This window comes from Copadichromis virginalis, linkage group LG19 (assembly GCF_057382275.1).
Source record: "Copadichromis virginalis isolate Kocher_CV1m ecotype Utaka linkage group LG19, C_Virginalis_male_GT1.1, whole genome shotgun sequence".
NCBI classification, from domain to species: Eukaryota; Metazoa; Chordata; class Actinopteri; order Cichliformes; family Cichlidae; genus Copadichromis; species Copadichromis virginalis.
This window is the reverse complement of record NC_140636.1, coordinates 17059679-17195278: the sequence shown is the minus strand read 5'-3', so window position 1 is coordinate 17195278 and position 135600 is coordinate 17059679. Positions and strand designations below refer to the sequence as shown.

Genomic DNA, 135600 nt, shown 5'->3' with positions numbered 1-135600 from the left:
CTTAGCTGACTGCAGGAGCAATTGAAGGAACAATGAAGGAACATTGAAAAATCAGTAATGCACCTGTATGAATTCAGGTTGTGCTTGCTGACCTCGAATCGATTTTATGTGGTATACGCGTTGCTGCTTTACCAGGTAACAATTAAGTTTAACATCCAGGCATCCATGAAAACCGAATGCATTAAATTTAATGCAGTTAAAACTTAGCGGGAAGTTAGCTCGCTAGTTTCCACCTACAAGACATCATAAACCACAGAGGCTGCGCTGTGTGCAGCTGGCAGAGGAAATAAACTGTCATGGTTCTGGGTCAATTTTGACCCAGCTTTTTCTTTTTCTGTTTTGTTTTGCTAAATATATGAATTATTTGGGGTTTTGAGTTGTGCTTGGTTGATTTTGTATTAAGGGTTATTCTTGGTTTTGTTCTCTTTACTTTATTTGGTGTTCTGACCATTAGTTTAAGTCACTGTCTTCTCTGTTTCATGTGTCATATTCTTTCTGTCTATCTCTCTGTGTCAAGTTTGCGTTTTCGTGATTGAAACCAAAGAGGTCATTGTTGATTTCAGGAGGCACAGCACTTAGTCCTCCTCAGCATCAACAGGGAGTGTTTGGAGAGGGTCCACCTTTCGGTTCCTTGATAACACAGTTCCACCCCGCACTCCAAGGACTTCCCACTATTAACCACCACTATGTAATACTTATTTTTACATGCAATAACCAAAACTGTAAACACACAACATTATTTATTTGCATATTTATTTCCTTTTTTCTTTTTTTTCCTGGATTTGTATAGCTGTACATTTCATATACACAGTATCTCACAAAAGTGAGTGCAACCCCCTACAATTTTTTGTAAATATTTTGTTATGTTTTCATGGGACAAAACTGAAGATATGACACTTTGGTACAATGTATTAAAGTATACAGCTTCTATAACTGTGTAAATTTGCTGTCCCGTTTAAATAACGCACACAGCCATTATTGCTTAAACCTCTGGCAACAAAAGTGAGCACACCCCTAAGTGAAAATGTCCAAATTGTGCCCAATTAGCTATTTTCCTTTCCTGGCGTAATGTGACTCATGAGTGTTACAAGGTTCCAGGTGCAAATGGGAAATAGGTGTGTTGAATTTGCTACCACACTCTCTCATACTGGTCACTGGAAGTTTAACATGGCACACCATAGCAAAATCATGGGAAAAAAGAATTGTTACTTTACATAAAGATGGCTTAGGCAGTAAGAATCTTGCCAACACCCTGAAACCGAGCTGCAGCACGGAGACCAGTAGTGAGTGTTTTGAAAGTAGAGCTGATGGTTCACCTAAAATGTGAATATTAGGTGAAGTATATATCCTAATATTGTAAAATGTTACTAAAATGTTGAGCAAATTTTTTAAAAGAGCAATTCAGTTTTAGTACTTTCACTGCATTTAGATTGAGTCTCACTACACGTAGAATTTCTTATTCCACGGTTCAAAAACAGCACAGTCAGGTTTCTGGTTTAGTTTGTCACAGCTGGAAACAGATATTTGATACACTGTTTCTAATACAAGCAATATCTTGTATTAGAAATACAAACAGATTTCAGGGATGTTTTTTAGTGTGGTTCAACCAAAACAGTCTTCAACATGCTATTGTGACTCTTATAACAATTGAAAGATTATTTCAGTGTGCATGAATATATGCACATTTTTGTGAAGGATACACTAACAAAGAAATGTGCATCCTTTCTTTTAAGACTTTCAGAGCTTTACTCTCTGATCAGCACTCTCCCTTTTTCAGGAAATTGTTTGTTTTCCAGCCTTTGTACTTGACGGAGTCTCCAGGTTTGATTTTGGTCAAGGAAACTTCATAGGTGAAATGTATTCGTGAATATATATGAATATATATTTATTGTTCTCCTCACATGATTTCCTCTAGTAACCATGAGAATATTTTTGAACAGGAAACTGCTGATGAGAATAACTGTGGGATTTTTCACTTCAGTGTAAATACCAACATCTAACAACACATCTGATTATAATTTTTTGACAGATATATTTTTATTGATCACTACTTGTGTTCAATAAAAACACACCTATCAAAAATACTCACCGATTTATTTATTTATTTATTTTTGAGATGTTGCTTTTTGTTTGTATTTTAACCACAGCAGAATGAACTAGCTAACAAGCATGTGCTACATGGTTTAAAATTCTTTTACTGCTTATATTTTATTTTAACACATTTTCATGTTAAAACTAAACTGTGTGTAATTGTAACCTCATAAATGACTGGTTTATGATACCAGAGGCCAGTAAGTCACAGTCCCCGCCTTTGCCTGCTGCCCATCCAACGTAAATGCAGAATCTCCAACTTTTAGGGCCAAAGGGAGGAAGTAACTTGCTATTTTGCTAAACACATCCCAATAAATAGATTGGCCTGAAAGGGAATAAAATCCCTGGCCTAAAACATCATTTCATCTATCATCACTTTTACAGACCGAGGTCGAGCCCCAACACGCTACAAGACATTTTTTAAATAATAAATCAAGAGTGGCAAACTAGATTCATTCTTTTTTTTCCCCAGTTCTGGAGATTTGGGCAGTGGAAGGATGTGGTCATTGATGACAAACTACCAACAATCAATGGCAGACTAATCTTTTTCATTCCAAAAACCAAAATGAGTTCTGGCCTGCTCTCCTGGAGAAAGCCTATGCCAAGTATGCAGTCTTAATCTTAGACATAATGAGAGTTGAAGGTGTGATTTCTCTAAATATCTGTAAAAAAAACAAACAAACTATTATTTTGTCAGGGTTTGTGGCTCCTACTCTGACATGATTGCTGGAACTCCTTCAGAGGCTATGATGGACTTCACCGGCGGCGTCCACATTAACATCGAGCTGTCACAACCGAGTCCAAGCCTGTGGAGGCTGATCTGCAGAACTGGCAAATCAAACACACTGATGGGCTGTGGTACACCTCCCAGGGTAAGTAGAACTACACCACACAGAACCACCAGCATTGGCTTAATGTCCCTGATACTTCTGCTGCCCTATACTCACTCATACATGAGGACTTATTTTCATTCCTTTCACTAAACACCTATAAAGTTATATAACTATATCCTGCTGTGGTATAATTTCGTCAGAATTTACCCAGAGACAGCGGTTTAAACATCTGCCAAAGCAACTGAAAGGACCTTAATCCTTTTATAGAGGCATTTATAAAGTGACTGTAATAAAAGCTTAAGATAAGATAAGATAAGATAAGATAAGATAAGATAACCTTTATTAGTCCCACACGTGGGAAATTTGTTTTGTCACAGCAGGAAGTGGACAGTGCAAAAGTTATGAGGCAAAAATTAGAATACAATAAGAATAAATACAGTACACAACTGTACAGAATAGAATAAAATAAAATACTATATACAGCAGAATAAAATAAAATAAATATACAATAAGATAAAAATAGAATACAAATACAAATACTATATACAACTGAGTAAACACTGCTTGCATTAAAGAGTCCTGCATTTTGGGTCTTACTTCGCCACATACCCATGGTCTGCCACCACAGACCGTGACAGAATGATCCAGCCACACATGGACCCAGCGGACTCTGAGGAGACGCTCAGGAGGGAGATAATGGATAAAATTTACAACCTGTGTGATCTGTGGTGGAAGAACCCTGGGGAAGGGTTGCGTCACGCCATAGAGAGGCGGCTGCAGTAAACACTTTTTAATTTTCCCAGGAAAGACAGTTTCTGGACCAAACCACAGTGTCGTTTCAAATTTTGCAGTGGCTCAGACAAAGATGGCGATAAAAACATAATGGTGTCACTCATTCAAAAGCCTGAAAAAAGGAACAGTCACCTGGTGCAAAACCTCCACATTGGGTTTTTCATATTTGAGGTAAACATTGCTCTTCACTGTCTAACATGGATATGTCATGACACCTTTATTTCTTGAATCTGACACTTGATTGTGCCATCTACCTTCAATCCCAGTGGCCTCTATCCTGACCATCCACCCAAAAGCAGAGACCAACTGCTAGTATGCACACTCATAAGTGCATACTAGCAGGGCTGAAGGACAAAATATGGCAATGCTAAATTGGAACAATCTTCATGATACATGTGCAAACACGGAAATGTTTTTCTGTGAAGAAGAAATATGCATCACAAACATGAGCTTGATGAGAATGTGGGTATTCAACAATAAATCATGTCTCATTGCTGTTGTGTTATTTGCTAAGTGATAATGTGAATACCTTTTTATTTAGGTCAAAGTCAAAAGTCCACAGGAAGATGAACATAAGAGACTTTTTCAATAAACACTCTGACAAGGTAACTTCTCACTGGCACACTTGACACTGTTGAGTTTACTATGTCTCCTATTTCTATTGAGTTTTATCACAAAGTAGAAACTTTACTTTAAAAATGATGCATATTGGTGTCAGAATGGTGATAAGAACTTTAAGGTAAACTTATCCATGAGAGGTTTGACTATTATACTTCAATAGACGTGATTAAACTGTTTGACTTCTGTATATAATGAACATGAAATGTGCTAAATTCTTTAGAAATGTAAAGAATGTTGGAAAATGGACATTTATTTGAATTTGTTCTAAACGAATAAAATTCATAACAGAACATCAGTTATGTATAAAAGGGAGAAATTTTAAATGGAAACCTCAATCATCCTGATCGTTCCTTATGTGTCTTTAAAGATGCACTTGTGGTTTAGCTTTCTTCTCACTGGTGATGATTTATCACAGTTGTTTAGTAGCAAATTCAGATAGGATCAAAATATGCATATTTGGTAGAAAGCATATTTTCCTGGCTCAGAATGATGAAAAAAGCTCAACTTAGTTAATATAAATAAGACATAGAAGAACTTTCCCTAATTTGGTATCCAATTAAAAGTAGCAATATTTAACCTAAAGCAATGTTAGTCATCTTTCCATCAATCTTCTTCTGCTTATCTGGGGCCAGGTCACGGGGGCAGCAGCATCAGCAGAGAAGCTCAGACCTCCCTCTCTCTAGCCATCTCCTCCAGCTTGTCCAGGGGAACACCAATACGTTCCCAGACCAGCCAAGAGATATAAACTCTCCAGTGTGCCCTGTGTCTGCCCTGGGGCCTCCTCCCAGTGGGACATGCCTGGAACACCTCACCCAGGAGGCATCCTTATGAGATGCCCTCACAGCCTCAACTGACTCCTTTCGATGTGGAGGAGCAGCGGCTCTACTTTGAGCCCCTCCTGGGTGGCCGAACTCCTCACCTTATCGCGAAGGGAGAGGCCAGCCACCCTTCAGAGGGAGCCATTTCCGCCGCTTGTATCTGCAATCTCGTTCGTTCGGTCACAACATCTCGTGACCATAGGTGAAGGTAGTAATCAATCGGTAGATCGAGAGCTTTGCTTTTATGCTCCGCTCTCTCTTCACCACGACGGACCAGAATAGTGTCTGCATCACTGTAGCCGCAGCACCAATACATCTGTTGATCTCCCATTCCTTTCTCCCATCACTTGGGAACAAGATACTTGAACTCCTCTACTTGGGGCAGGAACTCATCCATGACCCGGAGTGGGCACTCCACCCTTTTCCAGCTCAGGACCATGGCCTCAGATTTGGAGGTGCTGATTCTCATTTCCACCACTTTAAACTCAGCTGTGAACCTTTCCAGTGCGAGCTGGAAACCACCCCATAAAGCCAACAGAACCAGATGACCGCTATGGGCACCAAGCTCTTGCAATGGTTGTATAAGGATTGAATAGCCTGTAGCAATGGGCAAGACAATCAATACTACCAAAGCACCTCCCACACAGTCGAATGTCTTTTCCAAGTCCACAAAACACATGTGGACTAGTTGGACAAACTCCCATGCACCCCCAAGTATCCTTGAGAGGCTAAAGAGCTGGTCCAGTGTTACACTGTACAATGACAATAAATACATTTCTAAGTTGCAAGTTCTTCACGACCAGGACGAAAATCGCTTTGTTCCTCCTGTATTTAAGATTCGACTAACAAACGGACTCTTCTTTCCAACACTGGCATAGACTTTCCCAGGGAGGCTGAGGAGTGTGATCCCCCTATAGTTGGAATACACCCTCCGGTCCCCGTTCTTAAAGATGTGAACCACCACTCTGGTCTAGCAGTCCAGATGTACCGCCCCCGATCTCCATGGAACATTTGGAGGTGTGTCAACCAAGACTGCCCTACAACACCCAAAGCCCTTAGCAACTCAGGGCGATCCTCATCCACCCCAGGGGCCCTGCAACCAAGGAGTTGTTTTACTGCCTCAGTGACCTCACCCTCAAATATAAACGAGTTGTCCTCCTCTTCCCAACACTCTGCTTCCTCAGCAGAAGATGTGCCATTGATATTAAGGAGGTCCTCGAAGTATTCCTTCCACCACCCAACAATGTTCTCAGTTGAAGTCAGCTACGTTCCGCCTGCACTATACACAGTGCAGGTAGAGTATCGCTTTCCCCTCCCAAGTCGCTCAACAGTTTTCCATCAGTTTGAAAGTCTTTTTCAATGGCCTTTCCAAACTCCTCTCATACCCGAATTTTTGCTTCAGGCACTGCCCAAGCCATATTCTGCTTGGCCTGTTGGCACCTACTGGCTGCTTCCAAAGTCCCACGGGCTAACCAAGCCCAATAGGACTTCTCCTTCAGTCTGGTGGCTCCCTTCACCTCGGGTTTCCTCCATTTGGTTCGGGGGTTACCACCACAACAGGCACCAATCACCTTGCAGCCGCAGCGGCTTTAGCAATGGAGGCGCTGAACACGGTCCATTTGGACTCAGTGTCCCCCAATCTCCCTTGGAATGCTGTTGCAGCTCTGCCGGTGGTGTGAGTTGAAGATCTCGCGGACCAGGACCTTTGCTAAGCATTCCCAGCACACCCTCACTATACTGCTAGGTCTGTCCAGCATCATCTTCCACCACCTAATCCAACTCACAACTGATCAGTTGACAGCTCAGCCCGACCCTTCACCCTAGTGCTCAGAACATATGGCCACAGGTCTGGTGATACGTTAATAAAAATTGATCATTGACCTACTGCCTAGGGTGCCTCGGTGTCACCTGCATTTATAGACATCCTTATGTAAGCAAATGTCTAAATGCTTTAGACGTTTTTTAGTATGTCTAAAGCATTCAATGTAATAAAGGGAAGTATCTATAAAAGTGTCTGGGTAAAAGAAGATCTCTCAAAGAAAAATCAAAGACGGCAAATCTACAAAATAACACATGATTTTATTAAGAAAATGTAACTTTAACAGGCAATTATGCAGCTAAATATATCAAAACCCACAAAACAAATGATAAGATTAAAAAAAATCCCAGCTGCTGGAAAAAAGAAAATTGCTGAAGATCACAAAGGCAATGCTTCATTGAAAGGAGGAGAACGCAACCTCTCACTATTGAAACTGACCCACTGAAGTTTGGTACTTCCTTTCCCCAATATAAAAGGAATTTTAAAAAGCAGCTGATATAGAAAATTACATATAAAAACAAAGGTACTAGTTAAATTTGACATTTTCTTCCTTTGAATTTCCATTTTCCGAGTTTTTGTAGTTATCTTATCAGTTTAATTTCCCATCCACTTCATTCATTTTTGACTGATACAATAGTCCCATGTCATTCACGAACATCTGTATTATGTTTCTATTATAAAACACAGATTGACAAGTTTGCAGTACTAGTCACAAAAAAATGCAGTTATTCAGTCTTTGACATAATATGCAGAGAGGCATAAGGTTTACAGCTTTAAATGTTAGTGTTTGTTATAGTTTCACATTATTGTGTTTAGTTGTTTCAAAGTAATAAAGTGTTATAGCTAATTCACAGAAAACAAGTTTTTGAAATATCTTCTTGTGTTTTCCAGATGAAACGTGCATCTGTCTTTCAGCTGGCTTAAGTGTACATGGAAACGTACATCCACTGAAAATAAGACAGATTATTTATTAACATTTAAGTATCACTTAAACTGATGCGTTTTCTTTGTATAAATATTTATATTTATTTATTCGTTTGCTCTGTCAGCACTAAAGTGACTTTATTACCTCTGACTCCTTGAGATGAATGGATTTTCCATCAGACAACTGTTTGAAGATTTCTGTTGAAGAACACAACTTTGAGTTTAAACTGTACAAATCATAAACCTTAATCAAATCTTAGAAGCGAGAAAGATGTTTTCCACTGAAAAAACTTTTCATTCTCACTGCATGAGATTTATTTTCAGCTATCTACACATCTACTGTTGTTATTTCTTCTCGGCTTCACTTACTCTTCATGCAGTCCAAGCGAATCATGAGACTGATGAAGCACTCCAGTGCCATGTGTCCAGAGGAGGCGCCATAGCGCAGAGCCATCAGACTGAGCATGTCATCTGAAACCTTCATTCCTGAAGAACACACACAGTCAGACTTCAGGAGGAGTTTGCTGAGATATATGTACATACATACATATACTAGTGCTGTCAGCGTTAATCTCGTTAAAATGATGTTAACGCGCCGTCCAGCTGCACGCACGGGTCAATCCGCGCTATCTTGCTAATGAAGATTTGCCGCGTTAATGTAGTTATGGCAGTGGTTCCCGAACTTTTTTTGCTGGGGCCCCCTTTGTTTTACAAGAAAAATGTTCGCCCCCCGCATGCACAAACACATCCTCCAGCCACACACGCCCATATTTTGTTTTCAAACACCAACAGTTTATTTCACATCTCAAACATTTAGTAAACAATTAAACAAATACAAGTAATCTGCAATAAATTACAGGTAGTGATAAAATACACTACTAAATCTTTTACGCTACGTCCACACCTACACGGGTATTTTTGAAAACGCAGCTGTTTCTATGCGTTTGGGCCTTTCGTCAGCACGTAAACGGCGTTTGGAATCACCGAAAATGGAGATTTTTTTAAAACTCCTTTTTTAGACTCCTTGTCCATCCCTCCGTGTGGACGAGGGATAGACAGTTCGTCAGGCAACGTCAAAGGTATGTGCCTTTTTTCACGTCACGCTGTGCGCATGTTATTGTTTACATGAGATGAATTGCAGAATGGCAGATAAACAGTATTTTGTCTCCATCTTCAGGTTTTACACGCTTACATACACACACGATATGCTTCATCGTATTTTCTAGTCTTTGGCTTAGAATTAAGTTGGTTTGGAAACATATTTGGCGATGCTTCATCTCCTGCTTTGCGTTTGTGTGGACACCCGTCAAAAACCTGTCCATTATGCTAGCAGTGTCCAAGTGTCCTTTTTTTTTTTTTTCTTTTCATACCCCCTGCAATGGCTCTGCGCCCCACCCTAGGGGGTGGGCCACACACTTTGGGAAGCTCTGGGTTATGGCGCTAGCATTATTTTAACGAGATTAACGCTGACAGCACTAATATATACTAATACACACACATATATGTATATATACATACATATACACACATGTACATATATATACACACATATAACTATAAACATATACCTGAAGCTACAAATGCATTCCTCAGCTCACTCAGTGACAGCGTTCCTGTTTTTGAAACGTCGGTGAGGAAGAAAGTCTCCTGATAAGAGAAGACTGAAACCATGAAACTGATCAGGGAAAATCTTCACATCTATAGCAGATGTATTGATATATGTTTTAAGGCTGTTTTTTTCCCTTTACCTTGTACTTGGTGACCTTGTTCCACAGACGGACAAATTCCTCACTGTTTAGTTTGCCTGTGATCGATGTCTTTTAAAACCCACATTAAGGTAGCAAAGGGACAAATCTTAGTCTGGTCTTTCAGATGAGTAATGCTGGTTATATCAACAGAGAAGCACTCAGGTTTGCTTACATATAGACTTCTGCAATAGTTACTTTTCAACAGCTCAAAAAGGCAAACTACAAAGTTTCTTAATCTGCTTTTTCCAGTATCACATGTATTATAACAGGATACATCCATTAGAGCCACCATGCTGCGACAGGCATCAAGGCTGAACCCTCCAGATTTCATTTCTCCTAAATAAAACAGAGTTGAATTAGCAAAGACAGTGTAGCACAATTGTCATCCACAGTATTCAGAGTCATAGACTGCATGTCGAAGTAGCCATGGCGACTAAGAAACTGAGGGTCTTGCACACCCTGCTGTATTACTGATGTTTACACTAATGTGGACCACAGTTAATTTTGTATTAATAAGTTAGAGTCATATTCTCATAAACCAGAGTTTGCCAGAGTCCGATGAAGGCTTACAGGAAATAATACTGATTTATAAATTGGACGGGTCAGACCTGGAAACTACGCTATATGAACAAAAGTATTTACAGGGCTCCAAACCTCCTCTGGCAATAACATCAGCACAAAAACTGTGCACAAGGAGCTTCATGGAATGGGTTCCCATGGCCAAACAGCCATGTGTAGGTGGCCCAGTAAATTTAAATTGAGCTTGACAGACTTTTTAAAGGCCAAACCTTTCAGGATGTTTTCATTTAGAAGCCTCTGGAGCTGCTCAGCATCCACTTCTTCATACTGAAACATTAATTGATTTGGTTTACTACATGATACATTACACAGACGTTAGACACATAATGCTATATAAACTTGTAATATTGCAGTAATGCGGCTAATATTATTAGCAAAAAGATCTTTTTTAATTACCTTGTCAGAGTATTGACGGAAGAATGTTTTCTTGTTTTCTTCATCCTGATGGTTTTTTACTTTTGTGACCTGACGAGTCAACAGTTCACATTAATAACACATGAACAGCAAAATAACACGGACACAATTAAATGATTTGTTACAAACCTTTTCAACTGGCTCATATCTTTGCTCATTTGAATTTGAATTCTCACTGTGGGGAGACCAATATGCATTACTTTCATAGAAATCAACTGTAATGTGTCAAATGCAAATTTTGTTTTAAATTTTTTTATGTCATATCATCAGACATCGACAGTGAGCATACTAGCAACAAGTCTCTTCTCTTGAGTGGATGGTGAGGATGAAGGAGGCTGTCTCGTTGGGTTTGAAGGTGGATGGCACAATCAGGTATTCACCAGGCTTCAGCATAAGGAACTCTATCACCTCACGGGCATTCATGTATTTATCACTCCGAGCAACAGGCAGATGGGTGTTGAAGAACATTGCTGGAAACTTCCCACTTTGCGTTTTGTACTGAAATTATTCAAAGTGATATTTCAGCTCCCCAATTTCATTTGAAGAAGTTTCTGAAGTGCGTACAGACATGTCAACTTGAAGGTTTTATGTATCAGCGCATACAGATACACAGAACCTTAATAGTGAAAGACAGTGTACTTTCCTTTTCACATCACCATATGTGTATTATAAACATGAAATAGATTAAATTAGTTTCTTACGTCTTCGGACACCTTGAAGGACGTCAGATGAATTTTGTTCATGTTGGGAATAAACAATAATTCAGTTAGTCGTTAGTTAGTTATTTCAACATGTGCACAGCCACTGTATGAATGCTTGGACAGCATATTAAAGCTTGGCTTGCTAACAAAATGGTTTTTTGTATGTTGTAGTAAATTTTTGATCTGTCATTTTCTGCATTTCAACACCACATTATTATTGTTGTTTCCACATTACGATACAAGTTCTGACAATAGTTAAATACATTTTCATGCTCTGAAAATGTCAACTTCAACATGGTATTTGTTTTCACCATAGTTATGCATGTATGAATGATATGACAAAGAGAAATATTTACCAAATATACAGCAAAACCAATGTGGAGGTTCTGCACCAGGCGTCTGTTCCTCTTGTCAGGCTTTTGCATGAGAGACACTAGGATGTTTTTCTCCCCATTGGTCTCTGAGTTTTCACCTACGACCTTAATTCGATACTGTGGATTTGTCCAGAAAGTGTCTGGAGGACATAGAGGGAAAAATATGTTTTATTTACATGAATTGAAGATTAAAAAATTATGTTCTGCTGAACATTTAAACACTTATATTCCAGTATATGCTATATAATTACCTCTGTTATTTATGCAGCCTCCAGCAGTAGTTCCAGCAACCCACCGACCCTCGTACACAGAGGTCTTCCACTGAGCAGAGGATTTTCCATCTATGAAGTCTGGTTTCAGGCCACAGATGTCAAGATCTGTGTAGAACTTACAGAAATCTTCAAATGCCATCCTGTTAATAAAATCAGGTAGATTCTCATTCCTAATTTATTTAGATGTGATGTCAAAGTATAAAACTCTAAGCTTATAACATAGTACAGAGTAAATAAAGCAAAAAAAGAGAAAACTACAACTTCTGGTGGTATTAATATAATTCCGCCAGAGGTTGTAGTTTTCTTTTGACGAAATTTGCTTACCAAAACTCTCCATCATCAGCCACTGAAAGGCACATTTGGCGGTCTTGAGAACTCACAATGTCCCACATGGGGGACCTTAAAGACAGTATTTTAGGTAAGAGATGACACATTATGTTGGTAATTTTTATCCAGAGTTGCATATTTTGAAGAAAATTATTCTCTAATTAAATATACCAAAGCTGATTACTGCTTACCGATCACTCCAGTCTCCTACCCACTCTCCTTTGCCCCAGGGGTTCCACAAACGGATCAGCTTCACAAGTTTTCCTTGGCTAATAAGCTGGCCGCAGGCACCAGAAAAATCACAGTTATTGGTTCGATGCATGCTCAATCATCCAGGTAAGTAAATCACAAAAGGTTGATTCTGTTCATCTGGACGTAACGTTTTCAATGCAAGAAACGTTTCGTCACTCATCCAAGTGACGTCTTCAGTTTCAGCTGACTGCAGGTTTCCCCAACCTTATAAACAGTACATTGCACAATGACTGAAACGAGCATCACTGAACGAACAATCAGCTGGAAACACTGGTTTGAGGGGGAGTCAAGGAGGCCATTTACGTGATTGCAGCCATTCCCCAACTCTCTGTGGATGGTACTCATTGCCACTGATCAGTGGTCTTTGATCAGTAGTTGTTAGTCAATGGTCATGAGAATTTGCATATTAATGATCAAGGAACTGATCTCAGAGCCCATTGTTCATTCAGTGGTTCTATTTTCAGTCATTGTGCAAATGTACTGTTTATAAGGTTGGGAAAACCTGCAGTCAGCTGAGACTGAATAAGTCACTTGGATGAGTGACGAAACGTTTCTCCCACAAAACGCTACGTCCAGATGAACAGAATCAACCTTCTGGGACATATTATTGTTGTATTTAAATGTATGCTTAAAGGTTTTTAAATCTCCCCTAAACATTTTGTCTAATATGTCATGCGCTTGTTTTTGCTGTAATTCTTCCTACACTGCATACTGTGATACTATGTGATAGCATTCTTTTTATTGCTGTAATCTTACCAGGGAAGTATTATTACTGTAGATTCACTTCCAATACTAACTGTGATTACTGTGTAAGTATAATTCTTTACCTCTTTAACCCCTGTCACAGTGTAGGCGTGCCCTTGGACCAGTCCATTTGGCAAAACTGTGTTAGCAGATGTTTCCTACAATCAAGGAACATTGGTCATTGTAAAAGCATAAAAAATGAAAATAAAGACTTCTGATACAATAATATCATTAGAAAAAAGTGACTGCAAAGTTTGGTTATGTTGACTTAAAGCAAATTTCAACATTTTGGGACACTTTGTCTTCATAAAAGATGTTTCTGGCAGTCAACCAACCGCTTCACAAAAAACTTAAAATAGATTTTGAACTTTCAGAGTCTACTAAGTCAAAACAGTCTTCTTGTTCCAGGATTTGCATTCCCACTTAAGCAGTCCCAAAGTGCATGCTAACTTGGGTTGTATTTGTGCAATATTGGTTGATTATGCCATAAATATAACTTCATCATTACATCATTGATTTAGTTTTATAGTTTTTAGGCAATATGATACCAGTTTTATTGGTAGATGATGAAGTGCAGTCTGAGTGGAAAACACAGACTTTGTTATAACTCACCTCAAAATGCATAAAATGTTTGTTAAAATGTCAAAACAGTTTTACAGCATCTCTAATCTATACTAACACTAATCAAAGTCCTCTAAGCCCTTTTTTGTAGTTGGAGAATAATCTCCCTGAATAACCTCGGGCTGTTTCTGAGTTCTGTTTTTTTGTGCTTACCCCTTGAGGTGTACCACAGCCCATCAATGTGTTGGATTTGCCAGCTCTGCATATCAGCCCCCACACGTCTGAACTGGCGTCCGACAGCTGGACGCACATGTGGACGCCACCGGTGAAATCCATCATAGCCTCTGAAGGAGTTCCAGAAGTCATGTCGGTGTAGGAACCACAAACCCTGACAGAGGTAGATAATATTTTTCACAGATCCCCCACATGTAACTTGTTCACTGTATATCGGATAAATCATATGTTTCTTTGCATACTTGGCATAAGCTTTCTCCAGCAGAGCAGGCCAGAACTCATTTGGATCTTTGGAGTGAACAAAGATTAGTCTGCCATTGATCGTCGGCAACTTGTCATCAATGACGATGTCCACCCACCGCCCGAATCTCCAGAACTAAAGTAAAGATACAATTGTTTTGTGAGCTTGTTGTGTTTCATGAAATTTGATCATTAGAGACAAAATAATCCAAACTCTGTGAAATAAACAGCTTTTAAATTTTCGTTTAGTGGGGGAAAAAAACAGTTAAAGATAATAATTACTTCTCTATACTGATAGTTTAATGATGTTTACCCTGAAGTGAAAAATGCCACAGTAGTTCTCTTTGATTTTTTGGTCGAGCGGAACAACTTGTTCAAAAATGTGATTCTGGAAAGTCAGTGCGCCGATTGATGCAAGAAACCAGCAGTTTCCTGGTTAACAACAACAAAAAAGAACAATCAGGACTGTAGGCAGATACAAGAGTGTAAATATTAGGAGTGAAGAAATGACCCTACCAAGTACACCTTGACCAAAGTCAAATCTGGAGACGCCATCAACCACAAATTCAGCATCAGGAGCAATTTGCTGTAAAACAGGGAGTCAGTTTTCAAATATAAGGATTGCTTCACTCATTTCCACTTAATGTATCCGACCATTCCCAAATTTAAGAGGTTTGGGGCCAAGTTTGAAATATGAAACTCTACTTCACAGGCTTAAATATCAGGATTAATTTAATTATTGTCACATCCACTAGAGGGCACTGTTACAGTGAAAATCTCACTTCTTGGTTCATAAGAAGAGCTACATTTTCACAATCTCAAATGCAGTGGGGCAAAGGTGGAAAAGATATTGTATTTTGTTTTCTAAAATTCTAAAATGAATTATTAGCTCATGTCTAGCAGTCTAGGGCAACCACTTTTATTTTTGAAATGTTAAGCATTATTGTTAGCTGTGTACTGGGACTGTGTGAATTGAAGAACAGCTCATTCAAACACTTTTACAATCTGACTGCAGAAAAATGTCATTAGCAGAAAATTTAAACTGAATCACTTGCAGTGAAAAAGGGGGAATCAGTCCCCGGCTGATTAAACATTTAGATGTGATAGAGCATCTAATGTGCAATTTAAATATCTTTAAATACTCACCGCAGGTCTTAGCCACTTCACGTGGGCCAGGTCGGAGGGCTTCAGTATCCCCTGGCCAATAGACTTTGCATCAGGGGGGAACATGTCATCGAGGTACCTTACTCCTTTGATTAGACAGTACTGCTTCAGGTTCTTGAAGTCTTGGTTACAGAACCTTTCAGGGTTGGAGATGCTCCCATATCCCTTCTGCTTGTGACGAGCCTCCATAATGTTCAGGCATGCACCAGGAAGAGGCATTGCTGCAGTGTTTGTGTCTGTTTTCAAGAAGTTGGCATGTAAATTTGATAGATTAGTATAATAAATGATATGCTACAAAGAAACAATGTCAGCTCAAATCCTAACAGTAAAATTAAATTCTTCTTAAAATGATCAGTACGCTCCTCAAACCTCTAGGGTGATTATCAGTCTACTCCACCTCTAGATTACAACCAGTAAATTACATTAAATATTTTTTTGGTAACGTAACTTTAGATATTAAAAATAAAGCTTGGTTGATGTAAGAATTGATGTAAAAAGTCAATGCCAAAAAAACATGACATACTCTGTCATTTCATATATTTAATTGTCATATAAGACAATTTTATTCTTCTTTGCTTGTGTTTAAATTCAGTACTTCAGAAAAGGTTATTTGTAGGCATGCTTCTTTATGTATGAAAATCTCTGTCTGCACAAAACAAGTACATACAAATTACAAATTCATTAGACCACCACCCAGTGTAATGTTTATACCACAGCTGCTCTCAATTAACAGTATTAGTAAATACCAAAATCATGTTTTATGTTTCTGTAACCAACTGTATGTGTAGCCTCTTTAATCAAAATAGTATTTTTAAAGCTGTTGTTATCCATTAATTTTCATATTTCATACAACTGTAATTTTATTTTAATTTGCCTAATAGATAACAATATAATTCTAAGTAATTTCTAAAAACACATTTTCATTCTTGTTATGATAGATGGTCTAATAAATTTGTTAAGCACTGTATGCCCATTTGCTTTTTAGGAAGCAGCTCAGCTCATGCTTAATGTTTATATTGACTATAGCTGCTACTACTAATAATATTAATAGAATTAACTAAAAACAATATACATACTGAGATTAAAGTGGTAGACATTTAGAGGAAATTACCTAAGATTTAACTCAGTTTTATGAGCCGTTTTTTGCAAGGTAACAGTCTGCAACAGCACAAGTGCAGCACCTGTTCTAATAGGTATAGGTGACCCATAATGATAAAGGTGGGTCGCCTAACTAAATCTAGGTGAGAAAAAAAATAGGTGAAATAATATATAAATATTAAAAACATTGCTTGGGTTTTTTTTCTCTTTTAAAAGAAAAAGAACTGCAATTTACAATAAAATATCAATGAAATGCCCATATAGTAATAATATTTAATGAGACTATGAAACTAATAAAAACAAAACAAAACCTAACACTAAAAATAAACAGAAAAAGAAAAACTATAATAACTGATTTTAGTCAGTAGTCCTAAAATTGTTAAACAAACATCTTACCTGAACGAGTCACGAAAGAGGAAGCGTGTTGTTTAGTAGATATGGAGCAGGTCTGCAGGTAAGAGTGGACAGGCTTCAGTCTTATATAATGCCCACAATCCCCTAAATCAGACAGGACAGGTTGTGGCTCCTCCTTACCTTACTATGCAAATTTCACTCAAACTCCACCACTTTCCTTGGAATTACTCTGGAACCTGCAGGGTTAGTTTTATAGGTGTTTACACACAAGTCATGTTAATTCTTAATGTACAGGTGTGATGCCCTGTATACAGCTTCCTGGTTTTTATTTAAAATAACCCAAAGGTTTGCTTGACTTCAGCGCAAATATGTAACTCTGTTGTTGTATGTTGTCTGCTAAATAAACATTATATTTTAGATGTTTGAACAACCTTGAGTAAGTTTGTTTAAACTTACAGGGCTGCCATGGTAGTTGGCATCCACTTTATTTTTGGTTTCTTCGAGCATTTGTGCATGTTAGAACTTGTAACTACACAAAGATTTTATGGCTGACAGTTAAATCTTTTTGCCTCTAAAGTGTTTGACTACTGTAGAACAAGAAAAAAAATTCACTAACAAAATAACTGACTTCACCAATTAAACTGCACGCCAAGATATTTTTGCTGATGTACATGTGCAGTAAAGATCCTGATGTTACTTGTTTAACAAAGATTTACTATATGATATATTTAAATATTTACAGACGTGGACAAAAATGTTGCTACCCTTCGGTCAATGAAAGAAAAACTCACAATGGTCACAGCAATAACTTTAATCTGACAAAAGTAATAATAAATAAAAGTTCTATAAATCTTAACCAATGAAAGTCAGACATTGCTTTTCAACCAAGCTTCAACTGAATTATTTAAAAAATAAATGCATGAAACAGGCCTGGACAAAAATGATGGTACCCACAACTTAATATTTTGTTGCACAACCTTTTGAGGCAAACACTGCAATCAAACGATTCCTGTAACTGTCACCTCTCAGCAGGTATTTTGGTCCACTCCTCATGAGCAAACTGATCCAGTTGTTTCCGGTTTGAAGGGCGCCTTTTCCAGACTGCATGTTTCAGCTCCTTCCAAAGATGCTCAATAGGATTGAGGTCAGGGTTCATAGAAGGCCACTTTAAAATAGTCTTATGTTTTCCTCTTAGCCATTCTTGGGTGTTTTTAGCTGTGTTTTGTGTCATTGTCCTGTTGTAAGACCCATGATCTGCGACTGAGACCAAGCTTTCTGATACTGACCAGCACATTTTTCTCTAGAATCCCTTGATAGTCTTGAGATTTCATTGTACCCCGCACAGATTCAAGACAACCTGTGCCAGATGCAGCAAAGCAGCACCTGTCACGGCCTGGGGGATCGGCAAGGCGCTGGTCGGCCTTTTTTTTTTCTTTTCTCTCTCTTGCGCTCTCTCTCACCTCCTCTCTGTCGCTGGGGCAGAACTCATTGTGGGTTCACGCCCTCGGCCCTCGGCCCACGGAAAAGAACACACCTGATGCCCATCAAGGTGAATGGCATTTCAGCCAGGAGGTGACTGCTGGTCTTCGCTGGATTGTTGTCTACCACACGTCAGTGAGAGTCAAGCTACAGCTCAAGATAAGTCAAGTGTCTTTTGTGAATATCGTACTCATTCCTGTTTCCTCATCTACAGACCCCCTGGATAACCTTTCCCATGTGAATCTGTGTGTCAAGTGTGAAGAAAGGAACTGCAGTCATGTATGTGGAGAGTTGGAGAGCGAGTGATTCCCCCCCTTGGATTTCCCTGGAGTCCCGTCCCTCACATTGTTGTATATAGCACTGCCCGGCACTCTCTGTATATACACCTGGTGAACTCTGTAAATAAATCCTTGTGTTCAGTTGATTCAGGAGTCCTGCGTTTGAGTCCCCTGCATCTTTGATCTGTCATCAATTTCCTCCTGCAGCCACGTCCAGGGAGGTTGGCTTAAGATAAGATAAAGGATTTCAAAAGAGAGACTCTGGATTAACATGTCCCTTTGGCCACATTATTTTCTTTCTTTTCTAGGGGTACCATCATTTTTGTCCAGGCCTGTTTCATGCATTCATTTTTAATTCAGTCAAAGCATGGTTGAAAAGCAATGTCTGACTTTCATTGGTTAAGATTTATTATTGGTTTTGTAAGATTAAAGTTATTTCTGTGACCATTGTGAGTTTTTCTTTCATTGACCGAAGGGTACCAACAATTTTGCCCAAGTCTGTATATTATAGGAGAGGCTGACTTATGGAGCTTCTTTGAAATCTCACTTGAGACGAGCATGTGGGCATGTGCTTCTTTTTAAAACTTTCCCGTTCCATTTTGCAGAAGTTGAAGTTTTTCAACATTAAATTAAAGGCTGCTTTGAATAACAGGAGGAGGCATGCATAGGCAGCCAGATAAAACTGTGCAATAAATATTGGAAATTCCTCAGGCTCCTCAGTTCCTCCTATTATAATAAGACAAAGAAAAGCATGAAAGATATTACATACGTAAGCCAAAATGGAGCAGCAGTGAAAAAAGCTTGACTCTAGTTTCCAGGTGTTATAGTGGCAAAACAAGCCAAAATAATCACCACTGTGGCCAAACATCTACACTTTGGTCTCTTCTCAACAAAGGACATTGTTACTGAAGTCTTGTGGTTTGATCAGATGCGACTTTGCAAACCTAAGCAGAACCTGCACAGACATCTGAGTCCAATCAGCGTCATGCCTGCCTTCTTGGAGCCAGTCAGCCTCCACTCTGCATGGTTTAAATGTCAGTGCTCTTCCATCAATCTCCCCTTCAGACATTCCCTTGTGGAACCCACCTCTTTCCCATCTCCACCTCACTGGAGTCACTCAGAGCCACATCCTAGCCTCATCTTCACTACCACTGGCATCTATAACTCCGGGGTGTTCTGGAGTACTTTCTTTTGATCATGGATGTAATGATGCATTTGTTATGATAAACTTGAATCTTAATAAAAACATTTTTTTGTTGTAAAATATTTCTCTATATCTATTAACTAGAAACACGTGAGACCCTAAAAAAACAAAAAACACCCAAAACAAATAAAATAAACGTAAAATAAAAAGTGTTCTGCATCACTGAAAATAAAAACTGGCTTTATGTGACTGTGATTATTTCCCCCCCAAGGCCTTTTAAACATGACTTTCCTTGGAACTGAAAGTTAAATGAATTATGATCACATGCTTGTTTTCACTTCCACTGCTTAACAAACCAGTTATAGAATTTGATGTGCATAAAGTCTTTAGGGAGAAACCCAATATACAAGGGACTCTCAAAAGGGCAGAAGTTGTTGTTATTGCCCTGTCTCGGTAAGATACATACTCTCTAACAAAGCCAGCGCTCCTGAATGTCATCAGCTCAAACAATCTAGTTTATTTTAAGGAAACAGTCTTCTTGCAAAAAAGCCCACTGATGAGTTGTGGTAATAATTCTAAGACAGTTCTTAGACTAACCAGTTTTCTACTTTTTTCTTCTTTGTTTTCCAATAATAAAGCTTATTTGTTCCTCTCTCAGCCCGACTCCTACTGAGCACTCTTTACAGGCCACAGCTCTGTTCTCCAACACTCCCCACTGCACGCACTGGCTTGCGGCCTGCCTGTGATTTATTTTTTTCATTTGTTAAGAAAAAAACAAACAAAAAAACAAAAACAAATGTGATGAACAAACCACACAACCTGCAACTACAAGATAACCAGAAGAGTACATGGTTAGGTTACTTTCACACCATAAAAACCTGTTTAGAGGCAAACCTCTCCCATGCATCCTTTTCACCACCGTTATACCAACACGTTCTCACTCCCAAAGCGTAACATTTTACGCTAGGTGACAAATCGTCACCATATTACGTTTTCGGCTACCCACCACGTTCCTAAATGACGACCTCGGAAAAAGAGGAAATATGAGAACCGTCTGGACTGAACCTACACATGTTCGCTCTTTTTCTTCAAATCGCTTAGAAACACGCTATTTAACATCATTAAAGTCCTGGTTACGGTCTGGAATAAGGTTATGGTTAGGGCTAGGGATAAGGTTAGGTTTAGGGCTGGAATACAGGGCTGGAACGTCTATTACCGCGGGAGCGTCATTGCACTGGATTCCAGCCATAACCCACCGCGTACCATAAGAACGCCGAAGGTCTCCTTTCGCGTTCCTCAGGAACGCCGCGGGACGTGACAAAACGTCGACATGTTACGCCTATACATCAGTGGTGAAATCAGCAAAGATGCACTTGAATGTCTCATCTGTTCTGGATGTTGAAGGATTCCCCTCACTGGCCATAATTTCCCCATTATAGATTACTTATATACAGTATTTCTAGGTGTATAGGTGAAGTTAACACTTGCATTATTGTAAGCCAGTGTCAATGTTAAGGCCTAAATTGCCATTAGAATATTGCAATTAGGAGGATAACTGCAATTATAAACTAAAGCTTTTTATCAGAGTGTGAGCCTGTCAGTGAGCAAAAACTCCTTATCCAGGCTGGCCACGTGAGAAGGGTTACTTTGTTTCCTTAAGGAGGCCAGAGGTTATAAACTCAGCAGTCAGGATATGGGAATTTCTATAGAAAGGGGCATCTGTACTTTCACACCTTTGCTAATGAGTTAATCTGAAATTTGTGGTAAACACAGATTCTATGTCATTCTTTTGCATGTTTTACCCTGTTCAGTCTAACCGCCTCTACCTGCAAATTTAGGATAGGTAAGCTGGCAAAGCACATTTCCAGTTTATTTATTCAGAAGTCATTCTTGCATGATAGCGCATACAGTGATCTTATCACGTTCAGATCCTTTCAAGTGATGGGGAAAAATGAAACTAAATTACTGGTGTCATGTTAAGACCTGCCTATGGCTGCACAAGATGAAGATGAAGAAACTAAACTAAGATAACTAAAGGATGCCGTCAAACCATTCCCAAGAAAATAGTTTAATTAAAAAGAAGGTAATGGTGAATTTCCCATCTAGTGAGAAGAAAAAGGAGTAGAATAGGCAGCAACAAAAAGGACAGGAGCCCTCATAAAAACCCATAATGAAAGTATTATTTTTACTCATGTAATTGTTGATTATTAGCATCGAAATAGTAACTGAATGTGATGCACTGTTATGTTTACAGAGAGAAACACATGTTCGGTAACTGCACTAACAGATAACGAGGACTTTAATCAAAATATAATTAGCCGCCCAAAAGGGGAAAGAGAGAAAATTGTAATGGAAAACCAGATTACACAAGGTTTTTGTGATAGTAGCTAGCTGGCAGTGCCAAAATGATTTATCATTTCTGTAGCTACTCTGTTCTACGGCTATATCCCAAAAAGTTGATTCTGTTCAGCTGGACGTGGGACAAACGTTTCATCCCTCATGACTTCTTCTGAAGCATCAAGATATCTGTGGGTGGGTGCGTAATGCCAGTTTGAGTTTGAGTTTGTTTTGTTCACACTAAACAACAAGCGAGCGAGAGAGATACTGCAACATGGCCAAACTTGTCTCCAAATTCGTAGTCATTTCGTTAAATTATGTTTTTGTTACGCAGCGGACCATGAAGACCACTCTACCCACATTTTAAAACTGAGACCTTCTAAAACATGAAGTCAAAAGATATAAGTCTTTTGACTTCAAGTTCTGTATGAGAACTCTTATGCCAGTCAAGGAAAAACTTATTTTTTAAGCTACAACATCAGTTTGACGTTAGAAAAGTAAACACCAAAGACTATGGGCTTTGAAACGTCTTGAACCAGAAAAATCGAAGCAGAATATTTCATTCAAACACACAATAGGTGTTCACAAACGTGAAAAAAATATTAAAATCTTCTGAGAATTATTCTCTTTTACTCATGCCTAACGTTGCGTTGGTCTTATATTCATCAGTCATCGGGCGATGGTCTGATTTTCTAAGCTATTTCCAGTCAAACTGGTACCACTTGTCTTTAAAGTGTTCCCAGAAGCGATCACTAATCTCTTTACTGTTATTTGGACATGCCAAAAACAACAACAACAACAAAAGGTTTTGTAGGCTGTTGACTTCGGAGGCCATTCTGTTGTTTTGTTGATTCTCTTTCAGTTAACAGGTGTCACTGATGGCATGTTAACTGTAAATGAACAATATCTAATTAGACTCTAGCTAGAGACCTGGACATTTCTGTTAGAAGCCAGTAGAGGGCAGTAGTGGAAATGATGGTGATCACACAAGAGAAGGTTGGGTCTGTAAAGACCTAAAATCATACATTAAACATACATCCTTGTTTATCAGAAACGATGTGATAATACACAAAAAAGTCTTTGGTGGAGGAAAAATAATTTTACTCAAATATTTTAACGTCACAATCAGTGATCTGATTGCTGACACTATTAACATGTACTCTATTCTCTTTGACTTCACTCAAGTGGTGCAGTGCTGCTATGCCCCAGTGTGATGGCTTAACCCATATTGTGCAGAACTAGAAGGTCATTAATGCTTTAATCTCTTACAGACTATAAGGAGACTATGACGATTGCAATGCACATTATTCTGACATCAGCAGGGAAAGCGTATGAAAACTGTGCTTCCTTCAACATCAGAATCTTAAATGTTGTGAATCGTGCCTACAGTTTGCCAACTCCTCTGTGATGTCCCAGTGCAGGATTAGAAACTTCCTTATGGCTGCTAATTTTTGACTGAACATCAAAGGTGACGTGGTCTTTGCAGAGCCCTCGGCAGGCTAAGTCATTGATAAACAAAAGGTTTACATAGGTTATGTTTTCTATTATGTTTTAAAAATGTAATTGAACTTGAATTTCAGGTAAAAATTGTTTTTTTGTTTTTTTAAATTTCTCCCTGTAATTACAATACAGTAATTGTATAAGTGAGCATGGAGGCTGGTGGAGGGAATAATGTCCCAGTGGTGATGCTGGGTAATTTCCTGCCTTTAAACAAACACACTGCCTAATATTCTAGATAACATAACATGGCAATAAAATATATGAAATTAAAGGTATAACCTAACCAGCTCTTCCTTATTTGTAGCCGTCTCAGAATAAAGTTGGCACATGAATTACAGCTGTTCTGTTAACCTTAAATTAAATGTTCAATCACAAAGAGTTGAAAACATACTCACCTGTTTTGCTCGTGTCTCCTTTAGCGCTCCCAATTCCGAAGAACTTCATGCCTTTGCTGTGTTTCTTTAGCAACCACAGCTGTCATCACATTTTCCCTAGAATAAGTGTAACTTACTTGCACAGATTCCTGAGCAGAGGTTCCAGCAGGTTATCAGCTCATAAAGCTGTCCTGCCCTGACAGGTGCAATGAATCTCTGACTGAAGGAGCTGTCAGTCAGCATGAACATGCCTAAAATGCAAATATGGAGATTGCATTTTTGAATGAAAAAAAAAAAAAGCTCACTGAATATTTGTGTTATTTGCAATATTTGCAAGTTGGGGCAAGTTTCTACCATCTTTTATCACCTGGTACAGTTTATCCATCATAGGCTTTGATTGCTTTGATCGAGGATGGAAGTCTAGCCAATACCACAGATGACATGGAGAGTCATAATCTGGTTCTCAAATACTTTCTTACTTACAGTTAAGTCTTTGCTTAGCAGGAGATAATGGAGGACAATAGGACAAATGTGCTGTCAACCCAAGAAATAGTGTCACTATAGGTCATGGTTCCTGTAAAAGTAAATAACCCGAGTTACCAACCTCCCTTTACAAACAAAACTGTGCCATGCTGTCAGCACTTGCTGGGGTGATTTTATCCAAGTCATGATGAAGCCTGTTGTTTCCTCAGACTTTAAATAGCAGACTCCACGTATGGACTTATATTGTACTCAGTGTTCTCTGTTTAGCTGCTCTAACAGCTGACATGGCTTCCAAGTTTTTCCACCACTGGATATCTGAAGGTTTGTTGGCAACTGTTCTGTTATTAATCATATCCTTCACTCTGAACGCCTTCCGTGACATTAATATTGAGAACACTTAACACTTCAGAAATGTTTTCATACCGATGTGTGCGTCAGCCTCTCCAGAGAGCTCTTTTGACGTCATTGAATTGATTTTGCCCTGACCTTATGTACATTGTGCCAGACTAAATGTTCTTGCACAATATATCTTGGACTCCAGACAAGTTTGTTAGCAAAGTAAACAGGATACATCTGGCCCACAGTTTCTCGTCCCACAGGAATGCATGTTTTTACCTTTTCTTAATGAGCTGTTAAGTGTCTGAGACAGTGTAAATATCTTCGACTGAGAGAAAGTTGCCAGGATGTAGTGGAAAACTTAAAGCATTATCATTTAACGACACTACTTTCTGCTACTAATTAATAGCTGAAAATATAATCCTACTATTACCGACTGGCCGGAAAACGTGTCAAAAAAATATGGGCAAAACAGAAGCTAGACTCCCTTTATCATGTAGTTGCGCTCAACTACATGTCCACTCTTGTCTGTCAATTTCTCTTTCTCTCTCTTTATAACAATATTTAGAATGAATACAGGCTTTGACTTGTCACATCCTTTAGACTTGCTCTCACCTGGATTTAGATCTGTACTGTAAACAAACAATGAAGCGCAGAACAGGAATAGAAGGTAGATAGAAAGTAAAATAAACTTTACATCAGCTTCTTTACCGGCAACTTGTAATATGCCAGCAGACTAATGGCTCCGAAAGTTAAAATTGGCCAATAATCTAGTAATTTAAGCTACATAAGCTAATGTTTCTGATGCTATTTAGAGAACAAATTCAAATAATGCAGGGGCGATGTTGTGACTTATCAGAACAGTTTGCACTTTTACAGTATTTCATATAAATGTTTTAAATCTGCATCTCTAATTTATATCATGAAATGACCTCTGCATCTTCTTTCTGCCAGAGCAACCAAAGTCTCATTTAATCTATTAATGACAAACCAGCCTCTGTGTGAGCGCTCTGGGTAGCTTTCATTTTCCAGTAGAGGAGATGGCAAAATATGATTATAAAACAATGTCAGAAAATAATATTAAAACACATTATCATTACCCTGATAAAGGGTCTAAACACACCCATGACCTAAAAAGAAGATGAAACCATAAAAAAACTGTGATATTCTGGATTAGGCTCTTAAAAGGATCAGGACAGAAGGACGTGGATAGGTGCCTTTATTGAACAGCAGGACATCACACACTAACTTGTTGTTTCTTAGCGGTGCAGAAAACTACCCTTTTTTGTTGTTATATATTGGTCAACCAAGAACTAGCCCTGTAACAGGCACTTCTGTATTTTACCACTGGGGGGCAACAATTCACTCTATTACAAAAACCATGTACGTTTACCGTGTTTTAATTATGGCTGTGAAAATACCAAAATAAAATTTTATTAAGTGGACCACATATTAAAACAGACACACCCTCAGGTCAACAATCCCGAATTATATTTTTCATATAGCTTCTCAGAATATTGAACAAAATTTTTTACATGTTTTTATTTAAAATTGGAAAATATTTTATCCAAACAAATGGTGTTTGACATATTTTCAAGTATTTTTTAATTTCCAAATATAAACTATAAGAGTACTTGCAAGAATATAACCAGAAACCTAAATTAAATATAAACAGCTGAATTACAAAAGCTCGTGACTGGGTTGAATTCAAAGAAATCTGCTTCAGAAAATATTGCAAACAATAGCTTAAATATAGATGTTAAGGCAGTTTTCTATAAAGTGTGAGAATTACTAAGTCACATCACATCAGAAAAGATTTACGTTTGTTTTCTGATCGTTGTCATGTAACTAAAGCCACCAGTTTCGTAGATTCACCCAGTTTGGTAAAATGTAGTTATTTGAATTTCCTACACCAAAGTAGACAGGCGGTGATTAACCTGATAGTAATAATATTTTAAATAGACTTGGAAGAATTTATTAGCAAGGCTTTGTTTGAAGTAGACACTATTTAAGTGCCACTGTGCACTCAGAGGGTGGAGATTGGTGTCTGTTTCCTGTGATTGAAGTCGAGGCACTTCCTGTATTTAAACAAATACAGGAAACGTCTGTATTCACATGAAGGCCCGCAAAGGTCTTCTGTACTTGCCCTCCAAAAAGTTATTGGGTTTAAATATGAAAAAGCAGTAATCAAGAGTTATGTAAATTGTACATTTTGGGAGGTTTTAAACAATCCATTACAGTATGAATATTAAAACTCATATTTTGGTTATTATACACAAAAGATTAAATAGCAGCATAAGAGCTGGGGGTAGGCAGCAAATCTAATCAATAGTGATACTTCTATACCTGCATAACAGGAGGAAGATTACACATTAATAAAATACTGATGGTTTACGATAAGTGCAATTTTAACATCTTTATAGTAAATAATGAGGTGAAGGTCAGACGTGGCGACAGAGTGGCAAAGTTCACGGGTTCACTTCCTGTGGCGGCTATTTGTAATGGCACAGTCCCCTCCATGAATCTGACCGCTCCATGTTCATGTATTGAAAGGCACCACAATTCAGGGAGTCTGCTTAAAAAGCTTGAACTCTGCTGGGGCCGGAGACATCTGGATAACCAGTCAAAACACTCCAGAGCCTTTCATTGTTTTCTTCCTCGAAACGGAACCAGTCAGCATGGGAGTAAGAAAGAGCTACTAACTGCTGCTAAACATGATTTCCGTCTTTAGTTTTGTAAACAGGATACTGGAGCCTGAATGTTGCTTTGAGAAACACTTGTTCTTTGGCTACGAATGGGCAACCACTTATTGGTCTCTTTTTACCCTAAAACTCCCAGGAACCCTTTGGAGAGCAAACATTTTGCTGATCTTCGTGGCAACTATGTTGTGGCTTCTTGTCCTGCAGCTCATTAACAGCTTCGAAGGTTTATCAGGGTTTGAACATGAAACGCTGTGCACCTCTAATGCCTGCTTCACTGCACACATGAAGAAGGAGAGGTTTGACAAGGCCAAAGAAGACTGCGACAAAAGAGGAGGATATTTGATGACCATAAGAGACCGAAAAGAAGAGGATGTGGTGCGCTCACTTCTCTCATTAATAAAAAGTCAACGACATGGGACGCTGCTTGAATTTTGGATTGGATTAAAACTCAAAGAAACCAATTGTGTATTTCCTGACCAGCCACTCCGAGGATTTAAATGGGTATCTGGAAATGAGGAATCCCACTACTCCAACTGGAAAGAAGAGCCTGCCTCCACATGCTTAGCAGAGAGATGTGTAAATATTGATTACAACTTTTCAAGTGAGAATCACCTGAAATGGACTGCTGTCCCTTGCAAAAAACGTAAAGCTTTTTATGCATGCAAGTTTTATTTTAAGGGGATGTGTGAACCTTTGGCTCTACTGGGGCCTGGGGAAATCGCTTACACAGTACCTTTCTCACAAGACCCACTTAAAAGTCAACTGAAGTCATTTCCTCATGGAACTTTTGCTATAATTCGGTGTAGCGATCAGGAGGATCGCATGTCTTTGTGCAACGCTGTTAACCATACCTACCGGTGGACTAACCTGGGCCCCTTTTGCAAAACAGGAAAGCGAAGCTGTGATATCAGCAATGGTGGGTGTGAACATTTGTGCCGTCAGGATGCAGATGAAATTCGATGCGATTGCAGAGAAGGTTATGAATTGGAAAAAGATGGACTCCGCTGCAGGATCAAAGACTTGTGCAGTCCTGACACCTGTGAGCATCAGTGTGTAATGAGCGAGTCGGGATATTTCTGCAAATGTCCAGTTGGCTTCGAACTGCACGAAAACCAACGCAACTGCTCTGACATTGATGAGTGCCAATCACAGGCTTGTAAGAACGACCTGTGCATAAACACACATGGCAGTTATAAGTGTGCCTGCAAAGTCGGCTACAAAATGATGGATGGCAAATGCAGGGATGTTGATGAGTGTGCACAAAGGAAATGTGAGCACATCTGCTTGAATACCATTGGATCGTTCTCTTGTTTTTGCAAGGAAGGCTTTGCTTTCTCTGAAGATGGCCATTCATGTGAAGACATTAATGAATGTGTGACTGACAGCTGTTCAGGGGCTAAGTTTGAATGTGTAAATACTGTAGGAAGCTTCATATGCACCCACCTGGAAAATGATGGAACCACTTATGCTCCAAATGTGACCTTTGCACCATTAACCTCATCAGATTACCCATCTTATGAGAAGACACAAGAAAACTTTACAGAGTCTTTAACCAGTTCTACAACTGAGCACCCATATCCTCAAACCGATTCACCCATTCCAGACCCGGAGAAAGTTACAAACAAGGATCCACTGAGCAACACAACCATGGCCACGAGTTTCGCCAAGACAATCAATTCCAGGGTGATAATCTGCGTCCTCGGTTCAGTCATTCCTCTTGTTGTGTTGATTGCAATTACTTTGTTTTTTGCAATTTTTCGATGCAGTCGCTCTAAAAAAGAAGTGAAGAAGAACACCACTGCAGATGGCTACTGCTGGGTGTCCTCTGGCTTGGATCCACGTTTAGAGAAACTATACGAGTCCATCTTGACTGATGACCCATGACCATTTAGTGACAGAAAAGACTGACTAGAGTTATGTTTATTTATGCAATTCTTGCAATCTCCTGTGATTACACTACATATCAAAACGCAAATCAGAAAACGTCATTGTCCATCAAATAGTATTTGAATAAGAGTAGAGTCATAATGGGGGAAAAATAAAAAGTAAATGGGTGTTAAGTGGAAGTGCATAATATGCTGTAAAGGTTATGAAGGATGTGTAACGACTGTTTTTATTGCACGGTTAATAGTCTGAGGCAATGTAAATATCTTTACCTATGAGAAAGTTACCAGTATTTGCTGTAAAAAAAATTTCATTCAATGTTAAGATCAGACACTTTTCTTCATTTGTTTGTGACAATATTTTATGCTATTGTGTATAATCCTGCTATTACCTCCTGTCCTGAGAATCTGCTTGTGTACTATGAAAACAAAAGAGGATCTTTAGCTTTAATATCACAGAAAATGATCATTAGACCATTTACTGATCACTCTACAACCTGTGCCCCAAATAACACAACAAAAAAAAGAAAAAAATACACAAGTATCGAAGTAAAAGTACTAAAGAGATATTATTTGTATAATATGATCATTATTACTGGTGCATTAAAATGTTGGTGGTACTTTGCTGTTTGAGCTGGCTGAAGTATAATATAATCTAAAAGTAAAAAGTGGACTAACACGTATATTCTCCAGAGAGTATACCTCACAAACATTCTTAAGAACTTAAAGGTACTTTTTGAAAAAAAAAAAATTGTTTAGAAGAGCTTCAAAGGTCAAAGCTTTTGTACTGTGTTGCAGCGATATGAAGTTGAAATAGGCTCTGGCTGTAAACTCTCATTTGGACCACGTGATAATACAGCGAGTTATTTTGACCTGCCCAGAGTTCAGCACAACACATTTCAGCCTTTTTAAAGATATTATTAAACTCCATCCTGCTAAAACAGAGCAGATTCAGACTATGATAAAAAACAAAAGGTGCCTTTCAAAATGTTTAAAAATGCTGGTAATTTTCTTGTTTTTGTTGAACAAGAAGTACCTTTAAGTAAACCAGTTTAGTCTCTGACAATGACATGTACTTGTACACACCAACAAATAAGTCTTTTTGATTGAAGTTCCACATCTACACACCATCATGTAAAGATGAAACTGGTGTCAATTTATATACTGCAAGTATAAAATCTAAAATGAATTGTTTGCTTGTTTTTCTTTGTTGTTCTTATTTACATATATAGATAGCACTACCATTCATGAAGCCCATTCTATTACCAGAATTATTGTTTATGTTTCTGTAAAGGTTAATTTGTTAGAATTTGAATCCAATTTAATTTTTTTTATTTAATATTATTGTTATTATCCATGAATTTATTTTAAACACATTACTGTTTTTGATGAGGTTGCCAAATTAAACCTTACATTCCAGAAAAAAATAAATAAAAATTAGCAATCAATTGTTCTGCTTGATTAATTCCTGACTTCCCAGAGAGGTCCAGTGTGCCGGCTCACATTTTGGTATAAAATCGGGAATCTTGATTTTAGGCAAGTACTTGAATTAGTTTGGCAGTTTATATAAGAGCCCTTTGCATATTTAGTATATCTAAACGTTGTTCTTCATTTTGTTGCTGCTGGTCCTACTTCAACTAATTTTTTTTTCTTTATCTCATTTCCTTCCTGAGATACCCTGTTTCCGCAATGGCACAAAGACTGGAAATTCCCCATCGTTTAAGACAGGCAACCTTTTGCACTCCACTATGAGACAGCATGGCCTGCTTGCAGACGAGAGTGCCTGTGCTTAGGATGAGTATGACTATTCTGATGGTTTCACTGACTGTTGGAAAAGGATTGGATATAAAGCAGCCAGACCACTGCAGAGCAGTTTGCAGTAATTATGGCAAACCTGACTGCATAACTCTAAACCAGGGTGAAGTGGATTTTAAAACAGCTGAAGAAGCCTGCCATGACAGGAAAGGAGAACTTCTGCAGTTGTGCTCTAAGAGTGATAAGAGGTTGTTTGACATTCTGAGTCAGGAATTGTTTGGGAACTACTGGATCGGGCTGCATTTACCAGCTGGTGCCTGCAGCAACCTCTCAGCTCCACTGAGAGGCTATAAGTGGATATCTGGCAGACCGGGCATCACCTTTCTTCCATCCTGGAATAACCACATTCAACTCTGCTCTCCACATTGCGTATCACTGTCAAGTGATGAAAAATGGACAGAGAGACCGTGCTTAGATAAAGCTGATGGGTTTCTGTGCAAAGTTGAGCTCCAAGATGCATGCCGTGGACAAGAAGTATCGCATCCAACCCTTTTTCAAAGCTATAAAGGCTGTTCATCTGGACCATGTGAGCAGAATTGTGAGGATTTTAAGGGGGGTTACACATGCTCTTGTTTCAAACAATATATACCAGACAACAAAGACCCCAGGCAGTGCAAACCACACTGTGCACAAAAGAGATGCCCTAGTATACAAGAGGCTGGCTATGACATATGTCCTGAAGGCTTTCTAAAGGTTGACGGAAACTTTTGTGAGGACCCTAATGAAGGTCCAGTCACAACTCCTCCCGTTGTAGCGTTTGTCAAACCACCCATCAGCAACAATACACTGAAGGCGTCTTCTGTTCCTGGGGTGCGCTTTCTGTGGGTTTGGATTGTGGTCATTGTTGTTGTCATTGCATCTATTTTTGTCATTAGGTTTTATGTAGTTAAGCGTAACAGGCAAAGAGAAAATTCTAATCGCAACAACGTTGTGACTTAATTATTGCCCCAAAATGACAGAGTCCTCTGGCTCTTTGTTCTTTATCGCAGACTTGGGTATTCTGTGTTGTCTCCTAGTTATTTAATGGTACCCTCATGAACCTAAAGGTGTGGTCCACATCACTGGGAACAGAAAACGCTAAATGTTTAAGTGGTTTAACAAGTCAAAGTAGCTCTAACCTACACCTCCAATTACTGACTGGCCTCCAACTATTAGTTCCAGTCATATTTTCTTCCTCAGAAGCCTGACCAGCAGGCTGAGCCTATGGTCATTACTCATGGTTTATTTATGTGTTTTGTCAAAAAGGAGCGTAGATTAGATGAACAACTGGCCAGATGTATAGATGAATGTAAAGAATTCCAAATGTTTTACATCTCATTTTTCCTTTTGGAAAACAAGAAAAGTGAGAACTACATTTTGATACATGAAACATTTTAACAGCCATCATTTTAGGAGGTTTACACCTTTATTTTATTACATAAGAGCTTATATGAATGAAACCCAATGTGCTGTTCTTGTTACTACTACTACAACATCATCTTCATTTCAGAAATATACATACACACACACACACGCACACGCGCACACACACACGTTCTCAGACAAAAACAAAAATTAAAATAAAATAAATAGAATCTAAATTACATGAAATGACAACCGTTAAGTCTGAAATGGAGTAGGAAGAAATATGTACATACTTATTAATCCCTACCTTACGCTCACTCTATTGAATCACCATATTCAGTGTTACCCCAACTTCCCCTCATCACTTCCCCCACACAATAAGGAATGAAGGACAAGTATAAAGATAGCTACAGTGATAGCTATAATTCAGATACAATTTAGCATAGTTATATATACTATCAGTCATCAACTTTATCAGTTTTGTATTCTTCCAAAAGCAGTTTTTGAAACATCTTTATGAACTTATTAATGCTTGAACATATAATATAGAAGTATATAAAATGTTAAAGAGTATTCAAAAAGTAATCAAACTATTTTTACAATCTTAACATACTTATGTGTACTTCACGTACAGCATATGTATAAATATGTTAACGCTGACCCTTTTCTATAATCATTCACATTTGTACATTTAACTGGTTGCAAATGAGTTTTAAAGATATGACATGTGTATACTTTTATTTCAGGTCTTTTTTGAGGTAATTTTATGGTCAATTACGTTTCATGTCCAAGCGTGAATTCTTTCAGATTTGCTCTTATAGCACCATCTACTGTCCTCAAGAACAAAGTGCTGAGAAAGCAGGCAGTCAGAACTGAGTCAAATTGTAATTTGGGAAATTACAGTTTGTTCCAACAGAAACCGAATTACTTAAGCTGTATCTTCTAATAATATAGCATTAGTAACAACTGTTTTAAAATATAAAATATCTCTAATATTAATTATTATTTAGTTTTTATGGCCTTAAGACGCTGTACACCTACTTTTTTTACATTTATTTTTCTTAAGCAACATGTAATGAAATATGCTGTATAAATAAAGAGACATGGACATTGTTGCAGGTATATTGATAAATAAATTATCGGACTTGTGTTTTTCTTTCAATTTTATTTAGCAAAAAATTATTTGTCCTTTTTATTCATCTGTTCGTGCTCACTGGCCACTTTAAGTACACTTGTTGAGCTACTCGTTACTAACAATGTCTGAATGAATCAGAATTCAGCAACTCATTGCACCTAGGCATGTAGACATGGTCGAGACAACCTGCTGAAATTCAAACTGAGCATCAATAAAAAAAAAAAAAAAAAGGAAGGTTGTTTACGTGGCTCTGAATGTGACACAGTTGTTGGTGCCAGACGAGCTGGTGTGAGTATTACAGAAACTGCAGATCTGCTGGGATTTTAGAACACAACCATATCCAGAGTTTACAGATGATATACAGGGAGTGCAGAATTATTAGGCAAATGAGTATTTTGTCCACATCATCCTCTTCATGCATGTTGTCTAACTCCAAGCTGTATAGGCTCGAAAGCCTACTACCAATTAAGCATATTAGGTGATGTGCATCTCTGTAATGAGAAGGGGTGTGGTCTAATGACATCAACACCCTATATCAGCTGTGCATAATTATTAGGCAACGTCCTTTCCTTTGGCAAAATGGGTCAAAAGAAGGACTTGACAGGCTCAGAAAAGTCAAAAAATAGTGAGATATCTTGCAGAGGGATGCAGCAGTCTCAAAATTGCAAAGCTTCTGAAGCGTGATCATCGAACAATCAAGCGTTTCATTCAAAATAGTCAACAGGGTCGCAAGAAGCGTGTGGAAAAACCAAGGCGCAAAATAACTGCCCATGAACTGAGAAAAGTCAAGCGTGCAGCTGCCAAGATGCCACTTGCCACCAGTTTGGCCATATTTCAGAGCTGCAACATCACTGGAGTGCCCAAAAGCACAAGGTGTGCAATACTCAGAGACATGGCCAAGGTAAGAAAGGCTGAAAGACGACCACCACTGAACAAGACACACAAGCTGAAACGTCAAGACTGGGCCAAGAAATATCTCAAGACTGGTTTTTCTAAGGTTTTATGGACTGATGAAATGAGAGTGAGTCTTGATGGGCCAGATGGATGGGCCCGTGGCTGGATTGGTAAAGGGCAGAGAGCTCCAGTCCGACTCAGACGCCAGCAAGGTGGAGGTGGAGTACTGGTTTGGGCTGGTATCATCAAAGATGAGCTTGTGGGGCCTTTTCGGGTTGAGGATGGAGTCAAGCTCAACTCCCAGTCCTACTGCCAGTTTCTGGAAGACACCTTCTTCAAGCAGTGGTACAGGAAGAAGTCTGCATCCTTCAAGAAAAACATGATTTCCATGCAGGACAATGCTCCATCACACGCGTCCAAGTACTCCACAGCGTGGCTGGCAAGAAAGGGTATAAAAGAAGAAAAACTAATGACATGGCCTCCTTGTTCACCTGATCTGAACCCCATTGAGAACCTGTGGTCCATCATCAAATGTGAGATTTACAAGGAGGGAAAACAGTACACCTCTCTGAACAGTGTCTGGGAGGCTGTGGTTGCTGCTGCACGCAATGTTGATGGTGAACAGATCAAAACACTGACAGAATCCATGGATGGCAGGCTTTTGAGTGTCCTTGCAAAGAAAGGTGGCTATATTGGTCGCTGATTTGTTTTTGTCTTGTTTTTGAATGTCAGAAATGTATATTTGTGAATGTGGAGATGTTATATTGGTTTCACTGGTAAAAATAAATAATTGAAATGGGTATATATTTGTTTTTTGTTAAGTTGCCTAATAATTATGCACAGTAATAGTCACCTGCACACACAGATATCCCCCTAAAATAACTAAAACTAAAAACTACTTCCAAAAACATTCAGCTTTGATATTAATGAGTTTTTTGGGTTCATTGAGAACATGGTTGTTGTTCAATAATAAAATTATTCCTCAAAAATACAACTTGCCTAATAATTCTGCACTCCCTGTATATGTGAAAAAAATGAAAATATCCAGCGAGCGGCAGTTTACTGGATAAAAATCCTTTGTTGATGTCGGAGCTCTAAGGGGAATTTCCAGGTCGCTTCAACAATCCGTCAGCCGGTCTCCGGACTCTCAGTTTCTGATTCAACATTTGTTTGCACATTTGCCTGAATACTGTTAGGTATTTTAGTACCATGGTAGCATTTACTGGATATTGTTTTATAGTGACATTATGCAGGAAAACTCTGTCATTCAATAAGGCCCCTTTGTTTTAGTTATTTTTCTCTTTGACCCAAGAATTGATGTGTGAGAATCACAGGCTGGTACAAGGTTGAAATACCACAGAGATCACTCCCTCAGCTACATTAGTTTCTTAATCTTTTAGACGCCTGTTGAAGGCCAAATGGTTTGTTTCAGATTTCACTAATGAAAGAACTCTTCGTTTTGTGCCTTGAAAATATGTCGCTGAGATAATCACAATTGTAGCTGAACTAATAAACTACACAAAGGATGCTTCTTCACCCAAGGGCAGGAAGACGCTGCCTTATCTTGGTCTGTACTGGTTTAAACTGATAATCTGCTGTCTCATGAATTTTACCCTCTATATAAACTGTTATACTTGTGAATAAAGTTGAGTCAATTTGGGAAGACAATCTGAAGCAGTCTCTGTTTTCTTGTTCTCCCAAGCTGCTCCCGAGCTCGTACTAACACGCTGAATGGCATGCTTGAATATTACTTGAGAATATATTTGACTGTGTTACAGACTAAGGGACATTCTCTGCTGATAGGTGAAGGTACATTCTCTGCTGATAGACGTCCACGCCTCGAAGGAAGTCGATCCACGGATTAGGCCCTGGAAACCGTTTCCTTCAAATACTGTTGACCATGTCCATCTCTTTATGAGCACAGTGTACCTCACTTCTGATGGCTCCTTCCAGTAGGATAACACCACATACCAAAAACTTCAAATTATCTCACTAGTTTCTTGAACATGACTTGTGTTCGCTGTACTCAAACGGCATCCACATTCACCAGATCTCAGTCAAACAGAGCACCTTTGGGATGTGGTGGAATAAAAGATTCACATGATGTGCAGCCGACAAATTGGCAGTGACTGTGTCAATCTTAAATTTGATTTGATTGATAGGAGGCGATTTCCAGCAAAGTTTGGCTCTGCGCTGGAAGTGGTGTCCATCATGGTCCTACTGAAAACAACAAGTTGAAATGTAACGATTTTCTTCAGCCTTTTATCTGTTCCGCCATCTGACTAATCACTCACTTCCTGTTTCATTTTGTATCAACAGCATTGACGCAATACTTCAGAAGGGATACGATGATTAATTTAATGCATACATTCAACAAACTGTATTAGAGTCTCTCTCTCTCTCTCTCTCTCTCTCTCTCTCTCTCTCTGGTCATCTGTTAGAGTCTGGGGCGCAATTTCTGGACATGATTTAGGTCCATTTATTCTTTTAGAAGCAAAGATGATACAAAATGCTACAAGGTTGCTCGTAGGGATTTACTTTATGATCAACCATGACAATGCCCACATGCAAATGTCATGACGTGTCAGTGAGGATAAAAATGATGTGGATCATGTCCTTTGTCCTTTGCAGTGAGTCACATTTTCTACTCCACGACCATCATCAAAACAACCACAGGAAGGAATGTCTTTTTGGCAGACTAGTGCAAAGGTGCACTAATGTGTGACTTCCTCTAGGCAGTGCTGTGTGTTCTTGCCAACCCCTGCTTAGGCTGAATTACACAACTATGCCTGTGTTCGAAGTCAGATCTGGATTTTTGAAAGTAGTAAGTGTGTATGTGTGCGTGAACAACCCATAAAGTAGTAGTGCAGTTCTGAAAAAACTGGAAGTTGCAAACCTAACCTAGCTCGCACCGGTTGTAGCTGACATGACCTCACCTCTACCAGCAAATATGGGTCCTAGAGAACCAAATCCGCCAATCACAACAGGAGGAGTTCACTTTGTTTGGGAGGGCACGAAAAGTGCCTAATAATCTGTCTGGGAGAGTCCTGAGATGATTTCATTCCATGGGGTTTTTTTTGTTTTGTTTTTAAATCACATTGTTCACCTATATTACACCCTGTGCACTTAACTACTGCAGCATTGTGTATTTCATTGTTAAAAAAAAATGAAATTATTATGATTTTTACTTTGCAAAAAACTCCTGCCATTCATGTTTCGCAAGCAATTCGTCCAAACAGCATGATCAAACGATAGATGAAGAAATGTTAAAGGGGGCGAGTCCTCTGTGCCGCCATTGGTGGGATTTATTCCCCGAGTAAAACCTTACAGGTAATGGGCTTCGTGAGCTCTACTTTATTTTAACATTATACTTAAATACTTCTCCTCCAACGTCAAACAAAACTTAATTTTAACTTGAATATGCACGTGTATTTAACTTTGATGGAATACAGTGTGACACTTATCCTGGAAGGTAAGTTCAAAGGGAAAAATTAGCAACCTAGCAAAGCTTCACTCGAGTGACGTATTCCAATGCTAAACAGAAAAGGGGCGGGTCCCTTGAGGTTATCCAATCAGAAAGTAGGCGGCAGTCCTCGACGGCGTGTCATTGGCTTAAAGTTTCTTCTTAGGTTGTTCATATAAATAATAACATTTCGGCTAGCATGTGGCAAGCATACCAGAGAGGTAGCGCGTTTCCTCACTCAGTTAAAATTGTCCAAAGTTGTTTGTCCGCTCGACACTAAGGTAGAGGTAGAGGTCCGGGCAGGGAGAAGCAGCGGCAGTATGTCGGTCGACAGCGTGTTTAGGACCCGGTCCCTCGGTGTGGCAGCCGTAGGTCTTCCTGATCAATACGCCGATGGCAAAGCAGCGAAAGTGTGGCAGCTGTACATCGGAGACACGAAGAGCAGGACGCAGGAGTACAGGAGCTGGGTGGTGTCCCTGCTGAAGCAGCACGGGGTGCGGAGTGTGCTGGATGTAGCCTGCGGAACAGGGTAATGTCAGGTCAATTTAGCAGTTTCATAGTGACACGTCTGACAGGGGCTTCAGCTCTGCTTCATCAAAATCCACTTACAAATCGTTCAACTTAGTATGGATTTATAAATATGATCAAATAAAAAAAAAATATAAGCAAAAACTTTAAGTTCTGAAATTTCCATAACAAAATCTTAAATACGGCTTTATCCAAGTATCTCGAGCACGCTTTTGTCAATGGTTAAACTGATTTAAATTGCATATGCCAAACAAAAACCTGAACTCACAATGATACAGCAGGTGAACAGCTGCTGATGACGTCATAAAACGTGCTGATTCAGACTGCATTATTGCTTTTCAGATTTGTGAAAAGGTGTGACTCTTGTGTGATTCACAGTGATTGTGCAGCTTCAGAACAGAGTTGTGTAGGCGTAGCTGATAGTGATGATGGTGTTTGCTTCTTTGCTGTTCTTGATAGATCTGTAGGTAAAAAAATAATGTGATTTCAGCTCACATAGGCCTTTTTGTACTTGTACCCATCTTTATAGCTGTTCAAGTGAGTTTGACGTTTGTGGAATTTCAACTCACTGACCCTTTTTAACTCGGGACAAAATCCGGATTAAGCCACAGAATAATGAATGAAAGTGCAGAGTTGCACCTGATCCTGAGCCACGTCCTGCCTCCTGCACTGGTCTGGACACAGCAGGTTTACACATGCTGGTTAAATGTGATTCAATTAGAGAGGCGTAATATGTCTGAGACACAAGCTTGTAGAAGCAAGTGTTGTCCATTTAAATTTCCTGTTTCTAAAGCAAACTAAACACAAGCGAACCCTAAACTTGCATTTAGTAGGTCAGTGGGTGATGAACTAGTGCTGGGTAGTCGAAAGGAGTTTTTTCTGGTTTCCTGCAGTCTTTTTTATCTCCCTTGATACATTGACTGTGCTTTCACACAGCAGCAAGGCCATTGCCTAAGCACAGACAAGCAGACCATAAATGTCACCTCAGCTGTTGTTTTTCTCATGGAGAATTTTCACTGGAGATGCACTATAACAATTTTATTATTTGATGTTTATTATAAATGTATCTTCTTTTTTCTTTGCTCATCACTTAGCACTCATTTCAGCTGCTAATCAACATTACAGAGCTTATAATGTTCATGTAAGAACTGCAGTCATTTCCATAATAACTCAGCTCCATATATCAGGCCGCATGGTTGTTTTCCTGCGGTTTGGAGCACCCCAGCACATTGATTCTGACCCGATACCCTAGTAGTGGTGCCCCTCCATAGTGCAGCAGCCTCGAAGTAAACATATTCCTCGTGGATCACGGTTACAAATAGCTATTTTTGGCAGTGTGTTTGTGATGCTTTCTAATTCTGAGAAGAAGCTTCAGGCTGTGAATCACTTTCAGCTGAACCTGTGAGAGTTTTTTAATTTAGGATTCCATAGGTTCTAGCAGGAAATCTTATGTATAACTGCAGAATGGATAGGCATACAGACAAATTAAAGGGGAACCATGAATCCCTGACTTATACCTCAAGGATTATACTGGATCTGTTAAGCTGAGGCCTTCACAGTCACCAGACTGAACACAGTTGAACCAAATGAAGGACCATCAGAGTCCTTTGAGACTTGTTGCCAAGATGAAATCTAAAAGATATGAATTTGCTTTTAGCCTAAGACTGTTTAATCCAAATCTGAAAACTGGCTGTTCTTTTTACGTAAACTTTATTTGTTTTGTTGTTATATTATCTTGTAGTTACCCAGTAGATGTTAATGATTTCTGCATTATTGTCCATTGAATCCCTCCCCCCTGTTGCACTGAAACACGTCAGTATTGTTTATTATTAACTCATAAATTGCTGAGAAAACATTTTTGGAAGTCAGTCAGTAGCATCTATTCAGGCTGTGGTTTGGCCCACAATCACGTTTTCCTGTCAGGTTTTCAAAATAGGAGTAGCTTCTGGCTACTATACAAATTATCTCTCCTTACCTGTGACAAGGTTAGTATTCCTGTCTGTAGTGAGACGATAAGCTTATCAACCTACTACTAAACCACATGTAGTGCAGTCACAGCAAACACACACTCGCACTCAGACTTGATCAAACTGTTTTTTTAGGGGAAGATGACAGCAGGGATTACTTCAAAATCAAAACACACCTACTGCATGATCCTCACAGGTCGGTTGTTGTTTTTAATGTATTCATGGATTTTGTTTTCTAGGATTGACTCCATTATGTTGGTGGAGGAGGGGTTTAATTTAGTGAGTGTGGATGCCAGCGACAAAATGCTCAAGTATGCACTGAAGGCGAGATGGGACAGGAGAAAAGAACCAGCTTTTGACCAGTGGGGTATGAAAATTAAAATATATTTATTGAATCAGTGAGTTCCACAGATTTAGATTCTATTTGTGCCAGTAATCAAATCATATTCGCCAAGCATTTTGTGACAGTCTCTTTGTGAGCCTCTCGTCCTCACGATTAGCTCAAAAGTCCACCATCTTGGACTACAGCTGGAGACGGCAGCCCTTGTTCTTCTCTGTGACCTCAGCAGAGCAGCACAAGCTGCAGGTTCTGATCCCCAAGTGGAACATAAGAGCAGAACAAGGACTACAGAGTCAAGCTGCAGTACAAGTTGAGCTGGAGCAGCTCCAGTCATGGGATGAGATCCTCTCCAGGGAAGCAGCTAAAGGATATTGAAGCCAATGAGCCAACTGGTAGTTAAAGCATAAGACAAGGGCCAAGGCGAGTTGCCAGGGAATTGTTAACTAGTAAATTGATCTCTCATATGAATCAATGGAAAATAACCTTAAGAAGAAGTGACACAAATGAAGCATTCGTCAGAGAATGTGCATCCTAGCATAAAGTTAACTTAATCAACAGAGCAACATCAGTACAAGTGATGGCAGGGTAAGCTTAAAGTTGAAAAGCTAAGCAATCAGTATGACATTTAGTCACGGACCTCCTTATAGTAATAAAACAAAGACTGTGTGGTGTTTGTTTTGCATTGGCCGTCATGCCTGGGTTGCTCCCAATAAAGCCCTGTGTGTGGGCAGCACTCAGAGTTGTTTCATTTGTCTTAAACTGTTGCAAAGTGCACATGTTTGTGGTGATATCTACATTTCCTCAGGTGACCTCATGTTCTGCTCTTTTCCTTCTTGTCTTCAGTGATTGAAGAGGCCAACTGGCTGACTTTATCAGAAGACATTCAGAAACCAGGAGATGGTTTTGATGCTGTCATCTGCCTCGGCAACTCATTTGCCCACTTACCAGACTTTAAAGGTACACAAATAATAAAAGTGTTGTTAATTTTATAGGTGAGCTTAAGGGCTTTTCCTCTGGGCCTGTCAAAACATCTCATTATGCCTGGACTTGGCAAACGTAGGCATTAGAGTTTAAAGGTATGACCTGTCTGGGTGCACCTCTGAACATACCCAGCGATGATGTTGCAGTGCCCTGGAGTGCTCTTTCACCTCACTGTAGCAGGGTGTAGAGGCATGGCAAGCCCATACAGGATCTGTCTCAAAGGATTTATCCCACAACCTTCGTCCCAGAGATTGTCAGAGATATTAGAAATATATTTGTGGAAGGGGAAAAAAAAGTGTCCAAATAATTTTTGCCTTGTCAGAATGATGATGTGACTCATTAAATTGCCATGTGATTACTCCTGCATCCATAACTCAAATCAAACATCTCCTTGAATCGATGCACACGCCTTTGCCTTCCAGTTTGTTACCATGTGTTTAGCTGCCAATTTGATCCCTTATTCATGCACTCAGTCGTGCTGTTGTTGCTGTTAGGGGACCAGAGTGACCAAAAGCTGGCCCTTCGAAACATCGCCAGTATGGTCAGACCAGGTGGGGTCCTCATCATTGACCACCGCAATTACGACTACATCCTGGAGACCGGGCGTGCTCCACAAGGCAAGAACATCTACTACAAGGTACCAAACATATACCAATATTGGATTTACTGCAGTGATTATTCTTTTTACAACATAATTGCATAACAGTGTAAATACAGCTTTTAAGAACTCATGGTGGAAACTACAGCCTTCAGGCTCACGACACCTGCTTAGTTTGGAAAGGTGAAATGCATCAGTTAACAGTCGGTGTACATTTTAGTCTGTTTTTCTTAACCCTTTCCAAAGTACTGCAGGCTTATGGCAATTGAACAGTTTCAAATATTTAAATTTAATTTCAAAATATTATTTTAAATTGAATATTATTTTAATTTGCTTGTATATGCTCCTATAGTTCGTGGAGAGAAAATCAGAATCAGCAAAAATCTGTTTCGACGGGTAAAATTTAGAAAAAAAAAAAAAGGACTCAGCCAAGAAAATTGGACCCGGTGCCCCTCTGCTTTTAATCCTTTGGTAAATCACATTTCGCTCTAGAGACTGCTAAGAGAAGCTTAGGATTGTTATTTTTTGGTACGAACCCAAAGCACACAGCAACATATGAATGATTAACCTTGTGTTGTGGCTGCGCTGATCACAGACGTTCTGTCTGCTGCTGTTTGTTTTAGTCATTTATTCTCTTTTCAAGGATGACGGTATGTTTGATTGAACCTCTGAGAACAGATACACTGTTTAGTTTATTCAAGTTCAAAGAACTGGATCTATTTCTTACTCAGTGGTGTCTAGAGCCTGACCACTTTATCAGTTGGCCAATATTAGCCTTTTGGTGATCTATCAGCCGTTAAATCCATCCTGTCATCCATTCGCTGGAGCCTATACAGCCCTTAAATTAAAATTTAAAAGGTAAAGAAAAAATTGGAGAGACACCCTCCAGCCATCTTACGAGTGTTGATATTGCATAATTTGTCCACCAGAGGACACTCTGCAACTTCCCTTTTGGCAACAGCAGCTTGGGCAGCACAGCTATCAGCTGATCTAAGAAGACTTGGGGATAAGATAAATGACTACATGTAATAAATATTAGAGAATCTGTTCATGCATCTGAATATCAGATTGTTAAATCTCCAAATATTGATTTAGCTCTTCCTACACTGGCTGAGCTCTTGTGGTGTCTAACTGCTTGTTTATTCTTGGAAATTATGGAGCATTTGGACCTGGAAATGGCTGATTACATCCTTCAACGGTGTAAAAGATGGACGTAGCTCCTGGACGTCACCTGTGAATTTCCCACTTTGAAGCCTTGAGACGAGCATTTTTGCCATTGGTGTCCTTTTGCTTTGAAATGTGCTTTGAAATATGCAAAATTCACTTAATTTTTAATAAAACTCAGTGATTAAAATTGAATTGATAGAATTGATCAGAAAGTAATTTACAGAGGTCAGACCTGAAATTTGTTTTCAGACTTTTTACAGGACCGGAAGTCATTTTGCAGCCACAGTTGGCGCTCCCCATTGGTCCTTCAAATGAGTGCAGGTTTAAGGCACTTCTGTGTTGGCTTCACTTTTCAGGGCCTGAAGCTACATCTGTCTTTTATACTTTGCTGAATGTGAATTAGTCATACAACGTGCAGTTATCTATTGGCTTTTTCTCAAATATCATCCTTATTTTATTGTCATACAGATCATAAGTTTTGGACTTCTCTCTCTGCCCAAAAAGAGAATCTGAAGTTTGAAGCCATTCTTCAGCCCTCAGTATGGATGGCACAAAGAAGCCCGTTTTTAATCTTAATTCTCTGCACAATCTGGTCTTTTATTGCTTTGCGAGTAGTAGTGGGACAGACAGTATTGTTTAAGAATGGTTTATTTACGCCATCCCTAGCAGCAGCTGGCTTTAAGACTTAAATCCCCACACGGAGCCTGACGGATATTGTGAGATTTTCACTAAAACTGGTGCAGGAGAAACAGAAGGAAATGTGTTTGGGTTTTCATATCATTTTGGCAAATGGGGCAAAAAATGGATGAAGTCAGGAATAATGAGTAAAAAGCCCTTTGGGAAGACGGGGAAACAACATGACTGAAAGTACACGTAGCCTCTAGTGTGCACATTAAGTGGACACTTCTGTATAGATTGCATGTATGATTTTTTTTTATTTTTTTTTTCTGTCTCATCCCCTTTTTTTAACCTTGTGTTCACATAATTCAGACAATCAGCCAGGCTTGCATTTGGAATGAGCTCAGATATGAGATGTGGAGAATACACAACAGCAGGTCGTGACTGTAGGGAGCCATATTTGATTCAAGATGTTTGCATTAAAAACAACGTCCATATTCTTTAATCCAGCCAAAGCAGGAAGTATCCAGCTGGAAGGCCTCAATATAAATACTACGTCAACAATTGCTAGTTGGCAAAAATCAGCTTCTGATGCCTTCGTAATCCCTGAGTTTGCTCTTGTGCTCCAACACTGAACCAACCAAATCTTTTTTTCCTTTCATCAGTCTCTTCTGTTCAGGCTGTGTTTGGACATCATAGAAGAAAATGAGGATAAATTGTGTGTGTGTGTGTGTGTGTGTGTGTGTGTGCGTGTGTGTTGCAGAGTGACCTAACTCAGGACATCACCACCTCAGTGTTGTGGGTCAACAGTAAGCCACATATGATCACTCTGGACTACACCATCCAAGTGCCACAGGCCACCCTCCAGAACCTGCCTGAAGTTAGGTGAGTCGGGCTCTGATGCTGCTGCAGAGCTGATAGGAGACTGAGCTCACACCTCATACATTATATCTTGATCCTTTTATGGGAGACCTATTCTAACTGGTAGATCTGGACAATACATTATACATTTGTCATTATAGCATCTACAATTTCATGTCTTGTATGCATTAAATGCAGCTTTTACTGTATCTCAAATCTTTAGGTTTACATTGCCTTGAATATTTTTGCTTTCCAGCCATAAACTGTAATGTTAATTCATTAATATGCTAAAAAAAAAAAAAAAAAAAAAAAAGTTGTCTTACATTCACTTTAGATGGTGTTTAAACGTCATCAGCAGGATTGTGGTTTTGCATTTTCTAATTAATTTTCCTCTTGATTTTGACTTTATTCTGAATTCAGTTTATTTTCAGTTCTTTGAAAATGTTTAGTTTTAGTTAGATTTTTATTAGTTTTAGTGTTATTATTGTTGTATGAAGGCTTATGTCAGAGGCAAGAAATAAGAAAATCAGTACATGAATAAAAGTGCATGACTTTTTGAAAGCAGTTTATTTACAGTCTTGAGACATCCATCACCAACTCATCAGGCAAACTAATCAAACGAACAGATACTAAAACTAAGGATATTTCCTCTATTTTTAAATTAAGTCATTTAGGCTTTAATTTTAATCAAAGATGTTTTTTATGTTTTGGTCAAATAAAATGTTTTCTTTTTTTTTTTTTCCCCCACATTTAGTCTTAGTTTAGGGTAACCTTGGTTACTGGTCATGCCGCCACATTAGACTATATATATATATATATATATATATCTCACCATAGCAACAAAAGAGCACAATTTTTCACGTAGACCAGTGATTAATCCTAACCCTCATCGGGCTTTATAAACATCATTCATGATGTGTAAATTATTTTACACCCGAGGTCGCTGGGCTCCATCCTCAGACACAATAACAGCTGTTAAACTGCGCTGCATTCCTGAAATCAAGAACAAATGGTCTGCAGTAGTGTTATTGTTAAAACTAAACTTTGATACTTTTAAGTATCACAGTTGAAACTGAGCTGAATCTCATAAATACTACCAAACTTCAGTAACTCTGGTGTTTTGCTCTGTTTGTGTCCTCCAGTAAATTCCGTTTGTCCTACTACCCTCACTGCCTGGACAGCTTCAGAGGTCTGCTGAACGAGGCCTTCAACGGCAAACTGGAGCACGCCGTTTATGGAGATTTCAAGACTTACGTGCCGGGCCAGTCTCAGGCTCCATGCTACTTCATCCACGTCTGTAAGAAAAAGGCCTAAGAGGAATACCGGGAGCCACCTTGATACTGATGTGCACACAGTGCTTGCAGGAAGGAGGGAAAAACATCTCTGCTTAAAAAGTCCCAATATATTAGCTTTCTTTCAAAAATATCACAACACACTTTGTCACATGGATACTGAAAAAAAATGTTGCTTTAAAGCAGTTTTTGTTTTTTTTCCCAGTAGCTTTAAATTAAGAGTACATAAAAAATAAAAAAAAACTTGTCTTTTAGGCATTTGAGCTGCCAAGACTCATTGGTTCTGCTAGTCGACACTGTTCATTCGTTTGACTTAAAACAGTTTGTTGTTTGAAAAGCTACATTTACATGTGTCGGACCAGTGTTTTGCCCATGTCTGGTAGTTTTCCTCCAATGTGCATTCATGCGTTCATCTCTTTGCACTGTAAAAAGAATAACCCTATTCAAATTAAAAAAAATGATGTCCAATTGTCATATCCAAAATATTTGGCTTCAGAGAATCCAAATTGAGTCACTTGATTTGACCTGATACTTTTATGTTGATATAAACAATATTACTAGACTTGACTGAAACTTTAAATTTTGCATTATCCAAATAGATTTTTTTACATAGAACCATATTTTAATTATTGAACCAAGCTAATATATTGAAATTTAACCAACCTAATGTATTCACATCGAACCAAATTAACATGAACTAATATGTTTGTGTTGAAGCCAGGTAATTGATTTACATATATTCAAACTATATTTTTTACATTTCATTTTATTTCAGTTCAAAAATGCTCTGCATTTCCTATAAAAAACAAGACAGTTGGCCAACCAATTATTTCAAAATTATTTATTGTTCCAAACCATTTTAACTATAATCAATAGAGAGGATTAGTAATATACAGATTTAGTGCTACGGCAGAAATGATTAGAGAAATGTTTGTTTTATAAAACCTGCAACCTTTTGAAAACCAGTATAAAACCTGCAACCTTTTGAAAACCAGTATAAAACCTGCAACCTGTCTAAAACTGGCATAAAACCATTATAAAAACTCTTTTTAAACCAATTTGCAAGTACTCAAAAATGTTTATATGTGCACTGTGCCTGTACAATGTAAAAAAAAATCTACACATGTATCAATGAAATCAACTTAAATCTCCCTTTCAAATGGGTGTTCTTATAATTTTTGAATGTAGAATACCACTGCAGGCCAACCAAGAAAATAACCAAGCACACATGCACATGCATGTGCACATACACATCCACACATGCACGCAAACACACTACTGTGCAGTGTTAAGTTCACAATTAAGTTTGCGAATCTTAGAGGTCATCTTGTTAAAGTCAAGCTCCATCATAATCTTTTGAAGAGCCTCAAAGGTGAACCTGAATCCTCGTGGATATTCCATTTTAAGAGCATAACAGAGTCCAAAGACCATTGCCACTCCAGCTGCCACAGAAGGCAACTCATTCAGGACTTCCACACCATCAATGATTATCCCGATGTCTCGACGCTGATGTAGGAAGCTTGAGTTGTCCCTGAAGATGAAGAGTGCCATGGTGGTTACACTGCAGCTCTTCCTCAGCTTCATCTTTCTGGGATATCTTGAGGTAAAATATGGAACAAAATGTACAAGTGAAGAACTGAAGTCTGGCACACCTGATAAATCTTTGACCATAATAAACTACTATTTTGATAGTTGTTTGGTCACAGACTATTAGAACAATTATTTGACTAATCAGATTGTGAATTGCATAATCATTAAATTAAATCAATGGTGGAAAATTTTCATAAATGTTCCACAAAGCCCAAGAAAAAAAAGAAAACAATACAGAACCCTAAGATATTAACTTGATGAGTTTATTAATCGTTGCTGTCCTACATTAATCATTGCATTTAATAGCAGAGTTGTCAAATTTACATCAAGAGACTGCATCTCATGTAGAGACAGAACAGATATGGACATACCATGTATTCTTTTATCAAGTCCTCAACACATCAGCAAGGTGAATGAGAGGATAATGATGGAGGGTCTAGATTATTATGAAATGTTTAAAAAGGATGTGCAGTGTAAATGCAAAATGATACCTGTTCAGATTAAATGAAAATGTATGCTTCAGCCATGGAATGGATGGAGCGATCTGTGGTTCTGAAAGCATACAGAAAAAAAAGAATAATGTTACTTCTCTATAAAACACATAACATAGAAAAACCAAGAAATACGTAACATGACATACACATCCTTATAAAAAGCTAGTACTATAATTTGATTTAGGTTTACCAAACAGTCTACAGACCAGCCATTAGCAACTAAGTTTGGCATAGGGTCAATTTAATGCTGTTAAAATTAAAATTTCTTCAGAAAATGCACATTTTTCCGAGCCGCGCCTGAAAGTCAATTGAAGGAATTAGTCTTATGTCATTGATCTTATATGCTGGCGTGTTATTTCTGTCTCTAAATCATGCACATTAATAATTATCTTTTGCGCTCGGTGTACACACACATAACACACAGATATTTATATGAAGAGAGACAGAGACAAACGTGCGCGCACAAACACAAGCTTGTGTCTAGAAACCGCGCGCTCACCAGAAAAATTCAAACGAAGCGGAGCACGGAGTTATACTATGAATGTTATGAACTATGAACTTATGCTAGCTAGCTGTATCCACCACCGATGCATCGTGGTAACGCTAGCTAGTTAGTATACTGGTAAAAAACGGCTTTTTGCCTAACTTGCATTCCTGACTGTGATGGTCGGTTTCTGGTAACCAGTTCTAACGTCGCGCCGGATAGCTAGCTAGCTTGTAGCTAGCAGCTACAATCATGCAAAAATTAGGGGTGGCTGTCGACCCAGCTTAAATGGGGTTATTTTCTGCAATTTTGGCAATACAAATTATAAAAGCTTTTGTAACACACTTGGCTTTACTTACGTTTATTTTCAGATGAAATTAATCAAAGATGTGACACGATGTTTCCAGCAGCCATGCAGAATAAAAATGGGTCCCGGTCTATTTCTGGTGGGCGTGTTCAAGTGCAAATCACTTTGACTCAAATTAAAGATATTATCTGTTCAACATGAAAAGAAATATATGTTTTGAGAGAAATCAAAAACTTTGCGTTGTGTCCTTTGTACAGATATTTAGTTTCATCCAAATCAAAAGTGGTATTTTAAAATGCAAAAAGAAAGGGTTTCACAATCAAATCAATGATTTTATTCTGTTTTGAATGGCACTTATTAGATTGAATGAATGACTGCATGTTAGACTTTTTTCAGTGTGGGCTGCTCTCTACATCCCGCCTCTTTGAACACATTTCAAAATGGTGCTGTACATTTGTGGTACTCCTGCTTTTTGTTGCCAAAAACGTACAAAGATGTATTCTTAGATGAGTGTATTTTGTAAGTTTACCACTTTGGTCTTAAAAAAAACATCTGTGGCTTTGATTACGGTGGCCTGATTTTTTTAAATGTATTTTCAACCTGGAAAGAAAATGCAGCCATTTTGGCCTTTTGCCTTTGACAGGCACAGATTGAAGATTTGAATTCAGGTAAACCCAAGAGAACGACTAGTAATAACTGTGAATCACCTCGACTTATACAGGAAAACCTCACCTGCCTGTTAGATCAGATTTCCTCTTCTTTAAAGGGTCGTTACAGTAAAGCCTCTCCTACCTGAACAGACTTTGCTGTAGAAATATAAGTTTTGTGATCGGCTTTTAGACAGAAAGCCTTTAAATTTTGTGGAAACTGCCACTAATGAACATGAAGCAGGCCAGTACTGAGCATCAGCAAACATGAAACGACAATAAAAACTGGAGCCCCGACTAATTGAACCACGTCATCAAACAGAAAGATGACATTAACGTAATAAGATTATTACTGAATGCCTAACCTGCTTATCAACCAAAGATATTTAAGAATATTAAACTGTTATCTCATGTAGACTAAGAAAACTCTGCACAGTAGATAATCTTCCATCATGTTTTCCACCATTAATTTACACTGCTGTATTATCCAGGTGTAAATATTTTTTTTCTGTATTTTTGCAAACTCAGTAGGGCCATTTTCACTTGAATGCGAAAGGAGTTCGACCACAGTGAAGTGAAATATTCTCACATCTCTGCCTGAGTGCTTTGTGATATTGTGCTAGTGCTTCCTGTAGGACAAAATGTACGGTATGCAAAGTTCATGATTAGTTTAAAAGCAACATTAGATGTTAAGGTGTTAAACATTTTATAAAATTCATTTCCTGCATGATTATCGAAATCTTTTGCCATAAAATAAAAATATTTGAAATAAGCACTGCTGTTTGTGTACACAATATTTTTTAGGACAATGCTAAAAGTTTGATGTTTGCTAGTGTAACATGTAACACAAGTACGAAGTGAAGGCTGCCGGGGATGTCATTAGCTTTGCAAATAATTAGCATGAACTGGTTCTTTGAACAGAATCTACCTTTGAGCGTGCGAGTTTGATGAAAATGTAGTTCATAGCTGCTAATTAATGGTCAGTAAGTGATGGCTAATATGAACGGTTACTGAAGTCCAGTAGGCTGAAACATTAGCATGATTGTTTTCAGAAAAAACTAATTTGTCAACTCTTAAGTTTTGTGTGAGCGCAGCTTTTTGTCTTCCCTTTTTAAAATAAATAAATAAATAAAAAATCCTTGGGTATTCAAGACTGGAGCTAAATTAAATGTAGGTATAATCAGGTAATTGCTGGAACATGAATACCTAAACTAAATATATCAATTCCTTCAATAGCTAGTAAGACATTTCACTAAAAACGAAATAAATAAATAAATAACCAGCTCAAGTGAAACTTGCATCATCAAAGTCATCTGACAGGTCTTTTTGAGACCATAAATGTCTCCTTTCATGTGAAAATAAAATACAAGTACACACAATGATTCTGTGTGTTGTAGACACTTTCAGTAATAAGTTAAAATAATTGCCTTATGTATGAATTTCTCAGTCGGTCATTTAGTTGTTGAGGAATTTAAGCCCACTCTCGTTTACAGCTGCTTCAGCTCACTGAGGTTTGCAGGCATTTATTTACACACATCTCTCTTAAGTTTAAACACAGCACTTGGAACAGGTAAAGTCTGGACTTTGATGACTGGGCCATTGCAATACTTTGATTCTTTTTTTCTTCTTCCGTTGTACATTTGCCCAATTTAGCCAAACATTAGCTGTTTGGAGATGTCCCCACATTTGACACCGGGACTCTTTGGTATACAGAGGACTCCGTGACAGCCTAGTGCCCAAATCACCAACCCTTTTATTTTTTTATTTTTTTATTTTTTTATTGCCAAACATTGTGCTATCCATTATGATCAAGGATTTCCACTTCTGTCTAATCTCTCCAAAGGGCACTGTTATGTCCAAGTCTTGTGATTTATCCAGATAAAAGCATGATTTCAGTTTATCCTTTGCAAACCCACACCATACTGCCATGTTCCTTTTAGAAAAGAGGCGATCTCCTGGCGAACCTCCCAAAGATGCTTTGCTTGTCTTTTTCAAATTCTACTCTCATAACCGTTAACATTTAATGTACTGAGGCCTGTAGCATGTGAGATGTAGCTCTTGTGTTTTTTATACTCTGAGCATTTCACAGCTTTAACTTGAAGTGAGTTTGCTGGGATGTTTCCTCCCTTATTAAAAATCTAATTGTAGAATGACGGATTTAATCTCTCACCTCCAGTTTTCTTTTGACATGTCCGTTACACCAGGGATTTGTCTAGTGAGGTACTGCATGCCTTGTCGAGAGAGTCGCTGTGACAAACTGATACAGAGCATATGAATGTGTTGTGATTTATACACATTGTAGTCAGAAGTTCTCTAATCCACACAGGGTCAACGCTTCAATAGATAATCAATTCAAACATTTCCTTTGACTCTGCTGAAGTCAGAGGAAAACTGTCAAACAAGATGCTTTATTCCATCAAAATTAAATACCAGAGAAGAGCAAAATACAGGCTTGGCACAAGAGGGCAGCATCTCATTATATGATTCCCACAGACCCACGTCTTTCCCTCATCCAGCTTTCACAGTGGCTATGTTCCTCATCTGGATCTCATTATCACTTCATCCTCTTCCTTATCAGACTTTTTGTCTGCTAGCTCTTATTATCTGTTATTTATTGCCAGTCATTCTCACACTGGTTTATAGGGCCATTTTCTTTCCTTTGTTAGTAATCTTTGTTTCTCTTCTTTCTGCATGCTGAATTTTAGCTTCATACCACTTAGTTAAGACATAAATTTAATGACACTGCTCTAGTCTCAGTTTATTTTATAGCGAGTATGAAACTGATTTAAAGGGCTTTTTGAAATTTGCTTTAAATTAGCTTTATTTTTCTAGAAGCCACAAGATCCTGCAGCATCTTATTAAAATAGTAGAAAGTTAAAGCATACAGCTGTTTCTTTGTCTGGTGTTTTTGTCAAAGAATGACATTTCCTCTCTCTGTGTATCTGACCTCTGAACACAAACTTGCACACTATCCTCTAGCCATTCTTCCCTGGAGTGTCTGTATCACATCTTATGCCTGCAAGGCAGGCTATCAGACAGCCGTGCAAAGAGCTGATACACAAACCAGATGTGAAAACCGCTTGCCAGATGTGGCTGCTCTGCTTTGCTTTGCTGTAGTTAAGGGAGTCAAAGTGGTCAACCATGAATGGGTTTACTGGGGAGGATTGCTTTCACAGCACAGTCATTGGCCAAATCAAACAAAAGCAGAGGGAGCTGAGAGAGACCCATTGGCTGGAAAGAAGGAGATGAGTAATTACGATGAATAATGATTATGCTCAAGAGCCTTTAAAGGAGAAAAAGAAAAAGGAGTCAAATTAACGATTTATGCTGTATGGTCTTGTTAAGAATTTATTGAGTTGAAGAGAAAATAATCTTTCTCTGGATTTTCTTGGAAACATTAATAGAAGACAGACTCGAGGCACTTTCATGCCGAATTCTAGCTTTTGATGAAGGAGCTTTAGTCTTTAACATGCCCTTTTAGAAACCTGTTTTTGTCTACTTTAATTTTATCCAGCTGTTTCTTTGTTCATTTCCAGAAAATTATATGTTCAGTGACACAATGCAAGGTCAATACTTGTAGTCAGCTCCAGCTCTGGTATCTTAATTTAGTTTGGAATAATGAAGCAAGCTTCCCAAGCCAGTCTCCAATTAGTTTTGAGCTTCTGAAAGTGGGAAACTGTTAAACCTAAAGAAAATGTTAATCATAGTCCAAATATTTATGGACCTAATTGTGTTTTTGGGATAGAGGGACGCACAGAGCTGCTGTTACACTCCAGATTGTTACACCCATAACGTCCTGGAGGATATATTTTGAACCAATATGTAACCAATGTGTTCAATGTGTACTTTATTCTAGTGAGCACTGTAATACTTTCTCAGGTTTTTATATTTCTGTGACAGCTTCCAGATCAAATGTGGCAGATTAGGAAAACATACTGAACATAACCCAACACATTTGCCTTAATATTTCATACTGCAACTCTTCATTTACTCACATGTTTTTACGACACACTTAATGAATGTAATAATCTATAGTTATAATACAAGTATATTTAAAGCTGCAGTTATTGCCGTTTGTATGGAATCAGTTCCACAGAAAGCTTTTTAATGTCTTTTAGCTACTTAAACATACCATAAATATCTTTTTAAAAGATATATTAAAAAGTACTATATGTACCACAAATCTCAAAACTTAGTGGGAGGGGGAATAAATGCCAACACATTGTTTGGACATTGCCAATGTGCTAATGCTAATTGCTAATAACATCCCTTCAGCTTTGCTTAGTGGCCGGTAAAAATCCAATTAGTTCTTTGTTCTCTATTTCTTGTTATCATTATTTAAACCTTTCTTTGATTTCTTTCGTTTTGCTATTTGGGAGAGGATTCTTCCCATCCCCAGTCTTTGTGCTAAGGTAAGCCAAGCTAACAAGCCTGAGCTAGCTTTACATTTAAAGCAAGTTTTCAGCGTTACCCAAGACAAATAAAGCATTTAATATATAGACCGAAGTATTTTTTATGAGTGTGCGGTACCTGTAAAAACCATTTAAAAACCATGCTGTGTAGAATAAAACTAAAGCTCCAAATCTAACATGAAGTGCATAAATTTATACAGTGAACAAATTAGTGTTAATTAAAAATGTCTTCTGTTTTTAATGAGAGCTTTGCACATTAATAGAGATATTTCAAATGGTTCTCAAATAACGACTGACCCTACAAACAAAATTCTCTTAGGACTGCATATTTATCCAACACCTATTTTAATGTAAATCTAAACTTTAACAACACAATAGAATAACATTTCCCCACCTTTGATAAAACGTCACTGCTATGTCAAAATACATTGAATTTTAGTAATTCTCTAACATTACTGCAATGTCCATGTGTGGTGTGCGTTTTATATTTTGTTCAAGGCCACCACTTTGTAACGGTGCCACTTGAGACCAAAGGGATTCCCCACAGGCTGCAGAGTTAAAAATACCCGATTTTACAGCCCTGAAGTGCATATTTAAACACGGTTACAGCAAATGGTTTTGACCTCTGTGGATGGTTTTCTTCTCCTTATTGATTTGGGGGTTGGTGACGTTTTTTTTTTGTTTGTTTTTTAATTTAAAATATTTTTTTAATAAATGATCCGCCTACATACTAGAATAAGGGGTGTGGTTGCCGTTTTGGCAGGTGTCCAACACAAGCAACCGGAGTCAATTACGCCTGCTAAGCTTTGCCCAAAACCATTGGATGATGTCACTTTTGTAATATAAAAATGTTGCAAGATACCAAACTATGATCAAATGCAACACTTGCGTTATGCAATACCATAATAGCATTAATGATGTTGGCAATTTTTTGGCTTCTGACATGCCTGCTCATCTGGTTTGCACTTTCTCAGCTCATCTCAGAACGCTGGATGAGATGAGGTGAACATAAGAGCAAAGCAAAAGCAGCCGATACTGCTAACAAAGCAGATGAAGTGATAGGTGTGTACGAACATCAAACATTTGGGACTTTCTTAAAATAGAAAAGGACACTGTAAAAAAAAAAAAAAAAAAAAGATGATAGAAAGAAAAGAAAATAGAAGGCAGGTGAGAACCAAGGTTAAAATTCACTTTCACGCCTTTGCCAAAAACACCTTCCAGGAAAAACTTCAAGAGAAAACTGAGGACAACGAAAGCATGTAAAGAGGAAAAACTGCTGAAGTGAGAGAGGAAAAAACAGAACCCAGAGGTGTTGAAAGAAAAAAAAAAGCAGAGAAAGAAAAGGGAGGGAAAAGTCAGACAATATCTAACTGGCTTTAGTTGCTTCCAATGTAAGCTGCCAGATTATGATTTTCCAGATGTAAGAAACAGGGGGAAGGGAGGGAAAAGGAGAGGGGGGAATAAATTCCTAACTGAGCTTCCAAAGCTGGCCAGAGCACAAGTTAAGTGCCTTGAAATGGTAGAGTGAGGTGAGGACATCTGAGTGCTTTGATGGCCTCTATTAGCCTCAACAGGAGAAACAGCGCCGGTTAGAGTAAAATAAAATAGGATAAATCTATCGAGCTTAATGGCTTTCTATAAATTTGTTGAACTGCTTTCTTTCCCCTCACATCTTTACCAATTGTTTGCTTTCCAGGGTGCATGAGAAATCATGTTTTAGTATGCGTGTCATGTGATTCCTTCTTACTAGCTCTCAATTTTCAGTTTCTCTCTCTCTCTGTGTGTGTGTGTGTGTGTGTGTGTGTGTGTGTGTGTGTGTGTGTGTGTGTGTGTGTGTGTGTGTGTGTGTGTGTGTGTGTGTGTGTGTGTAAGCAGAGCAGCAATACTAAAAAGTCCCAGCTGTCCTTTCCCCAGCTGCTGCTGCTGGAACATCCAATACGAAGTTAAAGAATATATAAACTGCGTTTTCTGTAAATTCACCTTTGACACTGAGGGTTATTTTTTTATGCATGTATGTGTGCTTACTTTGATGTGTCATGTGTACAAAATGTGTTTGAATCTGTGCCTCATGGGTTTCTTGAAATCGCTCATGGGGACGGGCCAAGTTAAGGGTCTGTAAGCATTTATGGAATCGTTATAATAAAAGAGTGGGTCACACCAAAAACTCTACAGCAGCTCTGGGATTTTCCAGCCCTCCACTCAGCCTGTGCCAAGTCACTGTTTGGACAGAGAAGGTTGGAGATATTAAATGCCTTGTCTAGTGTTATGCAGGGGAATAGTTTAATCCAGAGTGGGCCCATTCTTTCCCACATGAATAGTGTGTGTGTGTGTACGTACATGTGTGTCTGTCTGTGTACGTACGTGTGTCTGTCTGTGTGTGTGTCTGTCTGTATATGTGTGTGTAAGTGAGACAGAGAGAGAGAGGCTGGTAAGAAAATCAAGAAACAGACAACATCCTCCTGCCGAGCAGAGAGAGCCCGAGGAACAATAAACCCTGGCGAGTGAAGGAAACACACTGGCTGGGGGCCCACTGCTGGACAACGCTTGTGTTTTTTGGGGGGACCTAAACAAATAAAACAAACAAAACAAACACACCCACCCACAGATGAACACATAGGAAAATCAATATGGTTTATTTATTAGAAAAGGATTGCATGTGGACCAAACCAATTCAAGATGTAATCAATCCTTGAGGGAATGTTTGAGTAAACACTGAGACGGATTTGTAGGTGCACTGTTTTTTTCCTTGCTCTGAGTAAAATGTGTTCTCATAGTTTTCTCTTTATGTAACAGGAACTTAAGTGAAATAAGTGTGTCTACATCTAATGGTGAGATTATGTTTTTAGTTGCTGTCCAGACCATAAGTATTAGGTCAGCTACATATTTTTTGTCCTTTGGCTGTACATAAAAGCTGAATGTAGCCTTGTCTTTAAAGGGCCTTCTTGTTACGGGTCTTGTTTGGAAATAATTTTAAAACCTTCAAACTAAGAGTATTAAACGAACATGAAGAAACAAAAGCTATGACATTAGGTCCAAGATGTCTGTGTGTGATGTAGTATAGATATCCACTTGGTGAAATAGAGTCTGGCTGTACTCTTGCATAAAACTACTTTTTAACAAAAAAATAGTTTGGAGATTCAGGTCACTGCGCTGAGACATAACTCAAGGCAAAAGACAGACGTAGCTTCCAGGTTTTTAAAATGAAAAACAACGAATTTTCAATAATTCAATTTCAATAATGTTTAGCGCCAAATCACAACGACAGTTGCCTGAAGGCTGCTTATAGTGTAAGGTAAAGATCCTACAATAATGCAGAGAAAACAGAAAAAACCCCAACAATCAAATGACCCCTATGAGCAAGAGCTTTGGCAACAGTAGGAAGGAAAAACTGCAGTTTAACAAATTGGTGTGCTATTCAGCTTCATGGATATATAAAGTTGGGATCATCTGCATACAGTAGCAGTGAAAATATATACTATGCCTTCTAATGATACTGTCTAAGGGAAGCATGTATAATGTAAACGGAATGGGTCCAAGCATGGAACCATGTTGAACTCCATAATTAACCTTAGATGTGAAGAAGCCTCTCCATTTACATGAACAGATTGGAGTTTATTAGATTGATATGATTCAAACCAATGCAGCACAGCACTTTAATACTTACAGTATGCTCTAAGTGCTGTAATAAAATATATTATGTTTTTATAATCACCTTAAACCTACATTCTTTTTGATGTCCACCAGGGGGCAGATACAGCGGCTGCAAAAAGAATTCCAGTCCTAATCATGTGACCACTACTCATGTGATGTTAACATGACTGCCATTTGCGATGTGTAATACTCATAGTGATAATGTAGGATTAAGACTCCAGTCACACAAGCCTACAGACCAATTTACAGTCATCTGGGAAGTATCAGTTGTGAATGGAAATATTAGTATTCCCTGACTGGTAGCAGGAGGTTGATTGTAGTCCAGCTACTCTGAGCTGTAGTGAAGTTGTGAAAAATGCAACACAAACTATACATGGAGAAGTTTTGCTTTCAAAGCAAAATGTTGTGTTTTATGAAAGAATCATGTTGGTATGACTGTGGTGAAGCTCAACTTTTACTCTGAAGGTTAGCCTTCTCCATTCCAATTTGCTTTGGAATTATTTAAGTTGAACAACCGCTCGGCATGTTAGTTCACATGCATTTGCAGATAAACAAAGCAACGACTATGAGGTTGTTGGTGCAGCGCCTTCTTTGAAACTGATTTTCAAAAACTGCCATGAATCATGGTTAACTTGCCAGGGAAAAAACACGACTGGTTGTATAATTTTAATATCGTTAGAGAATATTGGAGGAAACAAAACATCATCTAGAAATCCAATTCCATCAAATGAAGCATGTCAACATCCACATATCAATTATAAATTTAAACCTTACTAAAATTTAGATGGATGAGTTATAAATAAAATCCCCCCATATAGACTCTTGAATACTGAGCAAAACTGTTTTGTAGCAGGCAGTAAACATGTTTGATGGAGCATGCCCCAAGTGGCTATTAGGGGAACTGCAGTTTTCAGAGCTTAAGATTTCATTTTTTATTCACCACTCTATACTTTACTGATATGTGTTGATTAATATCACAGAGTACCCAGACTAAAAAAAAAAGTTCAAATGTAACTGAATACTTTGTTGCTAAATAATAACCTATAAAAATGATGGCCAATCTTGAACGAAGCTCAGACGATGAGAAAAATCAGCTATTACTCATTTCATAAGTCTACTTTCATTACAAAGAAACACCACTCTAATTATTTTACTGCAGTCAGTCTGCTTCTTTTAGTAAAATGGAGTCAAAAGGCAAAGATGTATGCCCTCCTCCCTCCTGCAGTAGTTAAATTTACAAAGCTATCAAATAAGTTTGAACTGTTTCTGGCCTTGAGCCATTTGGTCGAGCTCACACCTTTTCTGCTTAGACTGAGCTGGTGTTTTCTGTCAGTGAACGCATTTTCTGCCACGTGCTGTCAGTTCGTGGAGTAAAGAGCATGCAAGTGAGGAGTGATATCAAAGGCTGTCAGTTTGTCAGTGCATGCGCACACAGAAAAATGAGAAAAAGTGTTGTTGATGTAGAGAAAATCATTTGCCTTGTGAAGAAAAACAATTTTCATGACTGCACAGCAAGTCCAGAATGCTCTCCAGATTGGAGGTAAATGTTGTCAACAATGAGGAGAAGATTTTATGATCAGAACCTCAGAGGGTTCACCACAAAATACAAATCCCCGGTAAGCCAAGAAAACAGAGGCTGCAGGCTGCAGAGCAGAGGAAAAAAAAAAATCCAAAAAGAAAACAGTGGAGTGACGATGGAAAGAATAAAGATGGAGAAAAGAGGCACAGCTTATGATGCAAAGACAAACATGGTGGCGCTTCTGTTATGGCTGAGATGCATGGGTGCCACTGGAACTTGAAAACTGGTATTTATTGGTAATTTCACTGCTGACAGCAGAAGCGGGATGACGGCAGATCTATACCAGTGCATTCTGCTCAGATTCTGCCAAATGCTTCAAAACAAAGACAAAGAAAAAACTATAGGAAGACATGAACATCCAACCAAATCAAATATAGATTTTTTAAAAATCTATCTTTAGCTTTGTTTTTTTTGCATCCACCCAATTAAACATGAACCACAGGACTCTGGGTACTAGCTCCGGTCAAATGCAATAAGAATTTGGTAGAAGAAGCTGTAACCAGCATCTTCAAACACTTTCCTAACTTAATTTGTGTGCAGAGTCCCCTTTCTGTTTGTTCTCTTAACATATATATATATATATATATATATATATATATATATATATATATATATATATATATATATATATATATATATATATATATATATATAAAAGAAGCTGGAGAAATACCAAGGGCTCAGAGAAGAGCTCGAGAGGATGTGGAGGGTGAAGGTAATGGTGGTCCCCGTGGTAATCGGAGCACTAGGTGCGGTGACTCCCAAGCTAGGCGAGTGGCTCCAGCAGATCCCGGGAATAACATCGGAGATCTCTGTCCAGAAGAGCGCAGTCCTGGGAACAGCTAAGATACTGCGCAGGACCCTCAAGCTCCCAGGCTTCTGGTAGAGGACCCGAGCTTGAAGGATAAACCGCCCGCAGGGGCGTGCTGGGTGTTTTTTTTTTAATATATAAATATAAAAGAAAACCACCACAAATGTGTATTTTAACCTGATCCATCCATCTATCCGTTCTCTTCCATTTATCCAATTCAGAGTTGCCAGGGGGGCTATAGCCTATCGTAGCTGCTATAGGACGAGAGGCAGGTCACCAGTCTGTCACAGTGCTTAAATCTGGTCATGTGTAATAATATTGTATATTTATCAAGGCTGGGAAATTTTAACAGCAGTGTTGTGTTGCTGTGGTTCAGTTAGATCCTCTTATATGAACCATGAGATACTGATTGTATAACCATAAAAAAGGCATTTGCATGTCTTTGTTTGCCTTCTTTAAATTTTCTTTAAACAGATTTGTTTGACAGCCATTTAAAGTTTTCCAGGATTAATCGTGTAAGACTATATTTGGTGTAACTCATCGTGTCCACACAAGAGACCACACACAGTCCACATTGAACTGATACATTTTCTTTTGTATTGGTGTTCTAATTAATTCCCAGCTATGTTGAGACAACAACGATACATGGTTAGAGTGAGCCCAAGATGGTGATTTGGATTAAAATTTGTCTTTAACAAAAAAAGGTGAGAGGATAATTTGTAAACTTGTTCATGAACATAAACATTGTATTTTCAGTACCATTTCATGTTTTTCCATGAAATCAGGCTTGACTTTATTCATAACAGCCTCTGGACTTTGACACTTTGTATATAGTTAGTCAAGGTATAATTGATGTTAACATGTTGGCTGGTTAGATTATATTTTTCTATGGAAGACACACTCTGTTTGGCTATTCGCTCATGTGTTTGTGTGTGCAGCAGTCAAATCTCCCTACTGTAGCTTGTGTGTCCACTTATAGCTCAGTAAACACTGCTGTGGCCTTACTATGAAGCTGTACCACCATCATTAATACTTACACACATGCACGCAGCCCTTTTATGTTCATAGGCACACTGGTACTCCCGTAGAAACACATTAACATTAACATGTTACACACAGTCATAACAGCTATGACTCGCTGGGCCTCGTTGATTCGGTTTGTTTTTTTTCCCCCTTTGGTTAAACTCTAGTTTAACTTTCTGGTGTGTGAGGTCTCCGTCTCTTTCTGTCTGTATCTTGCCACTTCCCATTCATACACTACACACTTAGTTTTCCTCCCGGTAGTCCTCCAGGTTCCTTTCAGAGAGTGTTGCCAGCTTGCCACAGGTTAGACAGAAATAACAGCCAGGCTGTCCAAGTTAAACAGCGACCTTGCCACACCATCTGAAAGCCCCTGTGCTTCCTCTGGGCCGCCCACTGCTCAAAGAATGCCTCTTTAATTCACTGAGAAATGGCAAAAAGTGTGTACACACACTGTCAAACGAACCAGAATGCACATGGAAATGAACATACAGATGTCACTTTAACATGGGGACAAAGCAGGCTAACACAGGCAAGCTCTCGCAGTGGTCATTTCAGTGACAGTCTCGAGTACACTACGTCTATTGTTTGGAGGCTTTGAGGGCCCCAAAGAGAGCGGCAAAGGGTTTGACTTAGACGGGGGGGGGGGCGTATACATTTCTACACACCACTGAAACTACAGCCATTCTCCTAACTCAAGCCACCTGGTGAGTTTTCCCAGTGGTGTACAGAACACACTCACACTCGCACACACACACTTTACTCCTGGAGATGCTTGAAGTTTCCATGCAGTTTAAATGTTAAAGAAGAATTAAAGTAACATCTGCATATGAGCCTTTAAACAATATGGAGTGGGAGAAGTTAACCCTGCATGAAGTCAATTAATGCTCATGCGCTTATCTCAGAGTTTTCTATTAAAATATAACAATTCATGTGTGCCTACAGGACTGTTAAACCTTTTAGTGGTCGAGGATTTGAATGAAATTTTTAGAGAATTTAGGGAAAAACTGGGAAATACTGATGTTTGCCTGAGAAAAATGAAACTGACAATACCAAAGCCCAACAATGGATTTCAATATAACTACTGTAGCCTAGTTAATTGATAGGACTAAGGCCTCCATTATACTTTCCATGTCCACAAGTGCATGTTTTGATCTCTGGCTCGCCTAGTCTGCATGTTGAAATATTTGTGCGCAAAAGTTGGTTTTACTGCTCAAATTGAGAACAAAAGCTGTATATCAATGGCAGTCTATTTAACAGTTCCTGTCCAGGGGATAATGAAGGATCTAAGACTCAGCCATGCAAGCTCAGTGAGACTGTCCACATAGTGATGGTTTGAGCTTACAAAGGGAATGCTAACATGTTACTTAACAGCTTCATGTTTTCCAGTTGGGGGCTTCTAAGCTGCATGTAGACTCTGTCAAAGTCTTATTATCTGTTTAGTTTTATTTAGTTTTGCAATAACTTTGTAATAAATTAACTCAGGAATTGTCACTGTGAGGGATTTAAATTTTGCATTTTTGACACATTGTCACAGCTACAGGAACACGGGTTTTATTAACATTTGGAAAACAGCCCCAGACAGGAACACTGACTGTGAGTCATTAATTGCTACATGAGTCACGGTGGCCTGTTAATAGCTAAGCCTTTACACCTTTCTTGGCCACACAAACACTAGAAACCATCACACATCCACAAGAATCATAGTCTAGCTGAAATAACCACCACAACACCAAGAATTTAAGCTTAAGTTAACCATTAACAGTTTGAGTCACTGCATAAAACTGTACATACCTTTTTGTGAAAATAGTAGAGATACCACAATATATCATTCTTGCCACCCCTAAAAGGATGGTGATGCTATCCTTAGCTAAAATATTAGATTGTTTAAAGCAAGTCAATTGCTTTATTATTAATTGCTTTATAAATGCTGTATTATTCTTTGCTGTATTATTAAAATGCCATAGCTATCTTATTATTGACTGTGATGTGACACTTACCTAGCTTGTTAGTGAGCAGAATAATTAAATAGCTCTAGCATTATTTGTCTTTCACCCATTCGCAAAGCATTGTTGTCTGTGCAGTGCTGAAGCTAAACTTGGTAAACGTGGTTACTTTGAAACTAGGAAATGTTTCGAGTGGGACTCATGACAGTCTTTCTGCTAGCACTAGTTTTACGTTGCAGTTCAAACTTTCTACTTTTTTCATAAATCTGATCAGTTTTTGCCGACTCGTTGAGTTGGCAACGACTGAGGGAACATACTCCGAGTCCCGATGGCATTGCGAGACGAGTCCCTTGTATTGGAAATTCAAAGCGCGACAGGAAATTTAACCAAACTCCATTTGCACTAAATTTGCAGAGGGTGTTGTTAACAACGCTCCCTACTCTGTGTATCAGTTTAGCTGCTGCATTTCAGAAAACCATTGATAAATTGGTCCTTTTTTTAAAAAAAACTTTTAAAATGCTGTTTGCTTTTCCTTTTTCTAAATGGGTGCACAGGCACTGGTTTACGTATCGCTCGCTAAGAATGAAAGTGATAATTGTGCCTGTGTTAGTTTAAAAGATGGCTTGGGTATAACTGGAAATTAAATGCGATGTCATGGTCCTGGGTCGGTGACCCAGCGCCTTTAGTTATCATTTTCTAGTTTATGATGATGATGATTATTATTGTTTGAGTTCTGTGTGTTATATTTGGTCTGCCTTTGAGTCTGTCTCTGTCTATGGTGTCACCCCATCTGTTTGTGAATCTGTCTGTTTAGTTCAATGTCTTGCCTGGTTCCATGTGTCTGAGTTTCCTGTTTTATTGTGAAGGTTTGTGTCATATGTGAGTGTGCTCAGTTACGTTTCCCCTGTCTCGTCAGCTGTGATTTCTCCCAGGTGTGTTCCCCTTCTGTCTCTCATCCCTTGATTACTGCCGTCTGTGTATTTAAGCCCTGTGTTTCTCTGTGTCAGTGTCGCGTCGTACCCTCAACTAGCTGTGTGTTCTGCTTCTATGTTCCTAGTGTTTGGTCTCCTGCTCCAGTTTAGTGTTTCTTTCCAGTGTTTCAGTCCTTGGTTCCTCTGTTCTGACTTTTGGTTTTCTTTTGGTGAGTTTAGTTTGTACGAGGTTTTTCCCAGCAATAAAGCTGCGCCTTAAGTTTCACTTCCGTGTCTGAGTTCTGCATTTTGGGTCCACCACTCCTGCTTGCCTGCCACACAGCGATTCATGACATGCGAGGTAAGAATAGCTGTTGTAACTTGCTGTGAAAACCATTTCGCGCATCAGTATTGTGAGTGCCCACCCAAGAATCACTGCACGCTCACTGTAATGATATGTTTTATAGTTCAGCAATGTACTTTTGACCCATCTCTATGCACTCTCTCTTGTTTTTCTGCACTTTAATTGGTTACACTGGGAACCATAATTCTGAACTAAACCACAGAAACACAGGAGACAAAGAAACCAACTAATAAGAATTTAGTTCGAGTGCCAATTAGAGTCTGGAGTTTCAGGGTATTTGAGGTTAAGAAGAGCTGTAGAAATGACTCAGAGGGCAGTCTGAGTCATGTTTTTGCCTTGATGAATGCTGGCACAGGGAAAGCTCTAAGTCTTTATTTACACGTGTATGGATACAGTGAGTGGTGACAGTGATGAACCTCTGTGAAATTTTCTGATCGCATGTGAAAAAGACTTTTTATGGATATATCAACTGTAAATAAAACTGAGCGGTTCAAGATGTTCGAGCGAGGCTTTCAGAGGTGTTTCATGTTTTGCGCATGAATTTCTGGCACCATCGCTTGGATCCCTGTCTCACATACAACACTCTTTAAACCCCAGTGAGAATGTTGTTGTTGTTTTTGTTTTGTTTTTTTTTAACAAGACAGACACTTTAAGTCAAGTTCAACAAATAATCAGTTGATGGCTTCAGTTTTCCATTTGATAGTTACTGAAACAGGTTACCATGGAAATAGTTGTCCTAGTGGGCACTCATGGTAGTGCAACGGCCAGTAAACTTCCCTGCAGCTGTAGGCATCTTCCGCTGTGCTGTGGCCCTTGACAATCATGTGACAATGACTGGTGGTAAAGGGAAGCGTTTAATACCAATTTGAATTTGACCACTGACCAGTTTGTGCGCTCAAATGACCCGCTAACTTCTTTCAGCTCAGTTGCACCCCTCACATGCACTTTCAAAACACAGTGCCAGTAAAATCGTGCTTGGGGTCAAAGACAACAAGTCCAGAGACCAATAGAATGGCATTAATCAAGCACAGATGACCTGCCTTTCTCCATGTGACAAATGCAGCCAAGAAGAGGAGCAAGAGAAAAAAGAAAAAAAGGTTGGCATTTGAAATTCAGACGTAAAGAGTGAAAATGGCTGGTACAAGCAAGATTAAAAGGTTACATCAAAGCTAGCGGCCCCACTACATAATATTTCTGTCGCCCCATCCTCGCCCTTCATGATTCTATATATATTTTCCAGACAGTTCAAAGCAGCCGTGGTGCAGAACAGTAAAGGACATGACCTGAGGAAATAGGACGGTGGGCCGGGGTGGAGAGATGTGTAGCTTAACAGCTGATCTCAGGGGTTGTACAGTTAGCGTGGTGGAAAAAACGGGGAATGCGGCAGAACATATATAGAACAAGGTTAAAGGAGGACATGTTGTGGATGCTCTCGGGCAATCTTTCCCCTCCTCCAACATTTAACCTCATTCTTCCTCTCAGGTCCGTCAGACCTCATTGCTGCTACATGCTGAAACAAGAAGAGCGATTCAGGGCCTCAACAAGGAAACTTGAATTACTGCCAAAGGTATCAGTCTTCAGACAGGGTGTGGCCTTTCACACTGCCCTCCTCCCTTCATTTTGCTACTCCTCAAACTCGCAGCTGGATGCTGGAAGCTTATATTGCTTCACATTACGAGAGCGGCTGACTCTCAATCCCCTGCTGCACTATCAGAGCAACACTTAACAGCGATTAAAGACCAACGAGAGAAGAAATTAAATGCCAGAGTCTGAATGCTGAAGCATTGCAAAGGTTACTAATGAACTGTCGTTAATGTAATTAATGTCACGTTTAATATGCAAGACCTTAAATGACAATTGTGTTCTGTCACTGAAAGCAGCATATTCAGCAAACAAAAGACACACTGGCATCATCCACTTTAACAATTCATTCCCTTTACGCAGCCAAGTGGAAACTCCTGTTAATTCCTTTATTTGGTGACATTAGCCACATTAACTTTTATTTAGAGTCGTATATTTGTGCTCCTTTTCGCTCTCTTGTGTTGTGTGACAAGGGAAGATTGAAATGTGTGTGGAAATACTCTGCAGTGTTTAGTATACTGCTGTTGCTTATACAGTCAAGTTGAAGGAACCAGTTTGGACAGATCTGGAACCAGTCTGAATCAGACTTGTGAATCCATACCCACTCATGAATTAAACTGCCAACTGGCCCATGAAAAAGAGAAAACCTTACCTTAATTTGGATGGATACAGCTGCTGTGTTTCATTCCTTCCCTCAACATCCTGATCTGACCAGTTGCACTGTGTACTTTGACCACAAATCTCCAACTTCACAAATGTCAAACTGACATCTATTTCCTGTTGAGGATAATTGTCGCGTCTCCAGTCATGTCTTTGCACCTTTCAGCTGGCAGGTTTACAGTTAAAGGTGTTTTTTGGCCACACCAGCACGGTCTTTCCTCAACACCAGGACCGCTCACCAGTTTTGTAATTTCATCCACTTCATAAAAATACATTTCAAGCAGAAAGAGCTCCATTTTTGCACACTGGCTTGGAGCAAGTGGAGGTGATCAGGGGAAGTGGAAACACATGGGGAAACAGCTGATACAAATGAGCGTGAGGCCACAGGGGAAGCAACACTAAACACACTGAACATGGAGCACAAGGCCTTCAAAATAAAACAGTAAACATGGAGAGACATAACCTGGGACTCGCAAGCTTGCTGTGAGAGAGAGAGGGAGCGAGGGAACATGGGAACATGGATAAACATAATAGGCAGGAGATAAAGAATAAACATGAGGGGAACATGGGAACAGAAAAGGGACATTTGCACATAAAGACAGAGAGGGACTTGGGACAGAGACACAAGGAGAACCTGAGTGGACAAACATGGGAGACCGAATGAAACACAAGGACAGAAACATGTAAACAAGAGGAGGAGATAGGAGACAAAGACGTTACTGAAACACATGAAGAGCGAGGGGGACTTAAACAAGGGGGCAAAAACACAAGGGGACTCTAATAAATCTAATAAATGACAAAGTTAGTTTGTGGGCTGTTTGGGAATCTTTTAGTTTCCGTTTCGGCCACTGCAATGCTCCTTGTAGTTGGAAAGCAAGGTGTTTCTGTGTAATATTGAAAATGATGTTATCTTGGGTCAAATATAAAATTAGTCAAAGATCTTAGAGCGCAGAGTCCCTACTGGAAAACCAAATGGGCAGCTCTTATGTCCACAAGACAGCTACACATCACATAAAAAGACCATAGATAGTTGGATACTTTATTGATCTCACAAGGGAAATGTTTGTGTTACCGCATCATCATTTAAAAATGTTTTCTAAAAGGGAACGGGGATACAATTTGAGGGGGGAATTAAATTTAAAACATCCTCGTTTCCGTACAACATTAAAAAGTTTTTGCATCTCTGTGTGTGGAGTGAAGCTGTGGAACAGACTAAGTAAAGATATGAAGCAATGTCCAAGCATGGCGCAGTTTAAAAAGCGGTTTAAGGATATGGTTTTTACAGGGTACAGGGAAAAGGTAGAGATTTGATAGGGTGTTCTTGTCTAATATTTTCATGTGTGTGCGCATGCACGGGTTTGTTGGTATGGGTATATATATATATATATATATATAAAAAAACACCCAGCACGCCCCTGCGGGCGGTTTATCCTTCAAGCTCGGGTCCTCTACCAGAGGCCTGGGAGCTTGAGGGTCCTGCGCAGTATCTTAGCTGTTCCCAGGACTGCGCTCTTCTGGACAGAGATCTCCGATGTTATTCCCGGGATCTGCTGGAGCCACTCGCCTAGCTTGGGAGTCACCGCACCTAGTGCTCCGATTACCACGGGGACCACCGTTACCTTCACCCTCCACATCCTCTCGAGCTCTTCTCTGAGCCCTTGGTATTTCTCCAGCTTCTCGTGTTCCTTCTTCCTGATATTGCTGTCATTCGGAACCGCTACATCGATCACTACGGCCGTCTTCTTCTGTTTGTGCTTCTGTTTGTCTACCACCACTATGTCCGGTTGGTTATATATATATATATATATATATATATATATATATATATATATATATATATATATATATATATATATATATATATATATATATATATATATATATATATATATATATATATATATATATAATTGTAGGCTGTGTATCCTTGAGGTGTTAATGGGGTTATTGAAAATGTGTATATGTGCGTATGTGTGTATATACGTATGTATGGATAGATAGAAACATATATGTGTATATATTTAAAAAAAAAAAAAAAATTACACATAACATATAATGTAATTGCAAGGAGGTATTTCTGTAGTCTATTGATACTAGATAGTGGAAAAGGGGTGGGATTAAATAAGCTTATGCTTCTTCCTGCTCCTTTTTGAACATGGACGTTATTTGGAGTTGTGGTTGCTCGTTTTCCTTTTGTTTGCTTTGTTCATTTGTCTCTTTTAATTCTATTTTTTTTTATACTTTTTCAACATGTTCAAAATAAAGATTCAATCAATCAATCAATCATGATAAAGAGTAATTAGGCCTTGCATCCAATTATATATAATGTTAATGGCTTTTAACATGGGACAATACGTGGATTGACTTGCTTCTGAAGCCAGCCCCAAGTGGTCATTAGAGGAACTGCAGTTTTTGAAAGTTCAACATTAGTCACCGAGGACCTTTTGAGGAGCTCAGCAAGCTTGTAATGTGAAAATAAAAATTTATTGTCCAGTGTTTTGTTTCTTCTTTTCTTTAAACCAGATCTAAACAAATAAGCATGATCATTTACGAAGCAACAAAACAGTCTCTAGTCTACTCAAACAGGCTAATTAGATCTCAAGTATCCTCATGAGCCAATCAGTGTCACTGCACAGCTTTTGTCACCAGTCTGTGTTATCATGCATCAGCTTTGTTTGCCCCATTCAGAACAACACTGAGAAAAACGTGGTTAGCTGAGACCAGCCATCTCCAAAGTCAGGTTTCCTACCCAATAAAACCATTCTTTCATCTTCCGTCTTACAAACTTTGTCTTGGCACCGTGAAATATCCACTGGGGTGGTGAAGGGGACGTGCTTCACAGTCCAGGATTGAGGACAATCCTACACATTACAAGTGTTTATCAAACACCAACAGCTTCTTTGAGCCCTGAAATGCAGGCGCATTATGCTGGAGGGAGAGACCCAGAAACATCAACAACAGCCAGAGAACTGTGGATGTTATGTAAGCTGAATCAAATTGATCCTACGGGGATCGACTTGTTGGGCTTGAGCTGCGGTGACATGGATGAAAATTCAGGCATAACAATCTGTAAGCACTTGCAGAGGGCAAATCACTGCTGTAGTCCTTGTTATTTTAAACTGTGTATTGTGATTGTTGGTTTAAAGGGATCCCTGATGTGTAAGTATCTATCTATCTATCTATCTATCTATCTATCTATCTATCTATCTATCTATCTATCTATCTATCTATCTATCTATCTATCTATCTATCTATCTATCTATCGCTGTCCTTGCTAATTAGAAAACTTGACTGGGGATTGAAATGCAGCAGACGGCAAAGCAAGAAGAAAAAAGAAACCGGAGGAGAAAAGAAAAACCTGACAATATGTTTGAAGCTCTGAGAGATGGAGGTGAGCCGGGTGGAGGAGGGGTGGGACCTCCGAGGCTTTGGAGCCAATTTGAGGACCTTGTGATGCAAAACCAGTCCTCGGCAACAGACAGTTCCCATGGCAACTGTGAGCTGCCAAAGTTCCTTGTTGACAAATGACGGCTCCCCTCTCCTCAGTACTCGCCCGGCGATATTCATGTGTCTGTGTTTATGCGTGCGTGGATGAGTGTGGTATTTGGTAAGTCCCCGTCTTTGCCTTAGGCATGAGGGGGAGGGGGGGGGGGGTGGTGTTGGTAAAGGGACACAGGCAGAATTGCGTTAGTACGAAAGTGTAAGTGTGGCATTCACACATACAAACACACAGTAGTTGGACAATGTTTTTTTTTAATATGAGATTTGTCCAAATTCCTAATGTTGAGTTTTATAAGAAAATGTTGTGAGAACAAAGAGTTTGGAAAGAAAACAATTTAACAGCGTATCATGTATCATGTGAAATAATGACTTCCAGTCACATGTATGAGAAAATAAAGGAATAAGAGAAGATGGGAAAATGGGATTTGATAAAATTGTTGAAATAGCTAAAAGTAATGGATGAATCATGTAATTAGAATTAGTAAACTGTCAGTTAAAGATAAATGATTTTAATAGGTTAGCTAAAAATTGCTTCAATGGTTATCTAAAAACCATAAATGATTGAAAATTAAATACAGCTTATCTAAATTTAATAATTAAGTAATTTTACGTTACATACAGTCCTTTGAAAAAAAAAACACATCTTCATTCAGTAGATCAGTAACAACTTTAGTAGCAACAACTTGAATTATTTGTTTTTTGTAGCTCATGCACGGCTCTCATAAATGGACTGATTCTTAGATAAGGCTTTCCTACTCTCCCGGAGTACTCAAAGCACTCTAAACAACGTACGACATTCACCCAATCACACCCATTCATCCAAGCACTTTCTTCTATGCTTAGTGCTTCCTAACTACATTCAGACACATTCATACTCCGATGGATGCATCGGAGAGCAACTTGGGATTAGTATCTTGCCCGTCTTGCCCATGCCGACTAGAGGAGGAGCAAGGAATCGAACCACTAACCTTCCGATCAGTAGGTGACCTGCTCTACCTCCTGCCTACAGCATTTCAGTCAGACTGAGAGTCTGAACATGACTGAGGCCATTCTTTAAGAGATTTCACTGAAATCTAACCAGGAAATGCTAAGACGCAAGTGAATTCTTTGGTATACAGAGGAGTTCGGTGACTGGAAGGTCTTCGGGTCCCATGAGTACAAAACATGCCCAAATCATCAGTTGTTCCCCATCGTGCCGACAGTTGGGTTGAGGTGTTTGAGCTGATAGGCTGTTTGGTTTTTGCCAAACGTTTCGCTTCACTTTGGGCTCATCTGTGTACTCTCATGAACTTTAGCATTTAACATACCTGTAGAGTCTGAGATGGAGCTCTTGGGTTTTTTGCAGTTTTGCAGGCTGACCTTGGGCAGTGTTTTTGTCCACTCCTGGGAAGATTAGCAGTTGTCAAGAATGTTTCCCACTTGTGAATAATCTTTCTCCTGCAAAATGATGGACTTTACATTCTCTTATAACCTTTCCCAGGTTAACACACCTGAATGCTTCAGGCTGGCAAACTGCCAAAACCTCTGTTTTCATAGAGTTGCTCGCATTAATGATCAATGAATCAAATGCATTTGATTTGCTTATACTTGTCCTCTTAATTGCTCTGGAAGCAGTGAGAGTGCTCTAATATTTTCACACACTGTTTCTGTTTGGCATAGATTTAGGTAAATAAATGAAATAAGCACATGGTGTAATATAGTTTGTTCAACTGAAGTTGCATTTACCTAATTTTAAGACCTGATAATGACCAGGTTTCATTGTCTTCTGACATGTAAAACCTTACAAGTTAAAGAAGGTGTGCTTTCCTTTATACAACATAAAAACATTATTTTAGGGATGATTTCAGTTTTGTATGTTTCTTTTGCAATAATATTTATCTGTCCAATGACAGAAAGTGTAAAATGAGACGGTAACAGTGAGTGATCTGAAGTGGAAGCAGAGAGAGGGATGAGGCCAGGCTGAGCAGCAGGATCCAAACACCCCTGCAGCAGAAGTGTCATGAAAAGATGATCTCCCATCCTCACCTCGCAACAGAGCTGTCAAGATGTTCAGACCTGCGATTTAACCTCCCAGCTTCACACTGTTACATCCTACTGACACACACTCACATGGAAACTCTAAGCCACAATGGCTTTGCTGCTTTCAAGCAACCAGTAGCAATGTCATAGAAAAATCTGCACAGCATTAGCAATAATCCAGTAATTAGAGGCTACACACATGAAGCGCCATTACTCTATTTAACAAATGTTTAACTTAAAGCTTAACAAGAGAAATGGAAAAGAGAAATATGCAAGTACTGGAGGCTTTTTTAAAATCACAAATGTGGTTGTGTATATTTTGAAAATGTCCCTGTCTTATCTGTGGGGTTTAAAGGAAGCAGACGCTTTATGTGAATGTTGCATTGCAGGGACAATAGGTGTGCCAGGGAGCGCAGGGAGAAGTGTGGAGGTGACTGCTCCGAGCGTAATGTCAAAAAAATTAACATGAATTGAACAGCAAAGTGACACCTGAGAGACATTTGGCAAGAGCGGTGTGCTGCGGCACCGCACTCCACTGAACAGCAGACAGAACGGGAAGCAATTCAATAACCGGGAACTCACGCACACATCCCCCGCTGCATTGTCGTATTTAAAAAAGCTGCGAGGATCAGCGTGATGTAAAAAGAATAAAAGAGGCGGCGATGTTTTTTCAACATTTCTTTTACTGAGCTTTACACTTGTCACAGAACATCACACAAAATTACCAGAGCAGGCTTGCTCTTTTGTTATTTTTAATAAGACAATGCAGTTACATGTTCTCGATTCACACAAAAACATTGCTCCGTCTTCCATTTTTAAGATTACCGCTGATAGTGAATGGGTTTCGGTGTTTTAAATTCCTTTTTTTCCGGTTGAATGTGGGTGACTCTACCTAACAATGTAAATGTATCTATCCAAATCCTTTGGGCCTTAAGGTCATTATCATGGGAAAAAGGAAATTACAACAACTGGATATTTTATGTCCATTTTTTTAACAGCTTTGGCTTCAGTTTCTGATCCTCAGAATTCGCAAACGAGACACAGCATCAAACAAGACCCCCACGATTAGTCTCCTAAGTGTGAGAGCTGGTTTGGTGCAGTGCCTGTCCTTAGTTTTGAATCAAGTATATGTATTTCACATTGGCCTGACATATTTCTCCCCAATCAATGTGCTTTGAGTACATTGTGCTTGATTTCCGATGCACAAAGACGCAAGAAAACTTGAGGGCACATACACAGACGTGACTCTCGAGAGGATGGGCATACTTTCAGAGTTCAGTCATAATCACAGTTCATCATTTTGGAAAATACTTATTGTTTTATTTTCAAGAGATTAAATCAGAAGGTGTTAGCAGTTAGCGTGTCATACAGCTGACCATAAACACCATAAATGGGAGGACTGGATCTGTGCAAAGGAAACAAATCCACCATCCAACCAGAAATCTTTAAAAAAAACAAAACAAACAAAACCAACATTGCTCTATATATATTTACAGGATCTAATTATCATGCTGTCAACAAAATCTTTAAATTCCGAGTGTGTGATCCAGTTTTATGTTTTTTAGATTCATGTGCTTTTTGGTAAACCAACAACAAACCTTCCCCGGTCGGATATGACGAGTATAAATGAGGTCTTTAAACATTTAGCATTTAAAGGCTTAAACATCGCTCCTTCAAAGTTTGCAGAACGTTTGTGCTTTGTCAGAAGAGGAGGTGCTAGAAAACATGCATTCCAAAGTACAAAAAAAACAAAAACACTTTTCAGGTGTCTAAATTTAGTTGAACATTTTTTTAACATCCCTGCATTTAACTACATGCCCGTGTCCTGTTTTAGTCAAACGCAGTCGCTTGGAATGCGAGATAGCTACGTTAAAAACAAGAACAAATACATAAACACGCCATATACATGAATCTATAAAAACACTAAGGCACTTTGAAAATGTGATTTAACAATGTTCATGATTGTGTTGTTTTAAAGTAATCTGAAGAATAAACGATATTGTGCCGCCGCCGCACTGTCGCGCGCCATAGCCTGAGTCAGCGTCAAAATCAGCAGTCACGCATAATCATGTGTGACCCCCCACCCCCCCACCCCGATTTATTAATAAAAACAACAGCTCAGAATCAAGTTTTTTTTTAAATGCTACATATTATGTTGCAAACACACACACAGAAGCAAACACACACTCCCAGATCCACAACCCATTGTTTCATAGGCTTGTTTAGGGTCCTCAAACGAGACCGTCGCACCAATAAAAAAGCCCCATTTGAGACCTTATGCTTTGTGCTGTGGGGCTTGAAAATGGTCTTGCAGACAGTGCAATAGCAAGCTTCACTTCACTTTGGGGACCTAAGACCCCGCCATATGTGACCTTGGTCTTTATAATTGTTTGAGAAATGTGTGCAGTGCCAACAGAGGCCAAGAAGAGGCTGTTTTTCTTCATCTCACTAATGCTAATGACAGCTGTGTCTGTGTACCCTGAAGTATAATAACCCATTAAAATAAAGCTGACTTGGCATTTCTATAGTGTAGGTAGCTTCCACCTTAATCTGTTATGAGACAGTTGTCGTCATCATTACATTTTTAGGAGACTTAGAATGCTATTGAATTATTGTCTGTGAGCCCTCCGATGCCAAAAGCTCAGCTTGTGTGGCCCTCTTTCTGTTGCAGTACAGTCCCACTGGCACTGTCTCACGCCTTCTTCCTCCTCCTCCTCTTCCTCCTCTTCTTCCTCCTGCTCTCCCTCCTCTTCTTCCACCCTATCTGTCATGCAGCTGTCCTCTGTCCTCCCGTGTGCATCACCTAGCAGGGTCCTAGTCCTACTTTTCTGGCTTGATTTGTTGCTAACGACATCAACCGAAGGCCCCGCTTGTCTTCTTTCATCATCGTCTTCCTCGTCCTCCTCCTCTTCCTCCCGCTCTTCTTCCTCCTCCTCATTTTCCTCCTCTTCCTCAACATCGTCATCCTCATCATCACGATCATCCACGGCCACTGCCAGCCCTAACTTACTATGGCTGGCCAGCTGAAAAAACGAGGAGGAGTGCGGTGCAGACGAGCAGGAGAGCGCTGCATCGTACATTGAGAATGGGAGGTGGAGGTAGTGTCCTGCGGCGGCCGCCGCGGCGTAGATGCAGCAGCATGTCTGGGCACAGTCAGGGCGAAGATCCCCCTGTCCCCCACGGACCATTCGGAAACGTTTGCGTAAGGGCGGCCCGGCTTGGGGCGCTAAGCAGATGCGGGCGGGCACTGCTCTGTGGAGTGCCTGGTGAGCGGGGTTAGTGCTGGGAGGCAGGATGCAAGGGCCAGAGGCAAACGCTGGGTTGGGCGGAAAGCACCAGTCAGTGCTCTGGAGGAGGATCTCTGCTCGCAGACGCCGAAGGAGGTTGTTAACAAGAACGGAGCGGCGGAGGAATGCCTCGGGGTCGTCGATGAATCGCATCTTCTCCAGGGAGAGGCGCAGCACGTGGGCACGCTCCTCCAGAACCGGTGCAACCTGAAGGACAGTTTTCCATTAGATCTACCTGTCAGTGACCTGCCTCAATTAGTAACAAAATACAGAGACGGAAATAGCTGGACTTAAAAATATTTGCATTAAACAGCACTGATACTGTAAAGTTTGTGTTTCGGAATAAACTAAACGCTTCACTTTTCAACAGTCTTTCCACTTATTCTGTCTCAGTGTGTTTGTACCAATACTTACAGTCTGGCAGTATGTCCTGAAGCTAAAGGGTGCCTCATCATCATCATCAACAAACTTCCTCTTGAAGTACGCGATCCTCGACATTGAAATATGATCAGGAACTCGTCTGCAGGATGACTCTGCGCAGAGAGGGAGAGAGAATATCACCATTAATCATTTGCACTGATGAACTATAAGTTTTCACCATTACTGCGTGACATTAGCTAACATTAATCACCGACTGAATATAGAATATTTAGACTCCTGCTACTTAAAGGAACAGTTCCCAGTCCAGCCTGTCGTGCTGTTTATCCAGCTGTATTATTTCATCTGAGATGCCCAGTTTCGTAGAAATCCACAGTAGAGATATCCACCTTCTGTTGAATATATTGGACGCAGCTGGCACGTGCTATCATGCCAAAAGTACATTTGAAAGAGTCAGCAGCGGTGTCTCTTTTTAGAACCTACGACATGGTTACTAAACAAATCCACAAACCTTGCAGTTGCCTTTAAAATACATAAAACTACTCACAACAAGGTTTGTGGAGCTGATTTGTTATATATTTATTTGAGTAATCAGGTCTCGTGATTTCTGCAAAGAGACACTGCCGCTGTATTTTGGGTCGCTTTAAGCACTGCAAGCTTGAGTGTCATCTGCCTCGTATGCGAGCGAAAAGAGACATCTCTGTATCTCCAACACTACGTGACTCACACCTGAATAATCTAGATTTATAAACAGCACCACAGGCCAGAGGCAAAAACAGATCAATTTGATTTGGGGGTAAACTGTCCCTGCAGGCGTTTATGCAGAAGCCAAAAATAGTAAATATAAATGAAATATTTTTATATTGAAATTAATGTGCACACTATGGGGATGTTTAAGACACTGAAATACATGTTAAGATTTCAGAAGTGCCAAAGAGAGACACAGAAACTTTGTGAGGCGACCCCGACTAAATTTTTTTATTCTTGGGGTGAAGTCAGGGGACAAAACCTCAGAGACCAGGGTCAGAGAAAGGTCGGAGTCAGAGTTAATACTTTAGCTGAAACATCTGTCTAATGCAAGACTAAAATACCAACATATCTTTTGAAGCTTTTGCAGGGTCTTTGTCTTATGAGTGGGCTCTAAATTAAAATGGAACTAAGAAGCACATGCCAGCCTGCTACCATGTAAATTAGCTGACCGCTCAACACAACAGCATCTGCTACAACCTCCCATAAGAAGCGCTGCATGCTTACATTCTGGTTCCTGGAGAGCAAGTCGCCTTGATGAGGCTTGGGCAGATGGCTCAGATTACAAGGTCGAGCGTGGCCACACAACTGTTTTAACTCTGCTTGTTTTACTCAACAACTTTAATTGTGCAAGTTTGAATAAACAACTTAACTGTGCAAACATCAGTCTGTGTGTACCTGGAGTGAATTGTTCTTCGGAGCTGCATGGCGGGGCGGGGTTTGACAGGCAGGTCTTAGTGCAGCGCTCCGACTCCCATATGGGCTGGTAAGTGGAGAGCGGAGGGTCTCCCTCTGGGTCCAGGAAAGGATTCATGGACAAAACAAGGGTCATCTCTCTCTCCTAATCAGGTCTGGAATAAACAGAATAAAAGAACGACCAAGCTCAGCCTCCACTTATAAAGACATCACATCAACTTACGCAGTATTTGGAAACAGAATGATAAACTGAGTTTGGTTTATCCACTATTAGCGGTTAATAATGAACCGGTTTCCATAAATCTCACAAGCGCTCTGCATATGTTCCCCTAATGACGCAGTAAACGTTAACAAGCTGTTTATCTGATGCTGCCAAATACATTGATTTTGCGTGGAGGAGTAACCAGCTTCTGTTCGAGCTGCATGACACATCTGAACGGCAATAATGGCGAGCGCTAAAAATTGGCAGATGGTTGGCAGCTCCGTTATATGCGCAGTTCTGTAAAGCGAGGGACAGATGGAGAAATGACACCCACTCACACCATGAATTCCCTATTGATTAGTTGGTGGGAGACTTGGCGAGATGTTTGACACCAATTTGTTCGGTGAAATGGATCCCACACATCAAATCACACTGGGAAGATTGTGTCAACAACATGATAATCTAGGAAGCGAAGGAGATGACGTGCGCGGTGCCAGCAGGACCGGAGCACAGGGCATACGATTTGACAACATGTTTCCAACAGGCACTGCGCTTATTTGATTCTTATTAATGCTGAATTAAGTGTGAACAGAACAAAATATTTCACTCTGCACCACCTTACGTTTGAAACTGAAGTGACGCCGCTAAGACACCAAGATATTACTTGGCAGCGAGCAGCAGTAACCTGCCAACTGAGCTTTTTCAATCTGAAAACAGAGCCCTACTGTGAAGATGCCGAGTGGCCCGACAGCCAAAATCTGTCTGTGATCCTGCGAATCAGCAGAGAGACGCCGAATCGCTCTTTTGATCACAGTGAATGGCTGTCATTTGGTTCACTGTTGATATTTTCCCCCCTTCATGCAGAATGCAGAGCCAGCTGTTTGAGTTATCAGCTGCCGGACCTCCTTGTCACCACCTTTCCTCCTCAAAGCTTCTCCTGCCCCTCCTCCACCTGCCCGCTCGAACAGATATCATCGCCCACAATCCATCCTGACAGACCAAACTGAGGCGACACCATCTCAGCCTCACCCCTGTTGGGTAGCTGATTAAAATGTCCGCTTCAATAAGCTCCCAGTTTTGCTTGGCTGAACAGTTTTATTTCTCTGTGCAGCTTTTCTAGCGTTTGCCTTTAACTGACTAATCAGGCACACCTAAAGCCAACGAAACATCAGCTCAGACAGAGCTGCTCTCACCAATCCAATCTACTCGTCCCCGGGGAGTAATGGATTACACACAACGGCGGTGCATACAGCAGACATGCTTTAAAACTCAACATTGCCAGTCTTGTGCTATTTTTTTTCTACACCACTGCAGTTGTTGCAGCAATCTGGCAATGTAGTTAATTTTATGCTCCATTTTATCCTCACTCATGAACAAGACCCCCTGTGAGCTACGACCTCATGATGGCAGGATTTACACGTCGCCGCGATTGCACGAGCTGCAGCATCGGAAGAAATAGCCAGCGGGGTCAATGAAAGTGAAGTGCATATTTAGGAAATTAAGCTGATACAGACAAGAGAACAACAAGTGGTTAAGCTTGCAATGGAAAAATGTAAATGCAAACATCAAGAGAGAACAAAACAAACCAAAAAACTGTGTTTGGCAATCCACTGAATTACTGTCACTGCATGAAACTCAGCCTCTTTGCAAAGCTGTGACCTAGAGAGGGTCATTTAAACGTCCACTGCCTCGCGATGGGTAAACGCGAAAACATCTAAAAGTCGGTTAGAGTACACACTCTTTGGAATCGACCAACATTGAGAAGACAGGAGTAACACCAAAGATCAATAGTCTCTCCTCATCATATCACATATTTTCAGACCTGCAGAATTAGACAATATCATTTATGTTTTCGTACTTTGGCTTTTCATAAATCACTTCTTCAACAAAGCTGCGTCACTTTTTGCAGCTTTGCTTTCAAACTAATAAAAAAAAGTCACACAGTGACACAACCAGTCTCTTTTGAGGTTAAAGTGCTGTTTTTGTCAGTTTTAAAATGTACTAAATAGAGCACACACTTAGACCAATATTGATTTCTTTTAGGCAGCTAAAATCCACTTTGCTGCTGACCAGTTCACATGGCTTTAGCTTCTATCCCGGGCTGTGCTCCTGTCTGCTGGATCCGCCTGTTATGAACGGTCACAGTTTTTCAAGATTTCAATAGTCATACGCAAAAGCAGAAGAGAACACTGGATATTGGTAAAGTGTATATAAAGTACATTAAAGTGTACAAATGGGAGAAACATGTAAAACTAAAGATGATTATAGTAGACAAAATATTTTGTGTGGAACAAATGAAAATGAAAAAGTGACATTTGTAAAGGTATGTAAGGAAAACACATCCACCCATCTTTTTAATTGCTTATCCACTTAAGGTTGGAGGGAGATGACACTGGGACACTGGGAAAGAGGCAGGATATATCCTAGACAGATAAGGTCAGGATGATACGGTTGGGCGAGACGTCCAACAACCAACATCAGTCCAGCAATCGCTGAACATTTGGGAACAAATTTGATTTGAAAAGAAAAAAAAGGGCTGGGAAGCTGAAGAAATGAGATGAAGGACTCCCTGCAGCCTCTAAATGAACAAAGAAATTTACTGCAAGAGGTTAACATAGCATGTTAGCTCAGAAAGGAGACAAACTTGGAGAGTGCTGTCCTACTTAATCATTTCAACTTCTTGTTTGAAGCCAACTTAATGCAACTTACTTAATATTCATTTTGTAAATTATGGTTCTGTTAGTTCAAGTATGGATGCAGTCTCCCTAAGATGCTTGAGGTTTTAAAAACAGGATTTTGGGTGACACCACAGTGGCTTTGTCCATCTTCATCACACACAAATAAGCTTAGAGGAGCAGCTGGTGAATTTTGACTATATATGGAGGAGAAAGTGATGATTTTAAACACTTGCCCTAAATTTGAGGTAACGGGCACACAGACTGTGGTACTGTGGTTGGGGAAATTCAGCAAGCAGATTTTAATGTCGGCACATGTGGAGGAATCAGACGGAGAACAGGCCAGAAAGAGCTTGAGGGTTTTCTTCTGACTCCCCGCTGGAGCCTGCAACTCAGCTATTCTGGTTTTGGTCATAATCCACCATGTTACATTGTGAATTATGCACATTTTCTAACATGCTGTCAAATTAGTCAAATCATACTTCTGTGAACTGCATTTCACTGCTGAGGGTTTCCACACCTGAGGACCACCAACTAAGGCCAATTATGTCACTGTTATTGAGCGCTAGTGCCATGCTTCATTAGCAGCTTTGGCCCCTCTCATCTCTCCACCCCAAGCTGCTTTTTTGCCCTCAGCTATTTTTCCCTCCATCACCTCCCCTTACCGCTGCTATTGCAACGTTTGCTCGGGCACAAAGAAACAAGCATGCCATTACTCCCTCTGCCCTCCGTAGGGACCTCCATCTCGACATCCCCTCTCCCTCCTTCGCTCGTCTCTTTCATCCCCCCACCCTCTCCGCCTGAATCCCTCTCTCAGTCTCTTGCCGACATCCTTTCAACAGCGGTCACAGTTGACAGCTCTCTGAACCAAGGGGGTGAAGAAAAACAATGAGAATGCCGACAGAGCAGCTTCCCTACATGTGCAGCAATACTTCTTGTTCTTCAAAGAAAAGGAGGGGGAGGAGGAGGAGGCAGTGAGAACAAGTGTGTGTGTCTGTAAAAGAAGAAGGAGGAAGAAACGGAGGGTTGAGGAATAAAAGCAGGGAACGAGGGAACGAGGAGAGAATAATCTCTCCTCCCGTTCTTTTTCTGAATGTGTGCATTTCAGGGGCAAAAAAACAGAAGAAAAAAAACTGAGTGCGCACAAGTGTGTGCTAGCATTGTGTGAGTGCTTCACCTCTGTTCAGTCACAGCTCCTCTGGCTCCATCCCTCTTATCTTTCTTCTCTCGCAGCTTCCCTAACTCTGTCTGACTCTCCATCTCGCCTTCTTTTTCATTACACTCTTTGATGATGAGAAGTTAATTGCGGTGCCAGGGCACGAGACAAACCGTGGGAGGGATACAGAGAGTGATCGCGAATAGGAAGGAAGACTGAGGGGGGGAAGCGACAGAGGGAGCGCGGGATAGATGGTATGAGTCAGGGAACGAAAGATAAGTGCCTTAGGAGCCTTGTCATGAGTGGAGACAGATCGCCTGCAGGGATGATTTCTGCTGCTGTGATTGACTCCCTCCCTCCAGCGTTGAGACAGGCAGGCGAACACACACTCAGACACACACAGCTTGATGTGTCCTGAAACATTTTGAAAGGGAAGCCAAGAAAGGACCACAAATGCTGACCACGGTGCTCAGACACACATATTTCTATGGAGGTGTTCAGTTATCACAGTACTCCGCAAAGGTGTTGGACACGTCGCATGCTTACATAGTCATTTATCATGCAACACCATTAGGGTGTCAAATTTATTCTGCACCACGGCTGCAAACATACAGCTAACATCGTGATCTTCAGCCACAAGGAGAAGAGCTTAAGAGCGAAACTACAAAACTTTATAATGTCAGGTTAAACTTCCCAAGTAAACCATCCTATGAAATGTAAGTTGCAGCTGGGATTTTTTTATTGTTCTTTGGGCCTAAATAAAGTGACAAAATCCAACAATAGAGAGGATTACAGATGAATCCATGACACACATTAACAGAACTTATCTGGTGTTTTTTCCTCAGCTTTCCTTCTGCCTTCATCCTGTATTAGATTTTAAAAATTTCTCACATTTGTTTTGGATATGGATTACATTTGATCCTTCTCATGAGAAATACGCAGAAATGCGTCTGTGACCGGCAGTGGGGCGAAGCAAACCCCACTGCTTTTACATGAAAGGGCACAAGCTCCACATTAGTTAGTGTGTATCTTAATTATGGTTTTAGTGTCGTAGAGTTCATTAATCCTGACATTCCTTGATAGCCCCCAAGGTAAAGCTAAGTAGGTCAAATTCATTTCATAGTGCAGCCCATCAATGGGAACATCACAGAGTCGGTCTGAGATCAGACAAAGAGGCACGACAGCCTGAAACAACAGAACCGTGACAGGTTTATTGGAGAACTTGAACAGTTCTAGAAATAAAGCTTCTATATAATGCATTTAATATTACATAAAAACTGTATTTATCTAATTACTGATATGTCTCGCTTCTTGTGTTCATATGTACGCTATACATATTGTTCCTGCTGTTCCTAGAAACTGCTGCTGTAATACATTAATAATCTGCATCTCATTATCTATGTAAATGGCTCATGTTGGTTATTTTAGGTGTCCATTTATCGATACACGTTTTTAGGTACACCTTGCTAGCACGAGGTTGGACTCTTGGTACTGGCAATTCTTTTTCTTAATGGAAAAGATTGAGCAGGGTGCAGATTTTTCGGCTGAACACCTATGATGAGATCTGGTGTCATGTTTAAAAAAAACGTTCAGTTGCTCCTTTGGTACCAAGGAGCACAAAGTGTGCCAGGAACATATGACTCACAGCATCGTGTTTTTCAAATATTTGAAAAATCCATGACTCCAGTTTAATGAACCTGTGAGAATTGGAAGCTGAGCTTCCTGTTCTTAGCTGACAGGACTGGCTTCTGGTGTGCTCTTCTGCTGATGTGCTCTGCACTCAGAGATGCTCTTCTGTGTTGCATTATCTGAGTTGCTGTTGCCTTCCTATTAGCTGAAAGTGATCTGGCTATTTTCTTTAACCTCTGACATCTATGAGATGTTTTATCCCTGAACGTCGAACGTTCCCTGTAAACCCTAGAGATGGGAATAGCAGCCCATCTGCCACCAAGAGCTATGCCACGTTTAAAGTCTAATCACCTCTCATTCTAATGCTCGGTGTGATTTTCAGCAGGTCGTCTTCATGCCTAAGTACACTGAGTCGCTGCCATGTGATTAGATATTTGTGTTAATAAGCAACTGAGCAAGTATACCTAAAAAAGTGTCCGGTGACTGTATGTGACAAAAAAGTTGGTTTTTCTTGACGTGAATGTTGGCGTGACACCTCCTATTGTACTGTGACCCTCCTGACTGGAAACCACAGCTACAATCTTGTGAGTGGTGTCACACATACACCTCCAACTATGACGGTGTTAACAGCTGGATTTTACTGGACTTCGGTGTTCATCTTCTTCATTTTTCTGCAGCTACATGCCTTAGAAGTGAACACTGTACCACTGCCAGCAGCTTTTGTTTTCACATTTTGTTTGCAACTGCTGCACAGCATCCACACACACACACACACACAGCAGGTTTTTATGCTGAACGTGATACTCTGTAGTCACAGGCATTTATGACATTAAGGTGGGTAAACCAGGACCCTCAGCTCACAGTGTTTTAATATATGAGAGCGTGTTGTCTGCATCTTGTCAGCTGCTGTTTTTTAGGAATATTTAAGAGAAAAAAAAATGAGCACCAGCCAAACATGGGGGATTTTATTTGTCCACTGATTCTGAGAAGCTTTGAAGCATGTCTCTAATAAACTCTGTGCTCTCTCTCAAAGTATTTTTCTCTGCGGCCTCAAAAATGCTAATCAATCCAGCATGTGTTTAACAGTGTGTGTGTGTGTGTGTGTGTGTGTGTGTGTGTGTGTGTGTGTGTGTGTGTGTGTGTGCTAAATGTTTACTCCCTGTTTCTTTGGCCAGGTTTTTACTTCAAGCCTTAGGGGAGCAGATAGCAGGGAAAAGATGTCTGTGGTTTTCGCATCAAAATAGATCCCGGACGGCCTGAGAGCTTCGCACACAAACATGCGATGTGTCACGACGTAACAACCACGCAGAATCAAGCAGATAAATTGTGCAAAAGGGAATTGCGCAGAGGACACAAGTGTGTCGGCAAGATTTTGTTCTGCCATATTCCATTGCAACAAATGCACAGCCAGAGCAACAAGAGCACAAATTCTGACAAGGAGCAACTATGTTTGCAGTCCTCAAATCTTAATAAAATAAATAAATAAATAACCTGCTGCAGATGTTATATAGCTCTAGATAAGTAGGTAATATTATAAGTGTGAACACTGGGGTCATGATTAGGTGCTTCTGGGTAAAAAAATGACCTTTGACACAGAGATATATGAGCAGTAATGTAAAATGTGGAAACATCAATGTAACTGCAGTTTCTTCTCTTTTAATGAGTAAATTAATTCCTTTTTAATTTTAATTATTGTCCAAAAGATGAAAAATCTGTAACACTAAATTGTTATTATTCAAGTTTAAAATACAAATTGGGATATATCAAAGTTTCTATAAGAAAGTCCAAAAATGAACGAGTTCTGTATTTCCTGAGGTGCTCGGTCACTGAAGGGCTCCTTTGATGGCACTGAATGCCAGTAAGGTGAGGTGAAATGCATTTAATACAATGCATTATAAAGCAGTGGGTATCAAACTCTCTGGCCCCAAAGCACAGAAAAAGGGCAAACCAAAATTTCAACACGCATCTGCCTAAAAAACCTGACGTCAGTTCTCGACTTTAATGTCAGATGAGGGCCCTTTTGAGCACGACACCGACATTTCTTTTTGCTTTTAAAAACACTTTGTCTACTTCAGAAGAGCTGACGGTCTGATAAACTCTCTCTCATATTTCATTTCCAGGTGCCTTTACAGCTGGTATGGCACCATGTTGGTTGGGACTAATATCATACATTTAAATTGTATTAATTGCTTTTTGTACCTCTGCAGTAATAATAGAACACCCAGGCTTGCTGTGGGACACCATCTGGAAGATATAAAGCCCTGAGAAGCACACTGATATTGACCTTATGCATATGCATGAAGCAAAAAAAGGCTTTTAAAAATTCACTGTCAACAGCGTCAGCTCCTGTCACTGTCAGCCTTTGTGTGTGTCAGTACTTGCTCCTGCACAGATACAGGCAGGTGCGTGCGTGTGCTGGCAGTTTGTGTGGTGGACCAAATCTAAGCGACACATCTCCACAGTGGGAAGATAAGTGGGTGTAGCCCTGAAAGAGCTGCCTGTGGTTGCGTTGACTGGAGTTTCAACAGCAGGCTTCCTCAGAGCTCTGTGATCTCACGGCAGGCACTTTGGATCTCGCAGGAAGAGGAAAAAGTTGAGTGTCGGCACTGCCTTCGCTGCTCCCTTGCTTTTCTTTATAGTGTGATGCCTGCTGCCTCTGCTCACACACAGACACTGAATGCTGATGTGATGTGACGGGGACAGCGGCACTGAAACCTGTCACATGTGGAGTACCTGTTGTGTCTAGAGATACCTGGCCAGATGCATCAATACAACACGTGGTCTTTTCTATCCTCAGTCTCGCTTTCACTACAGAGGCTTTCAAATACTGAAAGCTTCTAGAAATGTGCATCTGACTGCAAATGCAAATAAAGTACAATTAAATGTGGCACAAAAGCAGCCAGAAACCTACAATCTACAATATGGATACAGAAATGTGTACTAACGAGAGCTTACACAGTCAATAAATGTCATTCCAAAAGGATGCAGCTGCTTGCACTGATTCTGCGCTTCATTAACTGCATTTCCACCCACCTGTTTGTGTAACACAGAGTTAAAATAGCACCTTCAAAGTGCGAAGCTGAGAGTTGGTGAATCAGAAAATGTGACAAAGAGCAACGGAAACAAACTGTACATAAAGTGATACAGCGAGACAAAATCCTGGCTTTCTATCGCTTTGGGGTTGACTTGTTTTGCCGTTGTAATGTTAAAAATGTTAATTTAGTAGCGTGTCTGCCTCAAAATTCAACTCACTAAATAATTGACCACTAAAAGAACTTGGAGTTGCATTTGTGTCAGCGATCATTTTCCACTTATCCAACGCCAGGTCATTTTGGACGCAGGCTAGCAGGATATTGGAGGCATCCTTCTCCCCAGCAAAACTTTCCACTTCCTCCCAGGTGATTCTGAAGCGTTCCGAGGCCAGATAAATAATAAAGTCTCCAGTCGGCTGTTCATGGAAAACCTTCAAAGGGAGTCACCCATGAGGCACCCTGACCCAATGCCCACATCACCTCAGCTGGCTCCCGTTGGCATGAAGAAGCAGCTGGAAAACTGTATACAATGAATTTCTCATTATGCAGGACAAGAGAACATAGTGCTGTGAACACCTCACAGTGTATGGTCACTGTTAACCATTGAGGAACAAATAACAGTGTGGAAGTCTTAGCTAGCAGCTATAATGTGGTGACCGTCTGATTGTTTTAATTAGCTCCTTTGGCGTGCTTTTTTTATCCAGTTTAAAGCCAACATGCTTCCAGCTTCATCCCAGACTGGTGACCTATCCAGGGTGTATCCTGTTTATCATCCCCCACTTATCCAATTCAGCAACCCTGAACTGGATAAGAGGAAGAAAATGGATGAATAAAACCAGTATAATCCCATCTGTGAGGAGTTCATAAAATCAGTCGGAAATATTGGACTAATTGTGGTTATTTGGAAATTCTGAAAAGTTTAAAGTAAAACTTATTAATCAATCAATTGAAACAGAATAAAATCCCTGCTTTAGTATAATAAAATACCCACAATGTGTTTTTTATTATTATTAGCATTTTGTTTCTTTTTAACACTATCATTAGTATACACGATGCATTAAAAAACGAATGTTATTTAATAAAAATACGTAAAATATAAACAGAGATTTAGATGCTGACACACTTTGCATAAAAAATAAGTGCTGCAGGTTAATACCAGCTGGCAGAGAGTGGCAGGATGACTAATAAAATCTATGAGAGAGGATGAACTGAGGGTGATCAGCATACTTTAATTGAGAACTGTAAGCTAACACGCAGCCCACTTCTTCTCAATATGGAGAAGCTACGACCCATCAACGCGCCTGTTGAAGTGGGGGCGGATAGTGTGCGCGAGTGCTGGCATCAGAGGGTGAAGCAGCGAGAGGGAACAGATAGAGAGTAGATAATAGCTTTCATGACATCAAGATCTCCTTCAGAATAGCAACAACAAGGCGCTGTGAGCCATGAATCAAAACTGAGACACTCAAATGGAAAGCAATTAGCCCCCTGCTAGTGAAGTGGACCACAGTCAAACAGAAGCAGTAGCCATGCTGACTAAATCAGAGAGAAACGCTGCAGAGGTGTGAACAAAAAGTCAATCAACAGGTTTTTTTCAGAGATTTAAAAAAGCCCCGAGACACATGTCAACAGGGCTCGTATCGCTGGCCTTGTCGACAGACGTGGGCAGATACTGGATGCTTTTTCCTGTTTTTTGGTGTTAAGTTCATTAGTAATGCAATGACGAATTTAAAATGGTCAGTTATGGTTACAAAAAGGACTCCTGTGTGCTAATAAATGCCAAAACCAAGCTGAACCCCCCCCCCCAAATAAACACTGATATATGACCAGAATTTCACCAGTGGTACACATCTGGCAATACAAAAAAAAAAAAATCACAAATAAGTCCAGCTACTCTGAATGTCCCAATTAAAATTGAAATACAGCACGAGGCAAAATCCCCACCATCTGAGCTGGAGCTGTGCAGACTCTAAGGCAGTGGAGTTATGCTTTTATTTGGTCCAGATTTACGTTTTCTATCGAGCAGCTACAGAAAGCAAAAATGATTTCTGTCTGGTGTTTGTTTCAAGGTCAAAAACTGCAGCTCCCCAAGTAACTGCCTCCTCTGCTCTTACGCTAGTATTTTCTTTCTTTGCTTTTTTCTCCTTTTTGCGTTGCATCTTTGATTGTGCTTGTGCCAGCGTGCAGCCTGTCAGGAGCTATCAGAGGGGCCGTCTTGGCCGCGGTGGCGTGACTAAGCTGGGTTCAGGGCCCTCGAGGTTTTCACCGGGCGCTCTTCTTGCTGAGCGGTGACACATGTGTTGTGACAGGGAAGCTGCATTATGGACTATCTGGGGACGGCTTGTTGTGGCTGTGAGGGTTCACGGGCCGGGGTTGTGTGTGAGTACGTCACTGCCGATGCTCCCAGAGGTGGACATGCCGCACATTAAAGACAAGCAAGGGCATCGTGTGTGTTTGTGTACAAAAAAGAAAAGAAGAAAAAGCCCCCACATTGTCAGATGACAGTATAACAAATCCACTTTGCTTCTTCCTTCTGAACCTGTGCATGAAACCAAAGGTGATTTTTTTTTTAAGCTAATAAAAAAATGGGAGTGAAATCCTCCAAGACTGCACATGTGTTAGCAGTTATGATAAGTGATTAACTACTTTTCCTTTCTGGAATGTGAGGCATTTTGAAGCAGTGTTTGTACATGTTGCATTAATTCTGTCAGGTCTAAATTCACCCCAGACACCCACACTAAAGCACTGAAAGAAACCTTTGAGAAAATTCCTCTTGAGCCGCAGGATCTCGGGCTGTAAATACTGCCCGTGAGCTCCTTGCTATAAGCGAGAGCCGTGTCGCACCTTCCTCTATTTTTACACTTAATTGTGCAGAAACAAACTTGCGTTATCCTTTCCTCTGAAGTTGCTCTCCGTCCTTGTGTGTCATTCTGGAGCACAAAGGAGCATTCATGATGGGAAAGCTGTGCCTGAGGGGGGGGAGGAAAAAAAAAAGTCTGGGGCTACACCCTGCGGTCCTGACACACACACAAAAACACTCACTAAAGCAGCTCAACTTGTCTTGGCTGAGACCTTTTACACAAAACAGAGCAGGGAAAGAGAGGGACAAAGGGGATGATGTGAAGCCAGCCAGCTATCATCACCACTGACGTCCCTTCAGCATTATTTTTCCAGACTTTCCTTTGCAGTGGAGTCTCTATAATCCACTACATCTATCCTTTTTCTGCTTTTCTGCCTAATTACATACCAGTGCAGGTTTGTGTATGAGCCGCACACTTGTTAATTTTATGCTTGGCACCAGTGCGCTGAATCTCCTTAAGCGTACACTACATGTCTGCTAAGAGCCATGTTTTGCAATGCTGCTCCAGATGTGAGTCTCTGTGCCCCACTGAGGGAGATGAATAGCTGGGGGGGCTGCAGGCTACCTACAGGTTCACATCCTTAATGAGCAGAAGAGTCTGCTGAGAGCGAGATATGATTGATAGCTCAGCAACAGAACTGAAAGGGGGAAATCACAGTGAGGCTTTTGATAAAGACGGTGGGGTGGAGGGGCTCTGGCAGGCAGCAAAGAGAAGGGATCTGGCATCGGACTTGCCCGAGCTGGATGCCAAGAAGCCGTCCACCGTGCTGCAGAAGCCCCGACGCTTCCTCTTGTTACAGCGCCTCTCGTCTGTACTGTCTGACCTGGATGTTTCTCCCTGTTGCGTGCTTCACTATATTCCACATAGCACTTTTCACCCGCCTCCAAGGGAAACAAATAGCAAAGGTGGAATTCCTGGCAAGTGACTCCGGATGTTGTTGGCAGTGAGAGGAGGTGAAGCGCATCCAACACTATTACCAGCCGGCTGCACTCGAAGCCTTTATTTCACCAAAACAGCAGATACAGAAAGGCGGAGGGAGATGATGTTTATTTATTGCCTTCACTCCATTACGCATGCCAGGCTGGAATTTTTTAATCCCATCTGGGGCTAACAGGGTGTTAATAGTCCACCCTGGGAGCAGTGGATGCTTGTGACTCTAAGCCCGAGAAAGCACAGAAATGACATCAAGGAGACAACAGAAGATCAGGATTGAGCTAAATCGCCTAAAAGCCTGTCCTTTCAGAAGGCAGCAGTAATACAGGCAACCGCCACTTCAGGATTTGCAGCCAAGAGCAGTCGCCACAAAAATAATGAAGTGAGGCTGGATGGGTGCCAGGAGGGTGGCTGGTTATGTCAGCCTGCGTAATGTGTAGGACCTCGGTGTCTGTCACGTCAAACCAGTGAGCTATTGAGCGCCCCGATTCTCATTAGTCCCGCAGGTAGCAAGATCTAAATCAGGTTTATCCAACAGTTTACTCAGGTCGGTAAAATCAGGAGGACGCACAAAAACAGTTTCAATAAACATTTTCCATTCACAACTTAACATGTAGCACATTAAAACAAAATCATAAGCTACTGTTTAACAAGCAGACTGAAAACAAGGACCGCGCAGTGATTCAAAAACGAACCGAGACCATTTACTACTTCATTTTAATAGCCTACTTTTACTTTCCAGCGCCGGGATCCTGAGCACGTTCACACATTAGAGCGAGCAGATGTGATCTTACCTGACTTGAATTGTTTGGACCTCGTCCTCGGCTCCACACTTGCTTTGTGGTAACGGCAGGAATCCAAGGTGCGTTAATGAAAAACGAAAAAACAACAACAACCAACTACTAAATAAATACTACCGCGTCTGCCTCGGTCTAATTTTAGACTCCTGGCAGACACGCGAGGCGCACAGGCGGGTTTAAATACTACTTGTGTAATTACCAGTTAATTAGCGACTTGTCTACATACTAATCAGTGAGCGCGCGCCGTTTTTCTTACTGCACCCGCGCGTTTTTCTAGACTGCAAAGGTTGACAGATGCTGCAGCTGTTTTATTTGATGTTTTCTTGTCTTCTCTTCGGCGGAGGGATAAAGGCGAGCCCCAGCGCTGTCTGTGGTAGTCCATTCACGGTGCTTCTCCGCGCAGAGGGTCCCGACCTGCTCCCGTCGGTTGACAGTTAATATGAACGTGCGGCGGAGAGAAAACAACAGCAGCAGCGCCGCAGCTCCATCCCGACCAGTACTGCTGAGGAGTTCACGGCCTGCTCGGAACTTCCCCCACTCTCCCGTTCTGAGTGACTTATCGCGCCCGCGTTATTGTATGTCGATTAATTTTATATTATTTTTGCAAAAAGCACCCGCAGAAGAGCGTTTTTATTAACACGTGATAGGTTGTTATGTGGGGGATCCCTGGGTACAAATTAAAAGTCAGCCAATTCCAATGTCATGTCCACGTGGTCGAGACGACCTGCCGAAGTTCAAAGCCACCATCAGAATGAGGAAGAAAGGTAATTTAAGTGAGTTTGAACGTGGCGTGGTTGTTTGTGCCAGATGGGCTGGTCTGAGTGTTTCAGAAACTGCTGATCTACTGTAATTTCCCAACACGGTCATCTCTAAGGTTTTCAGAAAACGGTCAGAGAAAGAGAAAACATCCAGTGAGCAGCAGTTCTCTGGAAGATACCAAAGGTTACAGGAAAATGGCCAGATTGCTTTGAGCTGCTAGGAAGGCAACAGCAACTCAGATAACCACAAGTTACAACAAAGTTATGCAGAAGAGCATCTCTGAACACATAACACATCCTAAAACATTGAAGCGGCTGCACTAGAGCTGCAGAAGAGCACACTAGGTGTCACCTGCCAGCACAGAACACAGCAGAAGCACAGTTGCAGCTTTGTGATGCTATCGTGGGAACATGGACCAAAGTCTGAGAGGAACGTTTCCAGAACTTTGTTGAATCCATGCTATGAAGAATTAAGACCGTTGTAAAGGCAGAACCAAAACTGTAAAGTATCTGTTATTAAGTGGAAAATGAAACAGCTTGTGCTTTTTTTTTTTATTGTTTTTCATCAGGATTATGTGTAGCTACTGTTGCTGTTTATTCCTCGTCTCAGTCCTTTTACTCCATCAGTATATGGGATGACACGAAAATATAAATATGCAAATACTTTTGGTAATAAAAATAGATTTCACGTGCTGCTTTCTGTGCCCAGAATGCTCATTGGATAATCTGACCAGTGTAAGACAGACACATGGGTAAAATTCTGTAACATGTTGTAATAAAGTACAAATACTGTCCAAGGATGCCGGTGTCCCAAGTTCCTTTTCTTAGTTCCTTCAATAAACAAATACGTCATTGAAAAATATTGTGAATTTAAAAAATATATATATGTATTTTTTTTGCATGGCTTTTGTTTTTCAGAGGATAAGGTAGAAGAAGATATTAGCTAATTATTGTGAAAGTTAGAGACTAGTTTCTAAACAATCATTACTTTCTTTATAAGTATATTGTATGTAGCATAAACATCCACCTTGGCCCCAATAATCCAGCATCCCTCAGGCTCAAATTTAAACCTGTTAATCAGTAGTTGAGAATAATTTGAATCCAAGTTGCAGACGGGTATTGCTTAATCTACTTAATATTTTCTTTATTAACCACTTTACATAATCCCCTGGTCTCTAAAAAGCGTGTACTTCGGCTTTTGACTGGAGCCATCAAATGTTGGTATTCTGCAGACACTCTGTAGGGCTGTTGTTGCTCGCTGGAGAAATGAAATCACCTCAGTGTTTGGATTATAGTTAATGAAGCCAAGTGCTGCAGCAGTGTGCGTGCCTTTTTGTAAGTTTGGATGCTTTCGTTTATATCTGCCTGAAGAACTACTTTCTCTTCTACTTACTAAAATCTCCTTCAGCTTCAGTTAAGTTTAACTAATGTCAGTAAATTAATGCCTCTTTTGTTTGTTTTGCAGGACTACTTATTGCTCAGCCATCCTGGCAGTTGCTTATTGTTTTTATTGGCTACACCATTGACTTCATTTACTTTCTCAAACGTCCACGTGCACTCTGGCTGTAATAATATAATTTCCGACAGCACCTGAAGGATTCTAACAGTTTTTTTTTTCAGACAGGTTGTGTGTTGGAAGATCTGCTCTGCAGGGATGTGACCGACAAAGAGAGGGGAGGGAGCAAACCCCTCTCATCTGTTATGCATTTCCCCTTTGATTCCACAGCAGCCACTGAATCTTATTTTCCAGTGTTTCTCCCTGAGAGCGCTTTGTTCTGCGTTCAGCTGTGGAACGTGTCGGGGAACACAGTTAATTGTGAAAACCTTGTATCTCTGATCTTGTTTTCTCTCTCTTTACCTTCTTTTCATATTTAGCTCAAACTACTGCTGGGTGTCAGGATCACACAAAGCAGAGGTGTCACTTCACCACAGCAAAGTCCCCGACAAGGGGGGGAGTCCTGACAGCTTTAAAGTTGTCTGTCTGTGCAATAAAAATGAAGCTGGAATTAATTACACTCTTGTACAACAAGTGCAAACATATTTAGGTGTAGAGTAACAGATATCCACCTAAAGATGTGTTTGGTTTTTTTAACGTTCCATTTCTGTGCCATTTTTAGGATTTCTGCAACAGAGAGGTATTTAGATGTACACTCGGGTGTAGCTATGATATCTTTGCCTGTGGGGCAGAAACGTTCATCAAAAGATGCCACTGTACAAGTGAGCCCCTCTCCGCATGAGCTGCAGGCAGTCTGATTTCGAGAAACAACACCGCCACGCTTATTTTGAATTCATGCAAATTTCGGTGGTTTACATTTAACGGAGGAGAGTTAAAAGTTTATAAAGTAAGTGAAGTTCAAACATTGACAAAAAAAGAAAAAAAAAGAAACAGGATGCAATGGTTGCTCCACCTGTTGGTTATTTTGTGGAAATGCAATTTAAGGCAAATTTTAGGACATTGATTCAAATGCAACACACAATTCAATAAAAAAAAACCTCTTACATGATGATGTTTCTTTGTTTTTTTTTTTCTTTTTTAAACAATATTATCACATAGAAATTCTCTATCAGAAGTCAATTAATAAGACAGTTTACAAATCAAAGTCAGTCCAAAGTACAGGAGAAAAATACATTTACAGGTACGTTAAGACACTGTAACACAAGGTTGCTGAGTGAAAAACAGTAAGGCACCGATGCCTCTGTGGCATAGGTAGTTTCTAAAAAATAAAATAAAATCACAAATTAAAACCAGCCTTAAAAACCAGAAAATTCTTAAAATCTTGTAAATTAAACGAAAGCGTAAGAAACGATGCAGCAAACGTACAAGTCTGAACACGTAATTAGTGGAACACAGCCTGTGAAAGATTAACACATTCAGAGCTCGTCAAAGGGATGTTAAACAGGTTTCTGTCGTTTGGTACGGAAGCAAAAGAAGACCAGCAGAGTTTAAATGTGTACACTGCACTGAATTTAAATGTACAGAGATCTGTTTTTAATTTCCTGATTGGAAATTTTACTTCTGTTTTTGTAAACAGACCACATTAAACAGAAAATTCATATGTCAAAAGTTTGCTGTTGTACATCTTAACTTCTTCAAATGACCCTGAACTAACCTAAAACTTTAAATTCTGCATTTTAAAATGACTTTCAAGTATTTTCACTTGTTTCTAAAGCACTTCATGGTCTCACATGCTGGCAGCAGATGAAGTAGTTGGCCCTCGGGTCCTTGAGCAGCTGCTTGAGGACAAAAATGTTTGTTTCAGTTGATGAAATTAGTAGATTCTCTTTCCTAAAAACCCCCCCAAAATGCACTGCTCTATTACAGAGGAGTCAAATTATTGCCCTCCAACAAGCAAGGAAAACAACTTTGGAGAAGCTGAAAGTACTAAAGCCGGGTTAAGAAATGTACAACACATTATTGAAATCTGGAAAGAAAAAAAAACTTGACTGATCATGATCACAATCACTTAAAAACTTGGTGAAATCAGATTCGACCACAGTCATCATAGATATGAAATTAAGAGAACTACACAGCTGTGTAGTCTTAAGAAAACCACTTATCTGTGTGGCTAATCAGAAAAATGGGCTGCACGTTGCTGGGATCATAAGGACTGGACTCTGGGGCAATGGTAAAAGGTCATGTGGTCCAGATTTACCTTGCTCTAGACTTATGGCTAACTAACGAGGGGTGATGAAGTCATGCGCCCATCATGCCTCGTACCTGCTGGGCAAGCCTTAGGTTCAGCAAATTGTACGTTTAAAAAAAATGAGGTTAGCTGACTTCCTGAATATACTGGTACATATATATGCTGATATACTCACAGCTTTAACATAGTGAATGACCAGGTTTTTCCATCAATGGATGTTTTTCTCCCCTGATGTCACGGGCATATTCAAAGACGACCATGGCCAGAGTCCAGATCTTAAGGCCACTGAGAATATTTGGGATTTCTGCCTCTCCCATTGTCAAACAAGATAATAGTGAGAAATGAATGCAGTTCTAGATGGAAAAAAATGCTGGATAAATTTATCAAAATGATCCCACGTCGAATGCTGTCATCAGAGCTAAAGGCAGTCCAGATTGTATGATGTTGTTCCTTTTGTGATAGTATTGCTTTCTGGTTTTTGCAAACTCTAAAAACACTTTAACAACATTTCTGAAGTATTACAACGTGAAAGCATTTTCATTTTTTCAAATCTATAAACGTAACAGTATCTAGAAGTCAAATGTTTTGGCCTTCTTTTGCTTCCGTATTTGGAGGGAACATGAATCATGGATCAAGTGTTACGGATAACATTTCCAGTTGGTTTTCAGGTACTAATTCTCTCCAGCATAATTATATTTTCAGAGAAGAGGATTTTTTTCCCAGCAGTGTTAATATTTTTCATCTGTTACTTTACTGATAATAATATTGTAATATTATTAACTATGGGGCCCGTGATCCCACTTTAATATATCCCTGCACGTCTTCTGTTGAATTCCACACCCCCCCCCCCCCTTTCTCCCCCCCACAGGTAATCAAATATCACACTATACAAATTCACTCAAAGGCTCCAGGCTGATCCCATAAAATAAAAACCTTTTGGATTCAGATTACAGGTGCATCTCTACACTTCCAAATGAGCTTTGGTCTTTCGCATTGTGTGTTTCACTGTTGTGCTGTAAAGGCTGTGCTTCTGTTTCAAGCTGTTAGAAAGCATCAAAGCTGAGAAGTCTTGACAGATTGCTTTGAGATAAACTCAGCCGGTCTCCATCACACCCCTCTCTGGTTTTAGAAAAGGGAACGTAAATAAGACCTGAGCTATAAGACGTGTGTTGCTTCCCCCACGTAAACAAACTGAATCATAAAGAGTAGCAATTCAAACAGTATTGCTCACGGAGTCGGTTAATATTTGATTCACTAATAACTGGCTTGACACATTTTCTTCTCCCGGCTGCTGATACAAAAATAGATAAAACAGTTACTAATATAAAGCATATGTCAGACAATCAGGACTTGGCTTGTTTTCTTCTAATAACCAGTAATTGAAATCAGAAACGGTTACACCCAACAAGAAAATGCAACAACTCTACCTACATCACAGCCCCCTCCCACGCCCCCTTTACTGTACCTTCTCCAGTCAACACACACACACGCGCACACACACACTTGGTAAACACTGCACAAAGCTACCTTTCACCACAACCACAGGCACAGTAAAGAGTATATATATATATATTTTTTTTATCTGTATATGAAACGCAAAGATAAAGCGGCTGCAGCTAAAAAGCCCGTAGACAGTCTGCAGGGTTGTCGGTGCTCGCTGCCGTAATGAAATCGCCTCAAAAGTTTGAATTCCCTCCAGCGAGGCTGAGTGGTGCTGCACTGCGTGTGCTTTCTGTAAGTGTGGATGCAGGTCTGTGTGCTCTCAGGGTGTGTCTGTGTTTTGAACTCTTTAAGAAGTTGATGAACTGACTAAAAACCATAAGGCAAGGGCTTCTGTGTGGACACCCACAGCTCTCTTATAGCACCAGAGCAGGTTAGAAAAAGGTAACAAGTAGGATTTAGTCTCACCTGTTAGCTGTGATTTAATGAGCCGTTTATATTCAAAAAGGTGTCGGAAATTTCTTTAAAGAATCGTGACATTGCGTGTAACCTTCGAATGAAAAGTCATGTTCACAAAACCATCTAACTAACCTACATATAGCATATCCCAGTCAGTCAATGTGTCCTCCAACTGGTGTTTTCTATAAATATTCGACAATCTGAAACACTCATTTCTTCTCCATGATCACTATTGAATGTCATCTCGACACAAACCCTGGCAGTGATGTCAGGGCGTGTCTGACACCTTCTATTATTCGTCACATTTATTTATTCTACTTAAGCTTGAGATGCTTGAGAAGCTATGCTTGTAACTCAGTAGTGTCGGCAGAGAGGAATTCATTAAAGTGTAATAATTCTCACTCAATCTACAGCCATGAAAACGAAAGTATCAATTCTAAGGTTTTACTCATCAGGACAAAATAAATGTGGTCGGTAACAGAGGGGCGTACTAAAAACTGTTCATCTGACGATGTACTTTTAAGACCAGCTAAGTCCTAGATTATTTTTAACATTTTTTCCTGATACATAAAAACCTTAGAATTGACTTTGTTTTTCTTATGACTGCCTTATAACCTCCCACCACCCTGAATGAAACTGCACAGGTTACAATGCAGCGTGATGAAATAAACTTTGGTAAAGGACATTTAAAATTGAAAAAGTCCCTATATTCACTTTATAATTGTCCCATTTATGGGTACCCTGGACGGAGCATGTGGCATGCATGTTTCTAAAATGATGTGATAGTGATTAAAGCTGCAGTCAGAAAAAAGGTGAACAAACAAAATAAGAAAATGAAAAGTCCTCTTCCTCTAGTGCTCCCTTCTCTGTTCTAAACATCCACTAAAATATAATTTCTGATTTAAGACATGATCGTTACCAATCAGCTGGTCACGTCTGATAAAAAGACCTGCCAGTGCAAAGTCTCCGGTCACAGTCCAGATCTTCTAAAGCCTGAAGACAGAGGGAAGGTGAACTGTAGGAGGTTAAATGTCATTTTTTGGTCCAAAGAGAAAGAGTCAGTGCAGTTAGCATGACCAGTAATGGTAGCTCTGTGTATCCACACCTCCGACTCACACATCAGACATCTGGAGAAGTTCTATGGACTATGTAAAAGATGGACACCATAAAGGCGTTCATTGGTTTGGACTCAGTATTTTTGCTATACTAGGTTTTTGGACCCAGAATTAATGATATGTAGACAAAAGGGTGGAGTGAGAGATTTCTTGGATGGTTTGTACCACACAGCAAGCTCTTTTATGTGTTAGACAATTCTATTAGAGGTGCTACAAACAGCATAAACACAGTGGAGAGATCCAGTTCAGTGACTCCAATTAGTAGAGAATGGGCTTAGCTGATGGACCATAAACATACTATAAACATTTTAATGATTTTAATGCTTTACATTGGGCATTTTAAAGTGGGAGTCTATGGGGACTGACTCACGTTTGGAACCAACCTCAAATGGTTTTTGCGCTTACACACTGGTGTCTCTTTTCTTCTTTTAGCTTTGGAAGTTCCTGTTTGCTGTTAGACCGGCCTTTTGCTTCTTTGTTTACAGGTCCTTATCCATGGCTCCTTATCTCTTCTAATTGCTTTATCTTTTTTGATTTACCATTAATGCATTCTGACTGAGTTAAATGTTTTGCTGTTGCTGTTTGGATTGTCACTCTTTGTTATATCCTAAACAAGCCAAGGCTTGCACTTTGAGGTACATGAACCTCATTCCCAATGTATGAACTAGGATTTTATGGAAGTTCCATGGTGACTAGTTTTACCTCCCCCATGAGTCCCTTTTTACTATTTATGACTGAATGGGTTCTCAGTCGTCTAATGGTAATCTAAAGTGTTTGAACTGAAGGCAGCTGCACTCGCTTTAGGTTCCTGAAGAGGTTTTACTTTTCATTCAGAAGATTGTTTTCAGTTCTAAAGACTGATTCGGAATGCTGTCTAGTGCGCCACCTAAGATCATGAGTTATGCTTACGTGAGTGGAGGCGTGAATCCAAAATCTGAACATTTGTATTTCACAGTCTCTTCTTCTTTAGGTGCAAATAACCCTTTCAGGTGAGAGGTGACGATGTCTTCAAAAACCTAAAAGGAGTCCAGCTGCCTTTGACTGAAGCACTTCAGATTGCTTGTAGTATTTTAAAGAAGTACAGGAACCTTCAGGTGGGAAGCTTTTTTCCTTTTTAATTATTTTACAGTCCCTATTTTACACCATTGTAGAACTGCCATTTTAAAATCTGCCAAACTTCTTGTGCTTTTGAAGTCGATGGGGATGACACAATGGTAATGTCCAGCCTCGTTTGACATTTCCAGGTAAGAAGTTGTCTCTAGCTAAATTTTAAGATAAGGATCTGCTAAGAGGTGGTCTGGAAAATATTTGTTAAAAAAATATAATTACAAAAATTAAAACCTTCTTTAGAAACTCCTACTTGTATTTATGCGGCTGGAGGTGTGGGTACATATGGCTACCAGGTGTAATTTGCTCAATGATCTTTAGCCCCAGCTAAACCGGCTCAGCAGACAAAAAGATGCCATCTACAAAAACTTAAAGGTCATTACACGGCAGTATATGGAAAATAGCATGTCTCATCATAAAACTAATTCATGACTGTTTAGCCAAACAGAGCCATGAAATCGCTTATGCCATGCCGAGCTGAGAAACTGAGTGCAGATGTGGTTGTGTTCCCGTCTCTTCATCACCACTGACGCTGGTTCATTGGACGGCATCGCACTCCCGCTTCCCAGTTGAACATTTCCATTTCCTGCCCATCTGAGACAAAGATGGCGGCGGCGCCGTGTAGCTATGCCCGCGCGCCATCTTGCTGTGCCATTAAGATTCCAGCAAGCTGTGCCAGCGGCAAACCTGCTGTCCTTTAGACTCTTTCATCTGAGTCCAGTGGGTGAGCTCCTCCTCTCCAGAGCTGTTGAGGCCCAGCGAAATCCAACCAATCATCTCCTTGCGCTTCATGCTGCGCTTGTTGTAGACGGATAGGATGAGCGTGACGTCCGAGAGCTGGAAAAGAGCTACCTGGAAGACAAACGTCTCTTTGTAGGTTGGGTTGGGCTGACCTCGACAGATGGAGGTCTTACACTTGGACATCTCATGGCCCATGGAGTTAAGTAAGGTCAGCTTAACATATGTATCTAGAGAGGAAGCAGGTGGAGGAGAGAGTTACAAGGGAAATGATACATCTTTATATATATTTTTTAAACCGTGAGATTCTACAATAGCTTTGTAGTAGTAAAAAAAGGAAAGAAAATAATTCAGGCACCAGACTTAAATAATAGACCCTTTGTGCAAAATCCTTATGTTTCTTCACCTTTCCTCTTAGTAATCAGCCATGACGACCTGCTGCAGCTGTTTCCTCTGCAGCAAAGATTGACACATTTTCTCCACAAAGCATTCACTTCTGTAATAATGTCACAGCGGATGATATATAAGAGCATGACCACATAGGATGCGTTTTTTCTCCTGATCAAACACAAAGCACAGCTGTGAGCGCAGGGAGCGTTACTTCAGTCTTGTTGCTATGCGACTACTGATGTCTAATCTGAAATGGGGGATAATGCTGAAGATGAAAACTGACTGGAGAAAGTTAGTCATACGTTTGCTTGTGTTTGAAAGGATTAGGAGCTCCTTCTGAAACGAACCATGTAGCCAAAATTAATTAATTCTGGTTACGTGGTTCATCACAAATTACCATGAAGAGCTGCTATTATTTGACATAATGACTTATGCTAAAACTTTAGAGCCCGAGGCAGTCCCAAGACATGCTTTGTCCAAAATGTGACTCACATATTGTGCAGGATATACAGGTCTGCTGACACTAAATGAGAATCTGGGTGAGAGGTGTCAGAAATATAAGGGAAATACAAGACATTCGAAAAAGCCTTGAATAAAATCTATGGAGGAACTGCGTAACAGAAAAGAACCGGGAAAAATAAGAAGGTTAAGTTGTTGCACTGAGTGTTTTTCATGATTTATGAATTGAACGCCACTGCTCAGTTCATGGAAACTCCATTTGTTTCATGCATGTCTAAAAATGTGATTACTGCTTCCATTTAAAAACATTTCTTGCCAGCATTAAAGTGTTAATATGACCAATACCTGTATCATGTTCAGAGGGAAATAAAGAAAAATATAGATTTTATTTAGATTTTTTGGGTGTCATGCATTTGCCCTTATGACTTTGGCAATAGACACTTACTGTAACCCAGATTCACACTGGATTTATTTTTCTTTCACTATGCAAAGAGGTCTTCTTCAGTTTTCCCGTTAAGGTCTATTTCTCTCAAGCAGACTCTTTTCTGTGTATGGGCACACGCGTTTTTCTTTCATCATGCCAGAAACTTGTTCAGATAAGCTTGAACAGACATTGTTGTTAATTATATATCTGTAGAAAATCATTTTTAAAAATGTGTTTAGTATTGTTTTTCCATAAATTCCCAACTCCAGTGTGTCCAGGGCAGACCCAGAATGGTGAAACACTTCACTGGAAGGTATTCTATTCAAATGCCAGAAGTACCTCAGCTGGGTCTCTCAGTCTGTAGGAGTTGTGGTTCCACTTTGAGCTCCTTCTGAATGGCTGAGCTACTCCCCTGGCGAGCCCAAACACTCATGGGAGGAACTTCATTTCACCGCTTTTTTCTGCAAACGTATTCTTTCGGGCACTGCTCACAGTGTTTGGCTGTGAAGGTAGGAGGGACTGGTACAACTCCAAACTCAAAAAAAAGTTGTGTCACTGTGTAAAATGCAAATACATTCAGAATTTGCTTTTCTCATAATCCCATATTTCATCCACAATAAAACAGAGAAAAACAGGTCATATATTTAAATTAAAACATTTTACTTTTTGACTCATTTTGAATTGTTTTGGCAGCAACATGTCTCGAAAACGTTTGGAAAAGTAAGTGATATTACAAAGAAACAGCTGGAAGATCATTTTGCAAATAAGTTCATTCGCAACAGTCAGTAGCATAAAAAGAGCATCTTAGAGAAGCAGAGTTTCTCAGAGGTAAATACAGGCAGAGGTTCACCAGACTGTCTGCAAACTGTGGAAGAATTTCAGAATATGCAAAATTCAAAACTGTCAACATGTTATAATCTATAGTACCAAATATCAAATGAAAGAATTTGGAGAAACCTTTGTGTGCGAGGGACACGACCAAAAATCAGTATTGGATGCCCTTGAAAAAGGCATGATTGCTTAATGGAAATCAGTGCATGGGCTTAGGAACACTTCCACAAATCACTGTCTGTGAACACAGTTCACTGTGCCATCCAAAAATGCAGGTTAAGGCTCTGGACGCTGCAGCATTCTGACTACAGGGAAGAAGGAACATCCAGATTGTTATCAGCGCTGTTCAAAAGCCTGCATGCTTGATGCTATGGGGTGTATTAGTCCCTACGGACTTGGCTGCCTACAAATCTGATCGCATCTTTTTAAAGAGAGTTCTGCATCCATAACAACAGATCGGACACGGATGGGACAACCTTCCTCTCCCAGAAGCCCAGCAACTGGTGTCATGGGTTCCCACATGTTTACAGACTGGTGTTAAAATAACACAGTAGTAAACTTGATCTTGTCCCAACTTTTTTTAGTGCGTGTTGCTGCCATCAAGTATAAACTGTGCCAATATTTTCCTTAAAATAGTGAATTCTCTCTAAGTTTTGTTGTGAATAAAATAAGAGTTTATGAGACTTGCAAATTATTGCACTTTATTTTACACAGCTTCATTGAAATTTAGCTTGTAAATTGGCCGCTTCACCTTCACACTCGGCTCACTCTTCACCAGAGTGGCACATCGTCTGCATTGATGCATCAATCCTGCTAGCCTCCTGTTCCACTCCTTCCCAGCTCCTTATCAAGACCCAGAGGCAATTGAACACGTCCACTTGAGGCGCAACTTGTTATCAAGACCCCGACGTACTTGAACTCCTCCAAGTGGGGCAGCAATTCATTTCCAACCTGGAGTGGGCAGTCCACCCTTGTCTGGCTGAGAACTGTGGCCTTAAATTTGGAGGCGCCAGTTCTCATTGCTCAAGGAAGCTTGCACAACCAAATGATCTGCAAAAAACCCTACTGCCCTCTGCCGCTGCACTAGAAACTCTTTAAATAATCTAATTTTTAATAATCTGATGAATAAAAATGATAATTTCATTTGTTAGTATTTATTTTAATAGTTGCGTTATGCAACTAATGCAAGCATGTTGCCAGGTTTTCATGCATATAGGGGCTTTTAATGTGAAACAGAACAGAAAAAGCACTTGCTACTAGTACGACTGCTGGTGCATAATTCTAATATGTTATTATATGAAGCTTTCAGATGAGATATGAAAAAACATATTTAGCTCAAGACCCTAGCAATCAAAGACAGAACATAATATATCGAGTCGGGATTAAAGTATCTAAGAATTCTGAGCTTAGAAGCACGACTTGTACCGCTGATACTCGCAGTTTGCGACATTTTCCACCTTTTATTACCCCGCTGATCACATTCCAAAAAACAAAATCCCGATAAAGCTCATTCATTTAGCCCAGAAGAGGAAAAAGCAAAAAGGAAAAACACTGCCATTATCAAGTGATTTCAGCATTCACGCTTTCCTTATTCACTCCTCATTTCAATGCAGAAATCATGGCACAAACTGAAGCCATAAATCCAGCGGAAAGTAAGCGAGGCAAGACTGGCAATCACAATGGATCTTTGAGAGTGTTTTGCCCCTCGTCTACAGCCATACTCTGTAATAATGCTGTGTATTATGTTCCAGTCTAAGAGGGGTATAAGGAATGAATTGCTGAGGGTTTCATGCTGTCGAGTGCCAGCTGCCTTCCAACGCCTAGCTCACCGCCTTCAATCACACATTCAGTTGCTCTCTTTGACATAAAAGCAGAGTGAAAAAAATAGCCTTGATTTCTTTTTTGACTGGTGCTGAATGGGCTCTGTAGAGCTGTGGATGTCTTAAGTGGTCAGTAGCGGTGATGCATGGCTCTTTGGCATTGTTGCTGAATGAGAGGGGCTGCGGCTGATGATTAACTTGACTCGTCGGCTCGGTACTGTTTTGAAATGGCAGAAAAGAAGCTTTGAAATTGCTCCGCATCTTTCACCGTGCTCTTTCCACTTTGTAAGGACGCACAAAGTCAATCAAGGCCTTCGTGAGGATTTTGCACAAAGGTTTTTTTCAGTGTTGCCAGATGCGACTATTTTCCAAGTACAATTTGAAGACTATAAAGTATGTGGATATGCTATTCAAGAATGTACAAACAATATCAAAATCTGACAGCTAGTTATTAGTTAGAGACATTCACGAATACATGGAACATGGCAATTAATGGAAGGACAGTACAGTGTGGCTTTTAGATGAATATTTATGCAACTCTATTACAGAAGTCCTGTTTATGTTTCATATGCTGGAAGCAAAGCCGAAAAATGTAAAATGTGCAAAGCGTACTGTTCGAATTAGGCCAGCACTCAATGACAACATCTCCTTCTTGCTGGCTATCAGACACCAAGAAAACTAGACTGACATAGCATGAAAAAGGCTGAGTGAAAACACGAAGGACTTCCAGGCAACACAAGAAACGGGCAAAGGAGGCAGGAGGGGGTATCTCAGATGCATGCGTGATGTGATACGCATTCAGAAATACAGCAAGAAGACTTACAGTACAACAGCCGAGCATCTTCATGGATGAGAGTTAAAATGCAATAAGAGTCCTATGGTCCAAAGTTTACATGAATTTAAAGAAAGTCATATTTCAGGTTTTATGGGAAAAGCTTATCTTATCAAAACTGCTTCCAAGTGAGAATTTAGTTACATTTTTTCAACTTATTTGGGATGGGTGCAAAGAGCTTGGGCTCCCAATATTGCATAAACAGTTGCTGTTATATGTAATTTACATTTTTATAGCAACAATTGTTTCATAATGTAAAACCTATAAATTACAGAGAGACAAAGTTAATCACAATTATCATGTGATCCAGTAAGAGTAAGCACTTGGCAACGGTGGGAGCGAAGAACTCCCTTTTATGAGGAAGACATGAGGAAAACCAAGCTCAGGAAGCGGCAGCCATCTGATGCAACCGACTGGGGGATGAGGCGACATTGAGTCAATCCAACATACTACAGCATCAAATTAGATATATATTAATGATAGAAGCCAGTTAAATTAGTGTGTCTCCAATCAACAGTCATTCCATTTACTTACATCTATTTGCATCCATGAAGATGTATTTAAAAAAAAAAAAAGGATGTGAAATTAACACTGATGACACTTTACAGGGAAGAACAGAAACTCACCTCTGATAATATAAACCTGTCCACCTATCAAGTGTTTTAGACAACAGAACAGTCCATCTGACAACAAGGGTTGGACAGCAGTAAGAAAAACAGCGGACCAAGATGTCAAAAAGGTAGTAGGGTGAGAGAGTTTCAGGTGCAGACATAACAGAAGATGCAAGGAAAGAGAAACAGGGTCAGAAGGCCAACAACAACAACATTTGCACAAAGTTCAACAAGAGGCAGTTTTTGTTTGAACTTGCTGCTCAGATCCCTGGAAGCTGACTGAGGAGGCTGACCGGGAAATGAGGGAAACCAGAGGAAAACTGAAAAGCAGGTGGTGGCCGAGATAGAGTACACTATCTCTGATTCGGAGAAGTTATACGCTGTGCATAGTCCCTCTCTGACTGAACGTAAGGAAGCGCATAGTATGTAAAATATATAGACTATGACTACAGATGTTTACAGGAGATACAAACTCCTATGCACAGGCTCAACTTGTCCTCTTCCGCTCTAGCATTTGAAACATTAAAAGTGTTTTCCTGCTCTTTCTCGAACTGGACAACAAAACGTTTTAGGGTACTTACTGGGTGGTTTGTTAGCAGCCAGGTTTTTGAAGTGGATGCCTTTGATGACTTCCACAGAGAGACGTCCTGTTGTGGCGTTGTAAACCAGGCCCACGAGGATCTCCGGTGTGGAAGCCTGACTGACTGACTGGAATGACGAGGCGCTTTCACTGCATGTCATATCTGAGAGGCTGACCTGGGATTCGCCACCCTGAAAGAGTTGGCAAACATTCAGAACATTCTTAATATCAGTTTTTAATTGTTAAGGATTTTCCAAAACACAAATGAATTACAATTCAAACAGCAGTTCACTACACCCTCCCTTTACTGCTCTGTCCCAGCAGGACGTCAAACTCCTTACTTGGTCATTGTACTGAATTTTTCGCATTCATCGATCACGTCAAGTAATCACTCTCAGACAGACGGGTGAGGTACGCAAATAACTGCCATCTACTTTATAAACACAGACAAATTGCTAGCATGTTTCAATCAATCTCAGTCTGTCTGTGCCAATGAGCGCAACTCATCTGTAATCCAACACAGTTGTATTCTGGTTATATTCCTGAATAAAGGCAAAGCTGCCGAATACCTTAATGCCTATTTGATTTTGCAAATCACCGTCATGCAGTTACAATGTATCCAGTTTTCCGGTTTCAAATCTACGAGGTTCTGGCTTTGACTTCTTTTAATACACTACATACATGATGTATTTACTATCACAGAGTGTTGGTTTAGGCAAAATAGTGTCGTATAGTACACGCTAAATAATGCTAGCCACTATAACTTGGATATAAAATATGGTGGTAGCCAGAGTGGGATTAATGATCTGTTACTGAAATCACACTCAGTGGATAACGGCTTAACCAGGATAATCCTACTTTTGAACACTAATAATAGTAACATTTACAAAATAAACTTTGCATTTGATTCATTATTACCTCAAACTGTTGACTGAGCTCTTAAAGTCATCAGAGAGTGAGGATGCTGGACTAGGCCAGAAGCTGGCCATGGAGAAGAACCGTGAGGAAAATAAATCAGATTCAGGGAAGATTTTAATATGATATCTCCAAACAGATAGCTAACCCGCTAAAAAAGGAGCCTGTATTAGGCTGGGCAAGCTAACATTTGAAGGTTACGTAATGCACATCTTTTCTTTATACTTAAGGACTTGTGTTTTTGGATAGGCTAAAAATACTCTTTACATTTTTAGTTATCTTATGTTCAGTGAATTAAGCACTGAATGTTGCTGTATTGGGTTAATTCAGCACCTGGATATCTACATAAATAAAAAATATTGTTACTAAAGGGAAAGAAAACTAATATCTGACAGATTCAATGCAGGATAAATAGGTGCCTTTTAAGGCTGCCTTTCTTCTTTGTAGCCTTTGAAATAAAGTGAGCGAAAGGAAAAAAATAAGTAAACTGATTATTGTTTATTCCCTAAGATGAAATGGAGGCAGTGTCGCACTACCATCTACTCCTGAGAAGCATTAAAAGCCAACAAGCAAACAAAACAGGCAGTTCAGTAAGAATGATCTGCAAAATGTGATCTCACTCTGAAAATGTTATCCAGTTGGATGAAAGATCAATCAACAAAGAGAAGTAATTAGTGAGGTGATGAGTGGCAGCTTGAAAGCCAACACCTGCTTTGATCATCTTACCGGGAGTGCACAGCATGGGTCTAATGTGACCGGCACCGACATTTTGCCCTGAAGGTTGAGCTTGGTGAGGTAGAACACCTTTTCCCCGAGCACCTTCTCCTTCTTCATTCGTCGCATGCTGTAAAGGCGAAATCTGATAGCATAATTGCTGATCATCTCTGACTCCACATGGCTGAAGCGGAAGGTCTCCGTGAAGATGGGGCACGGGCCTCTCTGGATCCCCGTCTTCGCCCTCTGTTTCTTGGTGGGCAGAAGCACCAGATGAACCTGCCAGGAGATGTTACCGGTGCGCTTGTAGCTGGGAAGGTCGGTTACTGCCATGATGGTTACAGACAGCTGCTGCTCCTCTGAGTTGTAGTCAAACACGATGTCGAGGGTCCCGTATTTTGCAACAGGATCTGGTTCATAACCTTTCGGTAGCTGGGCTGCTGATCCACGGGCTGACATATCCTACGGAAACCAATGAAATGTTCAGTGTTCAAAATAACACCTCAATCTAAAGTATCACTCTGATATTGCATGACTGGTATTTACCTCTGGGCTGAGGACAGCTGTACTGTCACTGGGCACGTCCTCCTCATAGCCCTTGTTGAGGTAACTCTCAGTCTCGGGGCCGTCGCTGCCCTCACTGGGACACTTGCCAAAAGAGAGGTGGGGGCTACCGCTGGTGTGGGACAGATCACACTTGGCATCACCCAGATCTGACAGCGTGCAGGACATCCTCGGAGAGCCATTCTCATCCTGATAGGGCGGTGGCTGAAGCTCATCCAGTGGCGGCGTCCGTCTCATCCTCTGGATGCAGTTGACTGGTTGGGAGGATATAAATAGATAAAATAACAAAATACAGACACATCATAACACATCGTTTAATAGGAACCATTAAAGAAAGTAATTTGGTTGCACACATTTACAGCTTCATCAGTGCTTCACTGTAGCAGCAGGTGGTGATATTCTGTATTCTCATCATCATCAACAAACATCATAGCATCAAAAGACCAAAACGGTCTTAATGCCTTCCAACATACCCAGCTTGTCAATCCAATTAAAAGCACTACATCCATAAAACAGGGTAAACACATATCTATTCTTTTTTTCTTTTTTAAGCAAAAACGTAACAGACGGGGGTTGAATGGTTTTCAAACTGGAGGAAAATCGTGCATTTCTTAAAGACTATTTTCAGCCTCTGATTTGGAGAATGTGAGCATTACAGCAGAGTAAATAAATAAATGGAGCTCTGTGGCACCGAAAACAAAGAACACTGTGCAAAGCTACAGAAACACAGGCAATTATTTTCAATTTTGAAGGTTTTGATCTTATTATTTATTTGTAAACAATGAGAGAAATGTAAAACTTTAACAGAGTTTAAGTAACTTCAAGGACCTAAAGTATTTAAATTTTTACAACAGGTTGGGTATGTAGCCCATTTAGTACATATGGTAGTGGAACACCAACTACAGCATGTATTCAAAATCAATCCTACAGACTTAAAAAAGACACAGATCTTGGCATTGCACGATGGATTATGTTTGCAAAGTTTCATCTGAAGAAACCACAAGACCTCTCGAGAAATGCCCTTCGGACAGATGAGAGGTGATTGGCCACACTGTACAGCATCACATTTGGAGAAAATTAAACACCAACTGTCAGCACCAAGGTGGAGGCGTGATGATTTGGGCTTGTCTTGCAGCCATGGGAGCTGGGCAATTTGCAGTCACTGAGTTGACCATGAAACAAAGTATTCTAGAGTCAAATGTGAGGCCGTCTGTCTGACAGCTAAAGCTTGGCCCAAACTGGGTCATTCGACAGCACGAGGACCCCAGGATCCCAGGCACAGCAGCAAATCACCTTGATGTGTTTCTTTTTAAGAATGGCTGAAAAAGAAAGAAATCAAGGTGTTGCAATGGCCCAGTCACAGTCCAGACCTCAGCTCAATTAAAATGCTGTGGAAGGAAAGCAAACGACAATGAACTGAAGAAGAGTGGGTTAAACTTTCTCCACAGTGTTGTGAGAGAAAACAACGACTTCAGTTAAAGGTGGGACAACAAACTACTGAGTCACGTGGTGTACTTAGATTTACACGTGACATCTTTGTACATCTTATTAAAGATTAACAGATAATAAATTAATTGTAACAATACCAGGTGAGTCTTAATGTTTAATCTTCAATTCTAACTCTATCAGTATTATTTCGATCTGTAAATTTGTCATTATTATGATTTTGTTTAAAAATTTTCAGACTTCTTTTTCAGCCTCACAAACAGATCTGATGCAGCTGCCCTCGTGAGTATAATAGCTCTGCGAGAGGAATCTTTTGAATGCACAGTCTAAATAAAACATCAGATACACACCATTAAAAGGACTGAACTGAATACTTCTTAATCTGCCACACATTTTATGCCTCTCACCTTTCTAAATGATTCAGTTGCCTGGAAGGCAAAGAGTGAGGCTGTGCTGAACATTTCTGTGGCACTTACAAAGAAGCCTGAATAGTGTTGTCAGCTGCATTCTCAAACCTGACTCCTTTGTCCAATTTGGATTCACAATAACTGAGCAGCCAATGCTAATACTCCCAGAGGGACGCTGGTGAGGAATGAATGCTTTAAACCCAGCCTGTTGCAGAAAAAAATAAGGGGGCAGAGAGAGAGAGAAAAGAAAACAAAAGATGAAGAAGAACATAACTTGAAAAGAACGATCTCTTCTTTCCTCTAACTTTTGGAAAAAGCCAACACTGTCATGACGTAATCCACTCCAACACAATGTTCCAGCTTTCTCCCAAGTTCCTGAAACTTTCACTCTTAATAATGTCGGTGAGACACCAGCTCAAAGTGGCACATATCAGTGGCAGGATAGAGGCAAAGGAGTCTTAACTAAGTGTCATGGAGGGCTTGATAAAAGGAGCAAATCCATTTTGAGCAGCTTTTTCCCGCTGAGCCGGGGGCGGTTGATTTGATAGAAGCTGCCGTGTAAAAGCACTACTCTTTTCTCCAGCCCGCTAATTGGGACGGTTACCATTCTTCCCCTCGTCTCACCCACCCTTTCATCCCTTCTCTGCTGGCGTTCGCCTTGTTTTGCCTTCTTGTACCTCTTCAAGTGGGAAAACAGTTTGTGAATCTCGCCTGTGAGAAGCAGGTAAAAATATCTCAGATGAAAAAATGAGAGATGCTGCATTCGGTTGTCCTTTTCCCAACTGTAAGCAGGAGGAAACACACCTGACCTCCTGATACCTTTCTAAAAGTTTTAAAAGGAGTTAAGCAAAAATATCAGCGTCGGATAATGTAGAAGGCTAAGTGTAAAGAAAACAGAAGTGCCATCACCCCAATTCAAACAAAGCAGGTGAAAGAAGCAGATAGATTTACTATATTACCAATAAATACATAAAACTGATATTTATTCTCCCTGTGAGAAACCAGTTGTGTCAGTGTTAAAGCCACTTTCTGCATGGTGTAAATGCAAACAAGCTACTACTTTATCATTAGTTTTTTCCCAGAAACACACTGAGAAGAGCTGCACCACATTCCAGCACTGACCTCACCAACTTGAGACAATGCTTTCAGTTCCAGACGTGCCCCAGAAGTGACCGTCTGCTCCGTATCTCTTAAAATAGTGGATAATCTACTCATTCATTCATTTATTTATTTAACTGGAAGCTGTTTAAAGCTGCACAGGGCAGATGAGGAGACAGGAAGTCAGAGACATCAGGAACCGAATGGAAAATTCAGTCAATTTTCAAAATAAAAGACCTCATACAGACTAAAGTCTCTGATTCTAAAACACTCGATGGAAGGACAAAACAAGGACACCCAGTATGAGTGCATGACTCGAGTTACATTAACAGTTGCACACCCTATTGTAGACCTTTTGTTAGGTTTTGTATTGTTGATTGTCATTTATGCTTAGAAATATTTAACCATATATGCTTAGAGGTGTATAATCAATTGTGTAGTGATAGGATGTGTGATCTTTAGCAGGCTGCAAAGGCTTGGTGTGCATTTCGCACCTACATCCTGGGAACATGGGAAGAGGTCGTACCTTGTTTTATTGTTTTATGGTAGGATAAACGTGGCTATATCTGTTTTAGGCTAAGTGCCTTTTGTTTAGATGAACTGTTGGACTTCCAGACCAGCAGGTTTAGGGAAGTCATTTATGGGGTCACACTCTGACCCCCCCCCCCCCCCCCCCCCCCCCACACACACACACACACACACACACACACAGGCAAGGTACTCTTTGTTTGTATGTAGACGGCGTATGTTAATGAACCTATGCATATTCATGTAACCTCAATAAAAGAGCAGTGTTACGGGGGAGCGGACGAGAGCAACTGGGGTCAAGCGAAGGAACGGCGTTTGTCCGGTTCTCTCCCGTGCACGAGAAACATGAAGAACTTTGCCTACTTCGTGTCTTGCTTGCGGTGTAATTATATTGTCTTCAACGTTCCAGCGAATAGGTTCAAGCTACAAACCTATCACCTTTTTACCCCCAACTTTATAGATCCTTAAAAACATATAAAATATGCTTGAAGATGTGGCTCTGTGGAACAGTGGACTGAACCCAGCTGCAATGTATTCCAGTTCTTGTGTGAAAGCTATATTTGAAAAAAATAATTAATTTATTCATTAAAGAATCTCTGAAACACAGCCGGGATCTATTTTTCTGGCTTAGCATGGTGGTAGAAACTAAATCTTAATCCTGAAGACAATGTACAGGACTGGAACTACTTGCTGGAACTACATTTCACTCAAGAAATAATCCCTTAAAAATTGTGCAGAGTATAGACTATGACGACTGAATGCCCTCCTCCCAGTTTCAATCCCCATTTATTCTCTGTCTACAATATTCTTTGTAAAACATGTGCTCAGAGGTGTGGATACTAAAAATGGCTTCCTTTTGCTTCTGAGTTGCAGCATATGAATAAAGCTATCGTGATCTCACTTACACCTCACCGATTTTCATGTGAGAAAAGTGCTAAATGTGCAGGTTTGAGTGCGAGATGAACAAAATTTGGCTGAGAAACATTCTCTCACTTTTGTTAGTTAATGCTTCAGAAAATGTTTTTTTGCTCTTATTGAGCTGGTTGGGTAACCATTCAGAAGTAAACAAGGTCTTTAAAAATGTGGCCGACTTCCAACATGGCACCAGTCATCGCTGCACCCTCATTCACAAGTGAATTTTGTTCTATGTGAAAAACTAATTTGCTTCTTTCCAAGGTTTATGTTGGATTTTTAAAACCACTTTCATTCAAACTGAATCAAATCATGAACTCTGGATTAATTAATTGAGCTTTCTGGTCAGAGGTAGGCCAATCAGCTCTGAGTAAAGTGCATGAAATAAAGCCACAATCAATGAAACCTCATCCCCAACCTCCTGTAGCAGATGGCTGCTGTTTCTGAGCCTGGTTCTGCCGAAGGTTTCTTTCCTGTAAAAAGTGAGTTTTTCTTTCCCACTGTCACCAAGTCATCGGGGGGTGTTTGATCTTTGAGTTTTCTCTGTGTCATTAGAGTGTTTTACCTTACAAAATAAAGTGCGATTTGGTGATATATAATTAAAATTGAACTGAAACCATAGCAACAGGTAAATTAACAGAAATGTGAGTGTCTACCATATTTCTCTTAAAAGAAAATAATAACAAAAGAAAAAAAGAAGAGTTTTTTTTACATAACAGAACAGTTTACATTTAATCTTTAAATCTAATCATTATTATTTTTATAATAACTGTTTTTTTTTTCACTAATTATTATAATTATTGCCAAGAGCAAAGTACAGGTGACAAGACAAAATAAAAATATGGATACAGTGACAACACAGTTTATTTATGGACCTACTCATAATCATATACAGCAAATGATTTGGAGGGTCCATTGACCATAAGCTGAAATCCTACTATCCACATGAGTGAGAAAACCATCAAAAAGCACTGGTACATGCTGTGCAACACGGTTCTCAAAGTGGCCATTAGAGCAGGGGCTTACTTCAGAGAAGGGAAACCTTAGATCATTTTTCTGCTTTCTGCTTACTTCCTATTTTTGGAGTCTGAGTGAAGCCACCGGGGCACCCAAACTCTGATTCTGCAGCTCTGGCACAATCCTCCTCATGTTTTATACATATGTCCTGAGGATGAAGCTCTTCATACTCAGACAAACACAACAGCGGTAGCTGTGGGTGTGGAGAGGAAGCTTTTATGGCTGTTTGCTTGAAAAAATAATGAAATGCGTGTCCTTTAGCGCTTGTGGAAAATCATGGAAACGATTCACCTATTTATCTAATGAAACTTTCCATATTGCAGAGAAAGCCTGAACCGATGTCAGCCATGGCACGAGGCCGCTGCTTTGATATTGCTGGTCCACGGTGGGAGAGAAAACCACAGCCATCAAAGCCTTACCACAGGGAGGAAAATAATGATCCTCCAGTACTTTCAACCGAAGTGCAGCCACGGACGGACAGAGTTTTTACCTCCTCTTTGGTTATAGTCGAGCAACTATAAGTAAGCTGATTATGATCTGATGAACCAAAAACTTTACAGAAGGCACACAAACAACTGCTTTTCCTTGAATTTGTTTTCTTGGCAGCCAAGAAATACATCATCTGCCAGTTATCTGGATAATCCTTGAAACCTTTAAGGGTATTAGAATCATGAGGAAAAAAATCAAAACAAGACCTTGCGTAGCTAACATGTTGTCATAAATAAACCGAGTAAATTTCAAATTATTGCTGGCAGGCTCTTGTGACTCAAATCCCTGCTTCTCTCTCACGCACAAAGAACACTCACTACATGACGTTCCTGCAACAGGCAAGTAGTCAGTGATGGATTTGTGCAAGAAAACAAACATGACTTCAAACCAAAGTAAACAGCTCAGTCAATATATACTCACCAGCCACTTTATTAGGTACACATGTCGAACTGCTCGTTAATACAAATATTGGCCAATCACATGGCAGCTACTGTTTGCACTGATCCAGACATGGTCACAATGACATCATGAACTGAGCAAACTAAGCATCCGATTGTCTGTGTGTGTGTGTGTGTGGGGGGGGGGGGGGGGGGGGGGTGAATGTGACATTGTTATTGGTGCCACATAGGCAGAAACAGCTGACTTACTGCTGATCCTACACAAGCACCTCTGACGTTCACAGGCGATGTTCCTGAGAAGTTCCTGATTATACCTCTGCATGAGGTATAATCAGAATCAAAACACTATCAATCCAGCAGGGAAATTGTTTTTATTATCGACACACAATTAAAAATTATAAATATGAAAGAAAATGTAAATGCTGCACCGGTCCGTTGTGGTGAAGAGAGAGCTGAGCGTAAAAGCGAAGCTCTCAGTTTACCGGTCAATCTACATTCCTACCCCCACCTATGGCCACGAGCTGTGGGTAGTGACCGAAAGAACGAGATCGCGAATACAAGCGGCGGAAATGAGCTTCCTCCGAAGGGTGGCTGGCCTCTCCCTTAGAGATAGGGTGAGAAGTTCAGCTATCCGGGAGGGGCTCAGAGTAGAGCCGCTGCTCCTCCACATTGAAAGGAGCCAGTTGAGGTGGTTCGGGCATCTGACAAGGATGCCTCCTGGGCGCCTCCTGGGTGAGGTGTTCCGGGCATGTCCCACCGGGAGGAGGCCTCAGGGCAGACCCAGGACACGCTGGAGAAATTATATCTCTCGGCTGGCCTGGGAACGGCTTGGTGTGACCCGGCCCTGGATAAAGCGGAAGAAGATGGATGGATGTAAACTTTCTCTACTAAAAAATAAGTAAAACAAAGACGCTAAAAGCTCCACACCCACAGCATGACTGACCTTGTGGGTAAGTTTATTGAGTCTGCTGGTACCTGCTGCCTCAGCACACCACAGTACAGATGATGGCACAGGCCACCACAGGCTCATACAACACTGTGAGCATCATCGGGGAGATATTAAACGACCTCAGTCGTCTCAGAAGTTGATAAGTTTTTGGAGAGCACTTCTGTGTTTTTAATGAAGTTTATTTTACTGTCATTGTGAACACCAAGACACCTGTAATCTTCCACTGTCTCCACCCAGACCCCATAAATGCAAACAGGAGTCAGCGGTGTTCTCATCCACATACAGTTTGCCCAAGTTAAGCTGCAGATGCTTTTGCCTGCATCACATAACAAAGTTACCCACCACAGCCTGATACAGCCCACTGTGGCTGAGTTATCAGAAAACTTTTGAAGGTGTCAGGCCTCAATGCAGGAGTTAAAGTCCATGGTGTAAAAGGGGAAGATGAGGGAGAGGGGACAGTGCCCCGCAGGGATCCCGTATCGCTTACTACACTTACTGTCCGACACACAGTGCTGCAGGCGCACATACTGTGGTCTGCCAGTCACTTAGCAAACTATCCAGGTCACTAGGGAGGCATCCACCTGCATCACTGTCAATTTATCACCAGTAGAGCTGGCCTGAAAGCACTGGAGAAGTTCAAAAAACATGATTCCCACAGTGCACGTCAGTTTGTCCAGGTGGGCGTAGACATGGCTGAGTAGGTAGAGAATGGCTGGGAGGCAAACTGGAGAGTGGCGGACATTGTCCTGACACTTTGGGCTCCTTAGAACCAACTGAGCATTGTTTGAGTCTACAGCCTCCCTGATTATTGTCACTCCTTTATGAGCACAATGTAATCATTTTCTGATAACAGGTCACGTCACAAAGCTGAAACCATCTCAAACTTGGCTTCTTGAACATGACAGTGAGTTCACTGTACTCTAATGGCCTCCACAGTCACCAGACCTCAATCAAATAGAGCAGCACTTGGATGTGGTGGAACAAGAGATCATGGATGTGAAGTCAACACATGTGCAGCAACTGTGTGATGCTATCGTGTCAATCTTAGAGGAATGTTTTCAGCGCATCTTTGAATTTGAACTATGAAGAGTTAAGGCGCAGTATTAGCAAGGTGTATGTGGCCAGTGAGTACATGTAGTGCATGTAGTGCAGTATTTTCAAAGTAAGCTTTAAAGCATCACAGCTGCAAAGGAAATACTGCACTGACATTTACATTTGAGGCACCAGAAACAAAATTCAGATTTCAATGATTACCTTTGGGACAATATTCTCTAGTTGGCTCCTTCGTGTCTCTAAATGAAGGCAGATTAAACATAAATTCATTCTAAAGTTTTGCTAGTAAGAGTTACCTGAAAATCCTGGAGTATAATATTACTGAATAGCACTCATTTCCCCATGTGGGATTATTTTCTATAGTGACCTAAAAATTCAAAGCATCATCTGAAGATAACAGAGACCATCTAGTGGATATCAGGAGACGCTCTGCTTTTCTTCAACAACAACCTTGTGCAGCCCGTTGCCTCTCTGCTAATGGAGTCAGAAGCACGCCATGTACTACTTCTCTCCCAGCTACGCATTCAAACGCGGCTTTAAATAGACTGTGCCAGACACCCGGCACTTGAACCCACTGTCTTATATAACACAAAAACTGGTTCAGACGTGATTCACCAATCAAGGACCCTGGCATAGACTAGATTGTTTTTGTCTTTGAAAAATACTGTCAGACACAAGCATTCCTGTCTGGGTGTGACGAAAACAGACAACAACAGCACTGCCGATATATTTCTGCAGGATGGAAAAACAGGTCAATCGGGGACTTTTAGATGAATTTGACATTCCTTGTAACAGTTTTCTTCTCTATGCAACAGATACATTTGCTTATTTGCTTTCCCTAAAGGGCTAGTTTCACATTTAGGGGCATAGTGTAGGATGGTTCTTACAGGGTTAGATGGCAGGCTGGATATAGAGGTGAAAGAAGCACCTCAGGAAGCCACGAGCTTAAAAAACATCCATTGTAAGTGTTGACATGCACAGTCTCTTCATTTTAGGCAGAGCCAGTCTTGTCATTTATGCCATGCAAAACTATTTTTTAAGCATAAAGTTGGGTAAACATTTACTGAGGAGAAAGTCAAGAGTGGCTTTTTGTATAGCGTTAAATCAACACGATATGCTTCTTGGCCATTAACGTGTCAGATGAATAACAAACTAATCCAAGGAGGTCAGTGCCAGCGCTCTTCTGTGACTGAACCCACCTCGACAAGGGTGAAGAACAATCGCAGCGATGGCGAGTCGGGCAGAAGGGAAACATAGACGTGTTATAAAAAAAGAAGGAAGAGTGCGAGGCTGCGGCTGTGCACATTGTACAGACAGTTGACTGTTTCACAACCCTCCCACGGAGAGTGTGCTGAACGGCAGCCTCGCTTTGATCACCTCTCTAGATTAACTGACAGTGTGTGTAAGTGTGTGTGTTACACATATGGTGTTCTTGTGTTTGTTGGTACAGAGCTGCAGAGGACTGTGAGCATTTAACTAAAACTCCCTGAGGTGATATGAAGGAAATATCTGAACTTCTCACTGTGTCAAATCTGTGGATACACGGAAAACATACAAGACGGTCAAATGTGGGAGGACCCACCATCATCAGCTGAGGCTTCACTGCTGTAGCCATCATAATCAGCAGTAAGCGGGCTGTACTTCTGCCGGCTCTCCCAGCTGAATCCTCCAGTGTGCTTGGCATTAGAGGACACCTTGGCTCCTCCTCTGAGGCCCTGGGAGCGGCTGACCGCTTCCTGATACTGACCCATCAGTTCATCCTCGCTGTCTGACGATGAAGCCTGCAAGTCAGCGTCGGAGTAGACCTTATCTGTTTGGGGATAGAGGACAATACAGTCAGTTCCACAATCATTTCCCTCCACACTGTCTTATATATCACAAAAACTGTTTCAGACATGATTCGACACACACAGTGTATATTAAATTAAAACAAAAACAATCGTGGTGTGATTGAACTGAAGACTTTTAGCATTAATTAGAGGTATTTTTAGGAATTTGCTGGCTTTATCTGAGGAAGTTTTATACACAGTCACACATTTTGAGGGGCTTAAAAGTAACTTGACTACTGACTGACTGTTTTATGGCCATGTGAGGCCCGTTACCTCGTTATAGAAATAAAAATTATGTTGATAAAAGATCTGGAACTACCTGTCTCCTGGAGCTCTCAATATGAGACCCAAAGAGATGTCCAATCAAGTGAGGGAGGCCGTTAATCATTCAATTGAAAAAACAAAACAAAAACAAAGAACCTTTAGAAGTGACCAAATCAACAAACTAGTACATTTTTTTTAAAAATAAAAGGAAGCATTCACTGGAAGAGCTGAAAAAACCCCACAGAAGATGACAAAAGTGGATGATGACAGGCTCAAAAGGTTGAAGGACATCGTGAAGGATTTGAATGTAGCTGAATGAAGGTCGATGAAGTTCATAATTTGCAAAATGAACATTGCACTGTATTTAATAAGGCTTTAAACAAGAGATTAAGTCTATAAGCTCATCAGGTTGAGTGTTTGGTACATTTATTAGACCGCCTGTCATAAAAGCAAGAAAACACAAGTTATTTAAAAAGCTGTTTAAAATAAAAATGATATTTATCAGGTAAAAAACAAAGTGAATTCTTGTTTTAACACCCAAATCTGAGCGGACAACCACCAAAAGTAATTTTTCTGTTCAAGAAAGCAAATAAATGATGGAAAATCTGGCATCTTAATCAAAAACTAATAATGTGCATTACTTTGTTTTTCTGCTGTTTCTAAAAGAGTAAAATTGAAAATGTTTGGATAACAACAATACTTATATTTTAGCATGAAAGAATATGATTAAAGAGCTTGCACACACTGGTGGAGTAACCATTACAAAAACATAAAATTGATTTTGAGAATCACCAATACTGTTAATTTAGAACATCTGAGGATTAAACCTCACACTGGGTGATGGTCTAATAGGTTTTGTAAGCACTACATGTTTGCTGATCTGATGGGATGTCCTTCCATAGACAGCATTTTGAAACCAGAGGAGATGCCCCCTGCTGGCTATTAGATGGAATTCAGGTTTAAGACAATTTTACTTTGGCTTCACTTTAAGAAGCATCTTTTTATATATAAAAATAAACACTGTATGGGTGGAAACAACAGATAAAATCAATGAGGGAAAAAAATCATTGCACTGGTTCTGGCAGCTGTAGCTTATTGGATCATTCTGAACAGAAAGCTCGTGATCGCTCAGAAAAGCCTTTGATAAGTAACTGCAGTGAAAACAGAAGAGCCCTGTGATTAAAAAGGAACATCTGCACCCTCATCCTGCGATGTTACTCTCTCCTTTTGGTTTCTCCTCCACCAAATTACCTCCATCACACATCCAGCGTGATGTAGTGACTGAATTCAGAGAAATTTACAAGATGTTTAAAATTCTGCTTGTGTTTTCAGTCTGTGTGTCATTTACTCTGATGTCATATACTCTTATGGGTTTTCTTGTTTATCTTGCCAAGTGGTTCTACAACATTTCTACTGGAATTATCACTCAATGCGACTCTTTCTTCATCACATATTAAATTTAAATCTCTTCTAAATTCGATAGCATTTATGGACTAAAGCATCCTTTAAACGAGTCATAAATTTGTCAAATGCATAAACTCATTTAGTTCGGTTAACTGATGGTTAGCCAAATCTGCTCACCTGCTTTGGTTGTATCAATCCAGCAACAATCATGCAACTTTCAATTAATGCCTTTTGAGTCACAACAACAACATGCTTTCATCAATGTTTTTAAAAAAGAGCTTCCAAATGTATTTATTAGCTGTGCCGTGACAGACTGGCAGCCTGGCCAACGGCGGATGAGATATTCTCCAGGTGTTCTCCTACTCCCCATTCCTACGCGCCAAAATGAGATTTTTGTTGTTTTAAAAGCTGAACAGGTGACACGTTTTGAAACTACTACAAAGGTTGAAAAGAAACTGGATAGATTTGTAACAGGTGTGTTTTACAAAAGCTAATGGACGTGATCTGAACACAAAAGCACAAATTGCCAGAGCCAATTTGCCTTCCACTGCAGGCAGGCGAGGGCGTCTCAATAAAAGCTGCTGCGTTTTCACAATACCATTTAAGAGACCCTTAAACAGGCAAACGTGTGATTCCACACGGAGGACAGATTGAGATTGAGTGAACCAAGACTTTCAATAGTCTAAACTTTGAACGTGTGCAGCAACCTGAAGTCACAGTGGAGGCTGTTTAAACAGTAATGAAGATTATTTCCAATAATGAAGCTGCCATGGTGCTCTGTGCACAGTTGTTACACAGCTGACAACTATTCATGGAAAACATAAAAGACTTTTTTTTTATCTTTGCCATCCTTAAATATTCAAACTCTAAGTCAGGCCTCGAGGGCCGGTGTCCTGCAGGTTTCAGATGTGTCCTTGATCCAACACAGCTCATTTAAATGGCCAAATTACCTTCTCAACATGTCTTGAAGTTCTCCAAAGGTCTGATAATGACCTAATCATTTGATTTAGGTGTGATATCTAAAGCCTGCAGGACACCGGCCCTTGAGGCCTGGAGTTGAACATCCCTGCTCTAAGTGGTCACTTAAAGACTATAGTTAGTTACACGTCCTCTCAATTAGAAGAAGGTATTTCTCAATGTGATGCAGATGCTCAGTGAGGGGATAATTAAAATTAGGGAAAGAAACACAATAAAGCAGAGAATAAAAATGTAGCTGATCAGAGCAGTAAGCGAAGTCAGGAAGCTAGTTTTCTCTCACTGTAGCTTTGTATTTTTTCCAGCAGGAGGCAGCACAGCTTTTAAAATAACCCAATCCGTGGTTGCTCTGCAAACCTTCCCACTAACTCAACATGCATTCCCACTTACAACATGCAGTCTTCAATACATACATCTTTAACAAACAGAATCAGGAAACTGTAAACTGTTTTTTCAACAGACCGGTAACAATTCGAACTCAAATATTTGTCTCATGTGTCTGTCAAAACAGCCACTGTTCCAAATCTGTCCACACAGAAGGTCATTGAGATTAGTCACTTTGCTGCGTTACACTGCCTGCCTTTGTTTTCTGCAGATGGCTTCTCTGAGTCGAGCAAACTCCCCGTGTGGGCTCCCGGGGGGCACCAACCTTTTAAACCTTTGAAGCCCCCGTGGGCAGATGACAAGTAAACAGTCCTACAGCTGTCAGTAACAGTAATCCCGGCATGGGCTGAGAAAGGCCAGTGTCAGTGGAAAATGCCTCCATGCAGAGGCAGGGCCTCGTGCTGGGATCAAAGGCACTAAAGAAAATCAGATGTGAAAGAAAGACAACCGAATGTGCTTTCATTTTAAATTTATGCATGCTCACCTTGCAGCTCAGTGGTTTTCCTGAATTCATCAAGGCACTGAAGGCTTCCTGGGTTCTCTAGTGCCAACTTATTGTTGAGGTACCAAAACAGGAAAGTCATGAGGATGATGAAGAGTCCGATGGCTGTCAGAAACCCCAGCACCTCTGGAGAGACTAGAAAACAAATACACATTTTTAAATATCAAAACGTGACTACTTAAGCTGTTTTTAGCCTTAAATCGAATGTAGTAGGTTGTCATGTTGTAAGAAATGGTAATAATGGTAATAATTTATTCACACCCGCTTTCACTTTTTCTGAGCTAAAAAAAAATATTCAGAAGAAGTGACAGTTAAGTGAAACCTGGGTCCAGGCCAGAAACACCACAACTATCCTCTAATGCTAACAGGACATCACCTCTTTGCAAAACATCTGCAAAATCAGCAGGTGAACACAAAGCCAGCAGCAAAGAATGTAGAGTGATGTTACAGATGAATGTATGAGCCAAATATTTAACAGGGAACAGAATAAGTGCCAAAAAAAAGCAGTCCAACTTCAACTCTCAATTTCTATCTATATCTATTTCTACAATAAAATCGACGTGACATCTGACTTTTTTACTTTTCCACATTGACAGAGTTTTTCACGTGTTTCAAAATAAGGAATCCTGTCAGTGTGTAGGACTAAGAGACTGAAGTTAGCCTAAGATTAATCTTTATGCTTTTCACTCATAATTATAAAACATTTCAGGTCCTCTTGGTGAGTAGAGAAAAAAAAACCCATAATAAATAATTTTTAGATTAGTTATTAAGTAACGTGTGATATATGTTACTTTTTTGAAAACGACCACAAATTACATTAACCAGTTGTTAAAAATAAAAACAAATGACTAATGTCCACATTCACAAACATCTTAGTTGTACAGTTAGAACACATCTTGGCTCCAGCTGAAACCTTCGCTGGGTACAATGCAGAAAAAACATCTGTACTGTGTCAGTATTTAGCATCTGACAAAAAAACACTTCTACAAACAATGCAGATGAGAGACACAGAGGCAAAGAAACCGGAGTGAAGGAGACACTCAGAGGGGTTGTGTCACTGTAGAAACGCAACCTGTTGGTTGCCATAGTGACAGGTTCAGGTGCAGCATCACACGGACCCCCAGACGCACGGGCGAGTCAGATCTCATTGAAGGCAGCACTGAGTGCCGCACATCAGGAGATCCAGTTAGGTCTGGACACAAACATCATTAGCGAGGCTTTGTTACGCCAGAATGAACCGGCCCAGGTGATACATGTATCCTGACTGCACTGGTGACAATATAAATGCATGACCTTCAGCTACATGTATGACCTTATGACATCAGGATGGAGGTGCAACGCCATCACAGACGGTTAAACGTCAGGATGCTTTTCTATTCTCTCCATCAGTGGCATCAAAGTGATCAAATAAGCCTATCATCTTTGTCCTAAACCACTTTTTTACTGTGCTTACATTAAAGATTTAGCTGCAATCAGCCTTCAGAGACCTGCTGTCACCACCTGCAGCCAGTTCAGAAGATTTTTTTAGCATTTCACTAAGGACAACTCATCTGTAACCAGAGGGTTCACTTCACTTGTTGGACTGTCTGGCTGAAGTGAGCGGTTATAACTGTTAAATATAAAAACACGGACAATACAAGGATGGAAACCTCCATGCAACAATGGAAAAAAATAGGTGGTTGACCAGTGAATGTGTTGAATTTTTTTTGCTTTCAACAACCAACTGCATGTAGTTGCAGCAACCCGCTGGTCATCAAGATGTTGAGCGTAAAACAGTCGTTCAATCACAAGGCAATTGCACAGACAATGGCTTTTACATTGCCAACATGTTGCAAGCACAACTCATGTGTCGTATTCTGGTTATTCTGGTAATTGTGTCACTTATTTTGGAGGGTTTACAGAATTCATGCTTCAAACCTACGAGGTGCTGGGTGAACTCTAAATTCACCTAGCTGACAACACAAGGTTGTAGCACAGTGTAAAAAATGAAGTATTTGATAAGTGTATATTTTTTAGATATTGTCAGGGATCCTGGGTCTGAGCGACCCAGGATCCCTGAGCAGTTATGGACTAATATTATAATATATATTTTGTATTGCTGTCCCTCGTTATCCCTGCTTGTGTGTGTGTGTGTGTGTGTGTGTGTGTGTGTGTGTGTGTGTGTGTGTGTGTGTTTCTGCGGGCGCCTTCAGGCCTGGTGGGTGTGGCCCTGCTGGCGGACTGGCCACACCCGAAGCCACACACCTGCTGCTGATCAGGCCTCGTCGGGGGAGCTACTTAAGAGTCTTGGAGCTCCCACCGACGTGGGATCATTTCGTGAGACTTCCCGTCAGTTCTCCAGCTGGTCTGTTTGTGAGTGTGAGCTTACCAAGTGAACTGAGGGTACTAACTACTGCCTCTATTTTCCCAGGAAGGATTGCTGGATGAGAGGGCAGCAGACACAGAGTGCACTGGCACGAGGGAGCAGACACATGGGCACAAACACGGGGAGAAGACACGGAGTGGAAGTCGGGAGCACACGGGGATGTATTATTGTTGTGTATCAGTTCCATCACTGTAAATAAACGCACTGCTTGTACATAGAGCACCGCGCCTGGGTCCTCCTTCCCCACACCCCCCACGGTTTGCCATGCCGAACCGTGACAGATATGGTTTAAAATGCCAACTTCTGTTTGGCAACTCTCTGGCAACAAATCCACCCCTGACCATTTTCTCCTCCTCATTTTGTTGCTCATCCTCTGTTTTGTCAACTAAAGGGGAAAAAAATGGAACTTTTAAAGGTTTTGATGATAAAGATGATAAAGAGCCATTTTAAAGGTGTCTGGATCCAGATCAACTTCAAAGGTTAGTCAGCTCTAAGCAGGGCCGAGCCAGATTTCTACTGAAATGTTTATGAAACACAGTTTTGAATAATCCTGTTAACAAGCTAAACTAATCCCAAAATCTCGCTGAAGTCAAAATTTAAAATGAGGGACAATTAATACTTTTTCCCCAGCATAACGAGAAACATTCCCAATTGTCTCAGCTATGATGCCTGATACTGTAGATCAACCATCTTAGTGACACAACAGACTGCAGCTGTGCTAACCAAAAGTGCTATTAGACAATAAACACTACAATGGAAGTAAAGCGCCTATTAAAGCCAATAAAGGCACTCATTAAAGCCATTTTTAATAAGTATGACGCATGTTCTTACAGAATGATTATGTCTTACACTACAGAGCTTTGCAAAGAGGCTGCTGGTTGTGGTGAACAGATCAATGGATGATAAAACCAGCAGATTCAGTGTGGTGTCTAATGGAATCAAATGTTTCCTCAGTGCTGCAGAATTGCTTTGCATTCAGAACATGTGGGGAAGAACAGGGGATTTTACCTCTGAAAGCTGCTCGCTCAAACACTTCATACACAGAGAAAGTTTGTGACAGAAAGAAAACTTTAGCAGCAGTCTGTATACTTTCTGTCATCCACCTGAATACTGGTGAGCATACAGAGTGGTGCACAGTGGTGATGGTGAGAAGAATTTAGATCCCAGGATGCAGTGAATGAGAAATAAATGTTCAATGTTCTTTCCAAAACTTGAAAGGGTTTAACATGCTACACCTACACCTGGCTCCTGTTTCACATTATGCAACCAATGGCATCGTTACTTATAGATGTATAAAAGATAGATCCAGCTGCTGTGGTAGGATCCATCTGTTTTTGAATGTCATTAAGAAGCTTCAGGATGAGTATTTTCACTGGTTCCATTTTGGTGCTTTAAAACCAAAGGTGACTGGTGCGTTGTAAATTTTACTGTGAACCCACAACCTATAATATATCCTAGATAATCCTAGTGATACGTATAATGCACATACACATAAACACATAAAATGAACTTAACATGTTTGATATGATCAGAATGGAGTGACCGAGCCCATCAAATCATCAATAAAACAGTTCCCATATTCTTCTATAGCATCAGAACCCGTGTTTGCAACCTCAGTCATCGCCCCCTGGTGGTCGTTATAAAGAATGCAGGTTTAAGGCCATTTTGCGTCAACTTGACTTCAGATCTAAAAGCTACATCTATCATCTACATCATCATTCAAATACAGATCAAGGAGGTCCATTTAGAGAACATTTCCTCAAACAAAAATCCAAAATGTAAAAGCCAGCATGCATTAAAATTCAATGCAATAAACTTTGATACAACTATTACGCTACTTTAGTGTCTTTTCTCCGTTTCCCTGACTTGTTTCTTTGGATGCCTCTATATGAGTTACAATGCATGCAACTAGCTTGTATTTCCTGTGTACAAACACTGGCTACTGTAAAAACAAAAGAAAATGCTGATTAAAATAACTAAACTGTAATTGCGGGAAAAGTTGTGCAGAGTAAAATAAAAAATGCAGCACTAGGTCTGGGTCTGTAAAGAACAGTCCACCTATTTTTTTCAATGTATGTGGATACACATCTTTCACCAGTCATACATAATAATTTATTTGACCCAAAGAATCATGGGTGTACTGACATACGCCCATGAATGATGGGGTGGCAGAGGTACTCAGCAGCAGCCAATACGTAAAAGAATAAACGCCTGAGAAGCACTTGCTTTACAATATTTCATGCACAGTCACAAAAGTGGAGAGATGGAACAGGTTTTCAAGTGCAATGGGAGACTTTAGATTACTGCTGAGCTCATTTACCATGATGAATGCAGCTCTACATGTAAAAGTCCATTTTGTTCAATTAAACCAAGCTGCTGCCTTTCTTACAAATGGGAGATAATGAGCCCATCTGGCAAGAAAGTACTTAGAAGACGTGTTTCTCCATTAGTGGCAATGATGACTGGTTCTCTGTTTTTAATTCCAATATAATGGCTGTAACAATTAACTGGTTTTAGCCATTAGTGGCACCAAGAGGAAAGAACTTGCACTGGTTTCAGTCTATTGTGTGTTTGTCAAGATTGAATAAAACCAGGTTCATTCCAGGTTTGAAGGAAAAATACATCTGTTCTTTTAAAGGGGAACTATTATGCTTGTCCTTACTTTTGTAATATTTTACACTGATCAGAGTTTCTGCCAGGAAGTTGTTAACCCCAGTGGCTTTGACAAGCAAAATTAATCAATGTGCTTTAACACTAACTGGTAGGTGCATCTCCTCAGACGCAGCGACAGGCAGTGGGGTTTATTTCCCATTTTACGGCCTACACCAGTGACAGAACTCTGCATCAACTTAACATCATTCCTACAGCCAAGAATGAGCTGGTCGATCGTATTTTGTCATCACTGGGAATCATCTTACCAGTTAAAACAAATCTTTTTACCAATTTTAAGGTTTTTTTTAGTTTTTTCAAGCTGGTGTTTATTTCCATCTTAGACAGGTGGTGGTGTTCATATTAAAGAGGGCCAAAGCATCTAATAATGAGATCACCACATGTACTTACTACTTGCTTACTATCAATGTTTGTGAGCATGGAAGCCCCGCCCACCAGTTTTTCAAACCATTGGTTTACAAAGCACAGCAATCAGAAAAAGGTGTGTTGAAAGGCAGACACCGACAACCTGTAGTTAAATTCAGTCTTTATTTATAAAGCACAGTCACCTCGAGGTATTTTATACTGTTAGGTAAAGACCCCACAATAATACAGAGACAACCCTAACAATCAGAAAACTGCCTCTAAGCAAGCACTTGGCAACAGTGGGAACTAAAAACTCCCTTTAACAGGAAGAAACCTCCAGCAGAACCAGAAGAAGGCTCAGGGAGAGGCACCGTCTGCCGCAACTGACTCGGGTTGATGGACGGGAGACTGAGGGCGACAGTTTTGGATGCAAAGAGCCTTCCAGCTCTATATAGGTCTTTAGGGAAACAGACTTTAAACACTTTCCTGATGCGTTTATGGCCTCAGTGACTTTTCTGGGTTGGACTGAATAAAAACAATGAGACCATTTTGTAAATTTTGATCATTCTGTTTCAGAAAGGAGGATTATCTGCGATGTGCTCCCATGACTTGTGATTAATTTGTTATTGACAAGTTGTTAGCAGTCAGTTCCTCTCCTCGTTCCTGACATAAACTTTCAAAATATGTATGTGGCAACGAGTAAACTCTTATCTGAAGGCTTTCAAAAAGGACTTCACAATGCTGCATAAAGGCCCAGTACAAGTTAAATCCAGATGTTTATTGAACTCTGAATCATGCAAATCTACTCTTTTAGAGTTCAAAATGAAAAATACAGATCTGGAGCTTATTTTACGCATAACATCGTCCCAGTTAAGCTTAAGTAATTGTTGCTTTAACAACAAGACTGCTACACAAAACAACCAGACTCTTTCACATCTAAAGAAGCAGAAGACAGTTACATAACCTGCCGTGTGCTTATTTCCACCTGATACTCGTCTGTTAGCCTTAAAACATGTGTGCATGCCAGGAAATTTGGCAGATTTTAATTTTGTTGTCCTCTTTGTCTGTAATGAGCCGATTATTGTTGGTAGCTTTCAGTGTCTGGTCGCACGGCGCTAAGGGAGCAGGAGGCGTTCTCTCATGGGAATGTCTGTCTGCTCACACTGTACCAGCTTCTCACTGTTGACTGAATTATTCACAGCACAGATGGATCCTGCTCTGTATAATTCCCCAAATGCCTCAAACAGGGAAAAGAATATTAAATCGTGGAGATCTACAGTGAGTTTCACTCCTGACTTCAAACTACTATATATTTTTATTTTATCTACACATAAACTGCATCATACTTCTTTCATCTGCTAAAAAACAAAACAAAATATTTCATCAAAGAAAATGTTTTTTTAATTCCACAGCAAAACTGGTGCTGTGTGAAAGTGTGGGTGCTGTGTGGTATAAGCTGTCTAACATCATTTATCATTTTCCTGTTGGACTTACTTCACCAAATAAGCCAGATTCCATTAAAATACTGAGAATAGCCCCGTGTGTGGGACTGACTGATGACTCACCGGACGATTAAACAATAACCGACTGTGTTACACAAGAAGCACAGAGAACAATTATGTGGGAAAGGAACCCTGTAACAGCTATAAAATGTACCGAACACCTTTAAAAAGAGCCACTTTTTGAAAATTAATGTGTGAAGTGAATTAACAACCAAGTACTTTAGAAAATACACATATTTGGCATTTCCTGCAGCATAACTCATACTTTCCTCCTCATGGCAACAGATCAATGAAATCAGTTCAGGATTAAATTCCTAATTAAATTTAGAGAAATATGAGTATCAGAAAAATACAAAAACTTGTATGTGCAGTTTTCACAAACTGAGAAAGATTTTATGCAATTAACAGATGTCTCTGTTAATGGAAAATAAAACCTCTTAATAGTGATCCCCCCCCCCAGAAATGACACCACAGATTATAATGCTGCAAATATATAAATACTGCAACACTTTGTGGGTCACAGGCTCACCCACAGCTGTGCTCCCTTACATGTTTACAAAAGAAGAGAAATCCTGTGATTCTATATTTGGATCGAATATCGTTCTGATAATGAATTCATTAGCTACATATATGTATATACAACCAGCCACTTCATCAGGTACACCGTCAGACCTCTTCAGATGGTTTTAATAGACCTCTCTGCACTGAATCATACTTGTTATTAATCTCTGTCTCTCTTCCACAGCATGTCTTTATCCTGTCTTCCTTCTCTCTCCCCAACCGGTCACAGCAGATGGCCCCGCCCCTCCCTGAGCCTGGTTCTGCTGGAAGTTTCTTCCTGTCAAAAGTTTTTCCTTGAGGCGACTGTTGTTGTGATTTGGCGCTGTATAAATAAAATTGAATTGAATTTTACCCTCAGAGCTGTATTATTCCTTAATGGCATAGATTAGCAGCTATCATGACAGCATGCAGATTTATAGGCAACACATCCATTATGTGACCCCCCCGATTCTACCACATCCCAAAGGTGCTTTATTGTATTGAGACCTGATGCCTATGGAGGCCATTTGAGTGCAGTGTCTTCATTGCTATGTATAAGAAACCAAATTGAGATGATTAGAACTTGGCTGGTGCATTAAATTGCCATCAGAAAATACATAATGTTTGGTCATAAAGAGATGGATATGGTTAGGAGAATTACTCAGGTACACTGTCGCATTTAAATGAAGCTCAGTTGGTACTAAGAGATGCCAGATTTCTGATCAAATCATTCATCTACTGTCCATTTTTGTTGAGCCTGAGTGAGATGTACTCTCAGTTCCTGTGTCTGTTCCCATATGACAGAAGTGGCATCCAGTGTGGTCTTCTGCTGCGGTAGCCAATCAGCTTTAAGGTACAACGTCTGAGTTGTAACAAGCGTGTGTTTGAGTTAGTCCTCCCTCTCCAACAGCTCAAAGTAGAGCTCCTTCTGTGTGACGAGCAGTGTTGGTCAAGTTACTTGAAAAAAGTAATCAGTAACTAATTACTGATTACTTCCCCCAAAAAGTAATCCCGTTACTTTACTGATTACTTATTTTCAAAAGTAATTAATTACTTAGTTACTTTTTAAAAACACGATTTACAACCTGAAGAGGTGATAAAGCGATAGATCCTTCAGCCCAATTCTACTTTTTCTACATAATCCATCATACAAAATGTAATCAAATGGAAAAGTCTCTTTTTTAAACTTGTTTTATTAGTTTTAATCTTTTAACTTTATGCATCAAGCAAAAATTTAATTATATGCAACATTCTCTGAGTTGAATAAATTAGTTTAACATTTAAACCTATTTTCTGCACATTCCAGCACATAAAATAAAATGTTTTTTGTGTTTACACTCACTCTTTCAAATAGATGCAAGTAAAACACAGCAGAAAATAAATAAAGTCAAAGACTCAGCGGTCCTGTTGCTTTTTCACCTGTAAAGCAGGAGTGGGGCAGGCGGAGGTTTACCCTGGTGCAGGTGTGCCGCGGTCAGTTGAAGAATCCGCGACTTTCTCTGTGAGTTTCCCATTATGTCGTAGCTACTCGGTGCTTGTTTGGAAGTTTAAGGGTTTTTTTCGCTGTAAAAAGAAGTTTTCTTCCCACGCACAACGGACACTAATGTTTTTGTCACTTTTTATGGAATCAAACTCAAAGTAAGGTCAGTACTTCCACGCTTTAAACGCTGCACGCTCATACTCTCTCCCACAATCGATATGTGATCCATTGTTGATCTGCAGACAGCTGTTGTCACTAACGGCGCACTCGCTTACGTCACTGTCATGAGACATTCTCGCAAAAAATCACGGTTTTAGTAACGGGAAAGTAATGGTAATCTAATTACCGTTTTTGCAATAGTAATCCCTTACTTTACTCGTTACTTGAAAAAAGTAATCAGATTACAGTAACGCGTTACTGCCCATCTTTGGTGACGAGTGGAGCAAAATGTTTTTCTTTTACTTTTCTTGATCCTGCTTTACTAAAATAACTAAATTAGGTTTTACGAGTAATGCACATATTTAACATTTTGTCGTGTGAAATGTTTAAGTCATGCCTCATGTTGCCTCAGGCAAAACTGAATGGCTCCCATTATCCTTCTCAGAGTGAGGAGTAAAGCTCAATTTAATTCTGGTATTGGATGGGTACTCCGTATCAGCAGTAATTCAGAGATTTAATTAGATTTAATTAAAAATTGATTCTCCAGTCACTGGTGAATGCAAAAGAAAAGGCACAATGAAAATTGCATTTCGCTTTAATCAGTGTAAGAAAAGCAATTGGCTTCAACTCCTCAAAAAACAGTTAAAAGATGACAACCACCTCCCTGGTTGGGGAGATCCAACAGTTTTCATGTTCGTCTAAAATAAAACTCCTGTAGCTGCCAACATTTCACACCAGTGGGAACCAAGAATTACAACCAGAAAAGCCTTTTAATAGTTTAACATTCAATGCAATGACAGCAAGAGCCAGAGGCGTCCTCGGCTTTCATTTTACAATGTCAGGTTTTCTAAAAGGACACAGTTGATGAACTACATCTCACGTGATGCTCCAGGAGGAGGAAGAGGACATTGCTGGATAAAGTCGGATCTGTCCACATGCCAACTGTCATCAAGAACCAAACCTCCTCAAATCCACATAGACACCCACACACTCCACAGGCAGCTCATAAGCACTCTCAGCGCTCCCATGCAAACTCCCACACATACTCTGAAGCACATTACCCACAGAGTAGCCACACACATGCAAACACACAACACATACACCTGTGGTAGTTTCAAACAAATGGATTAAACCCACATTAAACCCACGCACACACACACACACACACACACACACACACACAGTTCTACAAGCAGACCACTCAGCTGCCCCCTCCATCATGATCAGGACCTTCTGCAATCACTTGTGCATATTTATTTTTTAGTTTGAAATACTTTCTTTATGAACATGAGTATGCTGTGGTAAAAGAGAAGTACTCGGTACTTTCACTGAACATGCCAAGTTACAGCTCTTCTAGTTAACTTGATTTATTAGTGTGTAAAAATGCAAAAAAATAAAAAAATAAATAAAAAATCTGGCAAGTCAGGAACGTCAATATATGAGCTGCATCGAAAACAAACCATGTCTGCTCACCGAGAAATGACTAGGAGCAGGATTTGTTATTAATATATGACAGTGAAAAATAATTACTAAGGTTAACCACGCATTGGAGGGTATAAGCATCCTGGATTTCTTTTAGGTAACCCAAAAAAGACAAAAACAGCCTTCACACTTCTTGGCTCCAAGTAATCGATCTTTAGGAGCTTCCTCAGGCAACACTGTGCACACCTCTCTCTTTTTTTTCCTGCAACATCCTCTCACTTCCGATATTCTTCACCAAATCAATTGATGTCTTTGTTATATAAGGATAAAAAATGAGAGAAATATATCCAGTGAAAGCTCTTAGTAGATAGCATACGTATCACCCTGCTAAATCCTTAGCCTCTTCCAAGACACAAGTGTGAGGATTTCTATTACTATAAAGGTCATATCCAACCTTTAAATGTCACTTCCCTTTGTTGGCAAAAGCCATGATGTTCACAGAACCACCAAGAAGATGCAAATGGTATCAGGTGACATTTAAATGGGTGAAGTCTCATTTATCAGTTTGTTCAGAGTTTCATTTCAAACTCTGCTTTCATCATTTCTAATGTTTCCGGTTGCTTCCTTACTGATTGTGAAACCGTCTCCTGGACGTCAAGACTTGTGTGGAAAATGCGCTAAAAGACGCATGTAGAGGTTTGGCTCTAAAAGATGAATTCGTTAAACAACAAATTAAGTGCCTTAATTTATATTTTTGAAATATGATTTTCATTCAGTGATAATAACCTTTAATAAGAACAACAACAACCTTTCCAATGCAATTAAAGTGAAGCAGCACATTGAAGCATTATTAAAAAAGAAAAGAAGCTCTTCATATGCAAATAAGATATTAATGCAGAAGTAGTAATTTGTTGTTTTGATAACTACAGCACAATACTGGTTCAAGAACTTTGATTACAGAATACAAACTACAGTGTTTTTATTTTCTAATAATGAAAATTATAGAAAAATATGAGTAAAACTGGGCAGCTACAAACTCATCTTATTCCTTATCCGTTATTATTTGTTTCTAAAAAATACAGGGGAACCCTGACGTTCTCCTCCTAAATCTCTGAAAGCCTGAACCATCCAACACTAAATCTAAACTAATGTTCAAGAAGCTGTTTTTATGTCCCATCATATTCTGTCATAAACAAATACACACATACTTTCACTCAAACCTTCATGGCCTGCCTCCCATTTTTTATGTACGCATGATGTAGTCAGTGTAACGACATATATGTACTTTTATATTATCGTCTGACACTGCTCTGACGTTTCGTAGCTCCCTTCGGTGAGTTACATTTAAAGAAACCACTCACTGCAGATAAACAAAGAAAAGCTTGTGGTTACACCCACCAGATGCTGAACAATAAATCCCTGCGCTTGAATACCGTAGAGTTTTACAAGGACTTTTTGCCACTTCTTTACCAACATGGTAAATAAAATATTTCAGATTATTAAAATTGCTCGCCACATGAAGACTTCCCTGATTACATTAATAATCGCCCAATTTCATTACTGAAATTCTTTAGACAAACAGAACAGAGAACAGAAAACGAATTTGTAATAACTTTATAATAACATTAACTTTGGTGTTTCCTTACATGCAATTATGTAATTACAGTAACTTGTTATCTGGTATCATTGAAATCCCATCTAATAGTTGTTGCTTAACAAAACATTATTTTTTGGATTCTAATTAAGCATTATTTGCATTTATTCTAAACATTTCATTCCCCATACAATAAAATGCTTTAGTGCACTGAGACAGCAATAAAATGGAAATAAGATGGAGCCAGTCTGCTATCAATTTGGAATTGAATATTGTCAAGTTTGCAATTACATACAATCTGTTTGTGATATTACGGTGAATAACTGTGTTAGATCAATGAAAACAAAGTGTTAACTAGAGGTAAAGCTGAACTTCTGAGTGACCAGCTGACTGCTTAATATGAAATAGAAGTAAACCTATCGTGGCATCTTGGAGTACTGGAAGGGCGAATTGTTTTTTTCAATGCTTTAATTATTTAATTAAAAAAATCTGTCATGCATATTTAAAAAAAAAATTAATTCGTTAAATAAAAATGGAATTTAAATGCTTCTGTTATCAGAGCAACAAGCGGATGTTATAATTTATAGGTAATTATTCCATAATTGGGTATCTCATTTTAGCTTTTAGCTTTAACCTTTGCAAACACATCAAATGTTTAAAATGCTACAGCTCTGCAAGCATTATTTTTGTTCACTGCATTTGAAATAAAGCTGGCTGCAAATTGCTACCATCACAAATGAAAGCACGCAGCAAAAGTGACATCATGACTGCTGTGTGGCTGCCATGACAACAGTTTATCTAGTTCAGTGTCAAAACGATGCTAGCATACTGTAAAACCATAAATCATGACATTGGAGCATCTTAGAAACTTGGGCATACATAAAGGAAACGCTAACTATGACAAACACAAACATACCTGTTAAAAAAAAGAATTCTTTTATAGAAATAAAAAGGCGACTTCTTGTGTCACAAGCGTTTATACATCACAGATGCAACATCAGATAATTCTAACTGATCACCTTTTACAAGCTTTACAAACACCATGAACAAGCAGTGAGCACACAGAACGAAAGAGTACAGCAGACCAACAATAAACGCGACTCAAAACAGCCAGAAACAAACACACAGATGTTTTTCAGTGGTGATAAATGATCAGACAGGTGGAGGGGGAGGTGCAGTGCATGGGTCAAAGGTCAACCTCCCAGAGCTCTGATCTGCCCTACCTTTTCTGACGCAGATCAGCTCATGTACTCCACAGTTACGCTCGCCACCTGGAAAGACAATGCAGTTTCAATGAGCCACGCCGCGATGGAGGGAACACAAGACAAAAACATCACAGCCGCACATTTAAATATGTTGAGACGCATTTGGACACACTTCCACAGAAGGACAGGAATAACACGGATAGAAGACACAGACAGTGACTGGATGGTGACAGCTGGATGTGGACGATTAACACAGAAACATCCTTCTTGCATTTATTAAAGTTTTATTGCACAATTATGCACAATAGCTGGTTATGTGAGCTTCAGCTTAACTTCACTACCTTTTAAATTAAGCTACATTCAGTCAGACTGTCATTGAAAAGTACATTACTAAAAACAATGAAAGTTTGCCA

General features: G+C 40.0%; 6 protein-coding genes and 1 long non-coding RNA gene across 8 annotated transcripts; 3 read left to right on the top strand and 4 right to left on the bottom strand.

The window, feature by feature from the left end:
• Positions 1-7215: 7215 nt before the first annotated feature.
• Positions 7216-17158, bottom strand: LOC146685871 (calpain-1 catalytic subunit-like). 2 transcript variants are annotated; one of them, XM_085441652.1, is made up of 23 exons: positions 17141-17158; positions 17003-17054; positions 15491-15744; positions 14861-14930; positions 14658-14776; positions 14347-14480; positions 14084-14258; positions 13393-13467; positions 12505-12590; positions 12311-12385; positions 11966-12126; positions 11697-11854; positions 11341-11352; positions 10929-11137; positions 10769-10814; positions 10622-10690; positions 10435-10492; positions 9921-9982; positions 9647-9715; positions 9467-9545; positions 8268-8384; positions 8044-8096; positions 7216-7921 (listed from the first exon to the last, which is right to left on the bottom strand). In XM_085441652.1, exons 3-23 carry the CDS (start codon positions 15725-15727, stop codon positions 7895-7897), a joined length of 2091 nt encoding a protein of 696 aa, XP_085297778.1. In that variant the 5' UTR covers positions 15728-15744; positions 17003-17054; positions 17141-17158; the 3' UTR covers positions 7216-7894. The 2 variants fall into 2 exon arrangements, with proteins under 2 accessions (XP_085297778.1, XP_085297779.1); XM_085441653.1 differs by lacking the exons at positions 7216-7921; positions 8044-8096 and having other exon boundaries at positions 8324-8384; positions 9467-9559.
• Positions 17159-27605: 10447 nt separating this feature from the next.
• On the top strand, positions 27606-29481 carry cd93 (CD93 molecule). Its single transcript, XM_085441848.1, has one exon. The coding sequence runs from the start codon at positions 27606-27608 to the stop codon at positions 29475-29477; it is 1872 nt and encodes a 623-aa protein (XP_085297974.1). The 3' UTR covers positions 29478-29481.
• A 1696-nt stretch (positions 29482-31177) lies between these two features.
• Positions 31178-33785, top strand: LOC146685869 (complement component C1q receptor-like). Its single transcript, XM_085441849.1, has one exon. It carries the CDS (start codon positions 31235-31237, stop codon positions 32228-32230), a length of 996 nt encoding a protein of 331 aa, XP_085297975.1. The 5' UTR covers positions 31178-31234; the 3' UTR covers positions 32231-33785.
• Positions 33786-38307: 4522 nt separating this feature from the next.
• Positions 38308-46737, top strand: gnmt (glycine N-methyltransferase). The gene is made up of 6 exons (XM_085440955.1): positions 38308-38656; positions 40862-40989; positions 41806-41919; positions 42438-42580; positions 45090-45211; positions 46330-46737. The coding sequence occupies exons 1-6, from the start codon at positions 38448-38450 to the stop codon at positions 46499-46501; spliced, it is 888 nt and encodes a 295-aa protein (XP_085297081.1). The 5' UTR covers positions 38308-38447; the 3' UTR covers positions 46502-46737.
• A 1106-nt stretch (positions 46738-47843) lies between these two features.
• On the bottom strand, positions 47844-50740 carry LOC146685867 (uncharacterized). Its single transcript, XR_014916662.1, has 2 exons — positions 48561-50740; positions 47844-48076 (listed from the first exon to the last, which is right to left on the bottom strand). It is a non-coding gene; the product is annotated as an uncharacterized LOC146685867 (long non-coding RNA).
• A 23807-nt stretch (positions 50741-74547) lies between these two features.
• On the bottom strand, positions 74548-91336 carry sertad4 (SERTA domain containing 4). The gene is made up of 4 exons (XM_085441712.1): positions 90844-91336; positions 77547-77719; positions 76158-76276; positions 74548-75950 (listed from the first exon to the last, which is right to left on the bottom strand). Exons 2-4 carry the CDS (start codon positions 77698-77700, stop codon positions 75066-75068), a joined length of 1158 nt encoding a protein of 385 aa, XP_085297838.1. The 5' UTR covers positions 77701-77719; positions 90844-91336; the 3' UTR covers positions 74548-75065.
• A 4755-nt stretch (positions 91337-96091) lies between these two features.
• On the bottom strand, positions 96092-135230 carry syt14a (synaptotagmin XIVa). Its single transcript, XM_085441515.1, has 8 exons — positions 135206-135230; positions 121888-122040; positions 118130-118357; positions 108233-108504; positions 107699-108148; positions 106059-106248; positions 105493-105549; positions 96092-100340 (listed from the first exon to the last, which is right to left on the bottom strand). The coding sequence occupies exons 2-8, from the start codon at positions 121985-121987 to the stop codon at positions 100027-100029; spliced, it is 1611 nt and encodes a 536-aa protein (XP_085297641.1). The 5' UTR covers positions 121988-122040; positions 135206-135230; the 3' UTR covers positions 96092-100026.
• Positions 135231-135600: the final 370 nt, after the last annotated feature.

Bases quoted from the DNA above. Each gene is read 5' to 3' on its own strand.
- LOC146685871 (XM_085441652.1), bottom strand. From the start codon at position 15,727: ATGCCTCTTCCTGGTGCATGCCTGAACATTATGGAGGCTCGTCACAAG. The intron at 14,259-14,346 runs GTATGCAAAGAA...TACCTCTGTCAG, and splicing joins CTGGAGAAAGCTTATGCCAA to GGTTTGTGGTTCCTACACCG. The intron at 12,386-12,504 runs GTAAGCAGTAAT...ACTGTCTTTAAG, and splicing joins GTAGGAGACTGGAGTGATCG to GTCCCCCATGTGGGACATTG.
- cd93 (XM_085441848.1), top strand. From the start codon at position 27,606: ATGATTTCCGTCTTTAGTTTTGTAAACAGGATACTGGAGCCTGAATGT.
- LOC146685869 (XM_085441849.1), top strand. From the start codon at position 31,235: ATGGCCTGCTTGCAGACGAGAGTGCCTGTGCTTAGGATGAGTATGACT.
- gnmt (XM_085440955.1), top strand. From the start codon at position 38,448: ATGTCGGTCGACAGCGTGTTTAGGACCCGGTCCCTCGGTGTGGCAGCC. The intron at 38,657-40,861 runs GTAATGTCAGGT...TTTGTTTTCTAG, and splicing joins GATGTAGCCTGCGGAACAGG to GATTGACTCCATTATGTTGG. The intron at 42,581-45,089 runs GTACCAAACATA...TGTGTGTTGCAG, and splicing joins GCAAGAACATCTACTACAAG to AGTGACCTAACTCAGGACAT.
- sertad4 (XM_085441712.1), bottom strand. From the start codon at position 77,700: ATGACCCTTGTTTTGTCCATGAATCCTTTCCTGGACCCAGAGGGAGAC. The intron at 76,277-77,546 runs GTACACACAGAC...CTCTCTGCGCAG, and splicing joins CGAAGAACAATTCACTCCAG to AGTCATCCTGCAGACGAGTT. The intron at 75,951-76,157 runs GTAAGTATTGGT...ACTGTCCTTCAG, and splicing joins TCAGGACATACTGCCAGACT to GTTGCACCGGTTCTGGAGGA.
- syt14a (XM_085441515.1), bottom strand. From the start codon at position 121,987: ATGACTTTCCTGTTTTGGTACCTCAACAATAAGTTGGCACTAGAGAAC. The intron at 108,505-118,129 runs GTGGGTCCTCCC...CCTCCCAACCAG, and splicing joins TGAAGCCTCAGCTGATGATG to TCAACTGCATCCAGAGGATG. The intron at 105,550-106,058 runs GTAAGTACCCTA...CCTTGTTGTCAG, and splicing joins GGCTGCTAACAAACCACCCA to ATGGACTGTTCTGTTGTCTA.